At 33.8% G+C, this 144,179-nt stretch overlaps 2 protein-coding genes across 5 annotated transcripts in view; both read right to left on the bottom strand.

The window, feature by feature from the left end:
* Window positions 1-19,056: 19,056 nt before the first annotated feature.
* Apool (apolipoprotein O like) lies at window positions 19,057-87,271 on the bottom strand. Of its 2 annotated transcripts, none has more exons than XM_005328838.4 (9): window positions 87,172-87,271; window positions 60,388-60,492; window positions 54,900-55,019; window positions 52,270-52,324; window positions 50,434-50,532; window positions 43,899-43,990; window positions 26,768-26,881; window positions 26,454-26,565; window positions 19,057-19,573 (listed from the first exon to the last, which is right to left on the bottom strand). In XM_005328838.4, the coding sequence occupies exons 1-9, from the start codon at window positions 87,214-87,216 to the stop codon at window positions 19,485-19,487; spliced, it is 831 nt and encodes a 276-aa protein (XP_005328895.3). In that variant the 5' UTR covers window positions 87,217-87,271; the 3' UTR covers window positions 19,057-19,484. The 2 variants fall into 2 exon arrangements, with proteins under 2 accessions (XP_005328895.3, XP_013215611.2); XM_013360157.4 differs by lacking the exon at window positions 87,172-87,271 and adding an exon at window positions 67,087-67,240.
* A 54,786-nt stretch (window positions 87,272-142,057) lies between these two features.
* Window positions 142,058-144,179, bottom strand: part of LOC101958962 (connector enhancer of kinase suppressor of ras 2) — a 457,679-nt gene continuing 455,557 nt past the window's right edge. For all 3 annotated transcript variants that reach the window (XM_078034585.1, XM_040282705.2, XM_078034586.1), the window contains one exon: window positions 142,058-144,179. This exon is cut by the window's right edge and continues 3,206 nt beyond it. The gene's annotated coding sequence lies outside the window, so the exon portion shown is untranslated.

Here is a 144,179-nt window from a genome sequence, read left to right on the forward strand (position 1 = left end):
AGTCAGATTTTAGAATACTCCACTGTATTTTACATAACATCTTCAGAAAAGGGGATTATATAGATGGTAGTTATTAGAGTTTAAATGCATAAAAATATCAATATTTTTAGATATATGTTTGTGGTTTTATATGTTATATTAATTCAAATTATTTTAGTAAAGTACAAATATATACATTTTTTATATACATTTTGAACTTTTAGAAATAGAATTTGTCAGGTCTTAGCATATAAAACTCACTACCTAGACTAGCTCTTTAATAAAATAACATGTTAAGTTTAAAAATCTTATTTTTAGAAATTTGCTCTTACTATTTGTAAGTGAAGGAAACCTATAATGTTAGTGTATATATATATATATACACACACACACACACACACACACATACTTCCATGAAACATAAGCTTACACTATTTTCATTTAGGGTTTTAGTTCTTAAACTGGTTAACACTGCCACTTTGTGGCAAAGATTGATTACTGAAGTTTAGTTTAAATGTTCTAAAAACATTCTCCTTAATGGCTTATCATAACAGTGGATTTTTGAATGCTGATGAATGCAGTCTTATTCTAAGTTTCCAAGATAGTATAAGTTGCACTAATAAGAAACTTTAAGCAATAATATATATTTTTAGACATGTTCCCTTAAATTGTGTTCAGTTTCACAATATTCAAACCCAATATTCTTTAAAGAGGGAAAACCCCCAAAATTCAAAAAGCAAATATATAAGTGGTCTTAAACTGATGTAAACTTTCAAGAGTCAAATGCAAAAGAAACTCCTTAATCAGTCTTAGATTGCTAAACTACATTTCTAATTATATTTTTTAAAAAGCATCAACTGGAAATTTAACAAATAAAATTGTCCCTTCTTCTAATACAGCAAAAGCCAGTATCATCCATCCCCATAATAAATTCTGCAAATTGATTTTGTAAAGCAAACAGCAAAATCACTTTGTCTCTTTCCTGGCATTTCAGTAAAAAACAAAATAAAAAAAACTGTGTTTTCCTTATTTTTTCTGGATTTTAAGTTTTGATATCTTAGTTTCTTTACATGCAAAATGGAGATAATAATATTGCCTACCTGTTAGATTGTTGGGAGGATTAAGTGAGTAAATACAAGTAAAGTGTTCCTTAGAATTTTGTCTGACACCATAGGAAGCACAATTAAATTTAGATCTCATTTTTTATTACAAATATTGTGGAACAAAGTCACTAACATACCTACATCTAATTTTTATTAGGCTTGGAATAGTTCTGTGATATGATTTGGTTTACCTGTCATGTTAAGAAGATGGACTTTCTAGGTACAATTTGTAGACAGCATGGGTCTAATGGTGATTGGGATTTCTGGTTTTAATTTAAAACTTCCATCTATAGGATGGCATTGGATCCTACTCCCATTCTGACATTTACTATACTTGCAAAAATCCATAAATATTTTAAAGTTCTGGTTTGTTTAATAAAATGGAAGGAAATATGTATATATCACACAGTTACTGTCATGAGTAACTGAAAGAATGCATATATAAATAACTTAGCACAGTGTGAGATTTAGGATAGGCTCAACTGAGTCCCATGGTATGTATGAATAAAAAGTCAACTAAAACAGTATTAAGACTAGTTTCATAAAATACACTATTAAGAATAAGTCAGCAGATAAAATGATGGAAGGAATACTGGGCCTGAGGAGGATGAGGGGTAAAATGACACTATATGTGATGTCAGAGATATGGGGATGGAGAATGAGTACAGTGTAAGAGGCAGGATGGTGTATCTGGCAAAAATCCTGGACAGGGAGTCAAATAGACTTGAATCTAAATTTAATCTGACTACTGTCATGAGGCCTTCGAAAGTTTGCTAAGTCTCTTGAGACAATTTCCTCAGAGTGGGGATTAATAGCATTGTTATAAGATTAAATCAGAATATGCAAGTGGTACACACTGAGTCCAGGTCATAAAATAATAAATAGTAGCTGTAGCTATGTTATTTTTAAAGAAATATTTTTTTTTGCATTCAGGTCTTGAGCATCTCATTGGGACAACTCCTTTAAGCATTCTAGTTTCTACTATATGTGAAAATCATAACAGAAATAGGATATTCTATAAGGACTTGGACACACAGGGAAAGTGAGGTGGGTGGGGACAAGTGTCTTTAAATTGGTTGTTCAGAATAGTAGACTTCTTGAAGAGATAGCTGGGAACATACTCTGAAAGTCCTCACCTCTGCCATCACCCTCTCAAAATTTTAGAGAAGAAAATAAAGTAGTACTCAAGTGGGATTCACCCTTCTTCCCACCCTGCCCCCACCATAAGTGGGTGGGGCCACTGTAGGTATGTAGATATGGTCATTGTGATGTCATCATTATGACATCATTTTGATAAGGTGACTGTATAAGGTGGGTAAGGTGGTAACATTCCCTAGGTTCATTTTCTTCTTCCCCTTCCAGCTGGCTGGTAGGGAAATGCCAAATGCCAAGCTTAAACCCAGCCAAGCTTGTAGCTGTGATCACTGGTGAATACATCTCCATTAAATCTGAGGCATCAATAACCTTCCTTAGGTAACTCTCTCTAATTTCTAATAGGCATATCTTGAAGCATAGTCAAGTGAAGAAAAACTAGAAGAAGCTCACAGCCTCTCACTGTAGCACTGCGCTTAAGAGATCCTGTTCCATCAGGATAATTATTGGCCAGTTAGTCATCTGCCAAACACTAAAACATCAACCAGCCCTTGGCCAACTCATCTTCAGTCAACCAGGCAACAATCAACTGTGCATGAATCAATCAGGTATGAAACAATCAAGCTTATCAAACATGAACCAAACAGGAATAAGCCAGCTAGGCACAAGCTTACTTAACATGAACCAACTAGTTGGGAACCAACCCAAAATAAGCCTACATGATGTGAACCAACCAGGTGGGAAAAAATCAGGTTTCAGCCAACCAGGTGTGAAGTTATCACACATGAATTTACTAAACACAAACCAACCAGACATGTGGCAACCAAGCATGAGCCCAACATGTATGAGGCAACCAGGCCCAAGACAACTAGGAATGAATCTACTGGATATAAACCAACCAAGCATGAAACAACCAGGAATGTGGCAACCAAACACATGCCAACCATGTATGAGAGAACCAGGCCCAAGCCAACCAGGCATGAATCTATTTGACACAAACCAACCAGGCATGATGCAACGAAGCATGAGTCAACCAGGTATGAGAGAATCAGGTCTAAGCCAACCAGGCATAAATCTACTGGACAAAAACCAACCAGGCATGATGCAACGAAGCATGAGTCAACCAGGTATGAGAGAACCAGGCCCAAGCCAACCAGGTGTGAATCTACTGGACACAAACCAACCAGGCATGATACAACCAGCCATGTTACAATCAAGCATGAGACAACCAGGTATGAGAGAACCAGTTCCAAGACAACTAGGCATGTTGCAAAGAAGCATAAGCCAACCAGGTGTGAGAGAACCAGGCCCAAGTCAACCAGGCATGAATCTACTGGACACGAACCAACCAGGCATGTTGCAATCAAGCATGAGCCAACAAGGTATGAGAGACCCAGCCCTAAGACCACTAAGCCTGTTGCAACAAAGCATAAGCCAACCAGGTGTGAGAGAACCAGACCCAAGCCAACCTGGCATGAATCTATTGGACATAAACCAATCAGGCATGAAACAATCAGCCATCTTTCATCCAAGCTTGAGCCAACCAGGTAGGAGGCAAACAGGCCCAAATCAACCAGGAATGAATCTACTGGACACAGTCCAATCAGGCATCTTTCAACCAAGCATGAGCCAACTAGATAGGAGGCAAACAGGCACAAATCAACCAGGAATTAACCTACTGGATACAGTCCAACCAGGCATCTTTCAACCAAGCATGAGCCAACCAGATAGGAGGCAAATAGGCCCAAATCAACCAGAAATTAACCTACTGGATACAGTCCAACCAGGCATCTTTCAACCAAGCATGAGCCAACCAGATAGGAGGCAAACAGGCCCAAATCAACCAGGAATGAATTTACTGGACACAATCCAACCAGGCATCTTTCAACCAAGCATGAGCCAACCAGGTAGGAGGCACACAGGCCCAAATCAACCAGGAATGAATCTACTGGACACAATCCAACCAAGCCTGAAACAAGCAGGCATGTGGCAACCAGGCATGAACCAACCAGGTATGAATCTACTGGACACAAGTCAATCAGGCATGTGGCAACCAGGCATGAAGCAAGCAGACACCAGGCAACTATTCCAGGACCAACGAAGCACGTGGCAACCAGATATAAGCCAACAATTCCCAAGCCAACCAGTCATGAACCAAATAGGCACATGGCAACCATACAAAAGCCAACCAGGCACCAGCCAATCAGGAATAAGCCAACCAGATATGAGCCAACCAGGCATGAGCTTTTCAGGCATAAGCCAACTAGGCAGGAGCCAACAAATTTCCGGTCAACCAGGGCCAGTCCAATTAGTCAGGAATCAATCAGGCAGGATCCAGTCAGGTATGAGCAAATTCGAAAAGGCTAAATCACCCACAAGGAAATCAAGCATGAATTCTTTCCGAATAAGACCTGCAGAGGCTCGAGACTGCCCAGAAATTCTGCGGCTGATTAAAGTAAGCCTGTCTCTCCTAATTCCTTGGATCTTCATTGCATTAGTGTAGGGCTGCAAGAGAGCAAGGAAGGCATAGTCGGGGTTTGAGTCCTGGCATGGCTAATTATGACACATCTACAACATTCTGGAAGTCACTAAATCTCTCTAATCTTAATTTTTCAACATATAAAGTCAATATTATATAATAATTTTCTATCAAAAAAGATTGTTGCAATGATTCAATAAGAATATAATTACATGTAAATTACTTGTCATATAGTAAGGGGCTCAAAGAGTCATTGTTAATCTAGAGACTGAACATGTTGCCTCTCCTGGGGGAAATTTTAACATTAAATTTCAGAGAAGATAAAATGCATAAACAAATAAATGACAGGATTTCAGATATTAATAACTAAGATTTTGGTGTAGGTAGTTTTGTTTCTTCTAAGATTATACCTGATTGTAGAATCTGATGATTGAGTTCCTAAAACACAATATTCTCACCCAACAGATTTTCCATACAATTTGAGAAAGTTGATACCAGAAGTCCATCAACACACAGCTCCCAGAATCAAGGAATTGAATTGAAAATTTCTTATGTAAACGTTTATTTTAATGGCTTTTCTTTAAATTATTCCAGTGTAGTAAAGGGAGCAGTCTAATAGCCATAGTTTTGTGCTGAATTTCTGCAGCACTGAATGCAATAGTTTATGTGATGAACAACCAAAACAATTCCATATAAAGATATATAAAAAGCAGCAGCCACGTTTATATTCCCTCTGATTAGAGAGCAATGTTTATATTTCTTTTCACTTATTATTAATTCACAAACTTGTACAAATTAATGGGTTTGACTGTGGCATTTTCATGCATGCATATTTTGCTTTGATTGTATCCACCCCTTCTATTACACACTACTCTTTCTTGTGCTCCCTTTTCTCCCCTCATTCCTTTTCCTCTTTCCTTTTCCTACTACCTAACTACTTTCAGGTCCTTTTTTATAGTTTCTACACATGAGAAGTTGAGAAGAAATGTGACACTTGTCTTTTTGTGTCTGGCCTATTTTGCTTAACATAATGAGCCTCTAATTCCATCAATTTATCTACAAATATAATTCCATTTTTATAGATGACTTTTGTGTGTCTACCATATTTCCTAATGACCAAAATAAATATCCACAGTTTTGTAGTGAAATCCATTTGTTGAAGTGATGTTAGGCCCTGTCATTGGTTAGTAAGAACTTATTTATGTATTTTTCCAAGGTTTCATTATATACTTTCATCCTCACAAGTTTTGACGTCATTTCTCTTAAATGGCATTACTCTTCATGGAATAAAAATACTATAACCAACAGGTTAGTTATTCCAGGTAGGATCCACGTTTTTCCACATAGTAGAAAATAGTTTGTGGCTACTGAATCTGACACCTGTTTGGCAATTAATAAATTTATTATTGAATGACAGTGAAGCTCTCTACTTAGACAAAATGCATTTCTTAGTTTCCCAACAATTTTTCATTGCCATTGCTGGATGAAAACACACCACTAGACTCCCCACTGAAATGAACCTGTATCTGTGAAGTTCCTTACTATATTTATATTTTAATTTGCCTCATGTCCTGAAAACACACCAGAAGTTTATTGGGAGTTATTTAATGTGTAGTCACTGTAAAAAATAGAAAAACTAAATGATTTTTATGCATCACAGAAATATGTATAGTAATTAGTTTTGAGCTTTATGTTCTTTATATATGTTTTTCCCTTAACTCCTGCTCATTGTTAAATATGAAAAACATTCTCTTCTTGCAAAGGAGTTTAGAGTTTGCCATCATAGTAATTTCTTTGCTGAATGCATTGTAGGTTTTATTTACTGTACTGCCACAAAAATTCCTCAAAGTATCTTCTGCATGCAACCATTTTAATCTTAACCACATCACAACATTATCTAGGGATCTAGTCAAGTCATCAACAGACAGACATAACTTCTTGCTTACCAGACTTTCCATCTAGAATCTTTTATTGTAGTGGTTTTCAAAGTGTGGTTTTGGTCCATTGGTGTTACATAGATGACTTCTGAGTAGTATTAATATTTCATTTTGTTTATAATACAAATATTGAAGATGATGTACTAAGTGCTTTAAAAGATATAGAGATTATTGAATTACTGTCTCTGCCCTAAAGGAATTTAAAGGGTAATATGGGAGGGATGGATGCAAATAATTATTGAACTCTCTGCCAAGTCCATTCTCCAGATAGAAGCCAAAATGTTCAAAACCCAATTTGGCTTCTGGTTCTATTGAGTACAAAAATCCAAACTTCTTACTAAGGCTCTACATAATCTGGCCTCTTTTTCAGTCAGTTTTTTTCACAGCTGTGACCATAAGACCTGACAAGAACAATTTTAGAAGAGGAAAAGTTTATTTGGAACTCATGGTTTCATAGGTCTAAGTCCATAAATGGCCAACTCTATTACTGTGGGCCACAGGTATGCAAAAACATCTGGCTGAAGGAAGGATTACACTGAGGAAAGCCATCTCAGGATAACACATCAGGAAGCAAAGAGAGAAGGAGAATGCTCTCCAGGGAAAAATATATACCTAAAAGTCATGCCCTCAGAGACCCACCTCCTTCAGCCACACCCTACCTGCATATAGTTACCTCCCAGTTAATCCATTCTTTTTTTTGTGTGTGTGTGTGTGTGTGTGGTACTGGGGATTGAACCTAGGTCCTTGTACATTCAAGGCAAGCACTCTACAAACTGAGCTACATCCCCAGCCCCCCAGTTAATCCATTCAAGTGGACTAATGCACTGATTAGGTTAATGTTGTCATAGCTCAATCATTTCACCTTTGAACTTTTTTGCATTGTTTCACATATGAACTTTTCGAGAATACCTAATATCTAAGCCATAACACCTTTGCTATCCTACTTAAGTATATAAGTATATAAACATCCTACTTACATATTTTAAAACCTTTTTCCGTTATAAATTCCACGCAATTCAGTCAACATCCTCAAGTTTACACATGAAAAGAAACCCAAAAGTGAAGAGTAATGAGGATATATAATCCCTACCAGATATTATAAAGCTGTAAGTAATTAAAATACTATGATCTTTGGTGCATAGTTGGATCAGTGGAACCTAATAGAGAAGTCCTCTTTATTAAATATGATAATATGGTATATGATAAAAGGGAGATATCAAGTCAGTGAATAAAAGATGGTTATTCAATGAATGGCATTAGGACAAGTGGGGGAAAAAGATAAAGGTGATATTCTACCTCATTTATTCAGTCTAAAAATATCCATATGGTAGATTTTAGTTTCTTGAGCTATACTATTCCTTTGTGTTTTTTCAAAAGGAAGTCAGCATACTCTATAGAAACATGCATAACCATGTTAATACAGCATAATTCACAATAGTCAAGTTATGGAAATAGACTTGGTGTCCATCAACAGAAAAATGAATAAAAAATGTGAGATACACACAAACTCTCTCTCTCTCACCCACACACACACACATGGAGTGTGTGTGGGAAAAATAAAAGAAAATAAAGGGACATCATGAAAGTAGAAGGAACACCTTTAGCATAGAGAAAGAGGATCAGGCGGAGAGAGGAAGGAAGGGGAATTACTATGAAGTGAAATTTACTAAATAATATTGTATACATGTATCAATATACCTGAATGAAACCCATCATCCTATATAATGAATAAATAATAATAATAATGATATAATTAATAATAAATAATAATAAAGAAAACAAGAGTATCTATTTTTATAACTTCCCAAGCATGAGAAACAAATCATGAAGAAAAGAATTTGAATATACAAAAATGATAATAGCAAATAGCCACATTAAAACATCTAAAGTTGCTGGGCATGTAGCACATGGCTGTAATCCAAGGAAGCTAAGGCAGGAGAATTGTAAGTTTGGAGCTACCCTCAGCAAATTAACAAGGCATTAAGGAAATCAATGAGACCCTGTTCAAGATAAAAAATAAATATAAAGGACTAAGGATGTGGCTTAGTAGTAAAGCACCTCTAGATTCAGTCCATGGTACCAAAAAAAAAAAGTCTAAAGTTAATTTGGAAAAACACCTCATAGGCAAACACATAATCAACTTTTCTGTAAAGTCTACAAGCTAATTTTGTGATCTTTGTGTCACAAAATTGTGACCTTTATGTGTGAGGCATTGACTCTATTATATCTATATCAATCTATCATCTATCTATTCTATCTATGTCTTTATTATTATGTTGCATTGATGTTTTAGATTTTTAGTTTCTAGACAACTGGATTTAAGTTTGAATCACTTTTAACACTTCCCAGGACATCGTGTCCATAAATATTCAATACAAACTCCATGATGATTATCGAATTGAGAATTAATTACTGAATCATAAACTGAAGGTTTTCTCTACTTTGACAGGAGCTGGCTGCCTGTGAAAATATGTTAGATGCAGTGAAGTTAACAGCAATGGGTAAGATGTTTTGTGGTATTTTTAGAGCAAGAAAAGTAAACATGAATGAATGTACACAGGACTATGGAAGATGCTGTCATTGGTAAATAAAAGGATGCCATTAGTAAACTATCCATGCACATGACATAAATTTAATAGTTTTACCAGTGCACCATTTTTAGCATAAGACTGATATTTAACAACACTAACACATTTACAGGTGCAATAGACTTCAACTGGTTTTCAAAACACAGAACAAGAAGAAATATCGGTCAAAAAAAGAATATAATTTAAAAGTCAATATGTTGGAAGGAGCTTCATGCAATGAAATGGACAAAAGCAAAATGATTTAAAATATTTTCAAAGGATTTAACACATTTGATAGCACACAATACTAATGGGATAAGTTAGTGATTTATTATGAATTAGAACTTTAAGATAATAAACAGGAAGATTAAAAGATGATTAAAGTATATAAAATTACAAATGGAAAAGACTAAAGTGTTATTTACTAAACCATAAAAGAGCATAATGAAGGATAACTCCCTGAAGATAAATACTTGAGAATGCATGTAATAACTTGAGAACATTATACCAAGGAGATAATAGGTTTCACCATAATACTGTGTGGCAGATTCAAAAAGATATTTGAATTCAGAAGGATGTTAGAATGGCTTGTGGGAGCTTTTGTGCCATGCCTTAACTAACCAACCTTAAGAGATTTGGTGAAAAATAGAACCCTGAGCTGCATAGATCATGGATGTCATCTCATGTGATAATTCTTCTGTTTTTACACTTGCTAATAAACATCATTAGAATGTTAACTAAAGGGTAATTTTGTTGGTTTAAAGGAAACACTAAGAAACACCAAGTTGAAAGTAATGGACACTTATGAAAGCAGTGGTCAAACTAAAACAGTATTACTGTTTATATATAACACTACTTCATTGTGGTTTGGGAAAATACTGCTTGGTCAGGGTAATGTATAACAGTTCATCATTTTTCGTGGGGGGGTACTAGGAATTGAATCTAGGGGTGCTTAACAACTAACCCACATCCCCAATCCCCCCCCCTTTTTGAGACAGTGTCTCACTAGTTGTTTGGGGCTTCATTAAATCGCTGAAGCTGGCTTTGAATTTGCTATTCTCCTGTATCAGCCTTCCTAGCCACTGGGATCACAGGTATGTGCCACCACAACTAGTTATAAAAGTTAATCTTAAACAAAAGAGCAATAATAAAATACTTTATGTACTACATCTTCCAGTCTTAGGATTCAGTATTCCTTTGAATGGCAGTTATTTTATAATATCCTCAGTCCTTTTTTTTTTAAAAAAAAAATCTTAGTCCTTGTGTTTTTATAGATGCTGGTAAAATACTTGATATTTACTATAAAATTTTGTAAAATGTAGTTAAATATATGCAAATTATCTTTTTACCATTCCTAGATGTACAATTCCTGGTATTAAATATATTCATAATGTTGCACAACTATTATGGCTATTCATCTCCAGCATTTGTCAAACTGAAAATCTTTAACCATGAAAACTTTCTATTGCTGTTATCCTTCCCCTCTAACCTCTTGTAGCTTCTAATCTATTTTTTGTCTCTATTAATTTGCCTCATCTAGGTGCTCCCATACAACTGGAAGCATATAACATTTGTCTTTATATGTGAGGATTATTTCAGTTAGCATAATGTTTTCAATTTTCATCAAGTTGTAGTCTGTATAAGAATTTCATTCCATTTTAAGACTGAATAACACTCCATTGTCTGTATAAACCACATTTTGTTATCATTTGGGTTGTTTCCACCTTTTGACTATTGTGAATAATGTTGCCATGAAACACTGATTCACAGTGTTTCAATCAATTGACTAGATATATGTTTATTTTGGGGCTTCATAGTCTGTTCTCTTTGTCTCTCTGTCCTTTTGCAAGTACTATCTGGGCTCCTGCTGTCAATTTATTTGGGAATATACATAGCTAGAAGTATCATTTCTGGATCATGTGGTAACTCTTTTTTTTTTTTTTGAGGGACCTTCAAAATGTTTTCCACAGTAGCTGCACCATTTTATATTCCCATCAGCAACACACAGGGTTTCAAATTCTCCACATACTCACCAACACTTAATTTATTTTTTTTCTGGTTTTGTTTTGTTTTGGGATAATGATCATTCTAATGGGTACAAAGTGATATCTCATTGTGCTTTTGGTTTGTGATGTGCTCTTTTATGAGAGCAAGTGTCTTGGCATGTGCTCATTGTTCCTTTGATATCTTCTTTGAGAAATGTCTATTCATGTCTTTTACCCATTTTTGAATTGTGTTGCATGAATTCCTAAATATATTCTTGATATTCCTCTTTATAAAATTTCCAAATATTTTCTTCCATTTTGTGATTTTTACCTCCTTTGATATTATCCTATCATACACAATTTTTTTAATTTTATGATGGCCAAATTGTCTATTTTGTTGTTGTTGCCTTGTGCTTTTGATATCATAGCTAAGAAATCATTGCTAGATTCAATGTCTTGATGATCTTCCTTGATTTAGTAAACTGTAGTTTAAAATATATGTAAATTATTCCAAAATTTTTATAGTTTTAGCACTTACATTGAGGTTTTGATACATTTCAAATGAAATTTTGTACATGGCATGAAGTAACTGATCAACTTTGCTATTTTGCATATAAATATGCAGCTTCCCCAGCACCATTTGTTGAAGACAGTCCTACCCTTAATGAGTGATCTTGGCATCTTCTCAGAAATCAATTGACCAGTGCTGGGAGTGTGATTCAGTGGTAGAGTGCTTGCCTAGCAGGTGTGAGGCACAGGTTTCAATCCTCAGCACCACAAACAAATAAACAAAAAATTAAAAAATAAATCAATTGACCAGATCATGTGTTTATTTGGGGCTGTATAATCTGTTACATTTGTCTATCTGTTCTTTTGTAAGTGCTATAACTTTTTAGAAAATTTCAAAGTCAGGAATGGTGAATCTTCCAATGTGCTTTAGTTTTAAAAGTTGTTTTGGCTATTTGGGGCACTCTATGCAAAAGAATTTTGCAATTTTGAGAGACTGTGTTGAATACATAAATCACTTTAACTAATATTGACCTAACAATGTTAAGTACTCTATCCATAAATATGAGCTGCCTTCAATTAGGTCTTCTTTAATTTCTTTCACTAAAAATTATAGTTTTCAGTGTAATCTCTACCTTATCCACAGTCAATATGTTTTAAGACTCTCAATATGATGCCTGAAACAATAGATAATACAAAATCCTAGATATACTGTTTTTCCTTTTTACATATGTATGATGAAGTTTAGTTTATAAATTAGGCATAGTAAAAGATTAACAATAATAAAGTAATAATAATAACACTTGGTTTGTATTCTAACATATGGCATACCCTGGAGAAGTTCAATCTACACTTGAAAAAATTATAATGATGCTGTTTATAGGTAGAGCATTCTTTATGTCTGCTAGTTTCAATAAGTTTATGGTGTTTTCATGTCCTCTATTGCCTTATTCAACTTGTTTGTTTTATACATTATTGAAAATGGGGGTATTGAAGCCCCCAACTTTTATATTACTGTATATATCCTCCTTCAGTTCTGTCAATGTTTTCTTCATATATTTTGAAGCTGTAATATTTGTTGTATGTTTATAATTGCTATGTATACTTGGTGAATTGACCCCTTTATTTTTACTTAATATCCTTGCCTCTTACAGATATTTTTTGTTTTTGTTTTGGTACTGGTGACTGAACCTGGAGTGATCAACCACTGGCTACATCCCCAGCCCTTTTCATTTTCTTTTAAATATTTTGAGACAGGGTCTTGCTAAGTTACTGGGGCTGGCTATGAACTTGGGATTTTCCTGCTTCATCCCTCTAACTTGCTGGGATTACAGGTGTGTGCCACCATGCCTGGCCTCTGAAAATAATTTTGGACTTAAACTCTATTTTGCCTGATGCTAATATAGCCACCCCAGCTCTTTTGGTTATTTACACAAAATTATCTTTTTCCATTATTCCATTTTCAACTGATTTTTTTGCTTTAATATGTAATTTCTGGTGAGTTTATTTTAAAACCTGGAAAGCCTAGAAATGAAAATACGTTTACAATTCTATCTGTACACATTTGACAAAGACAGAATGGGAAAGTACCTGGGAATAAAATGTCTACATAATATATCAAAGTTAACATAACTTTTTATGGCTTTATTCATTTCATATGCCTACTAACATAGCTTCCTATCTCATTCTATTGGTGGTTTGAGACTTGCATTTTCAACCTATTTTTATCTTTGAATCTAATATTCGTTACTTGTAGATAACTAACATATAGTTAGATCATGTCTTTTAAAAATTTTATTCATTTTGCTAATCTTTGTGTTTTCATTGGAGTATTTTATCCTTTTACATTTTAAGTAATTACTGAGGGCATGGAGTATAACTCAGTGGTATAGTGCTTGCTTAGCATGAGTGAGGCCCAGGCTTGATCCCTAACACTGTAAAAATTAAGAAAAGACAACTGATAAGATTGTCTTCTGTCAATTGTTTACATGCCAAAAGTTATATAGCTATTTCTTATTTCTCATTTACCTTTGTATTTAATTAATATTTTTAGTGAAGCACTTTGATTCTAAGGATTTGCTTGTTTCTTGATTGCTGTAGGCTGTCCCTGTCAGGGATCAGCCTGAGTTGAAAATTTATTATGATCTTAGGTTTTGTTCAAGCACATCTTTCCCTAGTCACTCATGATGGCTTTCTAAATTCCCCTTTGTGTTTTGTTTTCAATGTCCAACAAAACAGGTATTACTCTTTTAAATTTCCTGTAAACCACTTCAGATCATGGGGGCTAGAACAATGGCAACCAACCTTAAGTCCTCACCTAAGTGGTCAGAGTGGCAGCCCAGAGTTAGAACATAAAACATCAGGGCTGGGGTTGTAGCTTAGTGGTGAGGCACTTTCCTGGCATGTGTGAGGCAATGCATTCGATTCTCACACTTATAAATAAAATATAATAAATTTCCATCAACAACTAAAAATTTAAAAAAATAGAATGGAATGCTTCTTTTTTTAAACAAAAGAACATAAAACATCTATATTTTTTTTTAAATGAAAACACTGGCCACCCACCCTACAGCAATCTGCTCCATAAATATAGGTTGCCCGCCCCACAGCTGCCTGCCATGGGATGGGAAAGGAGTAGTGAAGGCAAGGCAGCTGCCACCATACTGAAGGCTGAATTCCCCCTAAATTAACTGCAGTTTACCATTCAGGCTGTCTCTTAGCAGCTGAAAGTGTTCAAATAATCTCCAGAGCTCCAAAATATTCACATCACAATTTCCATCCCGATGAAAAGTCAAATTCCTGGAGCTTTTTATTCCCCCCCTCAGCTATAACCTTTCTTTGTATGTAAATTGATATTTCAGATTTACTGAGAGATGGCTTTGGGGAGAATCCCCTTTTCTACTGTCTGATTGCTGAAGTAAAAAACCATCAAAAACCATCAGGTAAAGTATATCGTCCTTTTCTAATTTTACCTGAAGCATATTTTCTATGTTCTGAAAACAAAGTACAATTACATAGCCCATACTACTACACCATTAATAAGTATATATGTATAAACCTATTTTATGTTTTAAAAAAGAAAACATATGCTATGTACACGTTTGCATAGCTATTTAAAATTTTGGAAGAACATGCAAACTATATAAAAGAGTGCTTATCTCTTAAAGATTATTATTGTAGGTGAATTAAACTTTCTGTATTATACATTTATATACTGTTTGATATTTTATCCCATGAGCATCTATTACTTTAATAGTTAAAACAAATACCAAAATATTCTATTTTGGGGAAAAGATATTTCTTTTTTATTGATTTTTTAAAAAAAATAAATGACAGCAAAATGCATTACAATTCTAATTACATGCATGCAGCACAATTTTTCATATCTTTGGTTGTATATAAAGTATATTCACACCAATTCATGTCTTCATACATGCACTTTGGATAATGATGTCCATCATATTCCACCATACTTGCTAATCCCCTGTTCCCTCCCTTACCCTCCCTCCCCTCTGCCCTATCTAGAGTTCATCTATTCTTCCCATGCTCCCCACCTACCCCACTATGAGTCTAAAATTCAAAGCATTAACCTGTTAGTGACTCCTCTTCTCTCTTTTTAGGTAAAATGGCCGTTGGATTTGCCATGTACTACTTCACGTACGACCCCTGGATTGGCAAGTTACTTTACCTAGAGGATTTTTATGTCATCCAAGAATACCGAGGTAAAACTAGGATTATGTTACTTAAAAATAATTTAGAAACTAAAAAGGCATATATTAATTTGTGGAACAGAGACAGGATTTAGTATAAATATGCTGGCTTTGCTATGCAACTCATCTCTATTTCATGAGCCTGATCACTATGCTAGTGCAGTTAAGATTCAATCACAAATTAGAAAACCATTTTATTAGTGTGTATTAATGTTTTAATAAGCCATGTTATCATAGCTATGCTTTTATTTTAAAAAATGCTTTAAATTTTAGGTTGGTTTTTAATATTCATAGATTAGAAAAATGGCATGTTATAAAACAATAGTGGCAGAGTCCTATTATAAGACAATAGTGACAGAGACTTGTTTGCTTCTTCACTGATCTTTAAAATAAACCCAAACTATTTTCTATTGTTTTTGGTACTACATTCCAATTAGGAAAAAAGGACATGTGTTTATGAGTTGAGTTTTAACATACACTCTTAAGAATATATCACAACCTGATACAGGGTTTTATATTCTATTCTTTTTAAACTAAAGCAAATAACAAGGTAAGTGGAATTTTTCATCTTATGGTTTTCTTTTGGCATTATCTATTTAACAGGCCTAGGTATTGGAGCTCAAATGCTGAAGAGGTTAAGTCAGGTATGTATTATAATTTGTACTGATGTTCTATACATTATTCTGTTCTTCTTCAAATATTACTCAACAGGGCATAAATTAGGAAATTTAAGTTCACTACTTAAACATAAACCTAATGTGCTTCACATTTTTATCTAAATTAAACTGGATTTTCAAATCAAATACTCATAAGTTACATGAGTTATATTTAATTAAAATTGATTTCTGTGTAATCCACAAATACACTATATACCTTTTTTTGTAATCAAGTAGAAGTAATCAAGATGGAGATTAGATGGCAACTTTATTCACAAAATAGGTCTGCAATGTGAATGACAACAATGTAAAACAAATAACCTTTTTCATTTTGGAAATATATATGAGAACATGTGTGCTGTTATGTAACTTTATCTGTAGAATAAAGACTTTGCAATCAAATTTGGGCTTTTAAAGAGAGGGGTCTTAATACTTAGAAAAGTGGAACTTCTTTTTCTTTTTATAGCTATAGAGAAATCCAAAAGATAATGATTGTATTCTTATTTCCAAATATTATGCACATATAATGTTTTTCATATAGAACTTCAATGAAACAATTGTGTTAATTAAGACTATATTTTAAATAAAAGTAATCTTTGTTTATTGTTTTTAAACAGATAGCCATCATGAGTCAATGTAACTGCATGCACTTTCTTGTTGTCATTTGGAACCAGGCTTCTATTGAGTACTACACAAGTCGAGGGGCTTTAGACCTTTCCTCTGAGGAGGGGTGGCATTTGTTCAGGTTTAACAGAGAAGAACTCATGGACATGGCGGAGGAAGAATGAAAGAGGCCTCATAACAACTCATTCCAACATAGGCTCCAACATCTGAATGTCACCTGAGTCGAACAGCAGTTTGACACTGAATGTTGTAAAATACAACAAATGATAATATTCTTGTTTGAGCAGATCTTTTACTTTGAAATAGATTTTGCAGATATAGTTAGCTCTGCCTTATCCAAACTAATATACTAATGGATAGAAGCAGTGCTGATAATCCAAATGAAAAGTAATTTCACAAGCACTTATACTTGGCTTTGGCCTGTTTATCAATTACCTACTATAGTTCGACAAATTTATAATGCTAATTCTTTCACATTTTAACATACTTGAAATTGGGATAGCATTATGATCAACTGGCAAGTTTGTTTTTCTTTTTAAAGGTCTATGATGTGTTTTATATTTGATGAAATATAGGTACTTTTGAATAGAAACAGATCTCAGATTAAAATAGTCATTTCACATACTGGTCCTAAATCCTGAAGCACTTACTTATGAAAAACTAGCAAATGAATTGAATCTTTAATTTGAGAAGCTTTAAGCTTTTAGCACCACTACTTCCTTCATATTATCACAGAACTATATTCCATCTCTGAGCATCTATAGCTCTTTGGTTGTACATATTAGGGCAGATACCTTATATAACATGGTTATTTGTATGTTTATTTCTTTCATGGTAGAGTAAGCTCTTTACTAAATTATAATTATTGTTATCCTGTAACCAGAAACAAACAGCATGGCAGCACATGAGAGTTCTATGTATTAGGCATTTCATGGGCACAGAAGAATAATTCAGCCACACACACAAGAATCCTTGTCCATGAGAAAATACTAATTATAATAAATATGATGGGCTATTATATTTATAAATACCAAGTACAAAGGAATGCAGAAAAAGAACATTGAAATCCTACCTTGGAGAATTGAGAAAGAGGACACTGGAATTGGATTTGGAGGATGGGTACAGAGTTAGAATGTGGAGCAAGATGAAACAGAAGAGCATTCTAAGAGGAAACATTCACAAAGGCAGAAAATACAGAGGAATAAGTTACAAGTCATGTTCATCAAGCAAGTGGTTGTCATGAATACAATAGAACATATATTAGTATTATGGTAAATAGTGAGAAGGAAGATAGGATGGTTACTAATGAGCTATTGTACCAATTCTATAATTGCCTAATTCCAGGCTTTAAATAGGTATTTGTTTAAGCTACTACTAGCTTGTTAACTTGCAAGCAGAACAGATTAACAGTGAGCATATAAACCAGGAACCTACTCTGATAACCCAAGAAAGCAATGATGAAGACCTGAATAGCAGCAATAATAGGATTAGAAAATACAAAGGTAGAACAAATTTGATAAATAAGAAATAAGCAAAAGGAGACAGACACAATTTACTTTTAGGTATACTGACACTGAGATATCTATGGGATGTTAGGTGAACACAACTAAAAAATTATTTGAAATATAGGTCTACAAACTAATAAATAATTAGAAATTATAGGTCTACAACACTGGAGAAATATGAGGGCTAAACATATGAATGAAGCCAAGGAAATTGGTTGAATGAAAATGAGAGGGCATATAGAATGAGAAAAGCTCAGAAGGGATGCAGATTGAGAAGCCTTAACATTTGTAGAAAAAATTGAAAGTAGGGAATTTAGATAGGGACATTAATTACTCATTAAACAAGTATGGAAATCACAGAAAGGAGCTCAAGAGAAGAAAGCTTGAGAGAAAAGATAGAGTTAAGAAAAGGTGTTTGACCTTGGTAATTGTTGCTTTTGGATAAAGAAGAGCTAAAGACTTTTAGAGGTTGAGGAAAAGAAATAAGAGGAAAGAAAAACCAAAGACTGACAATTCAACAGAATGGCATATCATTCTAGTTAAAGACATGAAGGAATGAGATTAGGGATACCAATAGTAGCATCAGTTTTAGGAAAGGGGGATTCGCGGCTGAAAAGGATTAAGTCTACAAGGTAGATATGAAGTAGTTGGGAATGGTTATGTCTAATATATTTTATGCTCTATGAAACAGGAAAAGCAGTCAACTTTAATAGGTATAAGAGGCTTGAGAAGAATAAAATGTTTTTAATACTTCTCAAGAACAGAGAAGTAAACTGCATAGGGGCCAGTGGAAGAACTGCTAAGTAGCATTAGGGGGGCCCATGAAGGACATGGTCCTTTTAAACAGAGATGTTTTCAGATATTTAAAGGGATTTAGCCTCAATAAAACAAAAAGAAAAAGCCAAACAAATGTGCCATAAAATATGGATATTTTATTCCATGTCTCAGAAATGAAAAAGAGAGGAAGAACACATCCTTCTACACACCATTCTAATTTAACTGGCATTATATATGCACATATTTTCAGATTTTAGTCTCATTGGTAATCATACCTTCACTGTGGTTTGCTTTCTAATAAAAGCCCTTATAAGTCATCAAATGCATCCTCATACTTCTGGGTTGTTTCATTCAGTCATTTAATATTGTTTTAATTTCATTTAGATTTTGAGCTTTAATCATTTATATGATTGGTCAAACTGTACATTTTAAGATGTCAAGGAAAAACTGAATTAAAGTTATACTCTACACATCGGTTACCCATTATATGATTTTTTTTCCATCATTATTTGCAACTTCACACATCTTGTAGTTCTCTATGCAGTCTCTTTATGCAGTCTATTTCAGCTTCTAGTGCTGTACATATCTACATCTTCCGGATGAGACTGCCCATGATCCATAAGCCTGGGGTCAGGTATAAATTGTGTAGCACCTGATGAATATTAAAATGAAAAAAATAGTCATTTACAAAATTAATTTTGGGGACTGTGAACATAGTAATGAACAATACAGATAAAAATCTCTACTGACATGGATATAACATTCAAGTTGAGTGAAACAGACAATAACTTATATAAAGCATATATCATGGTGGTGAGTGCTATGCAGAAAAATAAAGCAGGGAGAAACATGGAATATCTGGGTGATTTGAAATTTTATAGGTTGGCTAGTGAAAGTCTTCGGAAAAAGCCAAAAACTCAGGATGTGTGCCATGACTTTATCTGCAGAAATATTTTCCAGGATGAGCTGACAGCAAACATAATGGACCCAAAACATGTCTGAGGAACTAAGACAGGTAGACCAGTAGAAAAGATTGTGTGTGTGTGTGTGTGTGTGTGTGTGTGTGTGTGTGTGTGTGTAGGGGACCCTGATTGAAAGGAGACATGATCAGGCTGGGTCACAAAGAGCCATGGTAAGGATTTTACCTTTCATTTTAAATGAGATGAAAAACTAGAGGACAATTTTAAGCAAAGGAGTGACACAGTCTTATGTTTTTAACAAGATCACTTTCAGCTAGAGAAAAGAGACCATGGGGAAAAAGGGTACAGGGAAGGAGATCAGTCAGGAAGCAAATGCAGTGCTCCAGGAAAAAATGCTGAGGTCTTTAAATAGGGTGATAGCAATGGAGGTGGTGAAAGAAATTAGATTCTAGAGATAGAATGGACAAAGTTTCCCAAATGGATTGAATATATTATGTGAGAGAGGCTTATTTATCTTGAGAAACTGGAAGAATGGAATTCACATTTACTGAAATAGGGAAAAGTGTGAGGGAAGCAGGTTTGAAGGAAAGCTAATGAAATGTATTCTTAGATGTGTTAAACTTGATTTCTCTTACTAAACATCTGAGTAAAAATGTTGTATAGGCAGATTGACCTATGTATCTATTGAGTTCAAAGGAGGGCTTGACTGGCTTATAAATTTTATAGTCATATCCTATATACAGCATTTAAAACTATGGGACTGCATGAGATCATCCATAATCAGAGAAGTTCAAGGCAGGATCCCTTTGGATATTCCAGCTTTTTAAGGTTAAGAAAATTAGGAGAATGTCACAGAGAAGACTGAAAGAAAAGCTAGTCAGTGAGGTAAGAGAACCAATAGTAAATGATATCCCACAGGCCAAATGAAGAGAATATTTTAAGGTTGAGGGAGTATAACCTGAATAAATGTTATTGATATATTGCATTAGTTGGAGCCAGAACTCCTGGATTTGACAATATGTGGATCAACAGTGATTATAACAAGCTTATCATGTACTATGCAAAATGCTAAGTTATTTTCATGCACTGTCTCATAAAATCATCATGAGGTGGATTAAGTAGGACAATGGGTACAGAGCATTGCATATAATACCCTGGGCATAGTAATTACATAATGTTTCTTCTGAGCACTGTTTTATTTAAAGGAATTTTTTTCCAAAATGTTATTTGTTTTAAAATTATTTTATTACATTTGGGAATCACACATTGTTTTCTATAGAATAATTAAATTTCAGTTTTATAACAAAAACAAAGGGGAGAAACATATTTGAATACATTGATTTCTCTTACTTTCACCTTTTTAGGAATGTTTTCTATTTTATAATGTGAGAAACATGATAACTTCATCATCAAATATATTCAAAAAATAACCAGATAATATGTAACCATTATCCATAATAGTAATACAGTTCTCTGTAGATCAGGAATTCTTAATGTGGTGTCCCTTTGGAGAGTGTATGTTAGGACTCACGTGATCTATTAAATGGCATGGGGAAAATTTTTACTTATGTTCACTGATGTCTGAAAATAGATATTTTCTTCTTCAATAATGAACATATACTTAAAAAAAAACCATGATAGCATTAGCAGTGCCTTGCATTTTGTCACCAATAAAAATCACAGATGTTTTCATATCACATTAAAGTTGCAGATCATCTAAGAAATCTTCACACAACTACTTGAAAATTGTGGTACTACTGAACCTATTATTAGATATTGTTCAATCTATTTTAAAAAGATCACATATTACTGTATATTTTACGTATTCTATTATTTCATTTGAAAACATTTTGAGAAGAAATTTCAGCACATAAATGGTTAAGAACCTGCTAAAAAGACTTTCTCAAATATCCTTACTGCCACCTTGTGGAAATTATTGCTCAGTTCAAGAAAATAGTGAGATGAAATAATTTTCTCCTTTCTCAAGCTAACATACTATCAGTAGGCATATGACAATATTGTGTCTTTATGTGTCGAATCTGCTTACTAATATCCATAAATCAACTAAGTCCTCTAGCACTTTTACCCACTTCCTTAATATATTGCTTGTCCAAAGTCTTGTCAAATATTCACCTCACTCAAAGTTCCTGGATTAGAAAGGTCCTTTTGAATTCAGGTCTCCGTCCCTTACAATTTCTTAAAAGGCTTCAAGATTTTAATTTATACATAGCTTAGGTCAGAGATTAAAAATTAGATAAATATACATCAGAATTCCCTCTGGAGCTTTTCCTAAAATCAATCATCTTGTAGATCTCAACTCTGGAGATTCATATTTGTAATTCTTCAGCAATGTCTGGGAATGTTGAAAACAAGACAAAATCTCAAGTAATCATGGTATAGAATCACTTTGCCTATGTTATTTTATTTCTGTCCTTTTTAAAATCTTCATTTCATGCTTTTCTGAAGAATTAAGGAATATATATTTCCTCTTAGAAATTTCTTCATCCCTTGAATTAATCAAGATCTCTCTTTTCCCTCCAAAAGGATGGAGTCATAATAAAATTCTTCTTGAATTTCAATGCCCCAGTAATTGTCGCACTTTACTTCATATCTTATTATATTTTTATTACTAATAAAATTCTATTTTTAAAGTTTCTTAGTAGACTTTTGGACAAACCACTAATAAATTTTTGAGTGAAGTCAGGATTGTCAGCAATTCTATTTTTCCTTCATGCATATAAAACTAGGTTGATATTTAACATTCAGCTTCTCAGTAATCCAAACTAGTGTTTGATTGAGCAAAGTTGAGCAAAGTACTTTCTCATATTTTGTCCTATATTTTCTATTTTTTTCTCTCTGTGCTTCAGTTTGCTGGTTTTTGTTGACTTATCTTTGAGTTTATCAATGCTGTTTTCTGTATACAGTGTACTATTAAACCCCTCTTAAACTACAACCTAGCCAAATAAGCTCATTTCAGGTACTATTTTTCATTTCTAGAATAAAAACTTGATTTTAATAGATTTCAAGACTCTTGTTAAATTTTATAATTTTCATCCCTTTGTCCATCATTTTTTCCAATTAACATATTAGGTTTAATTAATGTAAAGTTGATTTCTGTGAACTTCCAATGTACAAGTCACCTGTAGGTCTACTACTATTGTTTTATATATTTTCTCATTTAATTGTCAGTCATATCTTCCTGTCTTTGCATGACTACTATTTCTGTTTGTATGATGGACACTGTGTATAAAATAACTAAAAAAGTTCCAGAAAATACCATCTACCAGAAAGGGTTCTAACTTTCCTCTTTGAAGAATGGTGAAGCACTCAATCCCATTAGGCATTGAGCTGGGTTTGGCTGGGTTGTAGTTTAAGTGAGTCAGAACTCTGGTTCCTCCATGCTTGGCTTCTAATTGACAGCCTGACAAGTTTCTGTCACTTTAGCACTAAAAGGCTGCAGGAAATCTGGTTTTGTCCTTCAGAGGATTTGAGGTTGGCTATTTAATCTCATGATACACACAAAAAGTCTGGCAATCATGAGGGGGAGTAAGTTGTGTATATGTGGCATACCTGTAGAACAGGAATTGGCAAACCTTTTATACAAAAGACCAAGAGTAAATATTTTCAATTTTGTGAACCATGTGGTATCCACTAAAACAGCCCAACAATGTTACTGTATTGTGAAAGCCACTATAGAAAATACATAAATGAATGTGTCTGTATTATTGAAACTTTAATGCACCAATACTCATAAATTTGAATTTCATGTAATTTTCACTTGTCATGAAATAGTATTCTTTTGATTTTTTTTTCAGCAATTGAAAACATATAAAGCAGTCTTAATTTGTAGAATATACAAAAACAGGCAGGGAGTCACATCTGGTACATGTGTCATAGGCTGTCAACTGCTGCTTGAAGGGACAATATCCTGTAAGACTATGGAATATTTCATTCTGCTTTCATTACTTTAAGAAGTCCATGATATCAACTTTCCAAATTTGTGATTCCCAAAATAGTATAATTTCCACATTAAACATGTAAAGGATGGTAGGAAACAACCAAACCCATATTCAGAGAAATAGTAATACAATCAGTACACACTCAATCTGTTCTGTAGGTGTTAACTGTTGGCCATAGCTGGGCTCACTAGCTAGTGATCAATAAGGTATAGTCAATGAAAATTTGTTTAATGGCAAAATAGCTAATTACTCTAAGCCAATGATAATGATGACTACTATTACTAATACTACTACTACTTCTACTACTACTACTACTTCTTTTTCTTCTTCTTCTTCTTCTTATTATTATTACCAGGAATGTTTATTATTATTATTATTATTATTATTATTACCAGGAATGGAACACAGAGCACTTAACCACTGAACCACATCCCTTGCCCTTCTATTTTATTTAGAGAAAGGGTGTTCCTGAGGTGCTTAGGGCCTCACTAGGTTGCTGAGGCTGGCTTTGAACTCAGGATCCTCCTGCCTCAGCCTCCCAAGCCACTGGGAGTACAGACATGTGCCACCATACCCAGCTGATGATATCCTTTACTACTCATTGAGACCTTAGTATGTGCCTGACATTATGCTTGGTGCTTTATATGCAATATCTTATTTAATACTCACAAAAGCCATGTGAAATCTATTATTGTCCCTCTTTCATGGATGAGGAGACTGAGGCTAGAAGTGATGGGTAACTTGCCCCAAATAAAAGAACTATTAAATGCTGCATTTGGCATTCAGATTGAAGTCTTATTCCAAATCTATAATCACAGTTACTACTTTTTTCCCATATTACAGAACTTTGGGATTACATGTGAAATGTAGAAATGGTCAATGTCAAGGGTGGGATAATCAACTCTGTATCTCAGAGTTGATTATTGTTAATGACTGAATATTTTTGTCTCCCAAATTCCACATGTTGAAACCCTAACCACTAACGTGATGGTATTGGGAGGTGATGTCTTTGGGAGGTAATTAGGATTAGATGAGATGTTGAGGGTGGAGCCCTCAAGAATAGAATTAATGTCCTTTTAAGGGTTTTAAAAGCTTGCTTCCCTCTGTTTTGTAGGCAGTTGACTTGTAGTATCCTCAAATGGCAGAGAGAATACTACAAATCAACAGAAGAGGGCATCCACAAGAACCTGACTATGCTGGCAACCTGGTCTTGAATTTTCATCTACTAGAATGTGAGAAATTTATGTCATAAGCAACATGGTCTATGGTACTTCTTTTTATACCAGCCTGAACTGAGACATATATAACAAGAATGAATAGCACTGGCATCACTCTCTCCCTCTGCATTTCTCCTAAGAATGCTTATCATATACTACACTGGCAAAAATAGATAGTTAAAGGATTCCAGAGTTTAGATAAGTAAAAAGAAGATACTAGCTAAGTATGATTTTGGTCCCACTTTTAAGTTATAGTATGTATCATCTTTACCAGGATACTTGGAATAGACAGCCATTTAAAATATAATTGGATACATTACATGCTTTGGGAATATGGTTGGCTGTGGGTTAGAAAGTCTAAAAACTAAAACTTAATCTTGAATAGAAAGGAGTGTCAATAGAAGAAAATAAAAAAAAACCCTCAAATCAGATTTGTTATTTGGTGACAGTTTTTATAAAGATTAAGTGTAAGCAGGGGGCTGAAATTAGAAACTAAAATTCTGGTTTAAAATTAGAAAAACTATATACAATGGAAAGAGTTTAGTCTTTGTTGTCAGGAAAATCTAGGCTAGAAACACAACTCTGCTACTTAAAAGCTGTATTTATTGGAACAAGATATTTAAGCTCCCTCATTCTCATCTTTTCATCAACTAATGGGAATAATTACTGCTACATTAGAGTTTTGTTTTGTTTTTATTTGTGGGTGAGGATTAAATAACAATATACTTACAACACTTTGCATTACAGTACATGCTTGATAAAGGGTAGATATTACTGGTATTTTCTACTTCTCTATCTCTGAGTTGGATCATATTTTATTAGCAATGAGACATCTTAGTGGGTTGAATCATTCACATTATACACACAGATAAACAGATATACAAACCAGTTATTGGAAACTGTTTTTTAATATTTTTATATTTATATTTGCCAATATTGAAGACTAGCAAAGTTATAAGTATTGTAATTGGTACCACTTATATTATTTGATGCTGTAATTTCTCTTGGCACCTAAACTTAATAAAAATAGAGGTGGTAGAAACTTAAGATTGACAAAGACTGACAGGCAAGTAACACAAGAATAGAAACTAATATTTCTTTATGTAGGCATGACTCATACCTGTATACTGAGGGAATCCAGAAAGGTACATTTTCCTTCTCCTGACAAAATGGCTCACATTTATAAAGTAATATTAAAATGCTTTATGCAATCAACCTGTCAGAGCCATTCTATGCACCCACATACAATGATCTATATTATGAACTAAGGGGTTATTTTAAAAAAGACAGTTACCCACAACCTAAAAAGAAATACAAACTACACGTATGAGAGAGAAAAAAATTGTATGAGAAAAACACATAAGTTCAGACTAATTATAATGCTACAACATTATTAATTAAAGAAAGGAAATGAAATTGAACTATTCCAAACAAACCTGAGATGGATTCTGATTTGGTCTTTGTTTTAGAGCTGAGTTCTGTTGGCAAAGGCACTGAATGTTTCTGGACATGAGTTGTTTTTTCAGGTATTTCATCAGAGTTGCTTAGCTGTTTACCAAAAAAGATTTTTCCATCATAAGTAGATAATTTTAATAAGAAAATATCTTAAAGAAATATAGTATATCAATTTACTATGATTCCTTTATCTATTTTTATTATATCATTTACCTATGTCCAATACCCCCATTACAAGCCAATACCAACCCAAACAAAACTTGTATTTAACTTGTTGGTCCCTTTTAAACTCTACCTTATTTCTTTCCTTAGGTTCAGGGAGTGATTCTTTTTTGTTGCTTTTTGTCCATAAGGATTTAAATGCTTCATAAATTTGCTGGCTGGTAGCATATGCCTTTTTTCCAGTTACCTAATTTAAACAAAAAATGAGTCAAAAACTATATTTTTAAAAGTTAAAATAAAAATATTTTAAAATTAATATCAGGGATTTTATATAAACATCTAGGTTAGAAAGAAATCAATAAGGAAAATATAAAACTCTAAATCATATAACAAAGCACCATTTTCTAAATCTTATATGAAAAATTTCTTTCTTATATAAGAGGCTAATAAATGTATAATTTGCATATATACTATAACAAGTTAATTGTAAATTATGTGTATTTTATTATTATTTTTTCAACAATGGGGATTGAAACCAAGACTTTGTACATAGCAGTTGCATACTCCACAAAGTGAGATCCCCAGACCTATTTTACTGTGTTAAAAATATTTTTCCAGTTTTACTGAGGTGTAATTGACAAACCAAAATTATATCTAAGATAAACAACATAGTGTTTTTCTATATCCTTTTATAATGATTCTTGCAGTTAAGCTAACTAGCCAATTCCCTCACACAGCCTCCATGCATGTGCTGATGTGTGCGTGTGTACATGTGTTCATGTGTGTGTGTATGTGGTATGTTTTGAGAACCCTTAGGATACACTCCCTCAAGAAATTTCAAGTATTCAATACATTATTATTCTATAATTGACTTGCTATACATAGATCTCCAGAACTTTCTCATCTTATAACTGAAAGATTGTCTTTTAACCAACATCTCCCCATTTCCTTTAACCCTTGAACCTTTGGCAACTATAATTTTACGATCTGCTTCTATAAGTTGAACTACTCTAGATTCCATCAGCGATGCCATACAACTTTGTATTTCTGTGTCCTGCCATTTGTAACAATGTGGTTGATCTTGGGAAACCTTATGTTAAGTGAAAACTATGTCTATTTATATAAGTTTGGGGAAAATAATTTGAAATAATAAACAGTTGGATGGAAATATGAGATTTTGAGACTTTAAAGTTGATGCTTTTCTTAAATTTTTATGGCACTTTCTCCATTCACTAAGAAAGTAACTAGTTTCTCCAGAGAAAAATAATATTTTGGGTAGAAAGATAAAATACAAATACACTAAAGCAGAGGCTAGAATTCCTAAAGTTGCTGTTACTTGCATTCATAGTAGTTTCCCTTTGAAAATCTCTTTTGGGTTCCTTCTTATTCCTTTTTCATCTTTGTTCCTTGTGGCTAAAGTAAATTCAAGAGTTATTGATCTTTTTAAATAGCTTTGTTTATTTATTTTTATGTGGTGCTGAGGATCAAACCCAGTGCCTCACACAGGCTAGGCAAGCACTCTATCACTGAGCCACAACCCTAGCCCAAGAGTTATTGATTTTTCATTGGGAGATTTCCAAGATTACACTTTCTACAAACATGTTTTTTTAAAGCTATCTTTTTCTTACTCAAGTAGAAAAGTTTCTCCTATTTTCACTAAGTATATACTACACTTACAAAATTAATCAATATATTGGGATAAAGAAAGTCTTCTTCCTCTCCCAATATAAACTTTGTTAACATTTATATATTCTTCCTGAATTTTTATTATTATGTATATTATACACACACAAACACACACACACACACACACACACACACACAATTGCCTCCTTATCTGTGGGGAATATGTTCCAAGATCTCTAGTGGATGCTTGCCACTGAACCTTATATATAACTAATATATAAATGTATAATGTGTGTGTGTGTGTGTATATATATATATATATATATATATACACATGTATATGTGTGTATATATATATGTGTGTGTGTGTATATATATATATATCCATCCCTATGTAATTGCATATATATTTTTTTCTATATAGATATCTGTGATAATATCTAATATATAAATTAGGCACAGTAAGATATTAACAAAAGTTAATAAAGCAGAACAATTATAATATAGAAGTTATGTGGAAGTTCTTTATTCCATCTAAGTAGTGCCAACACCACTTCTCTTCTGTTTTGAGATCATCATTAAGTAAAATAGGAATTACTTAAACACAAGTAGTGAGGTATTGTGACAGTTGACTTGTTAACCTAGATGGCTACCAAGTGACTAAAGTGACTAACAAGTGGGTAGTGTTATAGCATATACATTGGTTAGGTAGTAGCTATCTCATGGAAGGAGATTAAAAAATTACCAGGGGACTAGGAAAATAATAATCAAAAGTGCCATATGTATAGGCGATTTTTCTCTTATAATGAAAATGGCAGCTTTCCTTGCTTCTTAGCTGCCTTTCTGATAAAAGTGTCACTTTTAAATGCAAGCTGCTGTGATACATACAACACTGTTTTCTCTTTTTTTATACGTTGGGATTATGCTCTTTCAATAAGTTCCTCCTTAAATGATTTTCTCTTCTCTCCAGATGATCACAGGGAAGAAAAATGGCAAGATCCTAAAAGAACAAGTTTTTTTTTCTTAAAAACCTTTTTCTGAGGACTTCACAGGCTCCCACATTCTTTAAATATTTGGGCTGAATCTAATCTGATCCAAAAGTGCACTCTGGTTTGATAAAGCAGTTCTATATGCTCCTTTTCTAGAGTAATCATGGCCATGCCATTTTTTGTCTTTGTCTTTTTCTGAGCTCAAGTTTTTTAAATGATAAATTCATCTTCTCTCCTGAACAAATTAGTCTTGTTTTTTTCTAACTGAATTTTATTGTCCTCTGTTTTTCTTTCTGCTGTTTTTATTCAGTGGCCAGTTATTCAAGGGTTAACCCTCAAATACACTAGAAAAAGAAAGAGACTTCTTTTAAAGAGTCCTAAGCAGGAAAAATAAACCCTAGTAATGGTGGGAGTAAATCTGCTTGATGAAGGATGAGTGATCAGCTGAACCTTTCACATCAGCATCCAGAATGGCAGATAGAATTTATTCCTAATGTTCATAATTTCACAGGGTCTATTTTAATTTGTAAATGGCTAAATATGACAGTCTGTTTAAGAAACCTTTATAGTTTTTTTTATCCTACCTTTGGAAGTCATTCCGGGAAAAAAGCTATAAAATCTTGGTTTCCTGTTGATCTTTATGTCTAGGTATGCACACATCTTTTTTATATTGTATCTGCATGTGCACTTGTGTCTGTGTATCATGTACATGGTACCACAACTGGCATACTGATAAATGAGCACTCATGAATTTTTAAAAATGGATCCAAATAACTTTCAGTTCCTGTGACTTAAAATGATTAGAGATAAAAATAAATATGCATTTAAATCACTAACCCACACATTTTTTTCTCTAGGTGATCAGTCAATGAAGACTGTTGTTTTCTATCAAATATTTGAAGTGTAATATCCATTGCTTTTAGGTTTTTCTTTTTCAACAGAAAAAAACATGGCTTAAAATGTTAACTAGACTTGGTTTTCATAGGTAACCTAAGTTAAAAATGAGTAAATCTGATTTAACATAAATAAGTTAAGCATTTATAAATGTGTTTTAATAAATTATTAGTCAATAGAAAGGGTTTCAGAATGCTTTATTTCTGGGTCTTCACTAAAAACAAGATGATTGAGGGATAAAATTCTACTTTCATGTATTCCTGTCAGATTTAGCCATTTACAAACTAAAATAGACCCTGTGAAATTATGAACATTAGAAAAAAATTCTATCTGCCATTCTGGATGCTGATGTGAAAGGTTCAGCTGATCACTTATCCTTCATCTAGCAGATTTACTCCCACCATTACCACGGTTTATTTTTCTTGCTTGGGACTCTTTAAAAGAAGTCTCTTTCTTTTTCTAGTGTATTTGAGGGTTAACCCTTGAATAACTGGCCAATGAATAACAAGCTAGTGTTAATAAAAAACCTATAAGGAAAAAAGTATTTTATTTTATTATAGTGTATTTTGTATAAATTCATAAATTTTCAAAGATTGTTTTAAAATCTAAACTTAAAAGGTCAGTAATTAAGAAAGAAATGTAAGAAAGTTATAGGTATGAAAATATATTATGGTAAGAAAAATGAAAGGGGAAAGAAAATATTTTTGGATGAAAAAAGTATCTGGTAGTATAGGTATTATTTTTGTCCTAAACTTCAGGATAAAATTGAGGACAAAATTAAAGATAAGAACTGGCTGTGAAATGTCTATGTAAACTACAAAAGGTTCATAGAAGATAAATCTAAAAAGTTTGTGTGTGATTAAGTTGTCTATAAGCAGCACAGTTAGTTAAACTTAAGGGTTTCCCCCCCCCCGTAAGGTCAACTGTTAATAAATTAATATAAAACAAAGTCTAATTCTCTATTTAAGAACATTAAGGTTTTCTTAAAACATTTATCTGCTCTTATCAAGATGATCTGTTGTGTCTGCTAAGCTTTATTACGTAGGGGAATTTAAATCTTAAAGGAATTTGGGTTTTTAATGGCTTTGAAATCTTTTAAATGATTACTTCATAATTGCTTAATAAACAACTGGTATTTTAGGTAATTGCAATATAGTTAACATTCTAAATATATGCAACTAGAGATATGTATACATCTGAGAACTAAATATGTTTGTCTAAGGCTTGTAAAAGTTTATAAAATAAAAGTTTACATAGGTTTACAGGCAATGTAACCAGTAAGTGCTCTCTTTTATACATTGTATCTTACAGAAAAGAACCACATTGCCATTTAAAAACATAGCTTGCATCTGTTTGCTTTAAGTACATCAATGTTTCATTGTTATATAAATGAGATATATTTATATATAAAATAATAAGCCTATTTGTGATAACTGAGTTAAGACTTTGCCGTTCACCTTACTTCATGTTAAGATGGCTCTAAAGTAGGTCAGAATTAAATTTATTTAAAGTTGTTTTCAAAAGACATATGTTTGTTATAAAGATAACTGTGATCGCAAAATAAACAAAGGATTCAATACAAAATTACATAAATATTTTGGTAAACTATAAAAGGTATTTAAGGTTATAAGAGTGTTTTAAAAGAAAATAAAACTTGAAAAGGTTTTCATAAGTAATTAAGTTCATAAATTAACGGGTCTTTTGAGAGGATAAATAGATATCAAATATACTTTAGTACTACTATAGAGATTATGTTTCTTAGTTTATAGTTACTATACAAACTAGCTATGTTGTTGCTCTTTTAGCTTCATTTTTTGTTTAGCTTGTAAAAATTTATAACTGTTACCCATTAGTATTCCACAGTACTACTTTTAACAGAACAATCTGAGTTAATTTAAGACAATTAATTATCTCCTATAGGAAAGATAGCGTATAATGCAGACTTCCAGTATGGCCACGAACCCATTACTCCCATTTCAAGAATGTTGAAAGTGGCCTGTTGAATGCTTAAAACTAAAGCTTGGAGACCAAAGTCAAGGAAGTAAAAGGGCCAAGGAAAACTCAAGTCAATATTTTGACTGTTGCCCTTTAAGGTCAGCTGGAATTTAGGGAATGATGGGACCTCTCTAAATGTCCTGAAACTCTGGTGAGTTACCTGACCTCTTGATCAGGGGGATTGTGGAGACTCTAGAAAACAGGAAGCCAACCAGTGTAAACAGTGCAAAAACGAGGGTCATTGGGAAGGGATATAAAGCCATATATGACCCATATGTGGTCAGCAAGACTCTGAACCATCCAGGCAAATAGCACAACTCATAGGAGAAAGATAAAGAAGCTAAGAGTATTCTTGTAAGCTTGTAAAAGCAACTCCTATTAAATCTTAGCTGACTAAACAGCAGATAGGGAAAGGGTCAATTTTTGACCAACTTGGTCTTAAACAACTTGCAGGAGAGTATAACCAAAACACAGCCATACATGGACATTTAAAAGAAAAGATAATTTTTTAATGTAGCTTAAGATATAAATTTATGTCAGTCCTCTCAAAAGTAAAACTGGGAAGTTATTAATAAGTATTCTTATACAGGAGTGTCTGATAAATACAAAAAAAAGACACTGTCACAGTCACAAGTTTGTTCTGAGTCAATTTGAGACCCACAGATTTTCCTAACCTCCTACATAGGTGAGCTTAATCTATTTTTCACTAGTTTGATTTTCTAACTCTGATAATTATCCCTCAGATTGGTCTATAGGACATAATCTGGCACATGGAAGTCTGACCAGTTATAATCAAAAGCTCTTTATGACACTGACAGATGTATTTCTCTCCTTAACACAGAGGTGACTGTCATGAAAAAAAGCTGTATTACAAAACCGGATGGCTATGGATGCTCTCACTGCAGATCAGGGTAGCATTTGTGCCATTATCCAGACAGAATGTTGTGTTTACATTCCTGACCACTCTGACAATGAAACTAAAATCCTTAAATAATTTTCAAAGAGATGTTATGTCCTCACCTGTTTCATCATGGGGTCAAGTTTTTAGCTCATAGTTTTCTGACACTTGATGGTGGAAGAAACTGCTGATACCTATAGTCATTATCATATCATCGGTATATTTAGATGTTACTATGTTTATTGTTGTATCAATCTTTTCCCAATACTTATGTGTTCTTGTTTTGTTCATAGGTCATCCACCTCCCAGATGGCTTTACAATCTGTTTCTACCAAACCAGAGAATTACCATGGCCCCTTTGTCAGAACTTACTCATAATCTGAAGCATTTCACTGACAGATAGCAAGGATTAGAGATACCTACCCTATATATAGGCCTATGCCCCTAATCAGCAGAAAGTAGCTACCAATTTGACTTCATCACCTCTTATTCACTGGATGATTCAGGGGCTCTAGTCCTTGAGTGGGGAATGTTAGGCAGTAGCTGGCAAATGCATGTCAAGGTCACAAGTGTAGTTTAAATCATTTTAGGGTCTTTTAAAAAAATTTAGTTGCATAAATGGACACAATACCTTTAATTAATTAATTCATTCATTTTTATGTGATAATGACGATTGAATCCAGTGCCTCACAAGTGCAGGGCAAGTGTTCTACCATTGAGCCACAACCCAAGCCCACTTGAGGGTATTTTTTTAAAACTACTTACAAAGTAGACAAGAAAGCAAATGGCTGTAGTTAATTTGTAGAAAATAAAGCGAAGCAAATGAGCTTATGGGAAAACACATCAAGAGAAACATATTAATGGGACTAACTTTTGACAGGGTCCACTGAGGTTGATGTGAAGTTAGTTCCATTTGTCCAGGAAGGAAGATTCCTTTATTAGCACAGATGCACTAAGGTAACTTCTGATCAGTTACTGACCCCAGTGCTCAGATTAACATGGGATTGACTTGTACATTAAGCAACCCTAAATAGGAAGGCTATCGTGAGAGTTCCAGAGTAGACCAACTAAGGTTGAAAATTCCATCACCCACCATGAAGGAGGAGTTAAACACCTGATTGTCAGAGAGTAAAGAAGGTATTCCCCAGTTCTCTGGCAGTAGCTGGCAAATGCATGTCAAATACTAATAAATTTTGAGACAGCACTGTCTCCTTTGTCATTCTCTGCCCAGAGACAGTCCTCTCTCTCTCTCTCTTGAGAGAGAGGGCTCACTTTGCTTTTACTTTACATTCACTTCACTTTCAATTATAATAAAGTTCTCTTATATGACTTTTGGTGTATGGCTTTACATTTTCTTTCATTGGAACACAAGAACTGAGGTCTGGAGTTTCAGCTCCCTGCTTTCCTGTGACACATTGAACAAAGGTAGTATTCTTGCCCTGGTGAGTATACTGCAAGATTTCATGACACCACTCATTATAGAGCACAATTTAAAACTCATGAACTTTTTATTTATGGAATTTTTCACTTAATATTTTTGGATGGTAGTTGATTAAAACTGTGAAAGTCAAACCACAATTAAGGGGGATAATACATACACACAAGCATACCCACAGTATTTTAAAACAAATGACATGTTAACATTTTATAGATCTACCAAAATGAGGTAGAACTGTATGTCCTACATGGACAGAAGTCCATGATGAACCACTGAATTGGGAAAAAGGGGGGGATAACAAAATAGATCATACACTACAATCTTGGTGATGTTTTAAACTAAATTTAAAAATAAATTGCACAAGGAACAAGATAGTGGTTTAGTGGGAAACGGCTTTTCCCACAGCTCCATGACACAGGACTCAAATAGTGAGAAAACTGCTTTCTTTGAGGGGAGTTAAAAAGGCACTTCACTGATACTTAATATTGGACAGAGAGTCTTGAAGACTAGTAAATTTTTGGTATATCAGACAAGAATAAAGAACAGAATTGGAGCTGAGTGGGAGCAGAGGAAATTATTATACAAGTTTGGAAAAGAGTAAAATGTGCAGCAGATAGACTTGGTGGGGAGAATCCCAGGATGGGAGGGTCAGCCCGCCTTGGGCTCACCCACAGGCTATTCAGCTCATTAAACTGGTGCACACAAGTCACCTGAGTCTGTCTGCTATGCACAGGGAGCCAAGCTGGAGACATTTTTGGACATGGTGCTATAGCAAATCCAACTCATACAGGGAACTTAGATCCTTGAGTTCAGAGTACATGAATCCAGCAGATGTCAGCTTCCTGATCTCAACTGAGTCTAGCAAATCAGGAAAATTTCTGGCATGGAGAGCATTTTGCCTGGGGGGTAACACAGGTCAGAGAGGCTAGAGACCTCACCCTCTTCTCCTCCCTTGAGACCAGGAATGCCTAGGACTAGAGGCAGTGGCTGAAGAATCTGAAAGGACAGGAATGACAGATCCTGGAAGGCCAGAAATGGCAGTATCCCAAAACAACAGAACCAGTAAAGGACTGACTTCTCCTTCCAATGAGTGGAGCCCTGGGGAGATTGGTGGGATATAGTTCTAGAAGTGTGTTGATTAATTAATGTTCAATAATTTCCCATGCAACAAACACCTGGGGCAATACTAGATCTGATCCTCGACCTTAGAAGCTTCATTTCCAAAAACTCATCTCATAGAAACCAGTGGTATCTATACCCTGGAAGTGAAGCCAACAGTATCTTCTACATCTCCCCACATCATCCTGCTGAGAAGGGAAGCTAAGAAATGGAGAGACAGTTTGGAACAGACAGCAAGCATATAATCTCACTGACTGTTTTTTTTTCCTTTTCAATGTGAACTGATTGATACATGAGAGACATTTATAAATATACATATTTGTTTCTGCTTTCTAATTTCTAGTGCTTCTTGAAAGTAGTTATTTTTCCTTACTCTGTTTTTTGAGGGTTAGAGTTTTTGATTCATATATTTTGGTTTGGTTTTCTATTATCTGTGTCACAAGTCTTTTTCCTTTGTTTCTCTTTCTCTCACTAACAGCTAAACTTTATTCTTCTTTCACTCTTCCTTTAATTTTTACTTCTATTTTTCTCTACCCCCCCCCCCATAAATAATACATCCTACGTTGCCTCTACATTTGCTCTACTTATCTCGAGACTACACTTTCTACCCCTTCATCTTTTCTTCTAATTAACTCTCTTTAACTTTTCCTAACACTAATTTGTTTATAAAATGCCAGACCATAGCATTAATGCTATAGCAACAATTAATACAACTGAAGTCAAATAAAACCTATTGTTTGATTCTATGCCAGATAATTCATGATTACTTGCTGTCATTACTTATAGAAATTGCTGAGCCTATCAGTGCTGTTTATTGTGTCAATTATCTTTGTGTCAACATGGGAATTAAGAACTTAATTTAGTGCTATATATCATATGCATAGTTGTTGCAATTATTGCCCCACCATCTGTGAGGCACAGGAAACCTACAGGATCACTAAAGGCAAATAGAATAGAAGCTCTGCTGCTTCAGATATATGGGCAGACACACAAAAAATATGAAAATACAAGGGAATAAACCATCCCAAACAAACCAAAGTGACTCAAAAGCAGACTCCACCAACACCACAGTGGAACAAATGTCAGAGAAAGAATTTAGAAAGTTTATAGTGAAACTGATCTATGAGATAAAAAGATGATGTAAGGATAGAAATCAGAGACAAAATATAAGAAGTGAAAGACCATTTTAATAAGGAAAAAGAAATTCTGAAAAAAATCAATTAGAAATTCTTGAAATGAAGGGAAGGAAGGGAGATGGGAATATTTAAGACAGTAGACTGAATTGGACGTTACTTTCCTATGTTCATATATGAACACATGACCATTGTAACTCTACATTGTGCACAACCACAAGAATGGGAAGTTACACTTCATGTATGTATAATATGTCAAAACACATTCTACTATCATATATATCTAAAAAGTAAATAAAAACAAAAAAGAGCAAAAAAGAAAAGAAAAACAGGAGGCATCACTATATCAGACCTTAAATTATACAATAGAACTATAGTTAAAATGAAAACAAAACAAACAGCATGATATTGGCACCAAAACAGTCAAGAAGACCAATGAAACAGAATAGAAGACACAAAGACAATCCCACAAAAAGACCTCAAACTAGACAAAGGTGCCAAAATCATACATTGGAGAAATGATAGCCTCTTCAACAAATGGTGCTGGGAAAAATAGATATCCATATGTAAAATAATAAAATTTAAATCCTATTTCTCACCCTGCACAAAACTAAACTCAAAGTGGATCAATGACCCAGGTATTAGACCAGAATCCATGTACCTACTAGAAAAAATGTGTGCCCAACACTCCAACATATTGGCTCAGGAAACGACTTCCTTAATAGCACTCTTTAAGCATAAGAAATAAAATCAATAATCAATAAATGTGATGACATTAAATTAAAAATCTTCTTCACAGCAAAAGAAACAATCAAGAACATGAAGAGAAAAATCTTTGTCACCCACACTTCAGAGAAAACATTAATTTCCAGGATATATAAAGAATTCAAAAAACTTAACACACACACACACACACACACACATACACACACACACACACACCAGCAAATAAAAGATCAAAAACTGAACAGACACTTCACAGAAGAAATAATACAAATGGTCAACAAATATATGCAAAAATGTTCAACATCTCTAGCAATTAGAGAAATGCAAATTAAAATAGTTACACTGAGATTCCATCTCAATTCCAGTCAGAACGGCAATTATCAAAAATACAAGTAACAATAAATGTTGGTGAAGATGTTGGGAAAAAAGGTACTCTAATACATTGCTAATGGGACTGCAAATTGCTACAATCACTTTGGAAAGCAGTATGGAGAACTTCAAAAAACTTGGACTAGAACTACCATTTGACTGAATTATCACTCTATGGTATATATCAAAAGGATTTAAAATACTATAGTGTCACAATCATATCAATGTTTATAGAAGCTTAATTAATAATAGCTAAGCCATAGAACCAACCTAGATGCCCTTCAACAAATGAGTGGATAAATAAAATGTAGTATAATACAAACAGAGTATTACTCCACCATAAAGCAGAATGACTTAATGACATCTGCTACCAAATGGATGAATCTGGAGACTAAGTAAAGTCAGTCAGTCCCCAAAATCCAAAGGTCTAATGTTTTCTTTGATACGTGGAAGCTAACCCACAATAAGGGGTGGGGTGAGCGGTAGAGTAGAAGTACAGTAGATTAGATAATGGGGAATGGAAGAAAGGGAAGAGAGATAAGGAAAAGAAAGATAAGGAAAAAGATAAGGAAAAGAAAGACAGTGGAATGAATCTGACATAATTTCCCCATGTACATATGTGAAAACAACACAGAGAATGCCACCACCATGTACATCATAAGAATGGGATTCTAACTAGAATAAGATATATCCCATGCTTGTATAATTGTATCAAAATGAATTCTGCCATCATGTATAACTAAAAAGAACCAATAAAAATAAAATTAAAATAAATTACACATGTAAACTTTGTTGTCATTTTTAATAGGATTGAAATACATATACTTTTCTGAGATTTACCTTTTTAAAAGGTTTAACAATATGTCATAGAGGTGCTTCCATATTAATTTATACACAAATAGGTCTATTTTTAAAATAGTTCTATAGTATAGTATTCTAGAATAAATGCAATATAGCTCCTTTTAAAAAAATCCCCTGCTGACAGGCACATGGGCAACTTCCCTTTTTAGGAAAGGGAGGAAATTATAAGCAATGCTGAAACTAGCATCCTTACACATATAACTGGGATCATATTCCCTTGTGGTATTTCCTTAGAATAAATTCCTGGACATGAAATTTCTGAAGAAATGAGTACAAACATTTAATTTTTGATAATATTACCACAATGACACTCAGAAGTCAGCAATATACTGCAGCAATTTACACTCCAAGAACACAGTTCTGTTTTCTTACCCTATTCATCAGCAGCAGTATTATGAATCTTTTAAATCTTTTTCAATTTGCAAGGCTAAAAGTCAACTATCTATGACTATGGATGTAACTCAGTGTAGAGTGCTTGCCTAGCATACATGAGGCTCTGAGTTCAACACCCAGCACATCACGCACTACACACTAACTATCCATGAAAACAATATCTATATGAGCAGATAAGTTTGCAGTTATTTGAGTGCTGATAAAATCTATCATCTTTCATAAAATCATGCCATTTATTTACTTTTTGTGGGTTATCCCTTCATGTACTTTTTCCATTTTCCTAGAAAGCATTCATCTTTTTCTCATGGATTTATAGGAGCACTTAATACATGAAGACTACTTGTCCTTTGTCATATATATATATTACAAATAGTTTTCCCACTTTTTAATTTTATCTGTTAACATTGTATATAGTATATTGTGTTGTAGTAATTTAATTCTTTTGATGTAGACAAATATGTAAATTTTTTCTTTCATGGCTTCTAGTCTGTTTTACTTAAGACCTTTCCTATGACAAAATGATATAAACATTCCCTTTTTCATCCTTTTAAGTAGCATTTTATTTTATGATTAGATTTTATTCCACTTAGAATATTTAGAAATTTATTTTTACATCATAGCTGGTAAGATTCTTAATTTTTTTTGAACAGTCAACTATTCCAACACATTTCTTGTATATTCCGTCCTTTGTTTACACACTGATCTGAAAATATACTCCTATCAACACCAAATTCCACTCCCTTGTACAGAAAAAATTAATATAATTTTTGCACATTTTCTTCATTCTCTTGATATATTTTATCATCTATATTTTAACCTAGTATAGTGAACAATACATTGTAGATGGACAACAAATGCTGGTTGAATGTTACCCTCCATTTTAATCAAGGGCTTCTGTAAGAATTGAATTAAATTTCTATATTTAGAATATTTGACATATTTCAATGTTTATTATTTTCATCAAGAAATAAGATACATATCTATAAACATATTGAAGATTTTAAAACATATAATGTCACATATAATTGACATACAGTATTTGTCTTTCTGTGTCTGGCTTATTTCACTTAGCATAATGTCCTTCAGGTTGATCTATGATGTCTCAAGTGGCACGATTCCTACTTTTTTGTGGCTGAACAACATTTCATCTTTATCTACGTATCACAGTTTCTGTATTCATTCATCCACTGAGGTTATTTCAAATCTTGTCTATTATGAATAATGCTGCAATAAACATGCAGGCACAGATATTTCTTCAAGACACTCTTTTGTATATGTACCAGAATAGAACAGATAATAGATTAAACAGAGAACTCTAAGGAGAGGGAGTAGCAGAAATGTTTATCAAAGGTAGAAAGTTTCAGTTATATGATGAACAATTTCTGGGGATATAATGTGCAGCATTGTTTAGTGATGGCTGTGTTAATTGGTTATGTTAATCACTATATAAAACCATACATATATACACATATACATACACACACATATATGAGATATGCCCATTGCACACCTTTCATATATTCACTATTGCTCAATTAAATATATTATAACTTAAAATGCCCTTCAATTATGTTTCATAATTTTTAAATAGACTTGAAAAAATTATGTAGTAAGTTTAGTCCTAGATATTTTATAGTTTTCAAAGAAAGACTACTTGCAAATCTTCATAGAGGAAAATAAATGAATTATGAGGAAAAGTATGAAAAGCAAAGAATAATCCCATCTTGAAGTATATTTTCAAGATGGAAAATAACATACAAACAGAGATATGAAAAAGTTTGCTCTATATGTGTAATAAGAATGGTAATGCAATCTGCTGTCATGTATTTAAAAATAAAATGTTTAAAAAAATAAAATATGGTAAATAACTCAAAAAAGACATTTGATTTTCAAAGGATTTTCTGGACTATTATTTCTTAACCTTTTAAAATCACAGATACCATGAATAATCTCTTGGAAGTTATGGGCCCTTTCCTTCTGGAAAAAAAGAGTAGAAAATCTCTTACCTGACATCCTTTTAAAAAGGCTTTCCAAATTAACCACATATATTTTTTTAAAATTTATAGTAAATGATACTCATAGAATCCTGAATATTCATCAATACTATTTTCCAATATTCCAATGTACATCTTTTGTACTTGGTTTGTCTGCTTACCAAGAATACATAGCTTTTGTCTCCAAATTTGTTCATCAGTTTTACTTGTAACTAAACAATTTATATGTGACATAATATGGTAAAAGTAGTGTGAAAAAAATTAGTTTGGGGCTGGGGTTGGTGGCTCCGTGGTAGAGCACTTGCCCAGCATATATGAGGCACTGGGTTTGATTCTCAGCACCACATAAAAATGAATGGATAAAATGAAGGTATTGTGTCTGTCTACAACTAAAAAATTAAAAAAAAAATAGTTTGTAGGAAAATTAACTTTGAAGTTTTATAAAGACTCAAAGTAAAGGGCTATTAAAAATTGAATCCTATGAAATTAAAGGTTAATAAGATAGGTATAAAACGCTTGGAAAAATGATAAAATTTAACATAATTCAGCATTCATATACTTTAAACCTGTTTTAAGTGTGATTTTTATTTTCAAGGAATGTAAACAGGAATTTGTAGATATGACACATTTGTAAGAAAGATATATCTTCATCAAGGACTCTGGTACTCAAAGTCATCCTTTAAAATGGAGAAAAATGACTATGTATGCTTTAATTTGAAATAAAATTTCAGATACATATTTTTAGATCTTTTTTACAATTACATGCTGTAGTATTTTCAATTGTTAACTAATGATCCTGATAATATCAAATAGGAAGAGTTATATTGTATATACACATTTTTATGAAAATTTGGATGGGGAAGTGAGTAATAGACTCAAGTCCATCATGGATTTCAGGTTAAGAAATCACATTCTCTCTATAATATATTCTGCCAAATGTTACACATAATATTGTCATGTGACAAAGGAATAGCAAGCATTTCAGCTCTAGGAATTTAAGTAACAATCATTATTTATCCTAGAAGAATTTTTAGGGAATTAATATTACCATCTCTTATATTAAACAAACTTTTATTTGAAGTTCAGCAATTCTTTTATTTTTCCTTTGGTAAAAATAAATTATATTTAGTATCTTTCTTTTAAAAATATTTTTTAGTTGTTGATGGACCTTTATTTTTTAATTTATTTTTATGTGGTGCTGAGGATCAATCCCAGTGCCTCACACATGCTAGATAAGCACTCTACCACTGAGCCACAAACCCAGCCCCTTAATATCATACTTTTAAAAACAAAAAAAGATGCATACTATGCTCACAGTTATCTGTGCATTCACCCATTAGTTTTTTCTATCTTCTTGATGCATGGAAAGATGTCTAGGTATATTCTATCAAATTTTGATACTGTTATTTTTATGGACAGAAGTAATGTGAGTGGTTAGTTTTCTGATAAACTTTTCTTTCTATAATGCTTGTATTATTTAAGGAGATGGGTAGGTATCATTTTGCTCAAACAAAGAATACAAAGCAATTAAAGAAAAAATATACCATCCATGGTGGCATCGTCCACTGGGAACATTAATGGAGAGGAAACCAGGGCATCTGCAACTGAGTGTAATCCTGGGCATGTCAGTGACTAAAAGTTCACTGACATGCTTTACTTTTCAGTAAAGGAGAAAATATGGACACTGAATTAAATGTCCTCAAAGTTTTCTTTGAACATCAACATGGTATTAATTTCAGTGGCTAATTCCAACATAAAATCTTATGAGGGAGTTTTAAAAATGAATTTATGTTTTTATTAATCAATGCTGTCTCTCAAGTGTAACTAGATTTAATGCTCTCTTCCTTTGCTATAAACTTTTATAGCTCAATCATATTATAAATTATGTAGTACATGATATCATTGACATTTTCAAAATACTGAATAGGCAGTTTTATCTATATCAATAATTAAAGAGATGTACAAATGAAAATATAAATACATAAAGTCCTTCTCTATGCATCAAGTGTGAGAGGAAAATGTTAAATGTTGATAATTAATGGAGGAAGAAAAAAAGGAAAAAATGCATAGCCCAAAATTCTCCTTCTCAATCTGAACTTGTGTTAAAAATAAAATACTCACAAAAACTATTCAAATCATTAATTTAATCTTTAGATTTATAGGTAAGCTCAGAAGAAAATCATGAAACAACTCTAATAAGCATTTTTGAAAGATGTTTCTTTGTTCTAGGTGTTTTCAAAATTCATTTTGTATATGACCATTTAATATTCCAAAGACTCTGTAATCTATCAATTGATTATTTCTTGCATTATGTTAATCTTCTCAAATGAACAGCTGCTAAAAAGCATACTTTTCTGTTACTAAAAAACTGAATCTTGGGGCTGGAGTTATAGCTCAGCAGTAGAGCGCTTGCCTCACACATGTGAAGCACTGGGCTCAATTCTCACCACTGCATATAGATAAGTAAATAAAATAAAGGTCCATCAACAACTAAAAATATTTTTTTAAAAAACCTGAATCTTATATAGCATCAATGGAGCAGTATTTCTGCTTATAAATTCTAATTCAGTGTCTCTGAATGTAATCCTCAAACCTGCATGTATGTTGTTGAACTATATTTAAACAAATTCATACTATTTGTGATGATTATGTAATTAAGAATGACATTTATCAGGCCGAGGTACTAATGTAATTCTGCCTACATAACTTGATACCAACTATATATCTCCCAAAATTAAATATTGCAGGTATTATACAAAATTTAAATATTGTCACACTGAGAGTTTTAAAAAAATCATGAAAGGTTGGTATCACTTAAAAAGAACTTACCTTTGCAATTATTACTGACTGAACTGGGTAGCAAACAGTTGCTCCTAAAGTAGCCATTCCTAGTGGATAAACAACCTTCTTAAACCCAGAACCTATAAAATTCAAAAAGGTATATTAAATTCCAAATAGATGCCACAAGAAATCCTGAATCTTTTACTTATCCTATAACATTTCCTTTGCTCTCCTTAAGCTATCATCCTCTTTTAAATTGCTCTTTAGATAATAATACCAATCAAAGTGATATCTAAAATGCCCTTAAGGATCTCAAATCAATTAATGAATGCCCTTTAGTTGTTATGTCCAATTAAGAAAAGTGTTCTCATTTTAATACCGATAATTTCCTAAACAAAAGGAACTGATGATTTTCTTCTGTTTTGAAGCTAGGTAGCTTTTCATGTCCTAAGAAACAAAGTTATAACCACACTTTTTCAAATATCTAACAAAGGACGAAAATATAAAGAATTAATCAACTACTGGGTTGGTGACACCATATTAAAGTTAAATTAACTATCTCATATGTTCTTTTTTTTATTAAGTTCATAGGAAGTTGAATGACTCAACTAAGTAATCAGCTAAGGACTTTAAAAGGTACATAACTCCTTCATGTCACTGATCTAGGATAAGCATCTAAGAGTCATTTTTCAAACCATTTTTGAGAGCAAAACCCTTTCTAAAAAATTTCCAAATAGACTCTCACTAGGAACTTTAACACATAAAACTTGTAAACTTGAAGCTGCTCTGATTAAACCAGGAGTGAGAAGCTAAGTATTGCACCTTGTTTGTGTGGCTTATTCATTTGTCTCTATTCACCCCTAAACACTTTCAGGGAACTCTAGGTTCTGCAGAAAAGTTAGAAATCCACCACTGTAAGCTAAAGCTTGGGTCCACCAGACAGTTTATTCAAAATAATGTGTATCTTAAATGCTTGGCTGGGTATCTTGAGTTCCGTAAATATAGTTAGGCAATTATATAATAGGACTTTAAGTTGGGGTAAGTACTTTTTTATTTTCTCAAACACTTTCTTCAATCCCTACTTGACAGTGGGATGAAACTGACCAAAGTATCCTACGTACATATTTTAGACAGTTTTTGCGCTACTGCTACTAAAAGATTTGAACAAAACAATTTTAGGGGAAGAAAAGTGTATTTGAGGGCTCATGGTTTCAGAGGTCTCAGTCCATAGAAGGCTGGCTCCATTCCTTGGGGTTCGAGGTGAGGCAGAACATCATGGCAGGAGACTGTAGCAAAGCAAACCAGCTCATATGATGGTCAAGAAGCAGAGAGAGAAAAAGTTCATTCCCCAGACACAAAATATATAACCCATAGCCACGCCCTCAATGAACCATTTCTTCTAGCCATATCCCACCTGCCCCCATTTACCAGTTAATTGTCTCACACATGAGCTTTTGGGGGACACCTTGCATCCAAACATAACAGTATATATGAATATACCATAGTGAATTTCACCTTTATGTGTATCTGCAAGGCACTAATTTAAAAAAAAAAAAAAAAAAAAAAAAAAAAAAAAAAGCTCTCAAAGAAGAAAGACCAGTAGAATAGAGGAAAGGGAACAGGGCAAGGAAGGGAAAAGTGGAGGAAAAGGGGAAGTCCCAGGAATAGAATTAGAGTAAATTATATACAATGCTTGCATAAATATATCAAAATGAACCCCAATATTATGTATAATAATAATGCATTAAAAATTAAAGAAACAAAGAAACATCTTACCTGGCATATGAACAAAGACTAAGGTAAAAAGCATCTGGTAATATTTACAGGCAACATTGTACTTTAGGAAAATGTAAAATAATATATTTCTCTGACTGGTTTACTTATTATTAACATAGCCTTTTACAGTCATGCCTATTATAGACTGAGCTTGAGGGAAGTCGGTAGGCAAACTCCTTGTATTTATTTATTTTTTTAAAAGAGAGAGACAGAAAGAGAAAGAGAGAGAGAGAGTTTTAATATTTATCTTTTAGTTATCGGCGGACATTACATCTTTGTTTGTATGTGGTGCTGAGGATCGAACCCGGGCCGCACGCATGCCAGGTGAGCGCGCTACCGCTTGAGCCACATCCCCAGCCCTCCTTGTATTTCTTATGTAGGTTTTCTTGAGATTTAAACTGTTTTTATACCATATGAGAACAGAGGGTCTAGGTTAATTAAAACATGTACTAATTTGCTCTTTTAGTCCTGCTCAGTATTATTACAGTTTCTATTACTTAATTGTTGATTATATAGTCCTATTATCTCACAATTTAGTTCCTTTGACTCAAGCAAATTTCTGCAACTGTGCTGCTCCTAAACTTGGTAGGTGGTGGTTTTCCTTGATGTGTTATTTTAAAGATTAGAAAACTTAGGTTTGTCCTCTCTTTACTTGATATAATAAGCTAATCTGTAAAAAAAATAAATTTAAGTTCAATATTCCTACTCCAATAATTACAAAAGGATTCTAGATACAATCACAAACTACTTGTGTGTTATACTAAGAAGCCATTAAGTGATTTCCTTTTACCTCTATTTGTAGCTTAACAGAGTTAGATGAAAATAACAGATTTCAAACATTTTTGACTAGGACTCATACTAAGAAATAAATTTTACATTATGACTTATGTCATATCACACATACATACACTTCACAGAAACAAAAATTTCATATTTACCCATGTTAAATACAAAGAACTGTGATCTTTGCTATTCTCCTCTATTTTATCTTTTAATAAAATGCTTTCTTAGATCTACATTTATTTCACCACTTACTAGTAGGTTGAAATGTGAAGTCTAAAACACACGCATTACATTATTTTAGCTGACATTCAGAAACATGGTGAATGACCTAAGGAACAATTTCTCTTACAAGAAGGTTATGAGTTCCTTACTGAGAAATTAAGTAATGCATTTTGGACAATTCCCTTCAAAATTTAGGGGGAAGCAGATAGAGGGAAGGGAGTTTGGATAGTGGTTGCCAGAACAGAAATAAACATATTATATTCTACTATTCTATAGCACAGTAGGGTGATTATAGTTTATAAAAATCTATTATATATTTTAGGAAAAAACAGAAGAGAGGAGCTTGAAGTCTCTAAACAAACAAATGATGAGATGGAGACATTAATTATCCTGATTTGATCAGTACATATTATAGGAGTAATGTAATATCATACTGTACCCCGTAAACACATAAAATTATTGTGTGCTAATTAAAAAATCAAGTGTTTCAGGAGATGAAAATGTTACCCACCCTGATTTGATCATTATACCACAGAAATAAATAAATATATATTTATATAAATATATATACACACAATTAAAATAATCAGTAAAGATAAAATCTATAAAATTAATTATTACATATGGAGATCTTGGTTTTAAGGTATTTTCTACTGAATATTTGTAATGCATATTCAATTAGAAGTTGGTCATGTGTTAAATGGGATGTAGGCATTATTATTACATATAGGGAGATTGTTGGTTCTACTGAAGTGAGATATATGGGTTAGAGTTAGGATGCTGCAATTTTTCTAAATATGGACAAAGCTCTGTTACCTAAGTAGGTGTACTTGAAGCTGCTTTTAGGATTATACATTTGGACAAATCAACCACAAAATGATACCACACTGCAGAATGGTTCAGAGCTCTACCTTTTCTTTCTTTCTTTCTTTCTTTCTTTCTTTCTTTCTTTCTTTCTTTCTTTCTTTCTTTCTTTCTTTCTTTCTTTCTTTCTTTCTTATTCATTCATTCATTCATTCATTCATTCATTCATTCATTCATTTATTTATTTATTTTAAAGAGAGAGTGTGAGAGAGGGAGAGAAAGAAAGAGTTTTTAATATTTATTTTTTAGTTTTCGGCAGACCCAACATCTTCATTTGTATGTGGTGCTGAGGATGGAATCCGGGCCTCATGCATGCCAGGAGAGCACGCTACCGCTTGAGACACATCCCCAGCCCTCAAGTACTTTAGTTTGGGGACAATGTTTAGTAAATGGGATGTGGACAGAGAATGGATGGAAGGAGGCCAAAATGGCTACTGACCAGAGAACTACACTAGCTTAATAAGGGCTTAGGGGAGGAGGTAACACATTAATGCCTACTGAGAGGAATAACCATATCTAGAGGCAAAAAATGGCCAAAGACAAAATTCACTGTGTAATTATCAGATAGGATTATTTAATGGTATGGAGAAATAATTAACAAAGGATGCTTGAGACCACTATCATGAGATAAACCTGCAGGCAATGTTGGCCCTTGGCTTGCAGCTGGGCACTTAACCAATAACCAGTTCCTTATAACAATTCAAAACATTTGCTAAATAAGAGTGGCTCAAGTTTTTTTAAACTCTGTACAAATGATGTGATTTATGCTGAATATCTGCTTTCCTTCTGGAAGTTTGGAATTTTGGTACATGTAGGTAGATACTGTTTCTTTAGCAATCCCTCAATTAAACCTTATTCACTCAGCTTATAGTTGTGACTCAACCCATGTCGACAACATCTCATTCATATTGTCACAATTCATTACTGAAGAAATTAAGCACACCCAGGATGACTTCACTAGGAAAGGACTCATAAAAGCTTATACCTGGTTTCTTACAAACTTTGCATTATATACCATTTCCTTTTCCTTTTGCTGATTTTACTCTGTATCATTTCACTGCAATATGACCATATGCTGAACCCTATAAATTTTTCTAGCTAACTACCAAATCTAGGGGTGGTCTTAGGGACTCTCCACACAAGTGGTATAGTGGTAAGGAAGGACAAAGCTGGTAGAAACACAGGGTACAAAAAGGGGCAAAGAAATAAAACATATCAAGTCTCACAATGAATGAGAGTAGTGAGGTAAATTTTCTACTTTCAAAGATCCATTCTGAGCTGGCTAAACAGTCCCAACAACTTTGGTCTAGAAGAGACTAAAAGTATATTAAATTTTATCCAATATAGCATATCATCTCAAAGCCTTAACATACCCCCAGAATATGGGAGGTCATGATTAACAAAAGTGGTTTGAGTGGTTAATGTATATATTTATATTAACAAAAAGCTCTCAAGAACATTTTTGGTAGTTAAGAGATTCTTAAGATGCTTAAAAAATAACATTACCTAGAAGAAAAAAATGTCAAATTCAATTTTAATAGAAACAACTATATATTTCAACATTTTATTAAAAATGATTACACAGCAAGTTTGTACATTTCTATCAATTTCAATACATGTACAGTCATGTAATTATAATGACAATTAAGATACATAATAATTCTACCATTCTTAAAAAATACCTCATGCTGTCTCCTTTTATAATTGCACCTTTCCTCACTCCTAACCCCTGGGTATCAATTACCTGTTTTTTCTCACTATAGTTTTTTGTTTTAAGAATGTCATCGAAACAAAAATGTAAGTAGACTGTCTTCTTTCCCCCAGACTCATCAGGATTGCTGGACATAGCATGATCACCTTCCCTTTTGTTGTTGAATAGTATTCATTTGTAAGGATATGCTACATTTTTTTTTAGCCATTTACAAGTTGACAAACATCTGGATTACCTCCAGATTTATATGATTATGAACAGAGCCACTAGAAACTATTGCATATAAGTTTTTTATTTCATTAGTTTTATTTCATATTTTATATGTAGTTCATGATTCTTGAGTATTTACAAAATCCCAATAAAATTGGCATAGATACCTTTTTATATAAAATTTTAGAGGGCTTATGAATTTCTGAGGCTATTTAATGGACTACAGATAATTCTAGATAGTCTAGATACTTATCAGGTCTTATTAATGTTAGTATTTAATGGGTACCACAGGTATATCTCTTCTTCCCTTTCTTTTGTAATGTAATGATTTTATCAGTGCATTATAATTTCACATAACTATGGGTTTCATCTTGACATTCATAAATACATATAACAAAATTTGCTTCAACTCATCCCCAATACTTCTCCATTCCCTCCCATCTTTCTCTCCCCATAACCCCCTCTCTCTACTCTATTATCTTCCTTCTTTTAATCTTTTTAATTATTATATTATAGCTAAGCATAAAAGTAGCATTCATTGTGTATATTCCTACATGCACATAGCATAATTTGATCAATTTCAGGTTTGTATTTCTCCAGGGTATATACCCAGAAGTAGAATTTCTAGGTTGCATATGAAGTATATGTTTCAGATTATGAGAAGCTGTGAAACTATTTTTCATATTGGCTATATCATTTTGCACTTTTACAAGTAGTGCATGAGAATTTTAGCTGCTCTCCATTCTTGATTACTGTTGATATTGTTGGTCTTATACACTTTGGTCATTTTAATATTTGTGCCATGGTATCTCACTGTGATTTTCATCTGCATTTCCCTGTAATGAGACTGAAAAAATTTTATAAGTCTTTATAAAAGTAAACACAGTGTATTAAGGAATCTAAAGTTTCTACACCAACCTATCCTAATGTTATTCAATAAAGGCTATGAGGTTTGCTCATCAGAGTAAAATTTAAATTGATATAATGACATTGAAAGAGCATATTTTTGAAACCTACCTTTTCTTGCTGAAACCAGGCCTGCCAATCCTGAAACTGTAATCACTCCCATTTTTGGAAGAAAATCTTGAGGTGGATTCTTCAGATAGACATATGCATCTCAAAAAATCAGGTAAAAATTAATATAAATGACTGACCACAATTGGGTATTCTCTACAGGTATTATGCAGAAAGGTTTAAGAGATTATTAATAGTGGACAATAAGGTAACAGTGAATGGATTAAAAACACTCTTTAAAAGAACTGTACAAAATGTTTGTATGAGCAATGATCTAAAATTTGATAGTAATTACTGTCACAAAATAAAACTCGAATGATATTTATTTTCTTAATGATACAGTTATTACTCTTCTGTAAAATATAATGCTAGAGGGTCCATCTTTTTTAATATTTATTTTTTAGTTGTAGTTGGACACAATATCTTTATTTATTTATTTATTTATTTATTTATTTATTTTTATGTGGTGCTGAGGATAGAACCCAGGGCCTCGCACGTGCTAGGCGAGTGCTCTACCGCTGAGCCACAACCCTAGCCCTGAGGGTCCATCTTAATATGAATTACTTTAAGACAAATTCATGATTTCTATCCCTTATCTATTCAAGCATTGGTAGGATCCAGTAAGAAATGAAATAGATAATTATATCTAGGAGCTTGGTGACTAGACCTTGCTTGCCACTATTTCCCAACAACCTTAGAGCAGCCATGGCTCTTGGTTAAAACCAATGGTCAGTAAGGAAGCGAGGCAAGATAAAAAGCAGATGAAGAATAAACAAAAATCTGGATGTCTTGGCTTATTGTATATTTAAATTATAGTTTAGAAATATACTCTTTTGTCCTAGTTATTTATTGACAAGCATATATTTAGTCATATTCCTCAAGATTGATGAGGGAAGTAATTTTGAATTCTCAACATATTAAATTCAAATACAGGTCATCAACTTCAGGATGATACTTACATTTTTAGGTGATCTCTCTGTCTAATGAATATTTATTCTGATAACTGGTATATGCCAAGAATATTAGAAACCTACATCTGCTGCCAAAACACTATTAATGAGCTGAAGAGTCAAATATAATTAATTTCTGACAGTAGTTTATATATATTGCAGGTTGACTACTATTATCATTTTCCAGCAATTGATAGCAAAATACTATTCATTTTAATAGAAAATAACACTTTCATTTGGTACTGGGAATTGAATCCAGAGGTACTCTATTACTAACGTACACCCTAAGTCCCTTTTATTTATTTTTATTTTGAAACAGGTTCTCACTAAATTGCAGAGGATCTTGCTAACTTGTCCACTCTGGCTTCAAATTTGTGATCTTCCTGTCTCAGGTTCCTGAGCTACTGGGATTACAGGTGTGCACAAACACACACAGCTGCAAATAACATTTATTTAAACTAATTAGCAACAATGAAGAAATATTTTTAATTTATACTTTTTAAGAACATAATGTGGACTTTACAGTTAAAAAAGATCTGTTTGACTGGGGCTAGTTCCACTTACTAACTGTGTGACTTTGGTAACCTACTTAATCTTTCCAACCTCAGCATCTTTATCTGTAAAATATAAATACTATACTTTTAATGCCAACACTCACAGAATTATAAGAAAAATATGTAAAATACTTTATATAATTATTTAGCATATAATAATAGCTAAATAAATAGTAGATATTTATTGCTTTGTTATTATCAGTAAAATATAGAATATCTTCTGAATTGGTAAAAACATAATAATGGAATAGGATACCATGCTTATTTTTCTCATATTCAAATACTGCATATTAAAAACATAATAGAACATTTCCAATTATGGATGGTTCAGTTACCTTTTCCAATCTGTACTGCATCCATTATTCCATTTTTCACAAAGACATAAACACCCTGAGAAAAAAAAGGGAGATAAAAGGATAACTACATTTTTGAAGCTTCTGATAATCAGATCAAGTAGCCCATATTTTTGATATTATATGAAAAAGTTCATTTAGCATTACATCAAAATATAAATTCAGCTTTTTAATTCACTCACAATGAAGATACTTGCTTAACTTAGCTTCTCTTCATTTTCTGCTTCTCATTCTATTTAACATGAATAATACCTGTTTACTATTTTCCTCATATAAGTGGGTAAAGTAATGTCTATAAAATAATCAGAGCAGTTCACAGAAAATATATTGAAAAAATATAAAGGTTTATAATCTTCTTTTATAATGGCCTAGAGAAATAAATGGAACTTGAATAAAACATGAGGGAGGTATATTTCAACATAGAAGCAACATCTGATGAACAAAGATACAATAGCAACAACAGAATGATTTGTAGAGAAAAAACAAAAACAGGGAAAAATCTAAACAAAAGAGCTTCATCATCTTTTTTTTTCTTAGTTTGCATTAGTATAAGGAAAACACAAATAAGGCATTTACTTCAGGATACAAATCATTACTACTAGTCTACTCTGACTAGTATCCATCTAATTTTTAAATAAGAACATAAATTCTACATAAACAAAATCATATTTACCCACTGGAGGGATTAAAGCTTTAAAGCAAGCCTTTCCTTTTCCCTGTTTTTAACTAATTTATTTTAATGCAAAAAATACTCTTATACATATTTATTGTGTAGTGGGTATTATTCTATTTACATTAGAAGAAAATTGATGTCACAAAATGACTTACTCATAACCATGCTGTATAAACCAGAAAACACAAACCAAACTCCTTCTCTGAACTATGTGCTACAAAACCATGGGATTAAAAACAAGAGCAAGGGAGATTTTTCAAATCATAAAAACAGAAATAAGTATAACAGATGGGAAAAAAGTTATTGGTATAGAGATCTTGATCTAGTAATTTTGTCTCAGTTTGATCTTTGCAGAGATTTGTCCTGTTCATCCTGGTTTAAGGTTATGCAAACCAACACACACCTAACTGCCACTGTGCTACTTCTCTTTGTGGACTTTCTTAAGAAAATTTCAACTTTGAACATTAAGATACCTGTTGACCAGTTGATTGGAAATCATTTAACCATAAGTCTTCAGGAAAAATTCCTTAGTTGAGTTTAGGAATTCATTTGTACCACAGGGGGGCACTGCCACCTAAATTTCAAAACACTACAGAGTAGAAGTATGAATTTGGTCTACATGATTATAGGTTTCATGCAGAATGCAATTTGAGGCAGACACAATTTTTTAAAGAATAGATTGTTTTTTATGGAAAAATTAAAGAGTAAAAGTTATTTATATTGAAGATTAAATACATTTGAAAATGTTTTTCTTCAACCTATTTGTTTTAGCATATCAACAGCAAAATGTTCTTTCAGTCTTAAAACGGTTGAGAGTTACAATACCAATTTAAAGATCTCTCAGGGACAATTTACCTCACTGAAGACACATCTGAGAACACTACAGAAAATTAGGTCTCAGGAGATTTTAAATCTGAATCATCTGACTATTGGCATATAGCCATGGGAGCATGATTCAGACCATAATTACTTAAGATATTTCCGTCAGAGATCAAAGTATTAAGAGAATGCAGTACAACTAGTACCATTAGAAATATATGACAAGCAAAATTTTTCAAAAAATAATTCCATATATTCATCAGATGTTTGAAATATCATCTGGAATGACCAGAGTTCATTGATTTGGTATTTTACATAAGGACACATTATTTTTCCTAAGTTCATTAGAATTTTCGGTTTAAAAGGAGTGGATTAGAAACTAAAAAGCACAAAGGTTCACAATCAGGCTATATTTGGGAAAAACTGTATGGGTATTAGGTCAGAATGATGAAAACATTATAGCAATATTATCATGAAGAAACTCACAATGGAGATGCTCATGTAAATACAACGTTTATATGATGATAATGAAATATCTGTGTTTTATCAGCTTATTCCACCATTCTGCTGATGAACACTGCTTATTCAAGGTTAAAGCATCAAAGTGAATTCTATTTGGCCTAATAGCTGCCAACCTCAAGTGAACAATATTTTGCTCACTTAAATAAGGAATTATTCAGAAGTAATCTCAGAATTTCATGAAGGAGGTAAATAATGCTTTGTCATAAGGAATCCTGAACTTGCCGTGTAAAGTTGTCTACCTAGAGGCCATCATGCTTAAGAGATCATGACAGATGCTTCAGTCAACAATCCCAGCTGAACCCAGTCTTCCATCCATCCTTGTCAAGGTTCCAGAGATGCAAATAAAGCTGTCTTGTACAATCCAGATCAGCCCATTGGCCAGATAAATACCACAAATGGCCTCTGTTAAAACATGTCACATGCAACAGAAGAATTCTCTGTCTGAATTCTGATCGAATTCCTGACCTACAAAAGCATGAGACATATCACTTACTGTTGCAAGCTACTAAGTTTTAGGGGTAGAATTTTACACATCAGTAGATAACTGGAAATTAAGCTGAAATGTCTAATACAAAACCACTTATCAGAATAGACTTACCTTGCACCAGCCAATGTAATGACCAGTTGTAGTGCGGATGGATGCAAAGGCCATCTGTAAATGACCAGGCTGCTCTTCAACATATTTAGATTGGAGAGGTGGTGCAGTATATATGGGGAGCTGAAGGCAGAAAAATGTTCATGTCAAGAACATAAAATAACTAGATTGCCTTTTCCTGCAGTATTAGAGAATAGGAATACTTATCCATCTTCCTCCTAAAAACAACTGAGATTGTTGATAAAATTTCCATCTTAAATACAGAGATGATGTGGTAAAAAGGTTAGTAAGACTAGGGACCCAAGAGGCCAGAAATTAAGTGATACGACCTATAGTTTGACCCAGTGGCTCTAATTCTAGGTATATATAGAAGTAACTACCATACTTACATACTTAGGGGTATATATATTATTATTCATAGCAGAACTATAATTGTAAAAATCTTTAAACAACCTAAATGTCCATGAACACAAAAATGTGTAAATTGGAATATATCCATACACTGGAATATTACAAATTAGAGAAAATAGAAAAATGAGAGTCATATGGAAAAATATGGACTAATTTCAAGAATATGTTAAGCAAAAATAAAAAATAAGATGCACAAATGGCATGCAGGCATGTTTCTATCAACATACAATCAAATATGTAAAACCAAAAATTCCCAAATCGTTTAGCCATGCAAACATTTAAGGTAAAATTATAAAAGAAGGGAATAGTAAGAATTCAGAGTAGTGGTTATACCTGAATGAACCAGGATAGGTACCCAGGGGATACTGTTTTGTTTTTCCTTGAAATTGGGTGGTAGGTACATGATTCTTCATTATCATACTAGTACTGCTGGTTCTTATACCTTTCATATATTATATGAATAGGCTTTTAATGCTAGTCAATATTCAATAAAACCAAATATAAACATAATAGAATGATGAAAAGTTTTAAGGTAAAATCTTACTTTATAAAAGTAAAAAAAAATATTTTGCCATTATGTTCAGAGTGTAGCATCTTTCTTTGAAATTGGATGAAGATATAATTGGGGAGAACAAAGTTTACAAATCAACATCAAGGGAACGAGATGATTAACATCATTGGATTTCATCCTCTACCAAGAACAAACATAATAGCTAATAATATGTTATATTCTTAAAAATGCTCAGAGAGTTGGTGTAAAGAGTTCTCATCATTTAAAAACAAATCATAATTATGGTAGATAATAAATATGTTAACAATCGGATTTAGGCATTCCATGATATATATATGTGTGTGTCAAAATATCATGTTGTATGAGGTAAATACATACAATTTTACCTATCAATTCAAAACATTAAAATAAAGACAAATGGACAGTATCAGCTTCACAAAATTTCCAGTAGTAGGTTGAAAAGTCTTGTGTTACCATTAAATGGCCCTTTATTACCCATACTAGGACTAAAGAGTTAATGTTTCTCTTTCCAGACTAATGCTGGGATTTAAATTAACCAAGTTGGCAACTATGTATGAGTAGGAGGGTCAATACATGCATATTTTATATTAAAAATACATATTATATATAAAAGCAGGTATGTTACAGGTAAGGAAAGTTTTCTTCTTCCCTAGAAAGAGACTGTGTATGTGGATGTACTGGTGTTAGAGTGGGCAAAATTATTTACTTAAATGTTTGTCCACCATGGCCCCTGTATGCTTTTACATTCTTCAATTCCAAACATTATTAAACATTAATTGTTTTTATTCTTTTCCCTATCTTCATGGAAATCTCCTGATCCTTAATTTATATCCCAACATACCTTAGATAAAGAGTTTTTTATTTGTGGTCTGTTGTAAGCAAAATTTTATATATGCATTTTCTAGGAAGTACATTTAAATTTTTCATCAGATTCTCAAAGGGATAAGAATGATTAAGAACCAGTGCTTTATAATATTTTCTTCTTAGACATGGGCATTCAAGCACAGTTGAAAGGTTTATATAAAAGGATATCATTTCTATTGTTAGAATTTTAAGAACCAGCCAGTACCATGTTACTACAGTTTCTACTGAGAGAATATTCTCACTATAAATTGGAGGCCTTGGCCTTAAATGCCACTTACTGTATAAACACAATCTATTTGTACTCAGTTAGAAATCATGATTAGATCCAGTAAGCTATAAAACCACGTTTTAAATTAAATTGAACCAAAGTAACTAGAAACTTCAAATCAATATTTTTCTCAGTTATTTCTTGGTGAAAAGAAGCAAATGGCAAGAAAATAAGTAAAGCTCATGTTAGAGGGATTTAAAAAAAAAGTGTCCGTGGCTACCTACATGCAGCCTAATTACCAGTCATTTTACTGACCTGAATAGTGCAATTTTCAAGGTCAAAAATGATTACTCTGTGGTCCTGAAGAGTTTTCTAATAAAGGGGGATTTATTTATGTTCACTATATGGCACTTACTAAGGCAGGAGCATACTGATACTTTAGAAAATATTTTTAGTTATACAAAGACACAGTACCTTTATTGTATTTATTTATTTTTATGTGATGCTGAGCATCGAACCCAGTGCCTCACATGTGCTAGGCAAACACTGTGAGCTACAACCCCATATATCCATAATATAGTAAAGATGCACTTATTTACTTTAAAATTCAGAAATATGTGAATTTAGCTATTAGGAACAAACGTCAGTTATTTATCTTCCTACTTAGATTTTTGAGCTGCCCAAATATGGGAGTGTCAAGTGAGGTTTAAAAATATGATCCTTCTGAGATTAATAAAGAGAAAGAAAACTGAGAGTCAGCAAGTAAGTAGGGTGGAGAATCTATCCAAGACTACTAATGAAAAATAATAACACTTTACCCAGTGCTTAAAACCAAACTCAAAGGGAACTTTACACAAACTCGAAGGGAATTCAGGAAATCTTTTCTTTTTCTGTAAAATGTGAATATCTCAGTTTTGCACATTAGCTTGCCAATATATCAATTTTTGCGCCACCATTCCTATACTTCTCCTTCTAGAAATTCATCCTAAGGAAACAGTTACAGATGTATACAAGGATTTAGTTAGCAACTGGTTAAATAAGCATGGTATAATAGCAAAATTACTGGAAGCACTCTCAATTTCCAAAAATTTATTATATTTTTGCATTTGATAGTGATACATTTATACAACAGAATATTTATGTCACCATTAAGATTTCTACCCAATATCATCTAGCAGTTTATTGGTAGAGTCAGAGTTCAGACTCAGACCTGTATGACTTATGAATACATCACTAAGTATGTAGACAAATCTTAGGTGTGACTTCAGACAGGTAGATATAAATAGCACAGTAGTGAACAGAATCCATAATCACATCAAAAGCATGGTGGGCCAGATCAACAAGATGAAATTTAGAGAGGCATAAATACACCTGGCAACTGAGTCAAATAAATCCAAAAGTGTAAGTACAGAGTGGGACATGACACAGCTTACCAGTAGCCTATGTGAAAAGGTTAGTGACTTAGAAAACTGCAATTCACTATGTCATGGTCAAAATCTATTTAAGAGAACAGTTGATTTTGAGAATTCCAAACAAAAATAAATATAAAAATAGTATGATCTTAGGCAGCATTAATACAAATGTAATACTACAATAGGAGAAAATGTTTGATTCTATCCTCCAGTAGTCAAAATATATCTAAAGAAAACATTAACCATCCAGAACATGTGAGGCATAGAGTGATAATGACAATGAAGGAACTAAAAACTATGAAATGAGGAATAATTAAAGCAATTAATATTTTCATCTAGGAAGCAAAATGTTATGGTATGGATATAAAGTATCGCCCAAAGAGTCATGTGTTGAAGGCTTGATCTCCAATGAAGCAATGCACAGATGTATGGATTTGGGGAAGCAATTAGAGTAGAAACTCTGACCTCATCAGTGAATTAAACCTTTGACAGTTTAATGAACTACCAGGAGGTGGGGGAAACTGTAGGCAAGAAGGGCATGTTTGGAGAGAAAAGGTCATGGTGGCTTGCCCTTGGGGACAATATCTGAACCTGGCCCCTTTTTCTCTCTCTAAGCTTTCCAACAGTCATGAGCCGAGCAGCTTTCCTCTGCCATGCCCTTCTACCATGATGTTCTGTCTCATCTCAGGTCCAAAGCAATGGAGTCTGTTGACCAGAATAAAACCTCTGAAACCATGAGCCAAAATCAACCTTTCCTCAGGTATTTTTCACAAGTATTTATCACAAAGATGATAGGCTAAGACACAAAATCATTAAAGATAAAACTGACATCTCTTTTCAGAAGAGAAATGAGATGTTTTCTTTACGATGTCAAATCATGAGATACAGCACCAATGGTAGTAATTATTATGTGGCAGGTTTATATTTGACATAAGGAAGAACCTTATTATGGTTTAGATTTAGAAATTTTCCCTAAAAATCTCATATTAAAAAGCATGATCCTCATTGAAGAAAGGTTCAGAGGTGGGGTTTTTAGGTAATGATGAGAACTGTAAACTCAACAGTAGATTAATCCATTTAAAGGATTAATAATCTGCATGCATTACAGGGTGATAACTTTAGGCAGATGTGAGGTGGCTAGAGGACACAGGCCACTGTAGGCCTGTCTTTGGCCATTATATATTGTCTTTGGTCCTTTGGTCTCTCTGCTTCCGGGATGCCATGAGGTGACAGCATTAGTATACTGTGCCTTTCTGCCGTGATGTCCTGTCTTACCTCCAGCCCAGACCAATGGAGTTGGCTGACCATGGATTGAGACCTCTGAAATGTGACGTTAAAATAAAAATTTCCTCAAGTTGTTCTTTTAAAAAATATTTATTCTTAAGCTTTTAGGTGGATACAATATCTTTATTTTACATTTATGTGGTGCTGAGGATTGAATCTGGTGCCTTGTGCTTGCTAGGCGAGCACTCTATCACTGAGCCACAACCCCAACCCTCAAGTTGTTCTTGTCAGGTATTTTGATCACAGTGACAGAAAGCTGACTAACAGACTTTAAGTCGAATGAGAGCATCCAGAAAATGGAACATGTTCCTTAGATTATTTTATGCAGAGATTTATACATATAGAAGATAAGTGGCCACTAAGTGTGATTACTGTAGAGGAGATTATAATGCCATACAGGAGACTGAACTAGAAAACATCTAATATCCCTTCTAAAACTGATATAATGATTGAGAGACATTGTAATACTGGATATATCTATATAAGTTTTTCAAGAAAGAAAAGTCATGCTGCTTAGAAGGTATGAGACCCTGTACTAATATTAATTATTCATTAAGAAAAATCACCAAATACTTTTCACCAAAGTTAGAGTTTTTGATGTTTATGTTAAATATACTATTTAGAGATATTATTTCTTTCAACTTATCAAACAGACCTAACAGATTTCAAATACATTTATTATGAAGGTAAATGAAACAACAACCATCACCACAACGACCACAGAGATTTTGCATTGTCTTTACATTATGTAAGGTCCATAAACTTTTGTAGGCAATTTACCTGGTCTGGTCTCATTAACTTCTTTTTGTATTCCTCTTCCCTGGACACACGTACACTTATAGATGCGTACATGAGACCTGCTGGCATGGTTGTCAGCTTTCCCATCTGAGAAAGAAATATTAAAAAGGACTTTTAATTTGAAAATCTACTCAGCTTCCATTTCTTAATAAATATGGGGGACATCTCAGGAACACTATTGTTTTCCCTTAAATATATTAAGAGGGCTGAGGATGTGGCTCAAGCGGTAGCGTGCTCGCCTGGCATGCGTGCGTCCCAGGTTCTATCCTCAGCACCACATACAAACAAAGATGTTGTGACCATCAAAAACTAAAAAATAAATATTAAAAAATTCTCTCTCTCTCTCTCTCTCTTTAAAAAAATAAATAAATATATTAAGAATTCCTGCCTTCCAAAATATATCACTTTTGATTTCTTTTTTTGTTTTTTAGAGGAGGAAAAGTTTATTTAGGCTCATGATTTCAGACCTCTCAGTCCACAATTTACCAACTTCATTGCTCTGGGCCCAAGGTGAGGAAAGCTGCTCAGCTCATGATGGGGTCAGGAAGCAGAGTGAGATAGGGGAGGGGGCCACAGGGAAGATGCACCCTTCCAGGTTATGTCTTAGTAACCCATCTTCTCCAGTCACACTTTACCTGCCTGCAATTATCACCTAGTCATTTAAACTAAGATGGACTGATTAGTTATAGCTCTGAAAATTCAAGTAATTCACCTATGAAAATTCCTGCATTAATTAGGGAGATTTGGGAAGACCCCTCACATACAAACCATAACACCATGTGCTAAAATTTTGGTTGCCCACTTTTGTAACAATTGGGAGGTCGTGCAACAATTGAGAGGTGGGTCTAGTTGGAGGAAGGTCATTGGAAGTCTGCCCTTGAAGTGTATATTCAGACAATTGTCCCTTACAGTTTCTATTTCCTTCCTGGCCACCACATAATGAGCAGCTTTCCTTTGTCATGGGTCTGAAGGTAACTGGGTCAAGTGACCCAGAGAAGGAAACCTGAGCCAAAACAAAGTTTTCCTTCTTTTAAGTTGATTTTCAACAGGTATTTTGTGATAGTGACAGAAATCTAATACACTTGCCTAGCATGCTCTTGTCTAAATTTTTCTATCAACACTGAAAAAAAGGTGATACATATGAAGTAAAATCTCAGAAAAGTATATACCTGCAATTCTTTAATTCTTGTAGTTTTTAATTTCATTATGTGAAATAGGACTAATGTTTAATCACTTGCAATGAGTGCTAAATGAAATGTAGCATGTAAAACAATCAATATAGAAGCTGCACTTTTTGAAAGCTCACTAAATGACTACCATTATCTTTATTCTTCTAGTTTGAATTGTCATTACAAATACTCTTTTGAAAAATTTTACCTTAGTTCAGGCTTTAATTAGATATAGCCTCATCTACCCAAAATGTGGCTACTCATAAATACCAAGTGTTACCAACATATTTTTTGTACTCTTGAAATACATTCAAGAATACTTGAATACATTTTGTACTGTTGTTATGATACTGGATACCATAATATTTTGTACTAATAGCATTTTATGTATCCTAATTTACCAAAAAGTAAGCTGTGGATATTACTCACTGATTCTTTTCTTTAATTTTAATTTGTTATCTATTACAGCAGAATGCATTACAATTCATATTACACATATAGAGCATAATTTTTCATATCTCTTGTTGTACACAAAGCAGAGTCATGCCATTCGTGTCTTCATACATGTACTTAGTGTAATGATGTCCATCTCATTCCACCATCTTTCCTACCCTCATGCCCCTCCCATTCCCTCCCTCTACTTTGCCTTATCTAAAGTTTGTCCATTCCTCCCATGTGCCCCCCATCCCCATTATGGATCAGCATCCTCATATCAGAGAAAACATTTAGCATTTTTTGTTTTGGGGATTTGCTTACTTCACTTAGCAATTATGGTAACTCTCAAACTCCATCCATTTATTTGCAAATGTCATGATTTTATTCTCTTTTAATGCTGAGAAATATTCCATTGTTTATATATACCACATTTTCTTTATCTATTCATCTGATGAAGGGCATCTAGGTTGGTTCCACAATTTTCCTATTGTGAATTATGCTGCTATAAACATTGATTTGGCTTCATCCCCTTAGTATGCTGTTTTTAAGTCCTTTGGGTATAGACCGAGGAGTGGGATGGCTGGGTCAAATGGCAGTTCCATTCCAAGTTTTCCAAGAAATCTCCACACTGCTTTCCATATTGTCTGCAACAATTTGGAATCCCACCAGCAATGTATGAGTGTACCTTTTCCCCCCATCCTTGCCAACACTTATTGTTGTTTGTACAGACCACTATATGATTTTTACACATACATTTCTTAGAAGAAACCCTCAAAAAAAAACTATCAACCGAGATTTTCATAATGCAGCAGAGTTATCCTTCAGTATCAAAAGAGAAATGAAAGTCATCCAAGACAAGCACAGACAAAATAATTCTTGAATACTAAGTCAGCATTACAGAAGATATTTAAGTAAATCCCACATATGGAAGGAGATTAAAAAACAAACAAGAGTTCTCAGGAAAGACTAAGTCTCTTTAGAAGAATACTTATGCAGTAAGTATTAGGTTAAATAAAACACTCTGAATAAAACAAAATCACTAAAATAATAAAGACATCCCTATCATTACACTGAATGTAAATGATCTCAATTCTCCAATTCAAAGGCATAGATTGGTAATTTGTATTTAAGAAAAAACAAGATTCACCCATGTATTGCCTGCAATAGACATATCTCACAGGCAAAGACATTCATAGGCTTAAAGGGAAAGAATGCAAAATTATACTCAATGCAAATGGAGACTGAAAGCAAGTAAGAGTGTCTACTCTTTCGTTTCATGAAGCAAAATTCAATCCAAAATTAATCAGAGAAAGATACTTATTAATGTCACTACATATTAATAAATGGAATAATTAAATGGGAAAATATAATGATAGTAAATATTTATGCCCCAAATATTGATGCACTCAGTTACATAAAACAAACACTACTTGACATAAAGGCCCAGATCCCAAAACAATTATACTGGGTTATTTCAAAATACTTTTATTACCAATACATAGGTCATGAAGACATCAAATCAACAAAGATGGTTCAGTGGAGCTGGGGATGTGGCTCAAGTGGTAGTGTGCTCACCTGGCATGCGTGGGGCACTCGGTTCGATCCTCAGCACCACATAAAAATAAAATAAAGATGTTGTATCCACCAAGAACCAAAAAATAAATATTAAAAAAAAGATGGTTCAGACCTAAAGCATACTAAAAATCAAATGGATTTAATGGATATCCACAGAATATTTCACCTAACATGTTGTTCTCTGTTTCTAATAAAACTTACTCCAAAATAGACCACATTTTAGGACACAAAGCTAGACTTATCAAATATAAAATGTTGAAATAATTACATGCATCTTATCGGATTGTAGTGGAATGAAATTAGTATCAACATCAAGACAAATTCAGAAATTATCTAAACATAAAGGTTGAACAATACACTTGTGAATGTGAAGGATCTTAGAAAAAATCATGGGAGAAATTTTAAAAATTCTTAAAATCAAGAGAGAATGAAGATACAATATCTGCAAATTTCAAGGACACTATTAAGGCAATAATAAGATCATCTGTAATTATAAGTGCCTACATGAAAAACTTAGAAAGATACAAATAAACAACCCAATGACACATCTCAACACTCTAGAAAAACAAAAACAAACTGTTTTGAAATCAGTAAAAGAAAGAAAATAATTGAGATCAAAGCCAAAATTAATGAAATAGAGAATAAAAGAATACAAAGGATCAATTTGAAAAAATAGTTGGTGCTTTGAAAAGATATACAAGATTGATAATTCCTTAGCTAAACCATTAACTGAAAAAAAGAGAGAGAGAAGAGCCAAATTAAAAAAAATAGAGATGAAAAAAGAAGATATCACAACAGATATCACTGAAATGCAGAGGATAATTAGGGACTATTTTGAAAATTTATAATCCATGAATTTGTCAAATCTAGAAGAACAGATAAATTTCTAGACACCAATAACCTATCAAAATTGAAACGAGGATGTCAATTATAAACAGACCAAGAACAATCATTGAGATTGAAGCAGTAATATAAATCCTTCCAACAAAATAAGCCCCTGGACCAGATGGTATCTTGGTTGAATTCTTCCAGACCTTTAAAGAAGAACTGAGGCCAATGCTCCTCAAATTATGCTATGAAATAGAAATGGATGGAACTTTTCCAAATTTATTTTACAAAGCCAGTATCACTGACACCAAACCCAGATAAGGATACCTCAATGAAAGAAAACTCCAATATCCTTGATAAAATCTTTGCAACAACCTTGCAAAATTCCTTAACAGAATATTATCAAATTGTATTTGACAACATAATAACAAGATTATACATAATGATCAAGTTGGCTTCATCCCAGCAATGCAAAACTGGTTCATCATATCCAAATCAATAAACATAACACACCACATGAAGACAATCAAGGGCAAGACTCACATGATCATCTCAATAGATGAGGTGAAAGCCTTCAATGAAATACAGCACCCTTTCATAAGAAGAACCCTGAAGAAACTGGGGATAGAAGGAATTTACCTCAATATAAAAAAGTATACATGGCAAATTAAAAGCCAATCTCATACTGAATAGGGAAAAATGAAAATAGTTCCTCTAAAATAGAGAATAAGACAAGAATGCATCCTCACCACTCCTACTCAATACATATTTGAAATTTTATCCAGGAAATTAGTCAAGAGAAGGAAATAAATGGAATACAAATGGGCAAGGAAGAAGACAAATTATTCCTATTTGCAGATGTTATCCTATACGTAGAAGATCCTAAACATTTCACCAGAAGACATGTAGACCTAATAAACAAATTGAGTAAAGTGGTTAAGTTACAAAATCAACACAAAAATCAGTATCTCTTTACATCAATAATGAACTCATAGTGAACTAAATTTAAAAATTCCATTTATAGGGATGGGGTTGTGGCTCAGGGGCAGAGTGCTTGCCTAGCATGTGTGGGGCACTGGGTTCTATTCTCAGCATCGCATGTCAATAAATGAAAGGTCCATTGACAAAAAAAATTAAAAGAATTCCATTTATAATATCAACCACCAAAAATACTCTGAAATAATATAAAGAGGTGAAGGACCTCTATGGTGAAAATTATAGAAAAGTGAGGAAAAAATTGGGGTAGACTTTAGGATATGGAAAGACCTCCCATATTTCATGGATAGGTAGAATATTGTTAAAATGGCTCTATTATCAAAAGTGATCTACAGATTCAGTGCAATCACCATTAAAATGCAAATGTCATTCTTCATAGAACTGGAAAAAAACAGACCTAATATTCACATAGAAGAATAAAATAACAATAATAGCCAAAGCAATTCTAAGAAAAAATCAATACTGAAAACATAACAATGTTGATTAAGAGATACAATTTTTCAGTTAGACCAGAAGCATAATTTCTGGAAATCTATTGTATAGCATGGTGACTATAAGTATTATGTGTAGTAATAATAATAGCGCATTGAGCTGGGGATGTGGCTCAAGTGGTAGTGTGCTTGCCTAGCTTGCATGAGGCACTGGGTTCCATCCTCAGCACCACATAAAAAATAAAATAAAGGTGTTGTGTCCACCTAAAAACTAAAAAATAAATTTAAAAAATAGCACATTTGAAATCTCCAAGAAAGTAGATTTAAAATGTTGTCACCATGTGAAAAATAAGACATCTGTAAAGTGATGGTTATATTATTTAATTTGATTTAATCATTGCATACATGTATCAATACAACATGTATATTATAGAAGTATACAATTTGCATATATCAATTAGTGTTCATTTAATCCTCCCATTCCCCCCACCCCCAACCCTATTATAAATCAGCATCTTTTTTTTTTTTTTTTAGCATCCTTAAATCAGAGAAAACATTCGGTAATTGTTTTTTTTGGATTGGCTAACTTCGCTTAGCATTATATTCTCCAACTCCATCCATTTACCAGCAAATGCCATGATTTTATTCTCTTTTAATGCTGAATAATATTCCAATGTGTATACACAGTTGGTATTCACCAATAAAATTATAAGATTTCTGTTATATACCTATGTCAGATATCAGTAAAAATATTAAAACAGGAAACTTGACTCCCTCAGCTGGAAGATGAGATGGGCGGTTGGCTGCCAGTATGGTGGGTGGGTGACAAGCAAGACCTGACCTAGGCAGTCTCACCCCAGGAACTACACACAGGAGGGTCTGTGCCCCTGCTGGCCAAACATGGTCCATGTGGGGAAGGGGGCTGAGGCTGTGACCCACACAAAACCCTTGCATGCTCCTTTGTTCTAGGGCAGACACTTCATGCCACTTTCCCCTCACCCCCCTGCTCACGTACAATAGGGATATATTTAAGACTGACTTCTTGCTCTTGTCACCCCCCCCCACCCCCTGCCCCCATTTGCTGCAGAAAATTAAGCAGCCACAGAGAATGTCACCTGTGGTCATGGACAAAGAATTCAAGAACCTCCTGTACTTTAAAAAAGATGTTTCTAATGCCTATGGCAAAGGGGAAGGGGAAGGGCCTCTCCCTGTCCCTACTGTAATTTGGAAATTCACATTTGAACTACCTGGCCAGCTATGGCTCCTGGGGCACTGGCAAATGGCAATCCGAACATTTCTTCCTTTGACCTCAGCCAGACAGACCTACAGCAAAGGTGTCCACTTCAGTTGAGTTCCACACCAGCCGTTCTTCTTCCATATTCCCAACATCTAGACTTGGAGGTAAGGGTGAAGGGTGGATCAAGTCCTCCACTTCCAATAGAGATACAATTTGTCAGTGACTTGACTGAGGCTGGCTTCTTGCAAGGTAAGATGGATCTCAGCAGCTCTGAGTGGAGAGATATGGACAGAGGCTTTCCTCCATAAACAGTGCAAGAAATTCTGCCTGGTTTTCCATCCCATCAACTCAGGTGAAAATGAAGAAATCCTGTCATCCATTCATTTTTCAAGACCTTTAGCAGTGCCTACCCCACTGGTTTCTATATGGCAGAAAGCAGCCTAATTTTTGATGAAGTTAAAACACAAACTTATAGTTCTACATTTTCATCAGAATTATCAGTTGAAATCATGACAAAGGAAATATGGGAAACAGACAACCTCATGAAAAGACTCCATGATTATCCAATAAGTACACTCAGAAGAAACTCTATAGGGCAAATGTTAAGACCTAAAGTATTCAGCAAATAGAGAGAAATGAGGTGAGAGATTTAATTTTAGTAAATTACAAAGTGTAGAAACTATTTGATTCTGGGATCAAAAATAAACATTTAAATGTTATGATATATTCAGACATATATTAACATTAATTGGATATTTGGAATTATTGCTAATTACTAGGTATCATAATTTTGTAGGTTTTTTTTGTAAGTGCTCCAATATGTTAAGACATACACATGGATATTTAACAGACAAAATATGTCTGGAAATTGCTTCAAAAGTATTCAGGCTTTACAGTATAGATGAAATAAGATTGGCCAAGATTTGATACTTCTTAAAGTTAACATAATGTCATATTATATTTCATGTTGTTCTCTAAAGTTTTATGTGAAAATGTGTAGAATCTTCCATAATAAAAATTTTAAGATTCTATGACATTTCAAGATACATCCCATTAAAATCTTACAACAGTAGTTTTAGTTAAAGGAATAAGGACAGGTTATCAGAAATGCAGATAAATGGCAGAAGCAGAAAGAAGCACTCAAGTATTACAGACTTCAATATTCTACTGCGAATTTACTCTGAAGTACCAAAATAAGGTAGCTCACTATTTACATTTCTTGTTTATACCTTTTTTAAAATTTATTCTTTAATTACTGATATGCATTCGAATTGTTTCCAGTTTGCACAAAATGCCGTTGTAAACATTCCTTTACATGGTGAACACAAATAGGTATTTCCATTCGGTATATGTATAATCATATTTTGTTTTTGTTTATTGATTTTAGATATACATGACAGTAGGGTATATTTCGGCATATTATACCTTCATGGAGTGCAACCTATTCCAATTTTGATCCCATTCTTTTAGTTGTACATGAAGTGTAGTTAGACTGGTTGTGTATCCACATATAAGCATAGGAAAGTTATGTCCAATTCGATCTACCATTTTTCCTAATCCCATTTCCACTCCCTTCCCTTCATTCCCCTTTGTCTAATCCCATGAATTTGTATACTTAACCTACCTACCCTCCCTTGTTATAGTTTAGCATCCACATATCAGAGAGAACATTTGGCCTTTGGTTTTTTGGGACTGGCTTATTTTACTTACCATGACAGTCTCTAGATCCATCCATTTACTGGCAAATGCCATAATCTCATTGTTCTTTATGGTTGAGTAATATTCCATTGTGTATATATACCACATTTTCTTTATCCAATCATTTGTTGAAGGGCACCTAGCTTGGCTATTGTGAATTAAGCTGCTATAATTATTGATGTGGTTGCATCACTGTAGTGTGAGTTAACATACTATATAAAAAGAGTATAGTACTCCTTACTTTCTTTTTTGGGGAGAGGGGTACTGGAGTTTGAACTTAGGGGCATATGGCCACTGAGCTACATCCCAGTCCCTTTTTGGTATTTTATTTAGAGACAGGGTCTCTCTGAGTTACTTAGCACCTCACTGTTGCTGAGGCTGGCTTTGAACTCATGATCCTCCTGTCTCAGCCACCCAAGCACCTGGGATTACAGACATGTGCCACCAAACCTGGCTACTGACTTTCTATTCTTTCATTCCACAAACTTTATAAAGTACCTGGTTATTATATTAGGTTCTGGCATTATAAAGATGATTAAGATATGATTCATGTTCTCAGATTCATATTCTAATAGGACAGATAGGTACATAACAAAAAACACCAGAGTGATAAGTGCTATGATATAGGTAGGCACAAGGTGCTTTCAGGACCACCAACCTAAACCAGGCCTTTACCATCTCCTTGGTAAAGTAGTGAAGAAAAGACAGATTTTAAAGTTAGATAGACCTTGATTCAAATTCTATCTCTACTATTTGTGATATCCCTTTGAGCAAGTGATCAGATGGATGATCAATTTCCACATGTGTAATATCACCTATCTCATAGCAACTAACAGAGAGAGATAGCTCAATATATACTTGTTGTTACCATCATCACCACTACTTCATCCTCAGTCTCCTGACCCAAGGCCACAACTCCAGTCTCATCTAATTCCATCAAAGTATAATTTCTACTGTCAAGTCAAGATAAACCTTGTCAATCAGATAGATCACTACCCTAGCTTAAGAAAATGATTAAACACACTGATTAAAACCATTTTGTACTTTTTGGGTTCTGTCATTTATCTCAATCTATACATGTGGTCTTATTTCTCAACCCTTACATTTCAAAGATTACTCTTCTGTGTATGCATCATGTTATAATATCCTATAGGCTTATATCTCAAACAGAGATCTCTCATCTGATGTTTATTGATACAGTAAAAAACACAGGATTCGGAAATACGAATTATTTTAATTTACCAATGGTCACCTAAAGTCTAAAAAAATTAGAAATCATTTGTTGGCTTATTTGACATGAAAAATGCCAAATTATGAATTCATTCACAGCTTCCCTAGTCCAGAACTGACATCTTTGTTTAAAAAAAGACCTTGGAAGGACAGAAAATTCTTGTAAAAATGCTGTCTCTTATTAACTGAGCACATCGCACTGCCCACAAAGCCAAAAAGTTGTATATATATCATTTCACATTCGTGGGACAAAAGCAAATGACACTACCAAAGTTTTAAAAATAATATTTATTTTTAGCTTTAGGTAGACACAATATCTTTATTTTATTTTTATATGGTGCTGAGGATCGAACCCAGTGCCTCACGCATGCCAGGCAAGCATGCTACTACTTGAGCCATATCCCCAGCCCCACTACCAACCTTTTTAAGACAACATTTTTTAAGGTTTTTTGCTGGGTTCAACAACCATTTGGGTCCAATATATATTCATGTCTTCAGTTTTGATTCAAAGATGGATGGAAAATAGAAGGTACTCTTGAAATGCAAGTTTCCTCAAATGTAAAGCTCTTGTACTTAAAAGGCCAAAATTAAGTTGAACAAATAACTGTGCAGCTCACTGTGGCTGTATTATGAAATTATAGATGACTAATGGTAAACTATTTCAGGCACCAAGTATACTAATTAGGTTCTATGAAGGAAATTATTTTGCAATTAAAATTGTGATATAATTATTACTAACACCTAAAAAATGTCAAAAATATATTTTAGATAAATAAAAATACAAGAAGAAAAATTAAAATAAAAATACATGTAGGGAGTAGAGTTACACAAATAAACATCTAAAAATCATCCAGAAATGACACAATAGATTTTTATAATTCAACTGCAATCAGTTTACGGTAATCAGGGTGAGACAAAAAATACTGCCAACAGAATACAACAGACACTAGAATGGCAATATGTAAATCAATGGAAGTGTAATTGATGAGATTCTGCAAGCTGTATACGGGGTAAAATGGGAATTCATAACCCACTTGAATCAAAATGTGAAATATGATATATCAAGAACTATGTAATGTTTTGAACAACCAACAATAAAATAAAAAAAAGAAAAAAATACTGTCAAAATCAGTAACTAGATGCCTTAAAAAAACACCCAATGCCCCCCCCATTTTTCCCCATATATAACACACACTTTTATACATCTGTGCATTATATACAGAAAAAATATTTACCTTGTGGAGTTGTAGGATAGGAATATAAAAAGTATTCTATTTACTTGAAAATATAGTAAAACTACAATAAGATGATTTTTCAAGCTGAAAAATTTAAATATTATAACTTTTTTAAATAGGATTAAAGGGCTGGGGATGTGGCTCAAGCGCGCTCGCCTGGCATGCACGGGGCACTGGGTTCGATCCTTAGCACCTCATACAAATAAAGATGTTATGTCCACTGAAAACAAAAATAAATATTAAAAAAATATCTCTCTGTCTAAAAAAAATAAAATAGGATTAAAGGAACTACACAGGGAAGTTGAATTGATCTTTCTACAATAGTCCTTTGTTCTTCCACTACTTTCCCTATACCCTCTGACTCTAGCCAAATTAGTTTTCTTAGAACCTAAATGTTTCAAATATATTATTTGTTCAGTGCCTTCACTCAAATTTAATTTTCCCTAATAAAACAACCCCCCAATCCTGTACCTAACAATACCTGTCACATAGTAGATAGTAGCACATTTACCTAAGTCCATCCCTTTACTGAAAATCTAGTTTACATTCCACTATATCACTCAAAGCCAACTCTGAAGTCATATTAATATTCTTTGTGTGATGTGCTAATCTGGTATTTAATTTTATATATATATATATATATATATATTACACAAATATACATGAATTTATAAAAATATATATATACAAACATATATACCTTAATATATGTGACCTATTTTCCACTAAAATGTAGAAGCAGTCTTTTATCTCTTCATATCCAAAGGACTTTGGAGGTCTAAGGATCTCAAACAAAGTGATTAAATAATCTCTGTTAAATAACAGTATAAATAGAGCCTAGTAAGTTTCTTTTTTAAAAATATTTTTTTAGTTGTAGATGGACACAATATCTTTATTTTTATGTGGTGCTCAGGATTGAACTCAGTGCTTCACACGTGCAAGGAGGGGGCTCTACCACTGAGCTATAGCCTCAGCCCTCTAGTAACTTTCTTTACGTAACATTTATTAAATGCCTATGTGCCAAGCATTCATGGAGGCAAACAACTAAGTGTCCTAAGGTTAATCTAAAATTCTAAACTAATTCAGTGATTTAACCTTTTTGAAAATCTAATAAAAACTATGAACTATCTTCTCCCAAAATGTACTTACACTGAGAGTTTTGCATATGATCACAGGCTCTTAGACTCTCTGAAACATCTGAGGTTCCAAAAAACTATTTTTTAAATTTGATTTTATTTATTGTTGTTGTTATTATTATCATCCTCATCAGTAGTAGTAGTAGTAGTAGTAGTAGTAGTAGTAGTAGTAGTAGCAGGGATTGAACCCAGGGGCACTTAACCACTGAGCCACATCCCCAGCCATTTTTTATATTTTATTTTGAGATATGGTCTCTCTAAGTTGCTCATGGCCTTGCCAAGTTGCTGAAACTGGCTTTGAACCTATGATTCTCCTGCCTCAGTCTCCCAAACTGTTGGGATTACAGGCGTGCACCACTGTGCCCAGATAAACTATAGGGTTTAAAGTAGTTTCAGAACATTCCTTGGCCAAATTTCAACTTTCTGAAGACCACTTCTAAGTGGTCAACAAGCCTGCCTGATTCTTTCAACTGAAAACAGCATTCTACTTTATATATGAAATGACAAAATCTCTTGGTGAAATCAACATGGTTATTATTATGTTGTATTAAATATACACTTAAAAATACTACCTTAGATCTAAATTGATGTACATTTAATAAGAATGGCCAATAATATTTTGATTAATGAATTTCCTAGGGAAAATTATTGATTTATACCATGATAGCTTAAGTCATTTTTTAAAAGGCCTTATTTTTGTGGAGTCCAAAATATCCAGTAGTGGAGGGAGGTGAAAATGTATAAAAAGAAGTTTTCATTCCAGTGTGGAATTTTTATTAGATGAGCTACTTACAAGGTATCATCCCCCCAGAGCTATTTATAAACTATGGATCACTGGATTTGGGTAAGGGACAAAGGAAATTTGTAGTCTGCCATCCTTGCTAAAAGAAAGTCAGCTTACCTATTATTAATTACTTTTTTTTGTTCTTCCTTCTTACATCTTCCTCCCACTTTTTGTACTTTCTTCTTTCTCCCATCATTTAATTTTTCCCACAACCATTTATTCCAAATTGTTTTTTTTAAATTTTTTAGTTGTATATGGACTGAATACCTTTATTTGTTTTTATGTGGTGCTAAGATTGAATCCAGTGCCTCACACTTGCGAGGCAAGTGCTGTACCACTGAGCTACAACACCAGCCCCTAAATAGTTTTTTAATCCTTATTTTACCTGTACTTTTTCTTTCTTTTTCCTAATAGCTGCTTTATCAGCAGAAGAGGGAGGACTGTAACAAACTATATATGGGCATAACTATACAACTAATGATGTTTTTAGACTTTTATGAGTATCAAGTGAGGATAGGGGGAACAAAAATTTTTCTGAAAGATCAAGAATTGCTCTTGAATAACAATTGTTAAATTTAACAACAGATGTCGAGAGAGACTGGATTTAAAAGTGTTGTATATGAAACATATCACCTTCTTAGTATGAGAATTTCAATCTCTGAATGCAATGGAACCTTAAAGATCATCTGATGCTAAAATCCTTTCCAAAATATGCTAAGTCTGTGACCTTTTTCAGTACCAGGAAGCTATATCAATAGATCATCCCCCCACCCTTTTTAATATCTCTATGAAAAAGTTCTTCAGTAGAATGACTGGAAAAATGTCCAGATAATTTTCACTGTTCTAGTTACACAACTTTGGGTCGTACAGAGAAGGTCCAGCTTCTCTTCCACATGAAAATCCATATTGATCCTCTTTTCTGACATCCAGGGTGCACTACTCTGTCTCCAAGACTATTTTCCAAGGATAATAAAGTTTCTGGTAATACCAAATGCGACTAAGCACATCTTCTGTTTTAAAAGAGATACTACTGTATTTTTTTTTTCTGGCTGAAATTGGAAATAGGAAAAAGTATTATTGCTTCACTTTGGAGATATAGCCTAAGAGCTATTTCTTGACAGCAACATAAAAGTCTTACAAAGGCTGCCCTGTTTTAGAGTAATCACCAATGAGTCACTAACACAGGACCTCTATAATAATGAGTAGGTGAATCATCTCTAAGAGAATAAACTATCATTAAATCTACAGGGAACAGCTGAGTCTTTCAGCCACAGTATTATTTATTATACTGGTACAGGAAAAGCTGATACTCTGTTGAAAGAAGATATTTTTTAAAAAACCATACCTATATTTTCTTGCAAAACTCTTAGAAAAGACAGTGGTACAGAAGAACAAATAATCAAACTATAATAATCAAATTACAGAAATGTACCTGTACAATTTGGGCCTTTCACATCAGTATTTCAAACAGTCTACTTCAGAGAACTGAAATGCTGACATCAAACACAACCTATAGAAAAGCTATAGGAGTAAAATTGTCACCAAACTATAAAGCCTTTTAGCATCTCAATTCTTGAAGCTTTGAGACTATATTAAGCCTTAATTTACACTGTTATCAGTTAGGCTTTTGTGCAAAGATCAAAGAATATGGGACTCTCATTCATACTCTACTAGAATTTTACCTATTTCAATTTGGATTATTCTTAAGGAAACTGTTCTTAAGCCATGAAGACTATTTTACGCTTCACAGAATAGTTTTTGAGTAAACCATTTCTGCAGTAACACCTGCATTCAAATTTCTAGCTTAGTGCTTAAATGACAGAGAGAAAGGATAACATTTTATACATAAGGAGTATGAAAACCAAATAAATACAGTATATGCCACAATTTAAAGATAATTTCTGTCATGAAAAATATCATGAAAAACTACTCAGTGTCTGAATGAAATTAGAATAATTTTAGAAAGAAATAAGGCTGTGAATAAATATTTAATACAAATTTATAATAATATGCAACAAATTTCTATTCTATTTGCTTGAGATTACTGATGGTCATTATTATGAGAAATAGGTTTTCAGTCTACTGGCATGAAGGATGTGAGGCTTAAACTGAGATCTGTAGATTAGTTACACTGAAATACCAGAGGTGCTGGGAACATGATGATTCTCCTACAACAGAATAACAACAACAGCTAGCAATTATTGAATAGCAATAATACAGTGCTATATACATTTGTATTACCTATTTAGTACATTCTAATTTAAAATCCTGGAAAAAAGTATTAATCTATTTTAATTATTCAGATAAAGCTGAAGTTTAGACATGTTAAGTAATGTGCCCAAAGTCTGTAGCCATTATATTATTGTAAAGCAGGGAAACTCTCACAGGAGTCCAAGAAGACATGTATATGATCATTCACAACAGCATTATTTATAATAAAGAAATGATGGGGAAAATTAAAAAAAATAATAGAGAAAATGATGGGGAAAGCGATCATAATATCCATTAATAGAAAAATAAATGTAGCATATTTTTAAAATGGAATACCTAGCAGCAGTGAAAATAAATAAACAAGAGCTATACATGTAGACATGAACGAAAATCATGAACAATGCTGATAATAAGTAGAAGAATATATGCAGCATAAATAAAACTTACATAAAAGCACACAAAAAAGTAGTATATAAAATTTAGAATATGCATACATATGGTAAAAGCCTATATACATGTATGGCAATGTTCAATACCAACATCAGGAAAGTAGTTATGCAGTAGTTCAGGAAGCAAGAGGAATAGTCATGGTTAGAGGGGTACAAAGGAAGTTTCAACTGTGTTTTAAGTGTTCACTGTATTATTTTGGATTTGTTTCAAGGGTTTCCCACTGCCCTGAAGTTAAATTCAAATTTATGTTAGCACTCTATAGTCTTACCTTTTCTAATTCAATCTCAGCTTCTATCAGTAAACCCAAATTAACCTTTCTGATTTAGCCAGCCTAACAGCCTTAAATTCCTGGAATATATCATAACAATGTTCAACCTCAAGCCATATCTGACAAGCTAACTACTTCAATATTGACAATTTAAATGTCAGAATTCAAGGTTTATGAGGCCTTACTGTTTTATAATACATACATCTCTTCTCACTCGAATTGCTACGTTTTTTGGTATATATTATAGTATTAAAATGGACATGATTTTAAAACATCATCCCTTTCATAAGTTTATGTCCTCTTTAGAAACAAAACTTTGTTTCCTTAGAGCAAAAGTTATATTGTAAAATATGTTTGCATCCTTACTGTACTTGTTATTTAACCAGTATCATTAAATTATTGAACAGAAGAAGCCTTGTCGCAGAGCTAGAATCTTTAGATAATTCAGTCTTAATACAATAAAGAATTCTTGCATATAAATGAATACCAGAGATAGCCAATTCAGGATAAATCAAACATTTAAGTTAAAATAATATCAAAGATAAAATCCTAAAGAAGTAACTGTATGCCACTATTTGAAACCAAACATTAGTGTAAATATTATATAAAATACAGTATAGATCATAGTCAAATATTTCCTTTACTAGCATAAGTGGAGATTTTGGTATTGGAGTTTATTTTTGTTTTGAAAGATACCTCAATTGTTCAAAAGAAAAGCAAGTAAGAAGTACAATTTGGGGCTGATGCTGTGTTCAGTGGTAGAGTGCTTACCTAGCATGTGTGAGGCACTGGGTTTGATTCTCAGCACCACATATAAATAAATGAATAAAATAAAGTTCCATACATCTAAAAATTTTAAAAAAGAAGTACAATTTAACAACCCTTAGTTACAGCACAATTACAAAGAATACTCTCCTTTAGATACATTTTCTGACTTGTGTTTCTGAAAGCATGCTGTATTTTCATTTCTGCACCCCTTTATGTAATGCATCTTTTTCTTGTGGATGTTTTCTAGACTTATTTTTTTTCCATCAGTTTGAACAAAATGTGTAGAGTGGAATAGGATGTGTGTGTGTGGGTGTGTGGGTATGTGGGTGTGATGGGTGTAGTATATTCTAGGTGGTTTTCTCTTTGCTTCTTACATCTGTGATTTGATGTATTTCATTATTTTTAGAAAATTGTAATTATTTGCTCTAATGTTTCTTCCTACAAATACATTATTGATTAATATGAAATAAATGCTCAACTTTTAAAACACTAGCAAAAGCCATTTTAAAAAGTAAACTATTCAAATGGAATTTTGAAAAAAATAGGTATATTACACTTTAATATTATCCTAGTTTTAGAAATTAATATATTTTAAAATCTGAAATTACAGTAAACTTTCCTTCTAAATACATTTAAATACAAACATTCAAATATAAATTCTATACTTGTTTATATTGGCATCACAGAATGCACTCATTCATTCAACAAATATTAGTGTTTACTATATACTATATTTCCAAAGTCTGAGTTACAAAAGTGAATGAAACATGGTCTATGTTTCTAAGGAACATCTCAGTTTATTCAGCAAGAAAAACATAAAAATACATGTAATATATAGTTCCAAGCAGCATAAAAGAGGTATGTACTATGGTGACACAAAGAACGAATTGATCTATTCTACCTGTAGGGCAGAGATAGAGTATAACACCATTTTCAGCTTTTCCAGGGGCCAGTGAAGTGGTGCACACCTGTAATCCCAGTGGCTTGGTAAGTTGAGGCAGGAGGATCACAAGTTCAAAGCCAGCCTCAGCAAAAGCAAGGCACTAAGCAACTCAGCAAGACCCTGTCTCTAAATAAAATACAAAATAGGGCTGGGGATGTGGCTCAGTGGCTGAGTGCCCATTACTGAGTTCAATCCCTAGTACCCCTCCCCCAATTTTTTTTCCAAACAACTGAAAAATTTACCTACAAAGAATATGAGTGAGTCAATCTACAAAAGCACAGAATAATTCAAAATTTGTGTGTGTGTGTGGTGCTGGGGATTGACCCCAGGGACTTGTGCATGTGAGGCAGGCACTCTACCAACTGAGTTATATCATCAGCCCTCAAGATTTAAACATATTCAACAAATACTTCCTAAACATTTTGCTCTAGGCAGGTGATGTATTTAGGCATGTGGGATATAAATATAAAAAAAGGTTGCTCCTGCTCTCAAGGATTACATAACCCTCTAGGGTGGGACTCAGACAAATATTACAAGAAAAGGATGCTAAAAAGACATGATGGAGGGGAGATGTGAGAAGTGAAGATGGCAGAGTGAGGAGCTCCTTGGCCATCTGGCCATTTGGGCCTTGGGTGGGGGCGAGGGTAGGCAGAAAGCCAATTGCTCTACTGGACCAGTCAAGAATACTTATCACACAGGACATCAAACACTTTCCTGATATTTAAGTGCTTTTATATTCACCTCAAAACAAAATTATGGACTCGGGACATGGCAGGTATTTCTGTTATCTTCTATAGAGATTAGTCCTGCTTCTTTTATCTGGCCACCTTCCCTATTGAAATATGGACACTTTTACATACATTTCCTCAATGATTTGGAATGGAAAAGACTACTTTTCTTTTGTTCCCCCTTTCAGATTTAACACAGAAATCAGCCCTTAGGATGCAGTTATCCTGCTGACTTCTCCAGGAAGAAAGAAGAAACTGATATGAGTCTTCTGTTGCAATTATCAAGAATTAATGCTTCATTATCAAGAATTATTTTACAAGCTGAAGGCTGTTTAACTTGAAATAGATGATTAAATCATGATATTTTTTAATTCTTTGCCTTTTGCTCCAAACAAGAAGACTAATAACTGACAAATATAGATGACTTCAAGGATTTTTTTTAAATAAAGTCTTCCAGTTTTAGCCACTATTATGATAAGCACATTTGAGACAGCAGCAGTAAATTCCAAATATTTGTTGTAATTTGAAAAGAAAGAAATGTTAGAATGGTTCATCTTGTGACATAGATTTACTGGACAGAAACAAAGATCCAGTTTTGCAGTTAAGCCTTTGATGTGATAAAAAAGCATAAAGACAAGAAACAAGATTGATTTCATATATGATATACCTAAGAAGATCCTGTACAAATGCATATTTTTACATGTGTAAATCCACGTTTGGATGAAAGGAGGGATTGTTCTAGAGAAAGAGACTGTTTTTGATTTTTTTCAAGCCTTGGAACATTTACTATTTTAAATTTTTTCATTCTTCTGCGGAAGCACCAGATTGTATAGCAGCTAAATGCATGCTTACATTTAGTTGAAAGAATGGTAAAAAGCAAACAATCCAGTTTGAGTCCAGTGATGCAACCCTATTCACCTCCATAAATGAGAGACTGCTGTGTTACAGTTTTATTCATTCTGTTTTGTGGAGTCATAGAGGATATAATGTTTTCTATGTGGCCAAAGCTGAAAGAAAAGTAGCATGAGTAGTTTTTTTAGTTAAGAAGGTGTGATGTACCCTATAACATGAACTGCCTTCAACTTTATACATAGAGGAGTAGAAGAAAACATGGAAGTTTCCATATAACTTCTTTCTCCTAATAAAAAGAAACAAAAATGTCTTATGTAGCACCATTTGACTTTTTTGGAATTTTACATTACATAGTTCCATTTTTATAAAGTCATAAATAACTCTTTTCCTTCAAACCAGATAGATACTTGGATTTATTTTTCTACAAGGTAGGTATAATGTTAAATTGAAAAGGCTGGGACTCATTAAATTTCCCCAGTTGGAACTGGATTTTCTCATTGGCAAATGGGTCTATCTCAGAAGCAATGTTCCAAATCCCATGGCTATTTCATTGTAGATTTAGAAGAAATTCAGGATCTGAAAAAAAAGCCTCAAACAAGTAAAATAGTTCCAATAAGAAGTGTTGATCTTGTGTTTGGTTCATTATAGATTGAGAAGAAATTCAGGATTTGAAAAAAAACTCCAGAAATAGAGATCTTCCTTTTTACCCTTTAACAGTTATATTATATGATAAACAGACTGTAGTGGAAAACTGTCCTTGCTTCCAAATAAACAGAATAATTATAAAAAAAAAGACAGACATGATGGAGGATTTCTACTTCTGAAAATATGCAGTCAATATATTTTTCCAATTCTTCCCATTCATTATAGCTCAAAATCCAGAACATTAGAGAGACAAAAAAATTTATTTAGGCACTGAAAATTGGAGAAAAGAAGATGGACCAGAAAGGGACCTCAATATCTAAGGAATGATGTGGTGAAGTCCTAGGGTTTTGTTTCTTTTTTTTTTTTTTTTTGTGGTGCCAGGGATTGAAGCCAGGGGTGCTTAACCACTAAGCCATATCCCCAACCCTTTTATTTTTTGTGGCAGGGTCTCATTAAGTTGCTGAGGCTGACCTTGAATTTACAATCCTCCTGCCTTGGCTTCCCTGGTCGCTAAAAGGTCCCTGGGTTTCTATTTGCCTAATATATCTTGGGCTGGGTGCTGGAGAAGCCAGTAACATTGAAATGCCAATCAGTGTTCATAAATACTCAAGAAAAAAATCTATTATTTATAGCCAAAAGACCAGGAAAGAAGCACCCTAGCAAGACTGAAAACTTCAACTCTACTATAGCCAGATGCAACAAACAAAATTGAAACCATACAGTCATCTCCACAAGCAAAGGTTGAGTGGAAAGCAGAGATATCCATCCTGGGAAGACTGAAACAAGGTATTCTAACACTTCCCATGAATCTAGGTTCACATTAGAGAATTTAGAGAATTTGAGACTTTTATCTCTACAAGGCAGTAATGAGTCCTGTCCCACAATATGTCAGTATAAACCATATAGGGGGCCTGGACATCTATGAACTCTTAGTGGTAATGAAGCATTCTTCCAACTACCCACTAGGGTACCAGAGAAGACTTAGTGGATAGTCAAAATTTTCACCACTATTGGTGGCAAAATGCCTCCCACCCAGCCTTGTGTTATTAATGGAAGCCATGAGGGGAGCAGTAAGGAAATAACCCCTACCCCTCCAAGCCAGGATAGTAAGATCAGAGGCCTGCCAGTAGGCCTCCTAAACTCCATCCTTGTTCAGGTATGTCAATGGAGGATGGAAGGAACCTTTGACTTATAAACTACTGGAATTAACAAGGCACTACTGTTCTTTTCTTTACCAGGAATCAGAAGTGTTGAATAAGATACAGAGCTCTATAACACAATACCCGAAACTTACAGGTATTAACTGAAAACTACACAGCACACCAAGAATGAGAAAGACTTCAATTTGAATGAATAAAAAAAAGATGATAGACAGTTTCAGAGGTTTTAGTCTAAGTTTGCTTGGTCCTGTTGCTTTGGGTCTATGGTAGCCAAGTATATCATGGCTAGAGCTTGTGGAAAAGAAAGTCTGTCACCTCATAACAGCCATAAAGACAAAAAAAAGGGGCCATGGTCCCAATACATCCTTCAAGGGTACACCACACATGACCTACTTGGCCCATCTTGGCCCATCTCCTAAAAGTTTAACCACCTTTCAATAGCACCAGAGGTTAGAAACAAAGCACATGGGCTTTTAGAGGACATTTAGGATCCATACTATAGCACAAGCAGAGGGTATCTCTCTCCTCATATTGCCTCGAGTTGGAGAAGGGATTGTGTAGATGTTATAAAACTGACCTTCCACCCTCTTAAATTTGTATTAATTCACCTTGTTTCCAAAGCACTTATGAAGTTACTTTCATACATGGACAATTGTTTGAATTGATATATCTGTGGAAGGATAAACACTAGAGAGTCATATTCTGCCATCTTGCTGATGTCCAACTATAAGTTGAAGTTTGGATCACAGATGCTTCCTTAAGCTTTTTCAACCCCAAGAGCTGAAGAAATCTTAGCCATTTCTTTTCTTTTCTTTTTTGTTTTGGTACAGGGGATTGAACTCAGGGGCACTCAACCACTGAACCACATCCCCAGCCTTATTTTGTAATTTATTTAGAGACATGGTCTCACTGAGTTGCTTAGCACCTCTCATTGCTGAGGCTGGCTTCAAACTCATGACCCTCCTGCTTCAGCCTCCCAAGCCACTGGGATTACAGACATGCACCACTGGTAGCACCTTACCCTACAATTTAGATATGCTTTCATTTCCAAGATCTTCAGTACTTGAAAATTTCCCACTAAAATTAAATTCCATTTGCATATCCCTTGTTCTTGGAGCTTGTTCATCTTTCTCGCTATGTCTGTCAATCTCCTAGTACTCTAGGCCATCATTTTGATCCTTTTTCATTTGTATCTTTATTCAGTCTGGACAACAATTTGAGTAAATTCCCCAGGTCATTTATTACTCCTACCTCGCCAACACTCAGCACTTGTGCATACCCATTTTTCTCCTTTTGCTTTTTTGGGATTGTGTAGTTCTGGAGAAAGTCACAATAGTAAAGATAATATCAGCTAGGCCCTCACTTCTATGCAAGTATTTTATTTGATGTCTACTGATGCCTTAATAAATTGCCTACAATGCCACATCCAAGCCTTTTCCATTCTTGAACTCCTAAAGACACGTTCTACTTTTCCTCTCTTAGATGAACTTACACTGGGAAGACACAGACATCCAATATGAGGTCTCCCATTTCCCTTCTCTGTTCTTTTAAATCTTTCTGTTATGTTCTTCACCTTTGATCTACTTATCCTGGCCTACAAAGCCGAGGATCCTTTTGGCCAGGGGTAATCCCTCCATTTGTCCTTTCAATTTTACCACCTCTTTATGAAATAAGGTTGAGTGCAGCTTCTAGATTTAGATCGTACTACTTCAGATCTATTTCTACCACTTACTACTAAGGAAGTTACTTAACCATTTTAAGTTTTAGTTTCCATACCTGTTAAAATATTGGCAAACAGCATTCAAAAGCACATTAAAAAGTGCATCAGGATAAAGTGTTTTTCATTTTAGCGATGCAAGTTGGGTTCAACATGCAGAAATCAAATGTAATTCACCACATAACTAACTTTAGGAAAAGAATCACATGATTACCTCAATAGATACATAAAAATATTAGAAAAATTACAGTACCCATTCATAATTACACAACAACAGAAAAACTAGGGATAGAAGTAACTTACATCAACATTGTAAAAGCTATATGTAACAAATTCAAGGCTAACATTATACTGAGTGGACAAAAAACAAAATTATTTCTTCTAAAGTGAGGAACAAGACAAGGATTCCCACTTCCATCACTCCTACTCAACATATTCTTTGAAACTCTAGCTGGAGGAATCAGGCAAAAGAAAGAAATTAAAGGGATAAAAATAGGAAAAGAGCTCAAATAATCTGTTTGCTGATGACATGATTCTCAATTTAGAAGAACCAAAAAAACTCCACCAAAAGACTTATAGAGCTCATAAATAAATTCTCCAAAGTAGGATATAAAATCAACACCCATAAATCAATTGTGTTCTTGTTTTCCAATGATGAATCTGCTGAAAGAAAAATTAGGAAAACTATCCCATTTACAATACCTCAAAAAATAAACTACTTGGGAATCAATCTAACAAAAGATGTGAAGAACCTCTACAATGAAATCTATAGAACTTTAAAGAAAGCAATTGAAGGAGACCTTACAAGGTGGATAGACCTCCCATGTTCTCAGATAGGCAGAATCAATATTATCAAAATGGTCATATTATCAAAAGCACTATGCAGATTCAATGCAATTCCCATCAATATTCCAAGGACATTCTTCAAAGAACTAGAAAAGGCAATTATGAAATTCATGTGGATAAGTAAGAGAACCAGAATAGCCAATGCAATCCTTAGTGAGAAAAGTGAAGCAGCAAGGCTGGGTTGTGTTCAGTGGTGGAGCACTTTCCTAGCTTATGTGAGGCACTGAGTTTGATCCTCAGCACAATATAAAATTAAATAAATAAATAAAATAAAAGCATTGTGTGCATCTATAACTAAAAATATTTTTTAAAAAGTCAAGCAGGGTAATCATAATACCAGACCCCAAATTACACTATAGAGCTACAGTAACAAAAATCAGCGTAGAATTGTCACCAAAACAGACATGAAGACTAATGAAGACAATAAAGGACACAGAGACATGTAAATACAGTTATCTGATACTAGGCAAAGGTTCCAAAAGCATATGTTGGAGAAAAGGTAACCTTTATAACAAATGGTGCTGGGAAAACTAGAAATTCATATGTAGAAGAATGAAATTTCACCCCTACCTCTCACCCTGCACAGAAGTTAATTCAAAATGGATCAAGGACATTAGACCAGAAACCCTGCACCTACTAGAAGAAAATGAAGGCCCAACACTTCATTTGGGAGTGAAGTGTTGGGTAATGTATTGGAGAGAGTTGGGTTCCATGCTTTTGTGATAATGTCAAGGTATATTCTGGCATTGAATAATAACTAAAAAGATTTTTTTAATTGTTTTTTTACAAATGTGACACCACTATTTTACTTAAAAAGGGGGCTAGGGCTGTAGCTTAGTGACAGAGCGCTTGCTTAGCATGTGTGAGGCACTGGGTCCAATCCTTAGCACCACATAAAAATAAATAAAGGCATTCTGTTCATCTACAACTACCAAAAAAAAAAAAACTAAAGATGATAAGTAACAGTATATACTCAATGGGCCACTGTGAAATATAAATGAGAAAGTCACAGGAATGTAATTAGTGAAATATATACCTTATATTAAATGTTAAATAACATAATGGCAGTGATTTAATGTTATTATCTTGCAATCTACACTAGCTCTTGGCACATTGTCCTCATCTTCAAATTTGCAACAAGCCTCCTGTTTTTAACTAAAAGACTCATCTGGAATTTGCTCCCATCCCAAATTTCTTTCCTTCCTTTAACCACTAAACTTCTCTAAATATACACTTTGAAGCCAAAAAAACCTTGTGTTTGGGTCTGGCTCTTCCACTTCTCAGCTATAAGACCTGCAACAAGCACTTTTCCTAAGCATCAGTTTTTCATCTTTAAAATGGGTTAATGATCCTTTCTTAGGGCCATCAAATAGATTAAACTGAAAATACATGTAAAGCAAATAGCCAAATTGGGTGCTAAATGAATACCATTTCTCCATCTCTTATCCTTTCTTTACCTTCCTACAATCTAGGATCTCAATTACCTAATCTGGGATTACCCAATCTAGGATCTCTATTACTCTAATACCTTTTCATCTCACTTCAGCTCTTATTAGCGTTATGACTTTGGGCATTTGACTACTCTAAACATTAGTTTTTCATCTGTAAAAAAAGATAAATATCTACCACATAAAGTTGTCTTGAGAATAAATGAATTAACATATAAAGTGTTTTAGCACAGGGCCTGGTCATGAACTAATGATCAAATCAAAAGATTTTCTTTCTCTAGGTTTCACTAATAGAACTATTTTCTGATTTGCTCTGATAACCACTGACCATTCCCTCTGTCTCTGCACCTCCTCCATGAAGCCATTTTTTATTCTACTCAAACTCTGTGTGAACTTTTTCTCCTTTGAACCTTAAGAGCACCTTGTACTTCTCTTGATGTAAGGCATTTCCCTTACTCTGAAATCATAGTCATTTGTACTATGTTGCATCTCCACCACTTAGTCTCTTTTATTCTCTTTGCCAGGTACTTATTAAATCATGTATAACTTTTAAATATGCAATATAAACCAGGCCTGTGCTGGCTATTGAGAATATAAAGACTAACATGCTATAACTATTGTCTGTAAGAAATTTTAGTTTAGGACAGTAGAAAAGACAGGTAAACAGACTATTTTTGTAGTGTAAGAAATACTATGGCAGGAGTATGCTGAGAGTCTCTGAGAGCACAGAGAGGAAATATTTAAACTATGCTGGGGAGAACTGAGACACTCTCTTATAAAAGGCATTTTGTGCATAGCAAATAGGGAGGCTGCTCATAAATATCTATCAAATGAATACATGACCTATGAGTAGAAAGTAATTGGATGAGGATGGAAAAGGACATTTAAGGGCCAGCAGAAAAGAGGAGATAAAAATGACATGGAGGGATGAAGCAAGTAGTTCAATATTGAAAAAAGGAAGTTTTCCAAATGTCTGGAGATGAAGCTGGAGAGTCAAGGCAGGGTGAGATATTCTAGACAAAGGAGTGTGATTTGACCCCACAAGGCTGGTAAAGAAGTACCCATAAAGACTTTTTAGCAGAGGAGGATATTCAGATTTGCATTTTGGTATAAGTACTCTGGCAGCACTGGGAAAAATGGATTCCACAAGAGCCAGACTAGAGGTAGAATTCAGTTAGGAGGATGTTGTGATAATTCAGATGAAGTATGAGTGGTAGAACTGCAGAAATGAAGTGAGAATGGTACATCAGGATGGATACTAGGCTGACTTAAAAATCAGGTTCGGCTGAACTTAATTATGCGTATTTGTATCTTCAAGTCTAGCAAAAATATTTAACACTTGAAATACGCTATGTAAATATTTGAAACCTTCTTAGGGAACTGCAGCCAGCTGCGTCACTTCCTGTGCTCCGATTCCTAAGTAAAAGCACTTTTTCTCACTATAAAACTCAAAAGAAATAGATTTGTTATTAGAACACTGAGATTAACAACACCATGTATAAACTTGCACTCTGCACAGACTCTGGGGCGTCTCTGTACTGGACTGTTTTATGTTTTAACCTCAAATAATATTTGAACAAACTCTACAGAGTCATGGGACTACGCTATGGGCGCCGAGACAACTGCCAAGGATTGTTTTCTCTTTATTGCAAGCAACTCGTTGCCTGGCCAATTTCACCCAGCGGTCTCCCAGAATGTACTAAGCTGCTGTATAAACAATCAACCACTGGGAACTAAGGAGAGTGCTGTGTCCAGGGCTGCGGAAACTGGAGAGGCAGGTGTCTTGAACTTTCAAATGTTAAATGTTACCAAGTCTTTCACTCCCACGCCTCCACTCCGCTGCTTTCTGCGGGACTACCTTCGGAAGTTAGAAGGAGACTTTCCAGAGTTACTAGAATGTTGCCGGCACTAAAACAAAGAAAAGAAAAAAAGGAAGAAAAAGTAAAAGGAAACTAAGCAAGTTTATTCTCACTCACCCTAACGACCGCCATCTCTAGGGCCCTCGCGGCTCCAGTTTTCATACGGAGAACGCAGAGGGACAAAACAGTTCAACTAGACTTCTCTCGCGAGAACCCCGCCCCGCTACGCCCTTTTCTAGCAGGCTCCCGCCCTTTCTCCGCCCTCAGACCAACGCTTTGGCAGCTAATGCAATTAAATTGTGACCTGTCTTTCAGAGATAAAGTTTTATCCTTGTAATTGACCACCCAGATCTCAAATAAAGCCTTTCAGAATATTCTCCATAGCCCAGTTGAAAATTGTTTCCTTGACTGCAGAACTTTTCGTTATTTTTGTTTTCAGGCATACATGAGTTTTAGACATGAAGTTAATATCCAACTCCAATGCCTTAAAAATAACTATATAGTCATATGAAGAACATGTTATGTTTCCCATACATGAGCATGTTCACTGAGCACCAACTCTATGCCAGGCAGGTCTTCAGAGTACAGAACCAAACTTAGCGGCTTCTCATGAAGCATATGCTTACAGGAGCGAAAGAAAAACAAATACCACATAGTGCCAAATGCTACAGAAGGAAATAAAACAATATGCAGATGGAATGAGTGTTTGCTGATTTATATAGATTAGATAAAGAATCTCTGATAAGGTGATTTGGAAAAATTCTGAAGGAATTTAGGAAAGAGTATTCCCTGCAGACAGAATAGCAATGAAAAAGGCCAGCCTGGGCTGGGGATATGGCTCAAGCGGTAGTGCACTCCCCTGGCGTGCGTGCGGCCCAGGTTCGATCCTCAGCACCACATACCAACAAAGCTGTTGTGTCCGCCGAGAACTAAAAAATAAACATTAAATTTCTCTCTTTAAAAAAAAAAATAGAAAGAAAAAGGTCAGCCTGACTTAAGTAATGAATTCGGAAGTAGAGAAAAAAAGCATACTACATATGGACTTGTGTCACCATAAGGATCTTGAATTTTATTCTGAGTTAGATGGGGAGTCATTGGAGGATTTTGGGCAATGTGGGACATGAGCTGTACATTCTGAAAGGATGAGTTGGGTATTGTCAGGAGACAATACTATGGGTGGTACAACATTCTCAATAGGGGCAAGGTCTCTCTAAAATGTCCTGTGAATTATTCTAAGAAAATAAGATACTTATAATGTGTCCATCAACATCTTCAATGTTAATTAATTAATTCATTTGTTTAATAAATATTTATTAGGTACAAACTATATACCAACCTTAGTGGTGTATCTACAACATTTGTATACAAAGAAGATTACTTTTTAATAGAAGTTCTTCCATATGACAAAATTATTTTAAGAAATAATGATGAGGGTTGGAGTTGTGGCTCAGTGGTAGAGCACTTGCCTAGTATGTATGAGGCACTGGGTTCGATCCTCAGCACCACATAAAAATAAATAAATATATAAAGGTATTGTGTCCATCTACAACTAAATAAAATATTTTTTAAAAAAGAAATAATGATGAAATTAAATTAATAACAATGGCCATAAAAATTCAGAGTAAAATTTTTCTTTTATTAAACTTCATGTATATATATATGTACATATATACACATGTAATTAAAAGACAATACAAAAATAAAACACACAATAAAGCAAGTAGTACAACATCAAGAATACAGGAAAGATAACAATTTTTAAAATTGCATTAATGCATTTTACAGGAGAAAAAAACCCTTATATCTATCTATATATCATTTTACCAGAGTAATGAATAATAATAGTACAGTTATGTTTTTGAGCATTAACATCTGCATATTTGCTAATGACTTCATCAAATTTTAATATTTATGAATATTTAATACTTTAGATAGCTTTGTTAATTTATTTTTGTTCATAGTTGACTGTTGATTGATGAACACTTTTTTTATAAATTTTAAATCAGTAAAGTTTATTCCCATTAAGGAACAGATATGCAAATAATAAAAGTCTTAAAATTTTGATGAGCTGAGAGTGATAGCACTCACCTATAATCTCAGTGGCCCTGGAGGTTCTCAAGTTCAAGGCCAGCTTCAGCAAATTAGTGAGGCCCTAAATAACTTAGCAAAAATCTATCTCAAAATTTTTAAAAAATGATAAAAAGGGATGGGACTGTAGCAGAGTGATCAAATGCCCCTGGGTTCAGTCCCCAGTACCAAACAAATAATAAAATGAAAAAAAGACCAAACAAACAGAAAAGTGTTGGGGATGTACCTAAGTGATAGAGTGCCCTTGTGTTCCCTCCCAGGTATAAAAAATGGAAAAAAAAAAGTTTTTGAATGAGTTTGTGAATGATTCATTAAAAAAAAAAAACAGTTTTCCCCAAACCCCAGGAATTACAATACCACCCATATTATTGTTTCTTCAGAATCAGATATGAAGTCATTCAAATTTTCCACAATGGAAAATTTCTAACAAAATTTCTTCACCAGAAATTAATCAGAAATTCTGTCATGCTTGGTAACAACTTCAGAAGTTTTTTCTTCTTTAAAAATCAGTGAGCTTTGTTTCCTGGTTGCAATGTTCTGAGGTGCTTTGTCTGCCACCATGCCTTCTGCCATGATGTTATGCCTCATTTTGGACCCAGAGCTATGGAGTAAACTGACCATGTACTGAACCTTTGAAACCAATACTGATAGCCTGCTGTGAATAGAGAAAGTCCTTAACCCAAAGGAATTTGCATTCTAATTGAAGTAGAAAAAAACAATTAAAAGTCTTGCTACATTTCCCAGGCTGGCCTTCAGCTATCAATCCTCCTGCTGAATATTCCTAGTCACTAGGATTATAGGCATGCTCCATGAACTGTTTATGGAAATGAAATACTTCATATGCTTCTTGGTCTGAGTATTTGAGATGTCAGTTTTATATTTGGACTCAACTAAATGCAAATGTAAGATTTACAGGCTGCTGGCCTGGGTTTGTAGCTCAGTGCTGGCACATGGGCCTCAACACCACATTAAAAAAGGTTAAATTCTTAAAGAAAAATAAGATTTAAATAGTGTTTAAAGTTATATCAGGGTCTGACCAAGTAATTGAGAACATTGCTAGTTGCTGAGGGTGGCTTTGAACTTAGGATACTTCTGATTCAGTCTCCTGAGTCATTGGACAAGTTCCTATAGTATGGGACAAATAATGTGCTTAGAAAATAATAAGAAATATCTTCAGAGAAAAACACTCAAAGATGGGAGCAAATATACATGGAGTCACTTGTCACACACACCAAAAATAAACAGTTGGAAGGCTATGGAAAGAGAGTTCTTAAAGAACATAACACTAAAATCCTTCACCTTAATAGAGCTACTATTTCTTCAGACTGTGCCTCCTTCAGCAATAAGCATCTGACTCCTTTTATTAAAGTTCCTTAATGGGATATGTACACATATGCAACAATGGTCAGTCATATGATATGGAGCCTCAGCTCCATCAAGACTGAGGGATGAGGCAGATACAGTGGCACATACCTGTAATTCCAGTGGCTCTGAGAGACGAAGGCAGGAGGATTACAATTTCAAAGCCAGCTTCAGCAATTTAGTGAGGCCCTGTATCATAAGTTTAAAAACTCTGGGGATGTTAGCTCAGCAGTGGTTGAACACCCCTGGGTTCAATCACTGGTACTAACAAAATAAAACAAAACAAAAACAAAAGGTTGAGGGATAAAGTAAATGAGGTGGGTGTGGGGAGGTTGAAACAGATCCCCCTCTGAAAATAAGGGCAACTTCCTAATAACTTGTTTCTCTGAAGGATTTGAAACAGCCCCTTTGAAATTAAAGCTCCAAATTGTTTTATATTCAGAACTTCCTCATACTTACAATAAAATCTTACTCCTACTGAGGGCAGATGCCCTGGAAATTGAGACAGGTTCTATAGCTAACTGAATCTCCATATGCATATTTACTGCCTTTTGTCTCACTTTGCCTGCTTTTCCATTATTAAAGCTTTTCTCAACCTCAAATTCTCAAAAATGATTTCAGACAAAAATTCTGTATTTACCTTCGAAGCTGGTTTTGAATAAACCTAATTTCCTGCTACCCTCAATATCATTGAAAATGTCTGAATGAAACTTTGACATCATTTGATTGATTGCTTAGAAAAAAGGTCCAATTCTTGATGTAAATGACAAAAATGTTAAACTACAGCCCTTTTTAATTCTTCTAATATCAAACAAGAATCTTCTCTCATTTATCCTATTTTTCTGTAAAAATTGATTTCTTAGAATTTAAACATTCATTTCTTTACATTATGTTAGTGCTAGTAAATGGCTTTGTTCACAATTTCTGTATCCCAATCTTTAAAGGAAAATTTAAAACTTATTTTTTCTCTGAGTACTTTTCAAGGCTGACTATTTTTTCAAATATTTTTCTGATAAATCTCATTAAAAATTTACAATAGAAAAATTCAAATTCAGTAAAATTTTTCACATATGAAATAAAAGTTTCACTTTCCAACAAAAATATTACACTTTTAAGTTTACATTGTTTTAATGTTTTAAATATTTTTTAAAACTTGTTTATTAATATAATTATTAGCATATATTAAATGTAGAAACCAAGGGGTTTCACTGTGACATTTCTGTCTGTGCATATAACAAGCTTTGATTGTGTCCATTCATCCTTTTCCTACCCCCTCACCTGCAACCCAAGTTCCCCCAAATTCCTAATGAAAGAGGGTGCACTCAGATCATCTATTTTTCTGCACATTTTATTATTTCATTTTAGTTTTATGTAATATTAGAGTTCATTCTAACATAGTTATAGTATTGTGAAAAATAATTTGCTCTCCCTCAGTTCCCAGTACTTCCTCTTTCCCTCTTCCCTGTCCCAGTTCTCTTCCCTTTATTTTACTGATCTTTCTATTTACTTATAGTTTTTTAAAATTAGTGCCTTGTGCATATACAGAATAGTCAGATTCATTCCACAATTCTTCCCTTTTCCTGTCTATTATCCTCCCTCTAATCCACTGATCTCTCTTCTATTTTCATGAAATTGCCCCATGTTTCTCCCTTTCTTTCTCTTTCTCCCTCCCCCCTTTCTTTTCTTCCTTTATTCATTTCTTCTTTCCTTCCTTATTTTGGTCTAGCTTCTGAATATTAGAGACAATTTTCAACTCTTGACTTTTGGGGTCTAGCTCATTTCACTTAGCATGATAATCTCCAGTTCCATCCATTTACAAGCAAAAGCTATAATTCCATTCTTCTTTATGACTCAGTAATTCTCCATTGTGTATATATACAATATTTTATTTAACCATTTATCTGCTGACAGGTACCTAATCACATATCTTGACTATTTTGAATTATGCCGCTATAAATATTGATGTTGCTGTATCCCTATAGTATGCTGATTTTAGCAGATCATCTTTTTTAGCTTCAAAATATGAGAGAAAAATATGATACTTGTCTTTCTACATTTGATTAATTTTACTTAACACAATGTCTTCCAATTTCATTCATTTTCCTATACATGGCATGATTTCATTCTTCTTTATGGTTGGATAATACTACATTACGTGTGTGTGTGTGTACCATTTTTTTTTATCCATTCATCTGTTGATAGGCAAATAGACTGATTCTATATCTTGCCAGATTAAACATGGGTATGCAAATATCTCTTTTATATGATTACTTTTTTATTTTTTACTTTTTATTTTTTATTGGTTGTTCACAACATTACAAAGCTCATGACATATCATATTTCACACTTTGATTCAAGTGGGTTATGAACACCCATTTTTACCCCACATACAGATTGCAGAATCACATCGGTTACACATCCACATTTTTACATACTGCCATATTAGTGACTGTTGTATTCTGCTACCTTTCCTATCCTCTACTATCACCCCTCCCCTCCCCTCCCATCTTCTCTCTCTACCCCATCTACTGTGATTCATTTCCCTCCTTGTTTATTATCCCATTCCCCTCACAACCTCTTATATGCAATTTTGTATAACAATGAGGGTCTCCCTCCATTTCCATGCAATTTCCCTTTTTTCTCCCTTTCCCTCCCACCTCATGTCTCTGTTTAATGTTAATCTTTTCTTCCTGCTCTTCCTCCCTGCTCTATTCTTAGTTGCTCTCATTATATCAAAGAAGATATTTGGTATTTGTTTTTTAGGGATTGGCTAGCTTCACTTAGCATAATCTGCTCTAGTTCCATCCCTTTCCCTGAAAATTCCATGATTTTGTCATTTTTTAGTGCTGCGCAATATTCCATGGTGTATAAATGCCACATTTTTTTTATCCATTCATCTATTGAAGGGCATCTGGGTTGATTCCACAGTCTAGCAATTGTGAATTGTGCTGCTATGAACATCGATGTGGCAGTATCCCTGTAGTATGCTCTTTTAAGGTCTTTAGGGAATAGTCCGAGAAGGGCAATAGCTGGGTCAAATGGTGGTTCCATTCCCAGCTTTCCCAGGAATCTCCATACTGCTTTCCAAATTGGCCGCACCCATTTGCAGTCCCACCAGCAATGTACAAGAGTACCCTTTTCCCCACATCCTCGCCAGCACTTGTTGTTGTTTGACTTCATAATGGCTGCCAATCTTACTGGAGTGAGATGGTATCTTAGGGTGGTTTCATTTGCATTTCTCTGACTGCTAAAGATGGTGAGCATTTTTTCATGTACTTATTGATTGATTGTATGTCCTCCTCTGAGAAGTGTCTGTTTAGGTCCTTGGCCCATTTATTGATTGGGTTATTTGTTTTCTTATTGTTTAATTTTTTGAGTTCTTTGTATACTCTGGATATTAGGGCTCTATCTGAAGTAAAAATTTGTTCCCAGGATGTAGGTTCCCTATTCACCTCTCTTATTGTTTCTCTTGCTGAGAAAAAACTTTTTAGTTTAAGTAAGTCCCATTTGTTGATTCTTGTTATTAACTCTTATGCTATGGGTGTCCTATTAAGGAATTTGGAGCCCGACCCCACAATATGTAGATTGGAGCCAACTTTTTCTTCTATCAGACGCAGAGTGTGTGATTTGATATCTAGCTCCTTAATCCACTTTGAGTTAACTTTTGTGCATGGCGAGAGGAGGGGATTCAGTTTCATTTTGTTGCATATGGATTTCCAGTTTTCCCAACACCATTTGTTGAAGATGCTATCCTTCCTCCATTGCATGCTTTTAGCCCCTTTATCAAATATAAGATAGTTGTAGCTTTGTGGATTAGTCTCTGTGTCCTCTATTCTGTACCATTGGTCCACCCGCCTGTTTTGGTACCAGTACCATGCTGTTTTTGTTATTATTGCTCTGTAATATAGTTTGAAATCTGGTATCGCTATACTGCCTGATTCACACTTCCTGCTTAGAATTGTTTTTGCTATTCTGGGTCTTTTATTTTGCCATATGAATTTCATGATTGCTTTATCTATTTCTACAAGAAATGCCGTTGAGATTTTGATTGGCATTGCATTAAACCTATAGAGAACTTTTGGTAATATCGCCATTTTGATGATGTTAGTTCTACCTATCCATGAACAGGGTATATTTTTCCATCTTCTAAGATCTTCTTCTATTTCTCTCTTTAGGGTTCTATAGTTTTCATTGTATAAGTTTTTCACTTCTTTTGTTAGGTTGATTCCCAAGTATTTTATTTTATTTTTTTTGAGGATATTGTGAATGGAGTGTTTTTCCTCATTTCCGTTTCAGAAGTTTTGTCGCTGATATACAGAAATGCCTTTGATTTATGTGTGTTGATTTTATATCCTGCCACTTTGCTGAATTCATTTATTAGTTCTAGTAGTTTTTTTGTAGACCCTTTTGGGTCTTCTAGGTATAGAATCATGTCAACCGCAAATAGTGATAATTTAAGTTCTTCTTTTCCTATTTTTATGCCTTTAATTTCTTTTATTTGTCTAATTGCTCTGGCCAGTGTTTCGAGAACTATATTGAATAGAAGTGGTGATAGGGGGCATCCCTGTCTTGTTCCAGATTTTAGGGGGAATGCCTTCAATTTTTCTCCATTCAGAATGATGCTAGCCTGAGGCTTAGCATAGATTGCTTTTACAATGTCAAGGTAAGTTCCTGTTATCCCTAATTTTTCTAGTGTTTTGAACATAAAGCGATGCTGTACTTTGTCGAATGCTTTTTCTGCATCTATCGAGATGATCATATGGTTCTTATCTTTAAGTCTATTGATGTGGTGAATAACATTTATTGATTTCTGTATATTGAACCAGCCTTGCATCCCAGGGATGAATCCTACTTGATCATGGTGCACAATTTTTTTGATGTGCCTTTGTATCCGATTCACCAGAATTTTATTGAGGATTTTTGCATCTAGGTTCATCAGAGATATTGGTCTGAGTTTTCTTTCTTTGAGGTGTCTTTGTCTGGTTTCAGAATCAGGGTGATGTTGGCCTCATAGTATGAATTTGGCAGAGCTCCCTCTTTTTCTATTTCCTGAAATAAGTCAGGAGGATACACACAATTTAAACAGATCAATATCAATGGATGAAATAGAAGAAGCAATCAAAAGACTATCAACCAAGAAAAGCCCAGGACCGGATGGGTACACAGCGTAGTTTCACAAAACCTTTAAAGAAGAATTATATGATTACTTAATTTCCTTTGAATATATAAACAGGAGTAGTATATCTGGATCATAAAGTTGCACTATTTTTAATTTTAATGGTTTTCTATAGTGGCTGTACTAATTTACATTTTTACTAACAGCATATAAAGCTTCTTTTTCCCTCACAATCTCAATTGCATTTGTTTTGTTTGTTTTTGATGGTTTTTTTAATATTTATTTTTTACTTATATGTGAACACATATCTTTTTTTTAATATTTTTTATGTGGTGCTGAGGATCGAACCCAGGGCCTCATGCATGCTAGGTGAGCCTTCTACCTCTGAGCCACAGTCCCAGCCCCTGTTTTTGATGTTTTGATAATAGCTATTTTAATGATGTGAAGTGGAATCTCAAAGCAGTTTTAATTTCCATTTCCCTAACAGCTAAATATATTAATCATTTTTCATATATTTATTGTTCATTTGAACTCTCTCTTTGTCATGTGTCTATTGAGAGCATATTCCCACTTATTAATTAGATGAGTTGGTTTTCCCAAGAAGTTTTAGGGGTACTTTATATATTCTGTATATTAATTGTTTGTTAAATAAATAGCTGGCAAAGATTTTATGGCATTCTGTTGATTGTTTCCTTGGCTATGAAGAACTTTTTAATTTCATGTAATCCCATGTGTCAATTCTTATTTTTGTTTACTGAGCTACTTGAGTTCTATCCAGAAAATAATTGCCTGTGTCAATATCTTGAAATGTTTCCCCTATAATTTCTTCCACTAGTTTCAAAGTTTCAGGTTTTACATTAAAGTCTGAGGTTCATTTTTAGTTAATTTTGTACAGAATGGAAGTTAGGGGTATAGTTTCAATCTTCTACATGTGAATATTAAGTTTTCCCAGCACCATTTGTTGATGAGGCTATCCTTTCTCCAATGTATGTTTTTGGCACCTTTATCAAAAATCGTTTGCTTCAAGATGTGTGGGTTTATTTCTGAGTCCTCTATTCTGTTCAATAATCTTTCCTGTATATTTTTATGCTAATGTTATGCTGTTATTTAAATATGACTCTGTAGTATGTTTTTAAATCAGATATTTTGATGTCTCCAATATTTCTCATTTTTGCTTAGGATTGCTTTGACTATTCTATATCTTTTAGGTTTCCATGTCAATTTTAAGATTGCTATTTCTTTTCCTAAATGTAATATTCTATTCCTATATGTAAGGAATGTCATTAGTATTTTGATGGAAATTGCATTGAATCAGTAGATTGTTCACAGTAGATATATATTTCAACTTATATTAATTCTTCCAGTCCATGAGTGTGGGAGGTGGTTCCAACTTCTATTGTTTTCTTCACTTTCTTCTTTCAGTATTTTCTAATTTTCATTGTAGAGACCTCTCACATCCATTGTTAGGATTATTACTAGGTATTTGTGTGTGTGTGTGTGTGTGTGTGTGTGTGTGTGTGTATTGGGGATGAGATTGCTTTTATGAATTATTTCTTAGTGAATTCACTAATGGTATATAGAAACGATACTGATTTTTATGTTGATTACTTAAATATATTTTAGTTGTAGATGGGCACAATACCTTTATCTTGTTTATGTATTTTTATGTGGTGCTGAGCATTGAACCCACTGCCTAACATGTGCCAGGCAAGCACTCTACCACTGTTCCACAACCCCAGACCTTATGTTGATTTTTATATTCTGCTACTTCACTAATTTTGTTATCATTCCTAAATATTCTTTCTATGTGTAGATTTCCTATGTATAGAATCATCATCTGTAAACAGTGATGATTTGATTTTGTCTTTCTTATTTGTATCCCGTTTATTTCTTTCTCTTTAATCAATTGTGCTAAAATTCCTAGTATTATATTGAATAAAAGTAGTGAAAGTGGACACCCTTGTCCTGTTTCTGGTCTTAGAGGAAATGCTTTCAGGTTTTCTTCATTCAGTATGATGTTGGCTTTGGGTTTGCCATATATACTCTTTATTACCTTTATATGATCACTCTATACCTATGATATTCAAGGCTTTATCATGAAGCCATGTTGGATTTTATTAAAGATTTTTCTGCATCCATTGAAATGAGCATGTGATATTCATCCTTTATTATATTTATGTGCTATATTACAATTATTGATTTCTATACATTGAACTTCATCACTGGAATGGAAATAACTTGTTCTTGTTGTGTGAGTTTACGAATGTGCTTTTAAATTCTATTTGCAAGAATTTTGTTCAGAATTTTGCATCTATTTATCAGGGTATTGATAAATAGATGCAAAATTCTGAACAAAATTTTCTTTCTTTTTTCTTTTCTTTTTTATTAATTTCTTTCTTTCTTTCTCTTTTTCAGATTGTGGTAGCAGCATAATATTGACTTTTCACAATGATTTGGAAAGGTTTCCTTCCCTTTCTATTTTGTAAAATATTTTGAGAAGCATTGGTGTTAGCTCTTTAAAAATCTGTTAAGGGGCTGGGATTGTGGCTCAGCAGTAGAGCTGGTTCCTAGCATGGGTGGGGCCCGGGTTCTATCCTCAGCACCACATAAAAATAAAGGCATTCTGTTGTGTCCATCTACACCAAAAAATAAATAAATAAATAATCTGGTAAAATTTTGTCAGTGAATTCCTGCAGTTATGTGCTTTTTTGGGAGTTTTTTTGTTACTGCTTCAATTTCATTAATTCTTACCAATGTTTTTAGTCTTTTTATACTCTTAGTTCAATTTCTTATGTCATACATGTCCAGAAATTGTCAATCATTTCTAGATTTCTCCAATTTTTTGGCATATGGTTTTTCAAAATGTTCCCTAATAATTCTTTGAATCTCAATGATATCTGTTGGAATGTCTCTTTTTTCACCTGAAATTTTATGTATTTAGATCTTTTCTGTCTTCTAGTTAGTTTAGCTAAAGGTTTGTTAATTTTGTTTATTTATTTTATTTATTTTTTTATTATTTTATTTTTTATTGGTTGTTCACAACATTACAAAGCTCTTGACATATCATATTTCATACATTAGATTCAAGTGGGTTATGAACTCCCATTTTTACCCCATATACAGATTGCAGAATCACATCGGTTACACATCCACATTTTTACATATTGCTATACTAGTGTCTGTTGTATTCTGCTGCCTTTCCTATCCTCTACTGTCTCCCCTCCCATCCCCTCCCATCATCTCTCTCTACCCCATCTATTGTAATTCATTTTCAAAGAAACAATTATTTCTTTCATTTATCCTTTGAATTGTTCTTTTTATTCTCTTTCATTTAGTTCTGCTATGTCTTTATTATTTCTTTCCTCATCCTGATTTTGTAGGATTTTTGTCATTGTTTTTTGTTTTTCTAAGACCTTGAGATGCATCATTAGATTTTTTTAATGTAGTGACATTTCTATAAATCTTTCTCTTAGTATTACTTTTACTTTACTTTCTCTCCATGTATTTGAATAATTTTTTATAGTTTCTCTTGTTGATTTCTAATTTCATTCCATTGTGATCTAATAAGTTGCAAGATATTTTTTAGACTATTAATATTTGTTTTGAGGGACTAAAGATATAGTTTAGTGATAGAGCAGTTGCCTAACATGCATGAGCCCCTGGATTCAACCCCAAGATCTACAATTAAAAAATAAATAAACTTGTTTTTAGGTTTAACATATGGTCTATTTTTCAAAAAGTTTTATGTGTTCATGAAAAGAATGTGTATTCTGAAATTGTTGAAGGGAATATTCTGTAGACACCAATATAGTTCATTTTATCTGTAATATAATTTGTCTCTGACATTTCTTTATTGATGTTTTATCTGGATGATTTGTATATTGGTAAATGTGTGATTTGAATAACCCACTGTTATTATATTGGATCCTCTCTCCCACTTTAGTCTAGTAGCATTTGTTTTACAAAGTTGGGTGCTCTGATGTTCAGTGCATATATATTCATAATTGATCTGTCTTCTTGGGTTTTTTTTAAGAGAGTGAGAGAGGAGAGAGAGAGAGAGAGAATTTTTAATATTTATTTTTTAGTTCTCGGCAGACACAACATCTTTGTTGGTATATGGTGCTGAGGATCGAACCCGGGCCGCACGCATGCCAGGCGAGCGCGCTACCTCTTGAGCCACATCCCCAGCCCCTGTCTTCTTGGTTTTATTGTTCCCTTTATCAAAACATTGTGACCTTCTTTATTTCTTTTAAACAATTTTGTTTTAAAGTCTATTGTCAGATGTAACTATACCTATTCCTCCTTGCTTTCAGATTCCATTTCCTTGGAATATCGTTTTCCATTCTTTCGATTTCAGGCTGTGTATATCTTTGCACAGGACATGAATTTCTTATATTCAATATATGGGTGGGTATTAATTTTTAATCCATTCATACAGTCTTTGTCTTCTAACTGGATAATTAAGACAATTTACTTTCAATTTACTTTTAGAGTTATTTTTGAAAGGTGTGTGTTTGTTCCTGTCATTTTGTTGACTTTCTTCTGGTTTCTTTAATTATTAGGTGTATGTCTTTTTCTCTTTTATCATTTTAGGATTTTGATGGTTTACTGCATTAATGTTTGATTCTTTTGATTATTTCTTATTTTTCACTTGCATGCCTCCTTTTCTAATATTTTTCTTTCATGTGTTCTCATGATAGTGTTTATTTTTCTTCCTTTCCCAAGTTTAAGATTCCTTTTGTCATCTTTAATTCTGGCCTAGTGGTCTTGAATTCTCTAAGTTTATGTTTATCTTGGGTGATTTTTATTTACCCTCAATAGTGAAGAATAACCTTCATGATTGTAATAATCTCATTTAGCAATTTTGTGTCAAATCTTGTACTACGTTATTATATGCCTGCCTGTTCCTCAAAATTTCTTCTAACAACTCTGTGGTTAGTCTAATGGGTTTGTCTGCAAATGTGATTTGACACTTTTTTGTTTCAACTTTTAACATCTTTATATCTTTATTGCTTTTGGCAATTTAAGTGTAATATGTTGTGAAAAGGTTCTTTTTCTAGTTGTTAGAGTCTGTAAACAAGTCAGGATGGCGCCTGGAATTTTGCCAGAGAAATGTTAGAATCTGTAAACAAGTCTGGATGGCGCCTGGCAAAATGCCAGAGGGAGTGGTTTGTGAAGTAACTCCAGCAAGCCATTAAGTGTGGAGATTTCTTATTGGTTGACTGCTGTATCTAGTTTATGTTAATTAAGATAAGCTGTGTGGAATGTATAAATACCTCTGTTGTCCTACAATAAACGGCTCCTACTCCTGCTGTATCAATCTACACAAGTTGCTCCTCACCCCCCACCCCCTGGTTAGTTTGCTGCAGCCGGACTGCGGCACTAGTTATGCCTATTTGAGCTTCTGAATGCCTCCTACACCTGGAGGTCCATATCTTTCCTGCAATTTTGGAAAGCTTCTGCTGTTATTTTACTCAATAATTTTTTTTCTGCCTCAGCATGTTGCTCTTCTCCATCTGTTCAGTGTTTATCTAGACATTTAATTTATTAATGGTGTTCCAGAGATAGTGTTCTCTGCATTCTTATTTTTAAACATTTCTATTGAGTGTAATAATATGGCAGAGTTTTCTTCAAGCCCTGATACTCTATTTTTCTGCTTGATTTGGTCTGATATTGAGATCTTCAACTGATATTTTTATCTGTCTAATCAAACTCCTCATTTTAACATTTCTGGTTGATTATTTGTCAAAATCTCTCTTTAGTGAATTGCTCATTAATATCCTGCATTGTCATCCTCAATTGATTCAAATGATTCTTTGTATTCCCTTGGATTCCATTGAACTTTTAAAAATTATTCTTTTGAATTTTTTTGAATTTAATCCATTTCAAAATCTTTAGACTCTGTTACTGTAGTGTTATGAACTTAATGAAGTGACATATTACTTTGTTGTTTCATATTCCTTGTGTTTTTATGTTGATTTTATGCATCTGTTGAGATGGATAACTTTCCATTATTATGCTGTGTCTTTCACAGTACGTGGCTTTCTACCTCAATATGACTTAGGATATCAGTTTGTTGTGTATTATTGAGTTTATTTTCAATTTGACTCAGTTGTTTAATCTCCATGTCATTATTTTTTTGTTGTAATTCATGGATTAGGGCACAGAATCTCTCTTACTGGTGTTTGAGAAACCTTCAGTCTCTACAAACCTTGCAAGATGAAGACACTCTGGTAATTCAGGCAGATGTTTTGTAAGCAACAGATTATGTGAAATGCACCCTCTGTAGTTACTCCTATTATGGAAGTGTGAGCCTCTATCAGGAATTAGAGATTTCCATAGGCACTGCTGATAGTAGCTGTTACTTGAAAGTAATTCTGATGATGGCGATTGGAGACTGGTGTGGATCTAGGTGCCTTATGGGGTGGGTCAGTGTATAGAATCACATTTCCCTTCCTGGGAAATTCACCCTCAGTCTTACCAGCACTATACAATTAGACCAAGTATGGCTGCAGTTGATACAGAGAACCCACAAAGATCTAGTGTCTGCATCTATTGTGTTTATCTCTTTGCAGTTATTGTAGTGTGCCTGCCCAGGGTCCTGATCTCAGCTTACCACTAGTTGTGCCCATTTGGTTATGGACCAACAGCTGGGCATTTATATCCCCACTTTTCTTTAATCAGAAGTATCTGTCAGGGTTTGAGCGGGACTGGGTTTAACTTTCCACCTATGTGGGAGTATAGCTCAAAGATTGAGTGTCTGCCAAATGTGCATGAAATCCTGGGATGGATCCCTAGCATTAGAAGAAAAGAGAGAAAATTAAAAGAATAATTAAATAATAATGAGGACAAAGAATAAAATGATAAAAAGTGAAAGAAAAAAGGAAAATGGGAAGAAGTATCAAATTGAAAAAAATTAAATGAAAATAACAGGGAAAAATTAAAAACAGATAACAATAAAAATGAAAGAATAGATGAATAAAATAATCAGTCAAAATTTCTTCCTAACCAAGATGATCAGAACCACAAGAAGTAGGCTGATTACAGCCTATACCAGTCTAATTTTCTCTCCATGTCTTTCTAAAGTTGGAATCTCATACGTATGGGGAAGTAGGTATGGGTCACAGCTACGGTTTGTTGAAATTCCTACAAGTACCTGACAAACTAGCTGAGGTGTAATGTAGGCCATGCCAGGCATTCCTTGTCCAACACATAAAGGCAAAATATTAGGCATACCAGGGATATATTCTCTCCAGAGGTTTTTAATGTGTGCACTGAGTAGTGTGGAAAGTGGTAGGGCTGCAGTTCACAAGATCTTCAGGCAATTGAATTTGGGTATAATGTGACCCATTTCAGACCTATATTCACTAGAGAGGTTTTTAGACTCTGCCTTGTCACAAGTGGAAGTTTCTGAAGGCAGGGAGAGGAACTGAACCACTAAGCTCTGTGTTAGAGTGGGTTTGTGGGAACCAAACAGGCTATTACCCTCAACCCAGCACATTCAGACCTGGCCTCCATGTGAAACCATATGCTACTCATGTTGCACCCAGTCACAGAGGGCAGGTTCATTTTAACAACTGATTCCAGAAGGCAGTACCCTCCTCTTCCCTTCTCATTTCAGCCTGTGTTCTCTGCAACATAAAACTCTTAATGGATTGTTAGAGACATTTGCTCAAGCCAAGAGTGTCTCCTGTAGCTGTGGTCTGTGTAGTCAATGTAGCAGGATTCCATCTGGACCCTGAGATGTGATTATGCTGGGTTTTCTGACCTCCCATCTCACAGCAATATAGTCTCGAACGATAATACTGTTCTTAGTATGGCTACTGGCTACAGCACTATAAAATATAGTTTATGAAAGATGCAGTGAAAAGTTTTCCTAAACCTAGCTTGCTGTGAAGGATCCGGGTCACTTATTTATTTAAGCTGCTTGTGTGTACAGCCTTCTGAATCACACTATGATTCTTTCTAATTCACTTTTACTCTCCTGGAGGGAAGTGTACCCTTTTCCTGACTGAGGTACCAAATGCCAGATGCTGGAGTATTCTTCTTCTCTTGCTTTGTTTTTCTTCCTATCCTCTGGATTTCACCAGGATCCATTTTCTCTGCTGTCAATTTCTGTGGTCACCCATAGCCACTCACCTCCCCTGTTTCTTTGTTTCTATCCTATGGAGAAACAGAATAATGCTGGTTGACTCTATTCTGTCATCTTCTGACTTACTCTTTTAAATCTTAAACACAAGTCATTCCAAGTGGTCACATAATATGGCATAACTGAAGGAACCTAGGTTCTGTTTCTCTGTCTTTTATAATCACTGTGCTATCAGTGTTTACTTAGTTATCTACTGGTAAAATGCAGGGATATGTAGTACCACAGGGAATGGAGACAAAAATTACACCAAAGATGAGCTCCAGCAATCATAAATTTTGTGAAATTATTCTCTACATGAATGCATGTAGTTTGATCAATATGTGCTAGAGACCAACTGCATATTTAACTGGGAATTCTCCAATCTTTATGAAGAGTGACATGTCTGCTAAACAATCATAAAATTTGTTACTTTTAAGGTTATATATATATATATATATATATATATATATATATGATTAAAACTCAACTCTATCCACAAAAATTCTCTAGAACTTAGACAAAAAGAAGGTGTAAAGGAAGGAAGGATTATTTTATCACTGACATTTGTTTAGAATCACCAAGGAATAGTGATAATAAAAAACAGAATGATTTTTTAAATATTCATTTTTTAGGTATAGATGGACACAACACAATACCTTTATTTTTATGTGGTGCTGAGGATCGAACCTGGGCCCTGCCTGTGCTAGGCAAGTGCTCTACTGCTGAGCCACAATCCCAGCCCCCAGAATGATTTTTTATTATATCTTTGAAAAATTCTCTACACATACTGCTTCCTTTTATTGCCTTCACTCAGATATGAATACTCCCAGTTCTGCCCATGATACACTACTAATTGCCATTGTTCTACAAAACAGACACAATCTCTACTATGGGGGAACTTAAGCATACATTTTTCAATAAAGAAATAAGATATTTTTAAATACTGACAAATGGTATAGACTATGACTGAGTTGAGAGGAAAGTTACTTTAGGAGGACAAAGAACCTCTTCAAGGATGAGACTTTTTATTTATTTATATATGGCAGCGGAATGCATTACAATTCTTATTACACATAGAGCACAATTTTTCATATCTCTGGTTGTATACAAAGTACATTCACACCAATCCATGTCTTCATACATGTACTTTGGATAATAATGATCAGCACATTATTAATAACCCCATGCCCTCTCCCTTCCCCTCCGACCCCTCTGCCCTATCTAGAGTTTGTCTATTCCTTCCATGCTCCCTCTCCCTATCCCACTGTGAATCAGCCTCCTTATATCAAAGAAAACATTTGGCATTTAGTTATTTTGGGATTGGCTAACTTCACTTAGCATTATCTTCTCTAACTCCATCCATTTACCTGCAAATGCCATGATTTTATTCTCTTTTATTGCTGAGTAATATTCCGGTGTGTATATATGCCACATTTTTTTTTATCTATTTATCTATGGAAAGGCTTCTAGGTTGGTTCCACAGTTTAGCTATTGTGAATTGTGCTCCTATAAACACTGATGTGGCTGTGTCCCTGTAGTATGCTGTTTTTACATCCTTTGGGTATAGACCGAGAAGAGGATCCCTGGGTCAAATGGTGGTTGCATTCCAAATTTTCCAAAATATCTCCATACTGCTTTCCATATTGGCTGCACCAATTTGCAGTCCCACCAGCAGTGTATGAGTGTACCTTTTCCCCCACATCCTCGCCAACATTTATTGTTCTTTTTATTCATAATAGCTGCCATTCTGACTGGAGTGAGGTGAAATCTTAGAGTGGTTTTGATTTGCATTTCTCTAATTGCTAGTGATGATGAACATTTTTTCATATATTTGTTGATTGATTGTATATCATCTTCTGAGAAATGTCTATTTAGGTCCTTGGCCCATTTATTGATTGGGTTATTTGTATTTTTGGTGCTTCACTTTTTGAGTTCTTTATATACCCTAGAGATCAGTGCTCTATCTGATATGTGAGGGATAAAGATTTGCTACCAAGATGTAGGCTCTCTATTCACCTCACAGATTGTTTCTTTTGCTGAGAAGAAACTTTTTGACATTCCTAATAGAAATAGAAAAAGCAATCATGAAATGCATCTGGAAGCAGAATAGCTAAAGCAATCCTTAGCAGGAAGAGTGAAGCAGGTGGCATCACTATACCAGACCTTAAACTATACTACAGAGCAATAGTAACAAAAATGACATGGTATTTACACCAAAACAGACTGATAGACCAATGATACAGAATAGAACACACAGAGATTAACCCACAAAATTACAATTAACTTATATTAGACAAAGGTGCCAAAAACATGCATTGGTGAAAAGATAGCCTCTTTAACAACTAGTGCTTGGAAAACTGGAAATCCATAACTGGGTGCTGGGAAAACTGGAAATCCTTATGCAACTAAATGAAATTAAAGCCCTATCTCTCGGGCTGGGGATGTGGCTCAAGAGGTAGCGCGCTCGCCTGGCATGCGTGCGGCCCGGGTTCGATCCTCAGCACCACATACCAACAAAGATGTTGTGTCCACCGAGAACTAAAAAATAAATATTAAAAATTCTCTCTCTCTCTCTCTCTCTCTCTCTCTCTCTCTCTCTCTCTCTCCTCACTCTCTCTTTAAAAAAAAAAAAGCCCTATCTCTCACCATGCACAAAACTCAAATCAAAATGGATCAAGGACTTAGGAATACAACCAGTGACCCTGCGTCTAATAGAAGAAAATGTAGGCCCTAATCTCCATCATATAGGATAAGGCCCCAACTTCCTTAATAAGACTCCTTTGGTGCAAGAATTAAAATCAAGAATCAATAAATGGGATGGACTCAAACTAATGATGGGTATTCTTTTAGTCACATTTTGAGATAATAAACAGGTTCACTCAGATGGAATACATGGTTTCCAATGGTCTGTTGGTTCTAGCATTGACATTCTAAGTTTTTATAAGGGCCCATATTTAATTTTATTTGGTGATCTTGGGCAACTTCAGTATAATTTTGTACACAATAAGTTAAATGACTTTAACTCCCACTTCACTTTACCATACACAATGATGACCATATCTTTAACTGTGTTTTCATTAGAAGACCTAATAACCTCTGAAAATTTAAATTTAAACATTCTTTTTATCTGACTTCAATTATTATTTTTTGAATTATTTGACCCACACATATTCTTTGGTTTTCTTTAGATATTTAGGCAATAATGTCTGTATAAGCTATCTATGACAATTTATCTCAAATATAGCAATATAAAAAACAAACATTATTATCTCATAGTTTTGTGGGATGACTCAGATGGACAACTTTTCCTCTTGGGATTTCATGAAGCTATAGTCAATGCACTGGTTAGAGCTACAGTTATCAGAAGTTGGATTTGATCTGTAGGATGCACTTCCAAGTTTGTTCACTCAACATTGTTGGAACGAGACATCAGTTATTTACCATGTAAATCTTTCCATAGGAAATTATTTTCATGACATGATAATTAGTTTCCTCCAGAATGAGTGATAGGAGAGAAAGAACAATGAGGAAGATAATTTGCCTTTTATGTCCCAATCTTGGATGTCACATGCTTTCACTTCAGCCACATTCTTCTATTCATTAGCAGTGAGTCACAAATAAACGCCATATTCAGGAGGAGGGGAAGTATGTCCTTGGTTTTAAAAGGAGGATTACCAAAGGCTTTTTATACATCTTTAAAAGCCTTAAAACATTTTTCCTTTTTTTCTACTGTTGGCAACGCTCATCTTAATATCTTTTCTAACCAGCATAGACTCTGTGGTACATCTCTTCAGTCATTTTTTATCAATAAACTCAACTACTCAGCCTCACTGAAACAGCTTCATTTTACCACCTGAAGAAATAAACTTACATTATCACTCAATTTAGTTGAACTTTCATAGCTCATTCTCTTCTATATGGTGGCCATTTTAAATCTCTCAGTAAACTTAAACTGGTTGCTGTTGCATTCTCTTTTGGGTACTTCTTGTTTTCCCATTCACTATTTCTTGGTTGGGTTGAATTAAATGTAACAGAAAATTCTACACATCAATAATAATTTATTATATATTTCCTTCTCACATAGGCAGTTCAGGGATTATATGAAGACTTCCTGATTTGGGGGAACCCAAACCCCCTCTTATCTTCTTGTTCTTGCATCTTCAACATATACATCTACAACCTGGTTCAAAATGGTTTCTACAGTTCCAGTCATTACACTTGTTTTCCAATAAGCAGGAAGGAGAAAAGGGGAACAAGAAGAATTCACTCCCAACATTAAGGGAACTCAACAGTTCAAGACATAACTGCTGCTGCTCAGATTCAGTTGGCCAGAACCTAGTTACATGTCTAAACTTAATAGGAAGGTAGGGTAGGAAATTAAGTCTGTAACTGAAACAGTGATATTTCAATATTAAAAAAGAAAAACTTGGTTCTGTCAGTACAGAAGAAAGAGAGAAAGAATAAAGGAATCTACTTCACAGTGCTTTACTTTTTTTTTTTTAACTTCATACACTGGATAATTTCATCCTACCTATGACTTCAACTAGTAACACTGAAGAGTAAATTCCTAAATCTGTTTCTTCTGTTTAAAGCTAACTCTGAGCTTCAGATAGGTAATGACAAAAAGTCATAAGTCTTGTAATCATTTTGGATTGTAACACCTTGATGCACTATTGAACAAGGTTCCTACTCAGATTGTATGCCCTATGCAGGTGAGTCTTCTCTGGCTGTGGTGCTTATGTGAGTTCCTTTTGTTTTCTTCCTTTTCTCCCTCCTCTTCTTCTCCTTCTCTTTCTATATATCCTCTTTATACTTCTTTTTTACAGCACTGGGTATCAGACCCAGGGCCTCTTGTATACTAGGCAAGGATTCTACTACTGAGCTACATCTGAAGCCCAGAAATAGTAAATAAAAAATCTTCCCTCAAGTTCTTGGAAATATACATAATTTTCCTTCACTGTAATAGAGGAAGAAAGGTTTAATACTTTTGCCATTAATGTCCTTCAATTTAGGAGAAAAGAGGAGATGAGCCTTAAATCACAAAAACAAAGTCTTATAACTATTATGCTCTGCAACTGGGTTTTATGTTTTTAATATGGTTGAACAACCTTGAGTAGGCTTCTGATTCTTACAAATATGACCTAAGACAAATTTATTTATTAATTTAATTTTTGTTTAAATAAAATTTATTTTAACTGGTACATAAAACATAAAAATTGTGTATACTAATAAAATATCACAACATGGTTCCATAAATGTATATGTTGTGTGCTATTTGAATCAGGTTGAACATATCTACTGCCTCAAATATCTATCACTCCATTATGATGAAAACACCAAAAATTATTTTTTCTAGCTTTTTACAATATGTATACATTATTGTTTTCTATAGTCACAATACTGAGAAATGGTGTATCAGAACTTCTTATTTCTATAGTAATAGTAACTATTCATCAACATTCCCCATCTCTCCTTTTTCCTCACTCTTCTCAGCCTCTGGTAACAACCATTTCACTCTCAACTTCCAGTGAGATCAACTTTTTAAATCCCATATATGAGTGAGGTCAAGCTGTACTTGTCTATTTATGCTGACTTATTTAACTTAACATAATGATTTCCAGTTTCATCCATTTATATGACAGGATTGCATTGTCTGAATGAATTATCTGAATGGTTGAACAGTATTCCATTGTATAATCACACCATATTTTCTTTATTCTTCAGTTGATGAACACATAGATAATATCCATTCTTTGCTATTCTGAATAGCACTGCAGCGAATGTGGAATGCAGAGTTTTCTTCAACAATCTGATTACATTTTCTTTGGTTATATGCCCAATAGTGAGATTGCTAGATCATACAGTAGTTCTGTTATTTATTTTTTTTGAGAATTCTGCATACTATTTTTCATAATGACCTACAAATTGTTAAAATTTTATTTTAAATTCATAGGTAATTATTGTATACATTTAAGGGATCCAATGTAATACTTGATAGATTTTATATTGTGGAATGACTAAATAAAGTTAATTAACAAATATTTCACTTTACCTATTTATATTTTATGGAGATGACATTTAGTATCTACTATTTAAAACTACCTTCTAATCCAATATTCCCACAAGTGGGTATGTATACCACTTGAAATCTTTATGTCAAAGGAATATCTGCATCCCCGTGTTTATTGCAGCATTATTCAAAATAGGTAAGATATATGAGAAGCCCAAGTGTTCATAATCAAATGAATGGATAATGAAAATGTAGGATATATACACAATGAATACTGTGAGGCCTTTGTAAAGAAAAACTTGTCATGTGCAATACATAGAATGTTATGTAAGTAAAATAAGCCAGACACAGAACAACAAATCTTGATTTTATGGGAACTAAGTGAGGTTTATAGTGGAATAGGGAAAGATGTGAGTGGATGATGAGTTTGTAATGTACAGAATTTGCATACTATAGCTCACATGGGAAATACGAATCATCTATCAAGATTTAGAAATCTTATATGTAAGTGAACTTTGAAATATTGATAATAGATGAGGTTGCTCAGGAAAAGCATAAAGTGGTATTTCTCTCAGTAATCTTTTAAAGGTATTTGGAATTTTCAGAAGGAAAATGAAAAGAAATAGTTTGTCTGTATTTTTCATTAATTTGAAATAAAATTAATGTATTTGCAAAAATTCCATTATATTCTTAATAGTGATTGGTTACTCAGAGATATAAAAAGGGAAATTGTTAATGAAGAATTAGAGAAATGAGAATAAACAACCCTTTTCTTATAAACAGAGGTGAAACAGACCAGTAGCTATAAGGGAAAAAAAGCAGTGATCAATAATCCATTATAAATATAGATTATTAGTCATTATGTGCTTGGAAAAAGGAAGCAGGGTAGTGAAAATTTTGCCTGAGTACTAAAAAATTGAAAAGATGAAGAAAAATGAAATTAAAAACTACAATGATAAATAACTGAAAAAATTAGATTTTTATTAGACCAGTGATCTATTAATTTCAAACCCCTAGGATGCTGTCCATTATGAGAATTAAGAAAATAATGGATTGAATTTACTGAGACTTTTGTGCCATGTTCATAGTCATCTTCTTAGTAAACCAACTGAGTTTTCCTAAAACAAATAAAAAATAATGTTTTGTGGAATAGAATATATTAGTTCTCTAAATGTTGAGAACAGATTTTTTAAAAAATGGTATTCAAGTTTATACTTATCCTAGGAAAAGGAGAAAAAGATATGCTATTGCTAATAACTGTGTGTTTTAGTCAGCATTTCCAACATTCCAACCAATGGGAACAATTAGAGGAGAGCTTTGTGGTTTTCAAGGCCCCAGAGCAAAAATAGCTGACTCCACTGACCTGGGCCTGAGGTGGGGCAGAGGAAAGCAGCTCAGGACGTGACAACAAGGAACATACAGAGCTCCACTCAACAGAGACAACATATAAAACCCAAAAGTATATCCCCAGTGACGTACTTCTTCCAGTCACATTCTACCTGCCTACAGTTACCAACCTGTAACTGTACCACCGTGATCAGTGAATTAATCCATAGATCAGGTTAAAACTTTCATAATCCAATCATTTCAACTCTAAATTTTCTTGCATTATACCACATAAGAGCATTTGGGTGACACCTCTTTCCTAAACATAACACTGTGTAAATCTAGCTACTAGCCATTTTTACAGAGGAAAAATTATTAGTAAAATTCCTTTAGGAAACAACACTCTTAGGTACTGCATAGTAGCCAAAGTATATGCAATGTAACAGAACAATTGTACAAGGAATTCATGCATGCTATATCTTCATGAACTTATGTTAGACAATTGTTTCTTAGATAAAATAGGAAAAACACACGTCATAGAAAAATATAAATTGCTCTTAATCAATTTCTGTGGTACTGGAGATCAAACCCTGGGGTGTAGTATCACTGAGTTACATCCCCAACACTTAAAATTAATTAATTTTTTTAAAAAAATTTAGAGAGTATCTAAGTTGGTGAGGCTGGTCTTGAACTTGTGATTCTTATACCTCTGCCTCCCTAGTATCTGGTATCACTGGTGTGTGCCACTGCATCTGGCTATTCTATGAAATTTTAAAACTCTTGCACTTCAAAGCATCAGGAAAGTGAATGGTAAAGTACAGAATAAGAGAAAATATTTGCAAACCATATGTCTCAAACTAGATTTGTATCTATAATATGTAACTAACTTTCAACTCAATAATAAAAGATAACCCAATTGATAATGGACAAAGGATCCGAATAGATATTTTTACAAAGGTGATATACAAATGGCCAATAAACACATGAAAAATAGTTAAACCACATTAGCTAAATGCATATCCAAACTACAATAAAAGACTTCTTCCTATCCACTTTTGATTAACTATAACCAAAAAGATAGACAATAGTAATGATTGGTGTCAAAATGCAGTAATTAGAATCCTTCTAAACTGCTGATGACGTTGTGAAATGGTGCAGAGCCTTTGTTAAACAATTTGAGAGTGCCTCAAATTGTTAAATGTAGAAACACTATATGACTTGGTAATTCCACTCTTAGTTATTTACATAAGAGAAATTAAAATATATGCACACAAAGATTTGTGTTCAAATGTTCATAGCAGCTTATGAACTTATGTTAGCTACAATGTGGAAACAACAAAAATGTCCACCAAATGATGAATAGATCAACAAAGCTTGTTATGTACATTTAATGGAATATTATTGGCAATAAAAGAGAATAAAGACTGATTTATGATACAACATGAATGAACAGTCACAACAGTATGGTCACTTAAAGAACCCAGTCACAAATGTTTCCATAGCATTTGATTCCACTTATATTAAATACCCCCAATAGGCAAATCTATAGAGATAAAAAATAGATTAGTGGTTACCTAGGGCTGAGGCATGGAGGAAAAACGGTAATCCTAATAGCTACTGGGTTTCTTTGGGGGTTGCAAAAATACCCTAAAATTAGATTATGACAACTGAAGGTGTAGCTCAGTGGTAGAGCACCTGCTTGGCATATATAAGGCTCTGGTTTCAATATCCAGAACCAAATTTTGTTTGATTGTGCCAATGTTTATCTGTGAATAAACTAAAACCAAATTTTAAATTCCAGGGAATATGAATATATGTTAATAAAATTGGTAAAAAATAATGTATAATATAAGATATTTTCATTTATAGTAGAACAGTACCACAAATATATAGAACATGAATGATTTCTTGAAATATATACAGCTAATATAAGAGAAAGCTATTCAACCACATTCTTTGATCTGTTACTGAAAATGTATTACACAGTAGAGATCTTTTGATTAGTTAACAATTATATTGTGAGTTATGATATAAATTTGAAAGGAATCATTATATTTTGATATTAATAAACACCTGAATCTAAATTCTTCCATGCAACCTTAAACAAAATATCAACATCAAAGGAATGCAACTAAACTCACATATGACTCATATCTTTGAAAATCTTATTTCTCAAGAAGAATATACATATCAGAGGGGTAGCATTTCAAGAAACTCGAGGAATGAAAATACAGGTGGTTGTTCAGTTACCAAGAGTATAAAAAAACATGAGGAATCTTCTAGAATATGAAATTTGTCTAACTAATAAATAACTAATGGAACTTTGGCAAATAATTTATGATACATATTTAATATATTTAATTATAGAATTAACACTAACACACAATGGGCCAATTATTTAAGGAATAATCTTATGACAAATTACAAAGAATATTATTTGAAAATAAGAGAAGGAAAGGTAATGGAGAAAGTAGAATATAATCATTGATTTTTTCTAAGTAATAGAGGAGAGTGAAAGAATAACATCCAAAAATGAGTACCCAGCTAGTAAGAGGTAAGTCAAAAGAAAGATTAAAAGTACTATATAATGTGTACATAAAAAGGTAAAGACCATGTGTGCCAATGCCAATGTCTCTGCTTGGCACCAGAATCACGAGCCACCACACACCTTTGTAGGTTTAAAACAATTCTTTATTCCCGCTCTCACACCGCCTCCACACAGGTCCAGGGGCAATCTCTTCTGCCTACTCCCGCACAATTCACCTACTCCACGAGGCTATCTCCAAATCCCATTTTAATCTCATGAGAACTCAACGGGAACAAGCAGCAGGAACACCCTAATCCCAGCAATAATCTTCAACCTCCAACTTCTCTAAAACCCATTGTCTTAAACTGGCAACGCCTTAAACTCAAGGAGCCTGTTACTTCCTCAAACCTGATCAGCTCTAAACCCGGATCCGCCTTGGTCCTTGAGCAAGGTCACCTTATTAAAGCATGCATGCAATGTCCCATCGAATGTCCTCTAAGCAGCATGGGGTACGCTTGGCAAGGAAATTTCCATGCATCATTCCTACTTGGTAATGGCCCTCAGCACATGTGGATAAATACAAAGCAGATTATATGGATAAAAAAATGAGGATATAAAGGATCTAAATAGCTGTGGAAGACAGAATCTAGGGTGGCTGTGTCCTCTATAATCTGTCTTTTGAGTGTATTGACTTGCTTCTATGCCATAGTGTATGACAGAGGTAATGAAATAGCACTCCTATTATTACCTTATGTGCAAAATCTCACAAATTTGAGTGTACATACATGCAGTGCTCAATCTTTCTAGACACACAATATTTTGCTCTTTGATGGCTTAATAAGAAAACAGTCATGTTGAGCATGCCTATGTGGCAAGAACTGTCTGCAGTCTCTAGAATTTAAAAAATTTACTCCAACCAGAATCCAACAAAAAGTTAGATTTCTCAGTCATATATCCACAAAGACTTCTGTTAACAAAATTAATTAACTTGGGAAGCAAGTTTATTTCCAGTTGAGACTTTGAATGAGATGTCAGCTTGACTTATTTCTATTTTTTAATTTTTATTTTGTAGATACTAGGGATTGTAATCAGGGGTGCCATTGAGCTAAATCCCCAGCCCTTGTTATTTATTTCTTTATTTTTTAAAATTTGAGGCTGAGTCCTGCTCAGTTGCTGGGACTGGCCTTGAACTTGTAATCCTACTGCCTCACCCTCCCCACTTACTAGTATTACAAGTTTATGCCACTGTGCCAATGATTGATTTATTTCTTGATTAAAGTCTTGTGAGACCTTGAGTAGAGAAGTCACCTTGGCCATGCTCAGACTGTTGAATCATGGATATTGTGAGAAAATCAAGGTGTGTTTTTTAAGCTCAAAATTTTGTGTTAGTTTTACTCAGCATAGAAAATATAACAGAATAACCAGTAACTTAGTTTTTTTAATGTATTCTGAATAATACATCATTATGATAGATAATGTGCTCTCTCATTAATGCACATGGAACATTCACAAAAATTGATCAAATTAGATCACAATCAGAATCAAATTCCATAAAATAGATATGTTATAATCAACATCTACATATGCAAAAAATAAATTCAAGAAAAATAAAGAAAATGCAAGGAAGTAAAAATACATTTAAAATCTAAATTAATGTGGTGAAGAATACAAAAAGTAGATTGTAAGTATAAATAAAAAATTCTGATTCTTTAAAAGAAATCCACAAAATGGACAAAATAACAGCTGATTTAATCAATAAAAAGTAGGATGAAAGTAAAAATGTATAAAACAAGAAATGATAGTGGAAATTAACTATCTATACTAAGGATATTAAAAATCATAAGAGATTACTGTGAACGTTTCCAATGAAGTGAATTTGAAAATCTAGATGTTGTGTATAATTTCATAACTGTGTTTTTCATAGAAAAATACAGTTTACCAAATTTGACTGAATTATAGGCAGAAACCACAAACCATTTTCTTACAATAATTAAAGAACAATGTCAAAGAATTAATGTACAAAAAGAAAAGAAAAAAACACTTGTGAGGAACCAAGTAAGCTTTTGTTATAGGAATGAAAGAGATTGCATCTGAATAACAATTCACACACCACTTTCCTTACAGAGAACAGCTGAGGATTTAAATGAATACACACATAAAATCATAGTGAAAATTAGAGGAGAACCAAATGCAGAGGTCTCTGATAGGGGATTAATTTGTGATTTGAGTAGGCTTGATGCCCCTTAAATTGAGAGACATGGATTTGAGGATCAATTAATTGGTTTTGCTATGTGTAACAATACCTAATCACAACCTTTTCATCAGACTTTGTGGACCATCCTTACTCATGTCTCTTCCAGATAGCTAGGTTTTTGAGTATTAGGTAATGCAGGGGATATTAGTGATGATATTGATGAAAGGCTGCTTTGATATATTAATTCTGATTCATTACTCGAATCTTTTATAACATTTGACCATGTCTGCTTACAATAGTATGTTGCCTAGAATATGAGATATTCCTATACTGATTGACAAGATGGTTACTAACTTATAGAAGGATAACTGATATACCTTATAAATAATTGATATCATTATTTTTGAGGCCAATAATTTTGCTATAAGTCATGAAACTTCAAGAGTCTCAGAGCTTTGCTAGTTTGGTTTTTAGAATTCTATCTGTTCTGTCTACCTTTTCTGAAAAGTGGTGGTTATATGGACAGTTATTAAAATTATTAAGTGCTAAAGGTTTGCAAAGCTCTTTAATAACTGTCCCAGAAAAATGGGTCCACCTATGACTAGAATGATAGTAAAATTTTCCAGGCTGATAAAACAATTAAATTTGGGTTTTAATTAGAGCCCTAGCTCTCTATAGAGAAAATATATTCTGAGAATAAATGAGCCATGACCAAGACATATTCAAAATCCAACACAGAATATATAAGTGTGAAATTCATTTGTAAGAGTTCAAAGGGGTCTTAAGGTTTGGGACCATGTTATGATTTGATAAATTTTCTAGGGTTATGCTGGTGACAGATGAAACATATAACAGAGCCACCCTTGGCAGTTTTCATAAAGCTTACTCATCAATGTTGATTTAGCACAGTGGCTAAATTTCTTTTGTGGCAATTTTATGTAAAACATTTTGTAAGTTTCCATTATAGATTCTCTGTGCAATCAACTGGCCATTCATTTAGAGCACTCATATTACCCGTGTGCAATTTACACCCACACAGCATTTTCTTAATCTGAAATTTTGGAGGATTCAATGGTAGCTTCTCTAAACCTCATCAAAGATTTAGCCTTTTGAGGTACTGAGAGGGCTAGGATCTTGTTGGAGGTCTACACAATATATCAGCCAGGGCATTTACTCCTACTTTTATAATAGACAATAGTCACTTCCTTAGAAACTAGTTGAAGTTTTTAATTAGGTCTCCTGTTGAGGTCAAGAACTTTGCTTTCAACAAGGTTATTTTGTTATAACAAAAGCTTACTTGGTGCCTCACAAGCATTTTTTTCTTTTCTTTTTGTACATTAATTCTTTGACAGTGTTCTTTAATTATTGTAAGAAATTGGTTTGTGATTTCTGCCTATAATTCCGTCAATTTGGGTATACTGTGTTTTTCTATGAAATTATACACAACATCTAGATTTTCAAATTCATTTCATTGGAAATGTTCACAGTAATCTCTTATGATTTTTAATATCTTTAGTATAGATAGTTAATTTCCACTATCATTTCTTATTTTATACATTTGTACTTTCATCCTACTTTTAAAAACCAGATCATATCTACTTTTATTTTGTATGCTAGTAATCTTAACTCTTTCTAACTGACCAGCCCTGGCAAGTGCCATACGTTCTGTCATCTAAGATTTTCTTATTGGCAAGGGGTCAAATGTAAGCGATAAGATGATATTCACTGAAGTATATCATGTTTGATATTTTCCTCTCTCAGTTTTAAGATATAATCTATCAATAAAAAAGTTTTAAAAAAAAGAAGTTAAAGCAAGGATTTAAAAAGTGATCTCTAAGAACTCTTTTTGAATATAGACAGTAAGAAGTTCCTTCTACTCAAATAATGGAAGAAGAATAGCAATATTTCATTACTCTGATAAATAGAAATATAAGAAGAAGAAAGGACAGGATTTAAGAGATAATGCTACATGCTGACAGATGTGCATTGTTGGTGAGCAACAGACTGTAGCTTAGTAGAGACTATCTAACTTAAAGAGTATTTTAAACATATATCAGCAGATAACTCTACTAATGTAGCTGCTGAGCTTATTGTTCAGAAGAGATTGGATCAAGACAGAGATTATAATAATCTTTTATTCCTCCTTTTAAAATCTCTAATGATTCCCACAGAGTTAAAGTCAGAATGCCAACGGCTTGTATTCTTCTCTCATATACAAGTAGATATGAAGATTTATAACAATTAGAAAGGCCCAGAATTGGAGTTATGGAAGGACTCATTTTAAATAACCAAAAGAATATTTATGTTTATGTTTTCAGGGAAGATATTTGGTTACTGAATACTTGGTTGCCATGGTAACTTGGTAATTTCAGAAGAATTGTGTTCCCACTACTTGAAGTAGTCAGTGTGTTATGGTTTGGATCTGGAATATACTTCAAAATCTCATGTGTTGAGCAATGTAATAATCTTCAGGGGTGAAAAGATTGAATCATGAAGGTTCTAGATTAATAATTTAAATGGACTGCTGGGAGATGGTGAAAACTGTAGGCAGGTGGGACATGGCTGGATAAAATGAGTCACTGGGGGCATGGCACAGGGACCTATATTTCCTCCCTTAATTCTTCCTATCTCTCTTTCTCTGCTTTCTGTCAAGAGAGGAGAAGCTTTCTTCCATCTTGTCTTCTTCCTATAATGTTCTGCCTAACTACAGGGCCAGAATGATGAAACAAACCAACAACAAACTTAATCCTCTGAAGCTATGAGCCAAAATAACTTTACTCCTGTAAGTTTTTCTTGTAGTATTTTGGTCACAGTGATGCAAAGCTGATCAACACAGTGAAACCTAGAAATCCTATTAATTATTTCTTTTATTGATCTAAAAATGTTCTTTTTTATATTTCTGACATATTATATGTTAGAAGTAAAGGATCTATGAGATGAATCATATACTAGATATGTATTTTTGACAAAATACTTTATTTTGACAAAATTATAACTTCTGTTTGGAAGCCTTAGGTTCCTTTTGAGCTAAAACATTGAGCAGATGCATGGTATGTGAGTCCGCTTTCTGTCACCATGACAAAATATCGGAGCAGATCAACTTAAAAGGAGGAAATATTTATTTTGGCTCATGCTTTTCGTGATTTCAATCCATGGTTGACTGCCTGCATTGATTTAGACTTCTGGTGAGGCAAACATCATTGCAGGGAGCCTGTGGTGAAGCAAAGCTGCTCAGCTCATGGGAGCCAGGAAACAAAGAGAGATAGAGGAAAGGGGGAGATGACAAAATATATACTATAGGGCCTGCCCTCAGTGACAGACTTCCTCCAATTAGGTTCTACCTCCTAAACATTACACCACTTCCCAGTAATGCATCAAGTTATGAATCAATAAATGGGTTGCTCCATTCATGAGGTCAGAACTCTTATGAATCAAACACCTCCCAAAGGCCCTACCTCGGAACACAATTGGGTTGAAGACCAAGATTTTTTTTAATATTTATTTTTCAGTTGTTCAGGTTTTTTAGTATTGTTTTTATTTATTTATTTTTATGTGATGCTGAGGATTGAACCCAGGGCCTCACATGTGCTAGACAAACACTGTACCACTGAGCCACAGTCTCAGCCATGGATACCAAGATTTTAAGACAGGAAGTTTTGGGAGACATTTAAGATCCAAAGTACAACAAATTGCTTCATCTTTATACACAACAAAAAAGTTGTCCACATATTTTATTAATAGAATCCCATGGAAATTTAAAGTCCTTTAGGTTTTCATGAAGAGTAGGAATATGCCTCAGTAAATCCTTGAGGCATTACACCCCGAGATTATTTCCTCTGTTTTATTAAGGTGTGTGGATCAGGAGGAGATCTAAGGTAGACTAAGTTCATAATTGATTATAGCAAAAATTTCAGTGGAAAAGTGCAATTTGTCACATTGAAAATTGTGTAGAAACTAGAATATATGACATAGATGAACATCAAGGACCACAGTAGTGTGGCTGGAGTCAATTTACCTCTACCTGAAAATATCAAATGTGGTAAGACACAACCACTATATTAGTCTTGAAGGGATCTATGATCTGATGTATTATATTTTGTAATATATTTGCCAGGAACAGACGGGAGGCCATGTGCATGTTCTTTCGTATTTTGAGATAAAAAGGCCAACTTTAAATGGGGATCATAAATCTGACATGTCATGGTAGAATTTCCATCAGAAAGAGATTCAGGGTTGATCAACAATTGATTTGGTTCTTTCAGAGATTAGAACTGTACTGTGGACATCTATATGACTGTTACGGTTTGCATCTGAGGTGTCACTCAAAACTCCTCTGTTAATGTGGGAAGTTAAAAGATTAGATTTTGAGTAATAACGTAATTAAATGATTAATAATTTGAAAGGATAACTGGGTGGTAACTATAGGCAAATGGGCAGGTGGAGTATGCCTGGAGTGTTTCACTGGGGATCATATATTTTGTCCCTGGTTCCTCCCACTGTCTCTGCTACCAGGCTGCCATGAGGTGAGGAGATACACTCTGCCACACCCTTCCACCATGATTTTCTGCCTCACCTCAGGCCCAGAGCAATGGTCAGTGGACAATAGACTGAACATCTGAAACTATGAACCCAACTAAACTTTTCCTTCTCTATGTCATTCTTGTTGGATATTTTTATCCCAGGGATGAAAACCTATCTAACAAATGTGTGACTCAATTTTATCATCCGCTATAATTTGTTTTCACACTTCAAAATACCAATGAGGTGTGTTTTAAATTTGCCATTCTGTGATTTTCCAAGTGGAAGACCGAACTCCTAGGTTATTGGCAATAGCTCAGAAGTTCTGCTTATGAAATGGAACATCTTCATTCACTTTTGGTTCTGTATAGCAGGTGGTGAAGGTGAACAGCTACAGAATTGATGTGGATATCGGGGTTTAATGCAGTTGTACCATCATAAACCAAGTCCAGACATTTAGAAGAATCTCTGTGAACTGACAGTCCAATTGGACACAGTGACTTTGCTTCAGGATTCAGAGAGAAGTTTAATGTTCCCTCTAGAAAAACAACAGTCACATTTTTACATAAATTACTTTGGTTATGTCAGCCTTTAAAATATATCACTTTAATTTGATAAATGAGCCACTTTATATCATTCCAACCCTGTTAGTTATCTACCCATTAAAAATGGGAATATCAGGAAATATAATTAGAAGAGAGGCCTGTAGCTAGAGGTAATTTTATGGTGGAGACTGCCTTTATTTGCAAAATCTACCAATATTCATAATAGTTGTAAAGAATTGTAGTGTCATTAGAATCCAAAGACTCTAACAATGTTATGAGTCTTCTTTTTAGCAGTGAGGGGTCAAAGATAAACCAAGTAGGCCCATGTGTGTTTTAAGGTTTATCTAAATGTTCTAAATATCAGAGGAAGACATGCTAAATATTGATTCATGCATTGGTGGAAAATGCCAGGAGAGTTTGCCCCACTAGCACATTGGCCTAACTATAATTCCCTCCTGATACAGATTATCCCTTTGTAGGAACAGAGATTTGATTCAGTAGTAGAACACATGACTAGCATGCATGTAGCCCTGAGTTCAATATCCAGAACTCTCTCCAAATCATTTCTTTAGGTACTTATGGATGGACAATTTTTTAAAAAATTCCTACTACCTATTTGGGTATAAAAAACAACAAAATTAGAATGATATGGAGAGCATCCAACATAAGGTTTCTTTAGCTTCCTTCCCCACTATGAACCCTGCCCAAATCCCATCAACTGAATTACATGGTACTTCCGTATCAGAATATCTGTTAGGCTGGTGACTTGAGATTCTGTACTGAATAAAGTTGCACAGATTTGAGTCATTCCTCTACTGAAGTGTTCTAGTGTGCTCATATTTACCTTTAACATAGGTGAAATGAGGGTAGAGGGGGACAGAGTGACCATGGAGCACAGAGAGCTAAAGTGGTTCTACATCAATAATCAAGGCACATATACTTTTAATTCTAAGCACATACCAAAGGACAAAATTTTCCATTTACTCCAAAATGGTAAAAAATAATTAAAGTTATAATTGACATTTATTCGTGATCCATGGATGGAGATAGCCTCCATTTCTTAAAAATAGGATGAGAGGGCTGGGGCTGGGGCTGAGCCATAGCGCACTGGCCTGGCATGTGTGAGGAACTGCGTTTGATTCTCAGCACCACGTAAAATAAATAAAGGACTATCAACAACTAAAAAAAAAAAAAAAACATAGGATGAGAGCTCCAGCTGGGCAATGACAACAAAACACTGGGGTTTATAAGGTGGGAACAAAAAAACAACAATAGAAAATATTACTTAATGTCATTTTACATCAGGATACTTTTTTGTAAGTGTTAAAGCAGAGGAGATTTCCTTATTATACTGACACATCAGGTAGACTGGAATCTTCTTTTGTCAAGAAAAATGGACTGCTTGGCACTCTGCAAGCTTCCTCAACATGAATGGCTCCATTTTGGTTCAATCTGATCTCTGAGACAGTGTGCAGAAGGCTAGTCCAAAATGACGTCATCCCAAATACTTTGCTAAACACAGTCCAATAGCTGTTCACAGCTGAATGATTTCAGGGCATATCTAAAAGTCCTAGACATCAGAGGAAGTCATGCTAAATATTAACCCATTTACTGGTGGCAAATGCCAGTAGAGATTGCTTCATATACAAATGAACATTTAGTGGTTTTGGTCCACTTAAACTTCTAGATCAATTCTGTGTCATCTTTGACCCTTCATTCTCCCACTGGAGGAGACTGACCAACAAAGAAGACCATCTTTCAGGCTACTTTTTTCCAATTTACTTCATAATTGATCCTCATTAACAAGGACAGTGTAAACTCTTATTCCCTCCTACTATCGCCACTGTAATTTAAAAGTATTTAATGTAAGAGTATCCAGTTCTGGATCCTAGGGACTTTTCTCATCTCTTTTAGTTCAGGTTGTGAAAGATAAGAAAGCTTTCATGATTTCCTATTGCAGTAAGACATTTCCTTGTCAGCAACACATCCTAACTGCTAAAACTTTGAAGCGCTGTGTAAAGTCTGCAATTTTACTATACTTGTCAGTTAATAAGTGAGCTTGTCAGTTTCATAGATGTTGACAGAAAGTATGAGATTCTTGTGTCAGAGAAAAAAGAATTTATTATTCATGGCATAGCAGGCAGTATGAACTTCATGTTCACATTAGATTTTTTTTCTCCCCCCACTCATGAGGATAACATGGAGGTCAACTTATGTGGATGCTGTACATAAAATGGGTTTGTGTCACAACTGAGGAAACCCATAATCTTATGAAGTGGTGCAAGCAAATGTGCCCTAACTTTACCTTAGAGGTTGTCATCTTCACTATCCTGGTCAAGAAAAACATTTACCCCCAAATGACTGTTTTCTAAAGCTATTTGCTATACAAACTTCCTTGAAAATATAATATGGCATGATGTTTTCACAACATGTGTAGAAATGCCATAGAAAATTGCAATTCACCAAAGGGTAAAATAAAAAATTGTGGACGTTATTCTCCCTTAGAATATGACTTCATTTTCACTCTTTTTTCCTTAGTTAATGAAGAGCAATTCCTTTTCCAATGTCTTTTCTGTTCACAATATCCATTGGCAACTTTATTAAGAGGCTCTCCTTTGGAGTTTAATTTCTGGAATGGCAACAATAAATTGCATTATATATAAGAACATCAATTTATTATAATTTTATTTTATTATTGTTTTAAGACTTTTTGAAAATGTTTGTCAGTTTGTTCAAGGTCTGATGATAAGGCTCCTGACCAGTCTGTGTTTTGCTTGCCTATTACATCATCAATTTCTAGCTATCAATTTTTACGGAAAAGATTTTGGGCATATCCCAAAACTAACTTTTACAAACTCCTCTGATTTCCTGTGCAATTCAGATTATTTACAGTTTCCACCTGCATCTCAGATAGGGCATTGATATCTATGAAATACAAAGAACTCAAAAAACTTAACATCAAAAAACTACAAATAACCTAATTAATAAATGCACAAAGGAACTGAATAGACTCTTATCAAAAGAAGAAATATGAATGGTCAATAAATATATGAAAAATCGTTCAAGGTTTGCAGAAATTGGAGAAATACAAATTAAACTACACTGAAATTTCATCTCACCCCAGTCAGAATGGCAATTATCAAGAACACAAGTAACAGTAAATGTGAGCAAGGATTTGGAGAAAAGAATACATTCATATGTTGTTGGTGGTACTACAAATTGGTGTTACCTCATACCTTCTTATTTTGTCTTTTTTCATTCTTTTTGAACCAGAAAAAAAATTTCAACATGATATATGAACTAATTCATACAGGTCTGGGAGCCTTGAATTCCATATTTCTATAACTATTCTAACTTTATCTGCTATTTTCCCTCTATTCATTTTAGGATTTGGAAAGTCTTTGTGACAGTATCTCATAGGTCAAAATTGGGCCAGAAATTAACATTAAGAATTCCATCTTTTCTCTATTCTTATGGTATTGAACTCCTGGAGGCAACTAAATTATTGGGTTTCTAACTGTCAAGGAAAAAAACAGGAGGGGAGTGGGTTTCAGGGAGATTTAGGGGCAGAGAGAAGTGGAAAAACATAAAATTGGAAAGAGGAATAGTAGTATAAAAGCTCTTAGGACTAAGTTGTGATATAGGGTAATCTAAAATATTATTTTAAGTTTTTAATATTTCTTTTGTCTTCACCAAATCATCTTTCAGGGCAGCATGTTTTTGTGTGTATGTGAAAGGAGTTATTTGTTTTTACTAATACAAGTTTGTATGATGCAAGATTTTTCTTGAAAAACAAACAAAGAACAATGGAAAAATATGTAAACAATGGATTTTTCTGGCAGTTTCTTACAAGTAAAATAAAGAGCCTTTTGAAAATGTAAAAATCTTCTTCTTTTTCCTTCATCTTCAGGGCAGTGATTTTTTTTAATCTGAATTTCTATTTAAACATTTTTTCATACAAGTAAAATGTAGATTGCTCACTGTTAGAAATTCTGCTCCCTTCTTCTAATATCTCTCTCAAATATATAATTTTATTCATCTAAAATTCTCTGAAGTGGCCACTATAATTCAAAATTGTCCTTGATGAAATTGTGCCATTTAGAATAAGAACATGAATTTGGATTATAACATAAAAAAACATGAAGCAGGAGTCTAGTTCAGAAGGGGGAAAACTTACATTTAGATTGAAATAAAAGCTTGAGAATCTGGGAACAATAAATTTTAAGATTTGCTCATGCACCTCATGTCTCAGGCCCCCACCAATCTAATGTGTGAAATTTTCCAATACACAGCCTGACCAAATTTATAATCCCAGTGAAGACTGAAATATTTAACAAGGATCTCTCTCCAATAACTAACTTTGATGGACAAGATAATACTGAGGATTTCTCCTCAAATTTTAATGAGTGAAACAAGGCAAAGTTTCACTAATAGATGCAATTTGGAAGAAAAAAACTGAACACATTTTCCCTTGGGAAGTAATTGAGGAAAAAAAATATTGGGGCTTATATCTGTTCTAGTTTTGTTTCTCTTTCTCTTATATATGAACAATAAAAATGACAAGGGCAGGCAGAGGCAAGCAGTGCTGTCATTTCTAAGTCATATTTATTTATTTATTTCGACATATCATACATTTGATTCAAATAGGGTAAGATTTCTCATTTTTCCACGTGTACAGATTGCAGGATCACACTGGTTATACATCCATGTGTATACATACAGCAATCCTAGTGTCTGTGGTATTCTACTGCTCTCCCTATGCCCCTTCCCCTCCCCTCCCCTCCCATCACCTCTCTCTACCCATACTACTGTGACACTTATCTCTCTCTCATTTTTTTCTTCCCTTCCCCCTCACACAATCATATATTTACATTGAAGAATCAAGAATTTTCCCAATGTGGTTAGATATGCTAAAGAATACTTAAAAAGGTTTCCTGGTACTCAGAAGTTGAAATGAACACAGTATTTGGAGAGTTCAACTAAACGTAATTGTAGTGTCATCCAATGTGAGACCTCCTTCCCTCAAGGTCTAAAAATCCACAAGGAGGTTCAAGGAAACTTGGAGGAACACCGTTTTGTGGTGTAGGGATTTGGACCAGTTTTCAGTGAGGCAGTTTTAGTCTTGACTGGATCTTAGTGAGATTCCCAAGTCTGTAACTTACGTAAGGTTAACCTCTCAAAATACTGCCATAAAAAAATATTGCCTTTTGACAAGGCAAACCTGAGTTTCTTGCTTATTGAGATAAGAGAGAGTACTACCCCAATAGAAACTTAACACCATATCAGAGATGAAAAGTTCAGAGTCATGATACTGTATTATTCAGTTTTCCATTACTATAACAAAACACCTGATGTTGACATTTTATATTTTAAAAAGTTTTATTTAGCTCATGCTTCAATAGCATAGTGCCAGCATCAGATTGGCTCTGGTGAAATCCTTGAGCAGATGGAATCACAATGGCAAGAACAAATGTAAGAGAGATCATATGGTGAGTCAAGAAGACAGAAAGCAATTCAGGAGTCAGGTGTAGTCTTTATAATAACTTGCTGTCACAGAACATAACTCAGGACAACAGAAGAACTACCTTAAACTTTTCTGAGTGCAGGATTCCTACTGACTTAACCAATACCTACTAGTCTCTACTTCTTAAAAGTCTCACAACCTCTCAACCATTGCATCACTGGGATTAAGCTTCTAAAACGAGAACTCTGGGGTCACACTCAAAATATTCAGACTATAATACTCTGATAAGTGGATGTTGATCTATAAGGGGGGAGGCAAGGAAAGAATGGAGGAACTTTGGATTGAGCAGTGGGGAAGGAGGGAAAGGGAGGGTGTGTATGTTGGGGGCAGATGGTGGAAAAAGATGGTCATTATTATGCCTATGCATGGGTATGATTGCACAAATCGTGACACCCTACATCATGTACAACCAGAAAAATGAAAAGTTGTGCTCCATTTGTGTAAATTAATTAATTTTAAAAATAAGCTTTATTTATTTGCCTATTATTTATTTATTTATTTATGGTACCAGGGATTGAACTCAGGGGCACTCAACTACTGAGCAACATCCCCAGCCCAATTTTGTATTTTATTAGAGATTGGGTTTCACTGAGTTGCTTAGTGCCTCACCATTGCTGAGGCTGATTTGAACTCATGATCCTCCTGTCTCAGCCTCCTGACCTGCTGGGATTACAGGTGTGTGTCACTGTAACTGGTTTAGGCTTTGTTTTTTAATATCAGTTTTATGGCCACATCAAAATTAAATAGAAAATATAGAGAGTTCCTATATTCTTGCCCCAATATATGCACTGCCTCCTTCAGCATGAACTTCTTACACTAGAGCAGTACATTTATAAACATTGATTGCTTGGTTTCTGTTCATGGCTAAAATGCTCAGGGGTCACTCCAGTTGAACTGGGCTGACTGGGCTGCACGAAATAACCACACAAGACACACAAGTACCATTTTCTTTTGGGTTGCTGTGACAGCTCCTCTGACCTTAAGGGTCCGCAGAAAGAGAGAGAGAGCACGCGCTGACCCCTTTTATTGAGGAGAAGCTATTCAAATGAGGCAAGGGGTCAGGTTTCAGGGGGCTGAGTCTATCTTCATGATGTCCACTGTCAGCAGGTTGACTGACACCTGGGCAGACCACACCCAAGGGCACAGTAAGAGGAGGGGACACACCCAAGGCACTTCCATGGAAGATTCTATTCTAAACAGGGCAAGGGGTTATATTACAAAGGAACAGGTGAGCCTAGCTTCACCCATGGGGCTGTAGCAAGACACACCCTTGTAGGAGACACCAACCCTCGAATCCAAGAAGGGTAGGGAAAGCTCTGCCACATTTCTGTGACTGAGCACCTCAGCACCCAGCCGGGGAGTGTGACTCAGTCACGTTCAAGGTTGGTCTCCCACAATTGATAAATTTACATTAGCATATCATTATTATCCAAAAACTCATACTTCACATGAGGTTTCACTCTTTGTATTGTATATTGTATGAGTTTTTTTTTTCTTCTGGCAGTGGGCATCTAACAAAAGGGCACTTTACCATTGAGCTACATCCCCAGCCACTTATATTTTTATTTTGTGTCAGAGTCTCTCTAAGTTGCTGAGGATGACCTTGAACTTGTGATTCTCCTGACTCACACTGCCAAGTTCCTGGGATTACAGATATGCACCACAGCACAGGCTTCTATGAATTTTTATCAATGTCTATTGACATTTGTTTGCCACTAAAGTATCATTCAAAATAATTTCATATCCCTAAAATTCTCCGTGATCCTTCTATCATTCCTCCCTCCCGCACCTTCTAACAACTAGAGAGTTTTTACTCTCAATATTATTTTGCCTTTTCTAGGATACTATATAGTTGAAATCTTACAGCATGCAATCCTTTCATATTGGCTTTTTTTCAGTTAATACTATATTTTTAAATTTCCTCCATATCTTTTCATGACTTAATGGCTCATTTCTTTATATTACAAAATGATACACTATTGTTTGGACATACTCCAGTGTTATTTATCTGTTCACTTGAAAAAGGACATCTTGGCTGTTTCTAAGTTTTGGCAATTTATGAATGAAGCTGCTAAATGAAGCTGCTCAATGAAGCTGCTCTGTGCACAGATTTAGTGTGTACATAAATTTTTAGCTCATCTGAGTACATATCAAGGAGGACAATTGATTGTATTATAAGGGTATATGTAATTTTTACAGAAAAGTGATAAACTGCCTTTAAAAGTGGCCATACCATTTTGTGTTCCCCTCAGCAAAGAATGAAAATTCTTCTTCCTCTGCATGATCATCAGCATTTGGTGTCTTCAGTGTTTTGGATTTTGGTCATTTTAATAGGTGTATAGTGATATCTCTTTAATGTTTAACTTGCAGTTTCCTATGACATATGATGCTGGGCATCTTTTTATATATCTATTTGCCATCTTTATATCTTCTTTAGTGAAGTGCTTATTTAGGTCATTGTTTTAACCTGGTTGTTCATTTTCTTACTTTTAAGCTTATTGAGAGTTTTGTTTCATTCAAGTCAATAATATTTTAACATTGCTGGCTTTTTTGTGATGATATATGATGAAAGATGATAAATAGCTTTGGTGAACAAACAAAGGAATTTTAAAGAAAGAAAGGGGATTAAAAAATCTATGGGTGTTGGGCTGCGATTGTAGCTCAGCAGTAGATAGAGTGCTCGCCTAGCAGGGGCGGGACCTGGGTTCGATTCTCAGCACCACATTAAAAAAAAAAAAAATATATATATATATATATATATATATAAAGGCATTGTGTTGTGTCCATATGCAAAAAAGATTCTCTCTCTCTCTTAAAAAAATCTATGGGTATTAATTGTTATTTGAGGCTATTTATAGATAATTGATTGATTTGGGGGGAATTAACCATAAAGTTATTTGCAAATTTTATTGTCCTAGGTAAGGAGAATCTTCTTGAATAGCAATGTTATAGTAATGGGAGAATGGAATAGTAAAATCCTGGTAGTGGGTACATTTTTCCACAGGTACAGGTGGTTTTAGATACCTTGATTTTTTAGGAAAAAATAAAGTAGTAAAAGCAAGAGAGAATAAGTGTATCTATTTGTTACCTCTGCAGTAAGCAATATTTTCATAGAGATATTTTTAAATATTTATTTTTTAGTTGTAGTTGGACACAATACCTTTATTTCACTTATTTATTTTTATGTGGTGCTGAGGATAGAACCCATGGTCTCACACATGCAAAGCAAGTACTCTACCACTGAGCCACAACCCCAGCCCAATCACAGAGATATTTAACATTTTTTTAGTTGTATATACACAATATCTTTACTTTATTTATTTATTTTTTTATGTGGTGATAAGGATTGAACCCAGTGCCTCACACGTGCTAGGCAAGATTTCTACTACTGAACTACATCCCCAGCCCCTCACAGAGATAATTTTGACAGTTAATGCAGCATATTATTTAGATCCAAACTTGAATAATAGAAAAACTAAATATTGCTAAGAATATGGATTTTAAGTGCTCTAAACAAAAAATTATAAGTATATGAGGTCATGCACATTTTAATTAGTGCCTTTCCATAAGTATGTACATGCACACATATATGAGGAAACATCATATTGTAAACTATAAATATAGATAATATTTATTTTTCAAATTAAATATTAAAAAGAAAAAATTTATAAGGGGGATATAAGAACAGTAGAGAGAATGCTAGTAAAGGTAGTTTAAAAATATGTATCTTAGGTCATTAAGCAATAATGTAAAGTTGTAGAGATCATTAGTTGGCATCATAAAAATGTTCAAAATAGTATAAACATATGATTTAAAATTTATTTTGGAATTTTATTTACAAACATTTTTTTATGAACAACTGTCAGAAAAAAACCAGGCAAATTGTTTTTAAAATAGTTGACTCAGGGGAGCTAGACCAATATGTTATATTATAATAATTGACTGCTATCAGCTTTGGAAATAAATTATTCCTGTTCATTTGTTACATTTGTGGATAGTTTAAAATTACTTTAACTTGCATGTTTGCATATGGTTAAATTTAAGCATTTAAATTTTTAATATTTTGAGTCTGATGTATGAATTGCTTAGTGATTGATGAACACTAAAAGTAATCTGTAGTGGAAAATTATGCCATAAATTTTGGGGTATATTTCACCTAAATATTCAAAACTATTTGGCAGGGCCAGGAAAGTCATCTTACCTTTACTGATGACCTTTAAATTAGAGTTAAGACGTTCTGATTTGGTTAAAATAAAGAATAAAATAGGAAATGATTAGGAATCTAATCTTAGGCTTAATTTGCATATTTTGACTTAAGGCAAAAACTCTGGATAGGAAATTTCCAAAATAGAAAAATAGAAAAAAAGCTGAACATCTTCTTTAGTGAAAAGAGGAAGACAAATTAAAACTGCAATGACATATTTACAACAACAATTCGAAAATTTGCATGGATATGGAAAAAGAATAATCCTGGAAGGAGTGTAAATTTGTATGGATGTGTGAGGGGCAATTCAACAATAACTAGTAAAATTTAGAATATTCATACCATATAAAGTAGCAGTTTCATTTTCTAAATGTATATTCTACATATACTCTCTCACAAGATATAAGAAAATGTACACATTCTTGTAGCATCTTTTTTGTTATGACAAAAAAGGTAAAAAATCTAAATGTGGATGAAATTGTAACCTTTTTTGGAATAGTATTATTATGGAATACTATAAAACATTTAAAGAAAATGAGGTTCTTCGATATATTCATTTTTTAAAAATCACAATTGAGTGAAAATAGTGTGCCCTACAAAAATTTATTTGACTTCATCTCATGTATGGAAAATAAGCAAAAATACATTTTTCTCTTACACTGGAGGGTTTTTTTTTAATACTACTTTTTGTAACCATGAAATGAAAATAAAAAATTTTGACTGGGATAAGGAGACTAATGTGCAAATCTATCTGTAGTTGTGTTGGTTCTACATATTTTCATCGCATATTACAAACTGCATAATTACATTTACTGACATGAAACTGCTATTACATTCAGAAATATTATGTTTCATTTTTAATGTAAACATTTCAATGAATTTTTAATATTTTTACTGAAAACTGATAATGACTTTGTGGGAGGAATTCTCATTAATAGATCTCCAGAGTTTGAAAATCTGAAAAACACAATGTAGTGAGATAATACTATGGACTCAATAACATGAAAATTTCTCATCCAGATAGAAAAATTAAAACTGAAAAAAAGATAATTTCATAGGTAGGAGAAGTAGAAGAGTGTGACAACAGCATAGAAACAGTGTGTCAATCAATAATTGGTCATTGATAACATTAGTGACCTACTTTTAGTGGAGGGGTGGGTACAAAGACTGAAATGCAGTAGACAGAGGAGTAATTAGGAAGCAAGTAAGTGGATTGCCCCTTCAAGATGTTTGTACCTGAAGGATACTAGACAGAGATATAATGTCAGAGCAAAGTTTCAATTTTCCCCTACATGATAAAGTTTTAGTTTATATATCAAATGGAATTAACTTGCAGAAAATGAGTTTGTAAAAAAATGATCACCGATGCTGAAAGGAGATCAGGGAATAATTGAATGTAAAGCACATGTAAAAAATTGACCTCTCGTTTTGTAAGTCATATATTATTTTTATTTATTAAAATACATTTAATTTATATAACTTAAAAACTGCGTAAAAGGCAATATTATCACTTTTCTAGGGGATCTCAATTTTTAAAAATTTGTGTGATATTTCCCATTTGTTTTTTTTTTAATCTGGTTTGGCTATTGTAAAAGACCAATGGACCTTTATACTACTTGAGAATATAACCAATGATGATTTCTCTTTGGATATTATTTCCCATTTGAGCAAGTTAAATAGAACTTCTTGAATTTAATATGAAACTATTAATGTAGATAATACATTTTCTCTGTTCTTCTCCACTATGTTATCACCTAAAACAATCTACCTTCACTTAACAGTGTTTATAGTGCATCTTCACCATTTTATCCAAGGGAATATGACAATTATTCTGCTATGAGACACAAATTATTTGGACAAGACTGACTTACTGTCCTAGAACCTTGACAATCTTTCTTTAAATATTTTTATAGGTGGAAACAATACCTTTATTTTTTATTTATGTGGTGCTGAGGCTCCAACCCAGGACCTCACACTTTTGAGATGAGCGCTCCACCACTGAGCCCCAGCCCCAGCTCAGAACATTGACAAACTTACTGTTGTTTTTCAACATATCACCTGGAACACCACAATTTTTATAAAGGTGACATTTAGTTAATTGTTCTTGGATACCTGGAAGTTAGAAAAATGCTAAATATCTTGGTAAAGTATATATTGTGACTGAGAAACAAATACTGGAGAAATATTTTGGTTTGCTCCCTCATTAGAAGGATTCTTTTCTAGTAGCTGCTATGGCCAGGGAAATGTGAGATTTTCCTGTAAAGTAAAAGATAAAGGTTATAGTTTGGATGTGAGATGTCCTCCAAAACTCACATGTGAGACAAGGCAAGAAGATTTGGAGGATAAATTATTGGGTTATAGCTTTAACCTAATTAGTGAATTAATTCCTGATGGGGTTAACTGAGTAGTAACAGGAGGCAGATGGGGTGTGGCTAGAGGAATACTTCATCGGGGGCGTAGCTATCGGGTATATATTTTGTATCTGGAGAGTGGAGTTCTTCTGCTTTCTGATCATCATGTGAGCTGTTTCTCTCTTTCACACTCTTCTGCCATGATGTTCAACCTCACCTCAAGCCCTAAGAAATGTGTTCGGCCTTCCATGAACTAAGACCTCTGAAACCTTGAGCCTCCAAACCTTTCCTTTCCTAAAGTTGTTCTGGTCAGATCTTTTAGTCACAGTCGCAAAATAGCTGACTAAAACAATAAATGTCTGTATCATGAACTCCCTACCACTAAGGAGATACAACATCTGATTTGTGTTTTTTATTTCTTGGGAGAAGCACAAAGTTCACACACATGGCTTTTTCACCCCATTTATTGTGTAATGAAGAAACTGTTTCCTTCATGTGGGGCTAAAAGTAAGAGGAAAGTCTGAAGCTAGTTCAGAATGAGGAAGACACTTCCCTATCCATTTGTCCTCATATTTTCAATGTTCTAATTGTTCTCGAATGCTTATTTAAGCCAGAGATAAGACCAAGTTTAAGTTCAGATAAAAGAATTGTAATAAAAAATGGTTTTGTTCTACATTCTGTTATTGTAATATAACTAGAGCGGGTACATTTCAAATAAAATAGGCTTATTTAGCTCTGTTTAGAAGGCTGAAAATCAAAGATTAGGCAGCATTAACAGTCCCCTTGTGAGGGCCTTTTTCACTGTGTCACAACATTGAAAGAAAATGAGAAGGGAAATGGCTACATGAAGCAGAGGCAAAGTGTGTGGGGTGGCTGAAATTCTGACAATGCACTTTTGCAGGACTAACTGGGGTCCTGTGACAATCACTCCTGAGTGCAGAACTCCCATGATCTTAACACCTTCCATTAAAAAGGCTCTGCAAGTCCCCAACAATGCCATACTGGGAAGCAAGCTTCTAGAACAGAAACCTTTGGGGGACACACTCAAACCATATCTAAACTATAGTAGCGTCCAGAGAATTTTGAAGCATGTCCATGAGTAGTATTTCCCTACTCCTCTTTTGAGACATAGCTTCTAAATTGCTACTTGACAATTATGGAGACCAAATACATAGCCAAGGAATGTCAGATGTCCTGCAATGCTAGTCATATAGGAAATATACTCATCTGCTTAGTCATGAAGATGCATTTCTTTAACTAATTAATTAATTAATGAATCAACAGATAATCATTATGTGAAATAGTTGACAATAGCCCCAAGATCTTCAATGATACAAGTAGACAACATTAATAGATTTACCTTAATCCTAGTGCATACAAGCCTATTATTCTTTTGTCCATTCTCTCTAAATTATCATCTGTATCTTAATGGGGCCTCCCCTACAGCCAACTTACCATTAATAAGAAGACTCTTTCCTGGTTTATAGATGGCCTTTCTTACATGTTGTTAATTGCTGAAAATGAATTGCTGCTGCAGTATTGCAGTCTTTCAAATGGTGGCTTTGAATAATAAAGGAGAAAGAATATATTTCTAGTAAGTAGAAGTTTGAACTGTACATCTTATAGTCTACCAATTCAGAAATTAAGGATGATGTGAGAATAGGGTTGGAACTAATTTGGGGAAAATTGCTAACTATGTGGCTAGGTAGTTAAGGACTCACTCTAATGCCATATATACAGTGTGGGTCGGTGGTAGTTTTATTTATACCTAGAATGCAGAATGGTAACAAAGTAAAAATCATGAAGGATCTTGACAAAACTGGAGGGGAAATGAGTACAAGAAATGGTAATCACCTTGAAGTTGTGGAATAGGAGAATGTCAAGCAGCATTTAAAGTGGTCACATGGTTAATATTCAGTTGAAACAATGTGATATGAATTTGGTGTATTATCCACTATTGAACTGATTAGTGCTTTTGGAGTTGTATTCATGAAATGTTGGAGATCATTATGGATATATGTGTCTGGAATGAAGGGTGTTGTGTTTTAGGCAAAGAATAAAATATACTAGATTGACATTCACTAAATCTTCAATTCCTGCAATGCTTATTTCCTTCTTCTGAGGAAATATACTCTAATCAGTTCTTTTCTGAAATGGCTTAATATGAAACTGGTATATGGAAGTTATCGGGATGAATAAACTAAACATTATAGAGATTTCACTAAAGCTACACAGCTTTTGGTTTGGCTGAATTGGCAAACTAAGCCTCCTGGCTATTTAAGTGTCTAAGCCTTCTGGATATTTAGTACATTTTATGTCACTTCATGTTGTTGTATATTTAATTTCTGGTTTTGCTAAACATTGGTTTTATTAGAGTTTAAAAGTACATTTTCCTGCCAGGTATTGTGGTACATGCCTGTAATCCCAGAGACTTGGGAGGCAAGGCAGGAGGAACACAACTTTAAAGGTAATCTGGACAATTTAGCAAGAGCTTGTCTCAAAATAAGAAAGAATTTTTAAAAAGAGCTTGTAATGTAGCTCAGTGTTAAAGCACCGCTGGATTCAATCTCCAGTAAAATAACAACAACAACAAATATAATAATACAAATCCAGATATCCCACTGTTAAATTAGGATAATGAAAGTCTTCTTTTAATACACAGGTAAACTAAATTGATAGAATTTTGTAATGTGTAGTTTTCTTTTCCTCCAATAAATATTTTTATAGTATACAATAAAAGCACAGTGAGTTCCAGATGATCTCTAGGGTACACTATCTTACACTTTTCTTCCTTCCTTCTTCTCTTCTTCTGTGGGGGCCTCAAGAATGCTCATTACAGACCTCCAAATATAGCGGTGTAATTTACCAAGGGTCCCAGGTGCAGCACTCCAAAATCCACTGCTGTATTTGCATTAAGATGACATGTCCCATGGATTGCTACCCTCATATAATTCAGCATGGCAGGGAAATTAAGACTCACACATTCCAGAGAGACATGGGACCCTTCTAACAAATGTCCTCCACATCCTCTTTAGAGCTGATTGGGTTTGACATATCCACCATAGCCTAGATGAAATATCCTTACTTTGTGCAGTGGTCTAGAATCCTTCTATCCAACCTTCTTCTTTCCTCCCTCTCTTCCTATCTTACTTCCCTCAAATGAAACCTGCTGGCTCTCCCAGTTTTTCCCATCTTCCTGCTCATTTTCTTTCCCAGGTGTTTCTCCAAGTAAAATCCTTGTACTCTTAGCTACATTATGGCATCTAATATGCAAAGGAACCATACTAACTCACATTCTCTTCCTTTTCTTTTCTTTACATTTATTAAAAGTTTAGTCCTAAAGCTACTGAGTGGGAAGAGCAAGTTAAGCGTCTATACTATTTGGGGTTGGGGGGCTAGTGACCCTGAACATAAAGAGGAAAATATTCATGGGTGGTGTAAATGGCCTGGTTTAGGGAGTCAAAATCAAAGGAGAGAGAGAAGAGGCATCCTCAAAGAAGGGTAGCCTTTCCTATAATGTTACAGTTAAATCAGGTGGAGGAAATCCTTGCACAAAAAAGGTCTGGCAGAAGAGTGAACTAAATCTGAATAAGAAGAGAATCCCAGGTGAAGGGCAAATTGGTAATGTGTGTGAGCCCAAGCAGGATGCAGAGAGTTCTCACATAGAGTATTCTGATGTGGATACTCAGAACCCAAGTGAGATAAAGAAGTCATCTGTATCTCTGCAGAGGGGGTGGCCTGGAGCAGAAACTCGGAGTTTGAATAGGATGTGGAGGATATACATGTAAGGTGAGGAAATGATTGACTCAGAATGGATACTCAGAGTACCAAAAGGAAAAGATCAGTACCTTAAAGGGATAGGGGCTTGAATGCATAAATGGTAGATTGATTACTTATTCAGATGAATACATTAACTACAATTAAAGTCAGGTTTCCCCCTGCCAGAGAAAGACATTACAAATGTGAAAAGGGTAATTGAAGATTGTAGTTTTGGATTAAAATTGGAGTTATTGATGGGAGCTCATGGTTTTCAACATATGATGATGTATATAGAAATAAATGTAGACATATTTGTATTTGTTCATATCTATCTATCTATGTATATCATCCCTCTATCCTTCTGTACATTAAATCTATACACAAAAGAGCCATATTTCAGTAATTTTGAATCAATTTAAGGCCTTCATTTTTGCCTATAACAAACAATCTCTACTGAAAGAAATGATGATTCCTTGAGCACAATGATGCTCTCTAGCACATGTCAATATGTCAACAATGGGGACATGTTGAAATAATAAGGAATCAGCTCTAAAGAGGATCACACTTATTAAATGAGGGACATTTTGAACATAAAATAATAATTATGTCTTATAAATAATTGAGTACAATCAGAGAGTATATGTCAATGCAAATATAAATGATGAAAAATTAAAAGTTCAATAAAAAAGAATACTTAAATAGGATAAATTGAGATTTTGTGTAATCTGATAGGATGCAATGAGAATATAACATATTGTGATATTCTTGCTGAAGATACATAGCTTAAATCTAATTATGAGGAAATATAAACAAACATTAAATTTAAAGACATTCTAACTCACAAAATTTGGCTTGTAATCTTTAAAAGTCAAGATCATGAAACTCAAGGGAAGATGGAAGGACTATACTAGATATTCTGCTAAGTGAAATAAGCCAATACCCCCAAACCATAGGCTGAATATTCTCTCTGATATGCAGATGGTAACACACAATAAGGATGGGGGGAGGAAAGGATAAAAGGTCATTGGATTAGACAATGGGGAATGAAGGAAAGGGAGGGAGGATGGGACTAGGAAAGACAATATAATGAATCAGACATAAATTTCCTACGTTCATATATGAATGAATACCAATATAACTCCACATCATTTATAACCACCGCATGAATGGGATCCTAATTAGAATAAGTTATACTTTATGTATGTATAATATGTTAAAATATACTCTGCTTTAATGTATACCTAAAAAGAACAAAAAAAAAATAAAATAAAAAGAGATTGAAGAATCATGGCATTGGATTGCAATATGTGATTCTGAACTAGATCCTTCTGCCATAAAGGGCATCATTGAGACATTTAGTGTAACTTGAATAGGGCCTGCCAAATGTGTGATTTTGATGATTGTATTGTGGTTACATAAGTGAATATCCTTGTTTGTAGGAAATACATACTAAATTATTTAATGGTGGTGTTTAAATCTACAGTATCTATAGTTTTTTTTCCTTAAGTATCCAATTGTTTCAAAATAAAATTCAAAACATGGATTTCTTTGTCCTATCCCCATAGATTCTTATTTAGTATCAGGGTCTAGCCTTAAAAATGATCTTTTGATTACTTCTTCAAAAGATTTTGATGCATATCAAGTTGGGGGTCATTGTTTCAGATAAAACTCTTTTTTTAAGAGAGAGTGAGAGAGAGAGAGAGAGAGAGAGAGAGAGAGAGAGAGAGAGAGAGAGAATTTTTTTAATGTTTATTTTTTAGTTTTTGGCGGATACAACATCTTTGTTTGTATGTGGTGCTGAGGATCGAACCCCCGGGCTGCACGCATGCAAGGCGAGGGCACTACCGCTTGAGCCACATCCCCAGCCAGATAAAACTCTTATATAACAAGTTAAACAAGAACAATAAATATAATTAGATTTCTTTTTTATGGTTGTGTTATGTTACAATTCTCAAGAATTCTCACAGTAACAGATACTACATAATATTTGTCTGAGATTATTCTATGTTAAATCAATAAGGACTTAAAACAGACCATTCTGTTTGTGTGAATGTTTCATTCATAGCTAGTTCTAGAGTTATTTCTTAAAATGTAGCAAAATGTTTATCAGTTATTGCCAAAGTGGCTTTTCATGACCCCACTTATTATTTACTGCTCCCTAACTAGATTATCAGTTCTGCGAATGTAGAAATGGGTTTGTTTTTACTACCACCGTATTCCCTACAGCCTACTTACAACAGTATAGACCACAGGGTTGGTGCTTAACAGTGTATTGAATAAAGTGACAGGCCACAGCTCTGTCTTCATCAAGTTTTTTACCTCATTTTTCTTCTCAATGAAATTTTACTATTAAGATACTTATATTCATTCATTCATTGATCATATTAAGTTAATCCTATATAAAATGTTTAGCTTTTTAATCACAAAGTAATTAGAACCATTCGAATAAAATCGTGAGTAGGGCTGAGGTTATAGTTCAGTGGGAGAATATTTGCCTAGCATGTGTGAGACACTGGCTGGGTTCTATCCTTAGCACCACATGAAAATAAATAATATAAAGGTATTGTGTCCATCTACAACTGCAAAAAAGAAAAAAAATGTGACTAAGGTAACTTGGTTTGGCTTTGTTCATCACCATTGTCTCATCAATATATTGAAGTTGGAATAAATTCTGATATGTATAATATATATTAATATATACATCTATTAATTAAATTACATACTCATTAAATATATTAATATTTTCTGATATCTATCCAATGGAAATGAGTAAACAGCGCTCTTCTGGAGTTATGTTAACAATAGCAGGATCTTTGAAATACTTGAAGTACTGCAAAAGGGGGAATTACTTAGAGGTTGGTGAACTGAGAAGAGACAACTTTAAATAAGATGTATCTAGAATCCTGGTATGTTTCTCAGAAATTGTAAGGTTGTATAATAGGTTTGATTTACACATATCTATGTTTAACAAAGTTGCCCAAGATTTAAAATAGTACCATCAAACTTCCTTGACATATTTTTAGTGACTACTGTTTTGTGGGGTGTGGCTTAAGTTTTGAAGCATTCAAGTGATTAACTCTATAATTATCTGCTTGGCTTTAAAATATCTGAATTAGGGATATTCCAATGGAAAATGTATTTAAAAGAAATAAAACCAGAAAACATTATATTTGAATGCAGATGACACCATTTATTGAAATATAGATTTACAAATGAAGTTTTTAAAGCAAAGACAAATTTGAATGCAGGAAGAGATATGTTACTTTCACTATTGTGCCAGATATATTTTTCAGCAGATTAATGTGTTAGAAAAAAAGACCATTTTAAAATGTTTTTGCATTGCACCTTACACATCATTGTAATGTATCAGAAAAAATATGACTAATGAGGATGACATAGTAACATTTACTTTCAATACATTTTATCAGACACAAAATATTAGCAAGGTAATTGGCAGAATCTGATAGAACAAAATGGCATTAGTCACAGTCAATATCACAATTTACTTGCACAGAAGAAGGAAGAGAAACAGCTAACACTTACATGTTACAAAACCTAGAGTACAAGTCTCAACATGGTACAAATACAAAGTAGGAAATACTTAGGAGAAACAACATTATCCAGGAGTTGAAACTTATTTTTAAATAAATCAGAGGGAGTAAATTGACTTTTATTTCTGTAGCATCAACCATTTCTGGTGTTTTAGTTAATAAGGTTTATATGTAAGAAAAGAGTTTAGTTTCTCATAAATACAAATTGGGTTTTGATGAAATTTCATATATAAATGAAAAATGTAAAACATTTATAGAAAACTGAAATTTTCAATCTTCAAATATGTAGGTTAAATGATCTTTCTGTTTTTATTCATAACTGATTCAGACACTAAAGTCAGTATTTGAAATTTATTTCCCCCTTTTTCCTAACTTAGCAGGGTAAAGACTTAGAAATATGGATTTATATTATAGATGCAGTTGAAGTGGTATTGAAGTTGAATAATCAATTATGTGAATCATTCTCTAATAAAATAGAAAATAGACCTTTCATCATAGTTAAGGAAAAACATTATGGTGTCAAAATTGTCAATGATTAACTATAAGTGCTCCCGTGTATGTATATATTTATTTCCAAATCTCCATTTATGTGTCTCATGTACATTTGTATGAATGTGCACATATATACACACTTACATAGAAAGATTAAAAAATGAAACTGCTTATAACGCCACTGTGTATCAACAAAATACTATGGAAAAAAGTAACAGCTGCCTCATCAGGTGCAGAATTAATTTTAATTTTGATTTTTGAAAACAGTTCTAAAAAATGTCTGGTGAATTTTGCTACAGAAATAAGACTGTTTTAGTAATTTAACTTTTAAATTTTTATAACCCCTCTGTAGTAGTCATCATTTGAAATTTAAGTTAGTAAGTTATTAAAATACCTGTTGTGAGCCTTACAAGATTAGGATAATCTTATAGATTAAGCACCACCAATTTTATAGGCTAGTGCTGCAATATTCAACCCCTGAATAAAGAAAAACATCACATCAATCTACAACCACATTTTATTTAAGAATACAGTACAGGCCAAGGTATACATCACATATATATTAAAATATCACCTTGAATGGTATATTGTTTAAACACATCACTGTAGTAAATAAGACAGAGTCAACAATGGCCAGCAATTAATGACAATACACATTTTCAAAAACCAAATACAGCATCAGTGTAAAATGGAAAATGTTTCACAATACCAGTGTATTTTCTTACTGTCCTTGTTTCCTTTGATAATAGAATCAAGTTGTATCCTTCATTTTCAAAATGTGGAGTTTAAATTCATTATGAATACTAAAACCTTAAGCATTGCAATAGCTCTTGCTGATTTTTTGGAATCAGCGAAGAGATTTTTTTTCTCCTGTTAAGACAGATTTGTTCTCTAGTCACTGGTGATAAACATAGCAAAAGAGAAATATGGAATTACTTGAAACATACCGAACATAGCTACAACAAACTGAAATATTTGGTTTGAGAGTTTGATGAGCATCTTAAAGGTTTGAGAATGTGTAATGTGTAGAGGTGTTTTTTTAACAAATTTTGACAATAATGGGCATTTTCAAATCAATAGTATTTCTTTATGAATTTTCTCTTCATCATGGAATTTAGAGTCCCTCTAAGTACTGCACATGTATTGGCATTTATTGTTATTACATAGTACTGAAATATTAGTAATGAACTTTGGGCACTATTATTGTGCAACTTTAAAATTTTCAAATTTGTGTTTGTTTATTTTTGAGTGACTTAGATACACTAATGGAGGAATAATGAAAAGTAGCTAATATTATGATCTTCAAGATTTTGGGGCTTTGGGGGACAAATCAGTAATATTAACTGTTGAGAGTTCTAACACAGTTTAACATTAACTATAATTTAGAATGTCACTGCGTTTTTAAAGTGAGTTTTATTTTGAAGAAGACCTTTTATTTTATTCTAATATATGTATAAGAATAGAGAATTTGGTTTTAGGTGGACACTAGTTGCATAAGATGATGAAATCTACTATAGATGAATCAGCTTTAAAAATAAATTCTTAAAATATTACTTTTTAATAGCAAAAATATGTTCTAGGTAAATTCACAAAGTGCATATTTTATCTTTTTCATCAACATATTTTACAAATTAGATGAAGAAATTGGTGATATATATATATATCTGTTCATTTATTCAGAGAGTTTAAAATGAGTATTTCTTTAAGTGAGAGATATTTTATAACTTATGAAAAAAAAGGAAACATCTGGGTCTTTCAAAATCATTCGCAAATTAAAATAAAAAAACTAAAACAGAAAGGTCTTGAAATCTTATACTATATATGTCTTTGAAAAATCAGCATAAAACAGTCTATTTTTCCTATAAAGAATTCCTTTTGAGTATACATGCTATTCAGGTCCCTATATTTTGACAATCATTTTTATTTGGCTGCTTTAATATCATGGATGTTACATTTTAGGACACTTGACATTCTAGAAACTATACAACTTTTGAATTATTACTTTCATAAAACAGTTTAGGTATGAAATAGACATTTTAACTCCATTCATGGTCCTCACCTTAGTCTTTATTCCTTCCCAACCTTTGAAAGTCAAGATGAGAGAGAGATTGATTAGTATTGAAGTGAAGTTAAAAGATCAAAGTTGGGGTGAGACTTGGGAAAGGAGAGGTCAACTGTGGAGCAAGAGTTGGAATGAGTTTTAGGAATAGGCTTAGAGAAAGGATAACAATAGGAAATGTGGTGGGTTTAATAATGGGGATAGAGTTTGAGTGTGGAATTGGATAGGAAGAAAAAGGTGAACAATGAGCTGAGGATAAAGGATAGGAAGAATATGCAGAATGAGATGGGGGTGGGGAAAGGTTTAGGGATAAAGTAAGGATGAGATGTGGGTGGTAGGGAGAAGAGGTGGGGTGGGGTAAAGGAAGGAGTGAAGTAAGGTTGGATTGAGGAACTCATACAGGGGGTGAGAATTATGGTATCAGGGATAGTATAAACTAGGGATATAAATGCTAAAGTTGAATTATTTTAAGGTTTATTTGTTCATATTAATAGATAATAAAATGACAAGTTTCAAAAGAGCAAAAATTAAAAATTGACTTCAAAATAATGGTTTAAGGAAATATAATTTACTTTAAAAGCTAGTTTGTTCTAATTTTTTTCTTTTTTCCCCTTTCATATTCCACAAAATTGTCACTCACATCAGTGAGTTTCTCTGCTCTTGAAATATTTACTGAAAAGGCACATGTGCTTTATTCCCTATGATATATTAAAAGCACTTTGTTGTATTTTAAATTTCTACCTTTAAAATATATTGAAAACATAATTATGAAATGGAAATACTACATGCAATTAATGAAGCTTTCCTGATATTTAGAGTAAATAATGTACACTGTCTATTTTGTTTCATTTCTTAAACAATACCATTGCACATTCAGTTACTATTAGATAAATAATTAAAAGAAATTACTTTGCCTCTTTTTTGGATGAATTTTTCTATACTTGTATATTTTAATTTTATACTGATTGCTGATATTGTGATTTTCTGAAATAAATTAAGGTTACACTACTTGTATAAGGCCTCAATTCTTCATTTTACTTTCTAATTATAGACAAATGGATCATTTCCAATATTTAAAAAATATCTTCTATGAACTATTGAAGATTTTTTGTTCTAATGTATAGGTAATGGTTATATATGGATGTTGTCTCAACTCAGAATGCTTATAATAAATATTAAATATGTTGGGAAATATTTTAACACTATGTTGATTAAAAGGGAGGTGGCAGGTACATTATTTGCGTACCATAATTTTGTTGATTCTTAGAGTGGTGATTACTGTGATAATTTTCTCTGTAGCTCCTTCTGATTAATCTTTTAGCAAAATATTTTTTCAATTAATTAATTTTTAAAGACTTAAGCCGAGATATA

Source organism: Ictidomys tridecemlineatus, chromosome X, assembly GCF_052094955.1.
Source record: "Ictidomys tridecemlineatus isolate mIctTri1 chromosome X, mIctTri1.hap1, whole genome shotgun sequence".
Lineage (NCBI taxonomy): Eukaryota > Metazoa > Chordata > Mammalia > Rodentia > Sciuridae > Ictidomys > Ictidomys tridecemlineatus.

What these genes read in the sequence shown, in the direction of transcription:
- Apool (XM_013360157.4), bottom strand. Translation starts at nt 67,134, where the DNA reads ATGTTCGGATTGCCATTTGCCAGTGCCCCAGGAGCCATAGCTGGCCAG. An exon ending in AGTTAATGAGACCAGACCAG is followed by an intron (nt 55,020 to 60,387) that starts GTAAATTGCCTA and finishes TTCTGCCTTCAG; the next exon opens with CTCCCCATATATACTGCACC. An exon ending in TGCAGTACAGATTGGAAAAG is followed by an intron (nt 50,533 to 52,269) that starts GTAACTGAACCA and finishes TGATTTTTTGAG; the next exon opens with ATGCATATGTCTATCTGAAG.